At 37.4% G+C, this 144,179-nt stretch overlaps 1 long non-coding RNA gene across 1 annotated transcript; it reads right to left on the bottom strand.

Moving 5' to 3' along the window:
- Nucleotides 1-43,530: 43,530 nt before the first annotated feature.
- On the bottom strand, nucleotides 43,531-119,994 carry LOC131382996 (uncharacterized). The gene is made up of 3 exons (XR_009212644.1): nucleotides 119,930-119,994; nucleotides 55,523-55,557; nucleotides 43,531-43,588 (listed from the first exon to the last, which is right to left on the bottom strand). It is a non-coding gene; the product is annotated as an uncharacterized LOC131382996 (long non-coding RNA).
- Between the last annotated feature and the right edge of the window lie 24,185 nt (nucleotides 119,995-144,179).

Here is a 144,179-nt window from a genome sequence, read left to right on the forward strand (position 1 = left end):
TATTGAATTTGTTGATTTGTTTAGATGGAACTTTTTGGAGATGCAACAAAGTGCTGAGCCTGACCTTAGGAGGAATATTTTGAATTCATATGGGAGAAGACCAAGCCAGGCCCACGTGGCAAGCCAAATCCCTGGGCAGCAATTCAAAGAGGAGAAAGAACATTCAGGGTATAAGCACAACTAACTAAGCAAAATACTTACATTACTATCCAAGCCATGGTAGATCAAGCAGTAAGAGCTCACACAAAAGGTGACAGAAAGCAGACACCCAAACAGGAAAGGCAGTTGGCATTGGTGATGGCCAAAACAGATGTCAGGAACTAAGTCACTGCAAAACTTAAGTTCAAGGTAATAACCGACTTAAGCATAAGGTAAGAACTTCCACACCATAGAACTACAGTGTTAATCAGGAACCCATTCCCTGGAGAGTACAGAATACACAACAGGAGCCAAATAGTTTCAGGTGAGATTTTAAAAAGAAAACTAAATCATTTAGACACTGGAGTGCCAAAAACAGAAGACATTTACTCAAACCTAAGCCAATGAGTTATTTTTATAGTTATAATTAGGTTCCTCTGACTTATACAAGGATTGAACCTATAATGTAAATTAGAGCTAAGACTAAAACTGAAAGGGGGTAGGATAATGGCAGATTTAGAAAAATGTGAGTTTTGGAAGCCAAACAAACTATTACACTTCTCATTTATCATGAAATTTTAAAACCAAAAACTTTACTCAGAAGGTCAAACTCCATTTCAAAAATAAACTCTGAGTAAGAAAACAAATAAATTGCCAATTATTTCAAGATTCTGAAGTGCTCCTGCAATTTAATGCTAACCAGAACAGCATTTGCATCTATAAAAATAACAAGACTTTGCTTTGCCCCTCACCCCAAGGGATATTGACATCTGAAATATAGGGACTAGGGAAGTTAACTGAGCCTCATACAAAACTCCAGACATGGCTGCAGACATCACAAGAACTCTCCTACTGAAAAACAGAAAAAAGCAAGATTGGTTTAGATAACAGCAAGGTTGAAACAGCACCTCACCAATAATCTTATTCCTGTTTTATCTAAAATGTACTCCAAGAAAAGTATGGAAAAAAGAAAAACGTCATTGTGTCTTGTTGACATTAATTCAAAATGCAATTATGCCCTGCATTCTGCATCTTCCAACTTGAGCCCTGATTTCTTGGGAAATCTAGAACTGAGAAAATGCATCTCAACCTACTAGAATGGCTTTTCAATACTATGATGGCAGCCTGTGCACTAAAATAGAATAAAGAAGCTCATAGGCCTTACATTTTCCCATAATTGAATAACGGTATGAGTCTTTGCATGTAATAGTGTAACAACATATACAGCTATATATTCTGTAACAGGCTATTGGCTCTATAAGAAGATGCACTAACTGCAAGTATAAACTGTACAAGATTAATTAAACCCTCTGAAATTATACAGATTTTAATCTGATAACAAAAAACTGAGTGATAAAGAGAAACTAAGATAAAGTGGAGATCCAGCATAATGCTTATGAAATTGATTAACAATTGCAGGTTCAAAAAAGTCACCATGTTGCTGTGCAGGTGTATCTATGATGCAAGTCACAGAATGAAGCCATATATAAACTCTGTATTATCTAAAGAGGGAATTTTGTATCATGTGAGAGTAGGAACTAGGTCTTATGTATCACTGTACCCAGTCCTGACATCAAGCAAGTGCTCATAAATTTTGTACTGAGGAAATAAATTAATGCAAGAATGAACAGATCAGGCTCTGAGCAGAAATGAATTAAGATGTGAACAGGAGCAATCTGAATAGTCAGCCTACCTGCAACTCACTTTCAGGGTACTCTTTCAGACATCAAAACCCACTCTAACAGAAAAATGCATCCCCCTACCCCAGTGACACACTCCTTGAGTACTGCAGTCTTGCTTCAGATTCTGGAAGAACAGTGCCACGTATGTGGCCTAAGCTGGGCATCAGTAGGAAAATGGGTGAAACTAGAGTCAATCCAAGATGACAATGATAGTAGCCACCACTTAGAAAGTGCTTGTCATGCATAAGGTACTGTCACAACCACTTTACAGTCTTTACTCATTTATTCTTCACAAAATACTTTGAGGTATATATTATTATTCTTATGTTACAGATGAGGAGACTGAGACTCATAAAGTTGAAGCTACTTATCCAACATCATAAGTAGCTAATAAAAAATAAGACTGAAATTTGAACAAGGTCTTTCTAATCACAAAGACTTCTTTCTATTACAACACTCTCTGGAATGATACAGAGTAGCTCCTACCTTCCAGCAGTTCCAAGAGACTCATTTCATTCAATCCCTTCAGGTTGATCCCAACCCTTAAAACCAATGAACTATAGTAGGGTCATGGCGGCCACCCTGGAATAGGATCCCTAGTGACACATCCAGACTTTGTCATCAAACACGTTTCATGTGTGCGAGATGATTTTTATAGCTAATTGGCATTTTCTGCAATCTGGAGAGAAACTCACCAGGAGAAAAAAAAAGTGTGTGCTGCAGGGGTCGGGGGAGTAGGTAGGTAGGAGAAGAAACTAAGAAAAATAAGAGGGCAAGGGTACAAAGGGAACAGGAGAACCAGAGGCCAACACAGACACCAGATTATTTGAACGCTGTTACTCTGCTAAATGAAACCTGAGACCCTAGGGTCTTTGAAAAGTATATGTGAAGAAATGAGAAACTTTTGCCAATAGACCCAGTAAAAATAAGCAGCTACAACAGTGTAGCCCATTGTTTGGAACCTTCTTTAGTCTACTTACTAAATTTAAACATGACAGCCAGTTTTATAAATTTTTTGCACTGCTTTTTTATTTCTGTTTTTTAATGCAGGTTGAAATGGGAACTTTCTCTGTTCCTTTCCTCCATCTTCCAAATAAGTCCTAATAACAGATTTCCTCAGACCCTACATCACCCACGATGCTTACACATGCCCAGCTATGTTTCTAAAGGTCTTTGGCGCACTTTTTGTTTTCTGATTATCTCTTTATGACTTTATCTTTCCCTGTCATTACTTTCTTTACCTGAAGGAAGCCATATTTAAGCAGTTTGTCTAGAGGTACTTACATTTTCTGCAGTTAAATTAGACTGCTATGAACTCCAAAACTAAGGCTTCAGCATGACATTAGTTTGGTATAGTTTTAATTTTGACTTTCAAATCACTTTACTCAACTGTTTGTCTACCCATCTTGGACCAAGTGGTTGGTCCTGTCAGCCTTGCCCTGGCTGGCATACTGGATTTCCTTACCACCTCTCCCCTGCCATAACCACTCTGTGACGTCATGCAGCATTAATGTTACTATTCATTAAGTGCCAAGCACTGGGCAAGGTGCCATTCCACAATAATGGACAAACTCCATAATCTCTTTTCTTCCCTCATGTACCCAGACTAAAGAGCATTCTCTAAGAGTTAAGAAAGTGTGTGAATGGTTTCCACCACAGATGCACACTGTACAGTGTAAGTTGGGCTCTTAAGTTTGTTTGGAAGTTAATTCTTTCATTCATACCTATCAATATTTGCTCAGCATCTACCATGTGCCAAGCATAATTCTAGGCACTAGAAATGTGATGAATAAATGAATGAAGCAAATCCCTGCCATGATGAAGCTTACAATTTATGAAGAAGACAAAAATATATAACATGTCAAGTAATAAGCATTATGAAGGAAAGTAAAGCTGGGATTCATCTATACTTGCTCCGTGAAACATTCCTTTTGGGGGTTCTTCCCATCCTGTTCTCTTCCATCATCCCTGCAATCCTACATGCAGTTCCTTACATCTCTGTAGATTACGTTTCCTTCAGTTTTACAGATAGAGACAGAAGGGGCAAGTCATCATTTTTCTCTTGACTCCTCTACATCTCAAAACATCTCTGTATCTTCATTCATTGTAGCAAGAAGAGTGCTGTCAGTTGCAAGTAAAAGTAAACCCAACCCAAGCTGGCTGATATAATAATGGAAATTTATTGGCTTATATCATTGAAAATTCTAGAGGCAGTCAGGCTTTAGGCACATGGCAAAAGTTCCAGTTCTTTTTATTTTCTCCATTCTGCCCTTTTCTCTATATAAGTGCTGTCCTCAAGCTAGCTTCCCTTGATTGAAAGCTAGCTGCCAGCAACATGCTCACATCCTGGGAGTGAGAGTGTGTCCCTTTTATAGCATCAAAGAAAATCCTGAACAGCACTCTAGCTGAACCCCACTGAGACAATCACCAAGAAATGCCATGGGTTGACTGGATTGAGTCTGAACCTATCAATGGAGCAAGGTAGACGGGAACCAAACCCCAACCAAAGGTGGGGTCAATTCCACCAACCTGCATGGCTGCAACATGGTAGCATAAATAATAAGGAGATCACCATGATGTCCCCTTTACTTATATTTTTCTCCATATCATAATCCCGGAGACGCAGAAGCCCTCCTCCTTGCTAAGACAATTCTTCTCCCCCACATTTGTTCCTACCTGTATTCTGGGAACTTGCTTTTCTCTCTTTTGGATGTTCTTGCCTTCCAACTATTTTTCCCTCTGTCTACAAAGACACTTATGGTTTACCCTTATTCTGTGAAATCTTGCCACAAAACTGGTCTTTCTCAAGTCATTCTTTCTCTATTGTCGATTACCAAATATTGTGAAAAAGAAATCTGGACTCTAGTTTCACTTTCTAATAACCAGTATAGGTCCAGATTTTGTGGAGCTGCATGGGGTGGCATGGTTAAAAGAATACAAAACTATGAAAACAGAATTAAGTTTTAAATGAATATTTAATTTAGAAAGGAAATCACAGTAATTTATAAATTTAAAAAAACTGACAATATCAAACATTCCAAAAGAATACAGTATTTTTATAACTGCCTGACCCACCTCTGTAATATTATCTTACCAATTTTTTGACTGCATAACATTTGGCCATATCTTACGACGATGATTTTTATAATCTTATTTTCCATAAAGAGAATATTTATAAAGCTAAATCTATCATCCTATAGCATTTTTGGTCAATATTTGTTTACCATTGATAGGTGGGAAAATTTCTTTACATTTTATAATTCTTAATATGAAAGTCATGTAAATTTTAAGATCATCAAATTTGAGAAAGACTCTATCTAAAGTTTCTTTCATATATGAGCAATTAAATATCAGGGAAATTCAAATTTTCTTCTACAAGAAATAATTTCAAATCATCTTTAAACTGACTACACATTTTAATCTGTTCATTATTGATGCCTGTTGTGATACCATGAGTTCTACATCCTCTTCTTTGTTCTATATCCTCTTCTTTGGTGACAGTATATTGTGTCAAGTCAGCAATACTTTTAAATCTTACTGGAATATGTTTGTATGATGCATTATCTCTTCATTAATTAGATTATCAACTAACCCAAGGGAGTGCACTTATTACTCGCATTCAAAATTTATCTCTTCACATTGATAAACTATTGTATTTGTTATGATCTGAACACTTTTTTGTTAGAATACACTTCTCAATCTTAAAATAATTTCTCTTAGTTTCAATGCCCACCTTTATCACTTTTGTTTCATAGTCTATTAATTTTTGTCTTCACATTCTCTTCTTTAAGAAGTAAATTTAAACATGAAAAAAGAGAGTCCACTTTACAAATGTCCTAACCAAGAGCCTATAAATTTTCACCTATTTTATTGAAACATTCTTTTTCCAAAATACAGTTAAAATTTGAACTTTATGAACTTTTTCAATGACTTTTACATCTAATTTGCCCTTTGGTTTCTTTTGAAAGTCTCTGAACATGTTTTTAAATTCCATTATACCCAGCTTGAAAGGCTTGGAACAGCATCTTGTTATACCTAGAAATCTACACTTGATCTTAGCCAAAAGGCCGAGAAGCGATGTTATACCTAGAAATCTAAATCAGCTCAAGTTGAAGTTATGTAATCTATGGGACACACCAGAAAACATGGAGCTATTGTAAGATATCTGAATAGTAAATTTTAAAAAAACAATTCAGGAGGTATGGGCCAGCTTTTTCTTCAATAGGATTAAGAAAATGTGTTGCACACAACACACAGCCCATAAATGCGTGATGTTTTTAAAGTATGCTTCTGCACTTCTGCTTTCGTCCTTGCTGTTCATTACAGCTATATTGTCATTGGATGGGTGTCATGACTGGTTACGACTGTCCAGAACTTGCTCCATTTTGTCGGATAAAGTAACAGGTAGTTTTCAATTGGAGAAAAGAGTTATCCAGTTTGGTTTCTAGAAATTTGTGTTATAATTTGGTATAGAAACTATGTTAATAGTATGGTATTTGATGTCTGCTTTATCTATTTTGCTTCCTTTATTTTATATACATTTTCTCTCATTTATCAATTAATTCTTCAAAAATGTTTTGGATACATGTCACTTTTTTTCTTTTGAAATTTTTCCAAGTGGTCAAGGGAAAAAAGTCACACTGAATAATTAGTTTGATGATATCTACAACCTTTCCTTGATTTAAAGAACGCCACTTTTCATCATATCTGCTGAAGGAGAAACCTCTTTCCATTTAATTTTTAATAATCATAACTCATTTTAGTTCCTCAAAATAATGAGTGTTTGTTCTTGTCTACATCTTCAGACATTGTTCTAGTGCATTTTTATCTAGTTTTTGCAAAATTCAAGTAAATATAACCTTCTTGTATTCTTATGAGTAGAATTTCATGACTTTTCAGATTTCTCAATGTAGTTATCCAATTTGAAACCCAAGTGACCTAAGTGATATCTATCTTTTTGAAAATAGCTTACAAACAAAACACATGCATCCTTAGTTTTGGAATAAGTGAGCTAAGATCTATTCAAAATTTGACTTTATTTTTCTTTTCAAAATGTCCAGTTGAGCAACTTGTCTTTTGTCCCTTGTATGTTTTGCTTGATTCACTGAAAATTCTTTAGGGATCACAATTTTGAAAAAGCAAGCTGTCTTTTATTAAATAGTATTGCATGAAATTATTGCTTAATATACCAAGAAAAAGTGAAAAATTGCAAGACTTATTAAAATGAATTCATCAATATGATGTTGATGCTGATCTTTGGGTATGCTCTGTTGACCATACAAATTGCATTCTTCACTATTCTTTTCTTCTTCCCAATGCTGTGTTATTTCCTCTTTGAAAATATCCTGATTCTCAAAATCTTTAGTTTATCTTCTGATAAATTTTTATTATCTATATTTTTTGACTCATTACTTCCTTATTGTTATGATTCAACCATCACTGTATTTAGTTTTGATATTTTGAAGCTTCTGAGTTTCTTTCTTTCAGTGTGCTTTTTTGACTTCTACTAGGATATTTCTTTCTTATCATACTTGAATTTTGGAATAGCCATTTTTCTGAAACAATTCTACAAAATAACTCTGAAGTTAAGGGATATATAAAAGCAATTCAAATAAATGCTTACATTGCTGCTACATTGAATTGTGCTACATAATTGTGTAACCAAATTATTTTTCCACTATCTACTTTAATTAATGTGTATCATACACTTTTGTCAGGTACATGCTAAATCTTTTAATACATCTCTTCAGTGGCAATTGCCAAGGAACAGTTGTAGTAATCATAACTCAAGAAAAGCAAAGTAATCAAGGGTTTAGATGACTTTAGGATGAGGATTTAGATCACCCATCAAGAAAACAAGCCAGATCAGCTACAGTCTGGGACAAATATAAGGGAAATCTAAACCGAATAGTAGAGGAGAAAAATGACAACTATTAACTGTGTCCTTGAGACAAGCTTCACTAGCAAAAACTATAGTTTGTTTCTTTAATCATCTTTTTTTATTTTGTACTTTTTTGAGAAAGTCTTACTATATGTTGCCCAGACTGGTCTCAAACTGGTTCTTTAATCAACTTTTTTTATTTTTTATTTTTTTGAGAAAGTCTTACTATATGTTGCCCAGACTGGTCTCAAACTCCTGGAATCAAGCCATCCTTGCTTTGCTTTATCCCAGGAGTTAAAATTTTAAGTTTTCACTCAACCTTTTGAGTAGCTGGGATTACAGGTGTATGCCACCAAACCCAGCTCACTAATCATCTTGACTCAGGATTTTTAGAGGATGGCAGCTGGCTTTGCTTTGAAGAAGACTGAAATTTTACCTCTCCTTACAATAACGGTAAATTGAGGTATCTTTTGCTCTCAAAATGGAGGCCCTATATTATCATGTAGGAACTAAATATCATGGGAGAGCACATGTACACCTGTATCAGAAGGATTTATGTACAACCTCTGATAAATCCAGTTTCCAGGAACTTGCTACTTGCTCAGTTAGGTTTCTCGTATATTCAATAAGTTCCCTTACCAAAAATGAACAGAATTAATTTTGTAATTCTTTTTTAAATTTCTTTTTTTTTTTTTTTTTTGGAGACAGAGTCTCACTCTGTTGCCCAGCATGTGTATTCTGTTTAAGAGACATTTCTTTGGAAGGAATAAAGAAAAAAATAGCTTTACTGAGCCTTAAATTTCAACTTATATTTTAGATACAGCAAGTACATGAGCAGGTTTGTTACATGAGAATATTGTGTGATGCTGAGAGGTATGAATCCCACCACCCAGGCATGAGCCTCGTACCCAATAGGTGGTTTTTTTTTTTTTTTTGGAGAAAAAGTCTCACTCTGGTTGCCCAGGCTGGAGTGCAGTGGCACGATTTCAGCTCACTGCAACCTTTACTTCCCAGGTTCAAGCGATTCTCATGCCTCAGCCTCCCGAGTAGCTAGGATTATAGGCGCCTGCCACCACACTTGGCTAATTTTTGTATTTTTAGTAGAGACAGGGTTTCACCATGATGGCCAGGCTGGTCTCAAACTCCTGACCTCAGGTGATCCACCCACCTCAGCCTCCCAAAGTGCTGGGATTACAGGCATGAGCCAATGTGCCCAGCCCCAATAGGTAGTTTTCAACCCATACCTCTCTCTGTTTCTCGCCACTGTAGTAGTTCACAGTGACTATTATTCCCATATTTAAAGTTACTCTTTTTAATAGACACTTACCATGTATCTTTCACATGATATAACAATATTCAAGGAATTAGAACATAATAAAATGACTTTTCATACCCCTCTCATAACAATTCAATCATTGTTCATTATTATGAAGCCATTTGAAGATGTTGTATTGGCTGCAGTCATCACTGTGATCAACTATCAAGGTGATGGCAAAGTATAGGAGTGACAACTAATAGTGACTTATAGCAACTGAATGCTGGATGTCAGAAGTTTTTATGAGTAAGTTTTTCCCTTTTTATTTCAAGAGAACAGAGCAAGAAACCCTATGACATATATTCCTTCAAAATGAAGCTGATGCCTTCCCTAGGAACAAAGAATATTCTCAAACAATATGTCCCACTGGGGTCCAATGCAGTAGGGAAAAAGGCACCAGTACTAGCAAAACATAGCAGATTTGTTCCCATGCGGTTACTTGCTACTAGTCAAGTACAAAATCGGTATCACTTTTCCAATTCCCTATCATTACTAAAAGAACATTTATCTTTTGTATCTTTGTGAGGTTTTGCTATAACCTTCCTGTGTGGCTACTTTCCAGTTCTCTTAATACTTTTAATTCACATAATTGAATTATATATTCTCCTGTAAAATTTTACCTGGAATTCAGGAGGTATATAGTAATTACTTTCGATGATTCATTCCTCACCATTTTTTCATTATTTTACTTAACCTGTTCTTCAAAACTAAATGTTAAAATTACTTTTTAGTGGCCGGGTGCGGTGGCTCATGCCTGTAATCCCAGCACTTTGGGAGGCCGAGGCAGGCAGATCACGAGGTCAGGAGATCGAGACCATCCTGGCTAACATGGTGAAACTCCGTCTCTACTAAAAATACAAAAAATTAGCCGGGCAAGATGGCAGGTGCCTGTAGTCCCAGCTATGTGGGAGGCTGAGGCAGGAGAATGGTGTGAACCCTGGGGGTGGAGCCTGCAGTGAGCTCGACCTCAGCTCACTGCAGCCTCCCCCTCCTGGGTTCAAGCAATTCTCCTGCCTTGGTCTCCCTAGTAGCTGGGGTTACAGGTGCATGCCACCACGCTCAGCTAAGTTTTGTATTTTGAGTAGAGGCTGGGTTTCACCATTTTGGCCAGGCTGGTCTTGCACTCCTGACCTCATGACCCACCCGCCTTGGCCTCCCAAGGTGCTGGGATTACAGGCATGAGCCACTATGCCCAGCTGCTTCCATCTTAATACAAACATTCATAGGAGAGGATTTCTTGACTCTTACTTAAAACTTAGACTAAAAGTGTCACTGTTACCTTTCTTATATTTTTTTCTTCTAATAAAACACATCTCCATTTAAAAGTAAGAGCTTTCTTCCTACTAAAGGTATTAGGAATATCGAGAAGTAAGTGAGAGGAATAAAGTGATTATGTGTTGCTTATCTCGATCTTCAATGCAGGCATGGAGGGCCTGTCTAACACAATCACTTTGGCTCCCTCGATTTGGTGTCTTGGGCAGAGTGTCTGAAAGTCTGACAATGTTTGGTTTCCATCCAAACCATAGGAGAAGCACCCTAAAATGGATGTGCTTTTCTTCTTACCTTAGATCTACAGGCCTTCTCTGGTTACTACGCTTTTTAATGTCCTTCAGTTCTGGGTCCGCAGTTGGCCAATAAATTTCACTTTTTACTATTTGCCAGAGACTGTTCTTATTGCAACTAAAGAAACTAAACTTATAAAAGAAGGAAATTTGGATGCAGAATAGTCCTTACTAGTTGCCTAAAATCACTCTAATATAGGAGTTAAGAAAAAATTATTTAGGCAGATAGTGAGGGTAAGGAAGTCCTCAGTAAGGTTTTCCTTTTAATGAAAAGCAGCTCCAAAACCATTTTCTTTTTTAACAAAGAGCAGCCTGTAAAACTGAGCTGCAAACATAGACAAGCAAGCTAGAAGCCTGCACGGATCAATGCTGGCACCTGTGCCAATACGAAAAGTCATGTGCAAAATGGCGGCTCCATATTCCCTTCTCTTTGCCAAACCACATGTACTGCAAGGAAAAGACAACACGGCACTAGCCAGGCAAAGACCCCATTGCATAATAAGATTACGTGGGGGCAACCAGCTTCCTCCAGTGCTATGTAAACATCACAACTCATCCAACCAATCTGTGGGCCCTCTGTAAATCAGACACCGCCTCTTCAAGCCTGTCTATAAAATCCAATGCACTCCACCATGGGCCAGAAGTCCCATTCTGGCGCCTCCTCACTCACTCAAAAGAGAAAGCTGTTCTTTCTCTTTCTTTTGCCTATTAAACCTCTGTTCCTAAATCCACTTCTTGTGTCTGTGTCCTTGATTCCCTTGGTGTGAGATGATGAACCCTGGGTATTTACCCCAGACAACAATACCACTTCAACTCCATGTTGGCAAGTGCCTGTGCCATCTTTGCAGCAGGCTGCCTCAACTTCAGATTTGGGAGAAAGAACAAGCATGAATCATGTATTTCATTTCCAATTAAAAATTATCTCCCTTGCTCATAGCCTGAATTCTCCTTGGTGTTAATTTTTTCTAGCCTATGACCCTACCAAGATTGGACACTGAACTACATGAAGTTAATTAGAATTTTTTCATTTTAATTGGATTGAGAATTAGTTCATTAGAAAAATCACTGACTCTTCATGGTTATAACCCAAATGTCCAACAGTAATATTAATAAAATATTTTAAGAGGAACAGTGACCAGAAGTCAAACAGGAATCACAACTATCATGTGAAAAAGCTGAAGAAATTTGTTTGTTTATGTGTTTGATTGTTTTAAGCAAAAGAAAATTTAAGAATCCATAATGGGTTATCTTCAAATATGTAAAATGTTATCAGCTAAAAGGGTCAAACTTAGAGTAAAAGGTAAATATTATAAGATGCCATATTTAGTTCAGTGTGAGAAATGTTTTTCAACTACAATTTTCTTAAAAGAGAACTAGCCACAGAGCAACGCAGAAAGTTTTCTATCCCTGGAAACATTTAAGAAGAGGCATAAGAGACATTTGTAAGGAAAGCTAGGGAATTCAGCTATTTCTATGTGCTTCAAACTAAAATTTCAGTTGTTCTGTTTCACATTCACAAAATAATGCTATCTAATAGCTATTAAAACTAAAATATATTTCATGCAGGATAATCATGTATAAAAAGCAACAAAGAAACTCCTCCTGAAAATTACCCCCAAATGTTGTATACTTTAGCTTTTGATTTCCTTTCTAGAACTGTACTGCTTGGATTCATGCCTTGCATGTTAAATATAATTTATTTTTCATGTATGATTTACAAAATAAATTGCCATTTTTGAACAGGAAAAAAAAAGCCATCTAGGACAAACCATAGCAGATGCACTTACTTATACTTTGAGTTGGCAAATCCAAATGGCCTCATCTCAAAGAAACAGGAACAGTTTATTGGCTGAAGTTTTCTTATTAATCTGAAACAAATTTTTCTACCATCATGTCCATTATGGAAGATTTTGGTTCTTCATTTACAGTATTTAGGAAGGGTGGTAAGTGATGATTTATGCAGTGGTTGATAAAGTAATAACATGATTTTCTGCATTTCGTGGGCAGTAAAAGAACAGTTTAAAAAATTGTTTTATAACAGCAGTTTAATTTGTTATGGTGTTGTAGTATTTTTCTAACCATGCCTCCAAAAGCCCTGGATGTGATCTATGCATAGCATCGATGCTAACTCTATAAGCACATAACTACAGCAAAGGAGACGGATTGGCAGCAGCAAACAGCCAGAATTAATGGTATTTTTCAGTCCTAATTATTCTCTCTCCTTGCCTCTTTACACCAATTTTGACTTTTTTTAACACTTACCCATTTATTACAAAGGATTTGACAAAGGATACAGATGAAGAGATGCATACAGTGAGGTATGTGGGGAGGTACATGGAGTTTACATGCCCTCCCTGGGCACACCACCCTCCAGGAACCTCCATGTGCTCAGCTATCTGGAATCCCTCTAACCCAGTCCTCTTGGGTTCTTACGGAAGCATTCCTTCCTCCAGAGTGAGAGGTGGGACCCTCTCACCAGGTCTTAAGCCCCACTGATTAGAGTCTTGCCTTGGGGCAGGTGAAAGGAAAACAAGAGAGAGATGCTGTTTCCTCAGGCCTGGCCCTGAGGCCTAACACACCTGATACAATAACAGAAGACTGTAACAAAGACTATGGGAGTTATGAGTCAGGAACTGTGGATGAAAACCAATACATTATCAGAACACCATAGGACAGCCCCTTCTTTCCAACCATGGATCCCTTACAGCATAAGAATATGCATAATTATTAACAATTAGTCCAGTCCATCATATTGTATGAATGTCTCCCAAGGTGAGACTACTCAGGCTTGCAGGCTTTCTTTCAGTCTTACCAGGTTCCAAAAGCAGGCATGATCTCAGCAAATATACAGCTTCACCCTTTCAGGCATCAAGAATAATTGAGCTTTTGCTCCAAGACTCTTTTGAGTTGTTAATGTAATATTGAAGTTCCCTCAGTTCACAACCCACTTATTCATTTCTTTACTCTCAGCTACTGTTTCTTCTTCTTTCCATTAATACCCAAACTTTTTTACCTTTGGAAGGGACATTAGAATCACCACTGTGCGGGTCTATATTGCAGGCAGCAATACCAGTCCAGCAAGTGGCTCCTTCTCAGTCCATCCCATTCAGATAGGGAAAGGTTACATAGTGAGCTCTTTTTACCATCAGATGACATAGCTGTATTCACTGTTAGCCCCAATTCTGCTAGATGGGGTAAAGACACAACCCATCCCCATCAGGCCCTTAAGAATTCCAACATAAGGTTTAAAACAGTTACAGTTTATTGCTTAGAAATTTTTCCTGCTGCCAGCACTTAAAATTGCAGCCCTGGTCCTAGGACTACTGTATCAGGTAGAGGAGAAAGGGGGAAAAAATGGGGAGAAGAAAGAAAAAAATGTATAGTTTTTATACCAGTGCACTGCTCCCTTGGTAAGAATTCCATAGCCATACCAGCAACCTCCCCACTCCCTCCTCCCCAGATCAACCAGAAAATCAGAAACATCTAGTGGGACACTAGCCCCACTGATGTTGAAGGTGAGCACACACTTGTGAAGGTGTAAGCCAGACCTTCATGCTTTCATCGCCCCCTCGTTTAGGTGACCAGTGTTTCAATTTCCTGTTCTGTTTCTCTATCAAACTACTACTCTAAGGAGGACCTCTCTCTGCCCCTTGTTGGACATTATGGGCTGTACAGTGTGTTCCCTGCTCTGAGGAAAGGATGGTCATCCATCTAAGTTCATGCAATATCTTCTGTTCTCGTTTTGTTTGTTTGTTTGTTTTTTATGGCATTTGGCATTTTCATCTTCCACCAAGTAAGCAAAGCCCACTCCAGAATCAGTGCCTATTCCTGTCAAGACTCAAGTTGCTCTCCCCCAGGGCTACCAGCATCAGTCTCACTTGCCAGCTGTGTTCAGGGCCTTCCCAGCATGAAGCTGCCTCATAGCCATGGGTAGTCTCTGTCTCTCTTACTGACAAACAGAACAGTCTTTACTGGCATTTTGTGCCTGAGAGGGTACAAAAGGAACATGCCTGTTCTGCTGCAGTACCCCCACGCCCTCCCATTTCATGGACCCAGGTGGACACCTCAAGGAAGCATATCGGCATATCTGCTTGCAATTTTCACATTTTTATAACTAAAAATACTCTCAAAATTGACTCACCATTAAGAAAATACCCTTGATATAATACCTACACGTATCAAATACATCTCTTATTATGCACGGATTGTCAAACTTTACAAAGGAATAAATTGAACTAAACCCATTACAAATACGCCAGAAAAATTTGTGTCCATGTTGCCTCCATGAAGTGTCATATCCACAAATGATTTAGGGAATTTAACTCATTAAATTAAATAATTAGAAATTAATTGACATGGGTGATGAAGGTAACCAAAGAATGCCATCATCCTAACTTACATCAAGGCAATTCAGAATCAATTTTCAGTGTTCCAGCAGTATGATTCCAACCAGTAATTTAACTATTATTTATAAAATTAAACGTAGAAACCAACATACAGATGTCAATCATTTGCCTTTATGTGGACTGCTTACTTAAGTTACCTGCTCTCTTGAAAATATACAAAATATATGTCTAGTAAGAAATCCTTCGCTAACTTATCCTTAAGTTTTCAAAACTATATCTATTGTTATAACGTCTATATGCCTTTAAAACATTATTTTCACATAACTTGATGAAGAACCAGATGACAAAGTTAGTAATTTAGCCTACCGAGTTATTCACTATCTTTCAAGATTAACAAATTCTGAATACACAGAAGAAAACAGGAAGAAAAAAGGAATTCTCTATTGCATTGTAAATAAATGACATAGACTTATTCTCTTCCTCCAGATTTAAAACTCACAGCCCAAATTGTCTTGACAGAGAAAGAACGTAAGAAAGAAATTGAGCAGACCTTGCTAAGTCTATTAGAAATCCAAGCAGGCACCCTGCAACCTGTCCTAAACCAAAAATAAACAGGGCGCATTCTCTGCCAGACTGCCGCTGGCATGCCATGTTCAGCGTTCTTTTTCTTTTTCTTTTTTTTTTTTTTTTTGAGACAGAGTCTCACTCTGTCGCCCAGGCTGGAGTGCAGTGATGCGATCTCGGCTCACTGCAAACTCCGCCTCCCGGGTTCACACCAGTCTCCTGTCTCAGCCTCCCGAGTAGCTGGGATTACGGGTGCCTGCCACCACACCCGGCTAATTTTTTTTTTGTATTAGTAGAGACGGGATTTCACTGTTAGCCAAGATGGTCTCGATCTCCTGACCTTGTGATCTGCCTACATCAGCCTCCCAAAGTGCTGGGATTACAGGCATGAACCACTGCGCCTGGCCCCCAGTGTTCAATTCTTAAATGTTGTTCTGCATTTAAGGACATCAACAAATAGGAATATATTCACAGGTAAATGGTCAAGTGGAAAGTCATGTGAAGCTATGTCAAGAAGAACAGTTGAAGGAAGTAAGACTTTAGTTTGGAGTAAGAAGAATCAGCAGAACAGGGAGGAGTCATGATAAGTGTTTTCAATGCTGGAGGCTTTTTATGGGTAAGAAGGTTTAGAGTTTTTAGTATGTTAAGAAGCTACAGGAATAAAAAATTATCCCAATAAGAGAAAAACATTTTAAAATTCAAAGATGTTTTAAAATTACACTGTCTACCACTGAGACTATTAAACAACTTTCACTGGAACTATTTGTGTAAGCTAGATAATTACTTGCCAGAGATGTTACAGGAGGAATTCAAGCAACAGTTGATGGATACCTGAGCTGTATGAGTTTCACAGTACTTTTTAAATATTAAGATTCTGAATTCTAAAATAGAAATGCTATAATCTCAGTGGTTTCACCATCTTCCTATAAAGGGATCCTCATTATTCCTTTAGAGAATCTGTTATAAGTACAGTAGAAAATAGGACTTAGAGTCAGAAGTCACAGAAAATTGAAAGATAAAAGGGTGAAGGTGTTTTATAGAGATCAGCACACACAAAGAGAGAGAAACCAAAAAATCACTTCCAAGTCTAAACTGGAATTAACAAAAGCTTTGAATGAAAGCGTAAAGAATGAACATACCAAATCTCAAATGTAAATGTTGTGTTTAAACTGTGTGGTTGGCTAACTCAATGATGCGTTAAAGTAGACATAACTAGACAGATAACAAAAGACAGTGTTACGAAAGCAGACCAAGAGTTTTTCTGAATTTCCTATCAAATGAGCCCTGGAAATTTTCTTTATTGTTTGAATTCTTTTAATAATGAAAATAAATATTATAATAAATACAATAAGACCATTTTCATTAAAGAAACACACGGCAGTTTTAAAATATTCCTCCAAATTTCTTGATACTCCTCCCCTTCAAAGGTGTGTTTGATGTCCCCTCGCCTCAAATGTGGACTCTGTGGCTGACTGACCAGTAAAATACATCAGAAGTAATGGGGTGCCAGTTTCCACACCCAGGCTTTAACAAAATTGGCAGCTTCCACTTCCTGACTGTTCGGACACTTTCTCGGAACCCAGCCATCAATTCTATAAGGAATTTGAAGTGTTCTACAAAGAGGCCCATATGGAAAGGAACTAAGGTGCTCAGCCTTTGGCCCCAGCTGAGCTCCTTGCCAACAACCAAAGCCAGCATGGAGCCATGGAGTGAGTCATCTTGGAATTGCCCCTCCAGTCCCTTGTCAAGCCACCCAACCAACACGCTGGAGAAAACATGAGCCTTTCCCACTGCAGGATTAAGGGCTAAATAATAGTTGTTTTTTAAGCAATTAAGTTTTGGGATAGGTTATTATGCAACAACAGATAACCAGAATCAAAACTAAAACTGGCACTGGCCCACATGCATCTCACTTAGAAATTGTCTTTCCTTAATCATCTACTGCTCTCTGCTACTTAGACCACTGATTTTGCAAGTCTTGTATCTTTGTCTATTGGACCTCTTTTCCTGGATTTTACTGATACAGAGTATACTATAAGGCATATTTTCAAAAGATATAAATGAATTTGTTATAACTTTGATTTGAAAATTTTATAGCACTCTGAGATCATTATAGATATTGAAGAATTAATCACAAAATGAATACAGGAATCATCATATCTAGGAGCTAGGGGAGTTATGGGGCAGAGAATTTATCTACTCACGCAAAGTCATCCAGAGTTTTCCTTGCTCTATACCAGAGGAATATTTGAACTACAAAAGATTTTAGATAGAGATAGATAGATAGATATATAGATAGATAGATAGATAGATAGATAGATAGATAGATAGATAGATAGGATAGATAGATGATAGATAGATAGATAGATAGACAGACAGATAGATAGACAGACAGACAGATAGATCGATAGATCGATAGATCAATCGATCATCTGGTCCATTCCATGATATTTAAAAATATATATCAAACAATAAATGAGCCACAGAGATGGGTCTCAAATTTAGGTATTACGACTCTCCTCTAAGTGTGTTTTCACAACAAACAAATGCTTTTAAAAAAAGAACAAACAAAATAAAAATTAATATAAAGGTAAAATCTATAAAAGTTTATTTAGATCTACAATAACAGTCCCCAAGAATTTATATATTTCCTATGGTTAATTGCTCTTGGCTAGGCACTATGAATGATTATATAGTCTCTGCTCCACAGAAGTTCATATTGTAAAGTACACATACCTTAAACAATTACAGAACTATGATGGGGAAGAGTGAGCCAAAGAAAGAGAAGGGTCAGAAGAGTGTCAGATGTCTCAAGAAAGTCTTCAAGTGCATGTAGACTACATTAAGGAGATTGTGTCATTAAAGCTACAGGACTGGGTGCAGCCAAGATGGCCGAACAGGAACAGCTCTGGTCTACAGCTCCCAGCGTGAGCAACGCAGAAGATGGGTGATTTCTGCATTTCCATCTGAGGTACCGGATTCATCTCACTAGGGAGTGCCAAACAGTGGGTGCAGGACAGTCGGTGCAGCGCACCGCGCACCAGCCGAAGCAGGGCGAGGCATTGCCACACTCGGGAAGCGCAAGGGGTCAGGGAGTTCCCTTTCCTAGTCAAAGAAAGGGGTGACAGACGGCACCTGGAAAATCGGGTCACTCCCACCTTAAGACTGTGCTTTTCCAACGGGCTTGGAAAACGGCACACCAGGAGATTGTGTCCTGCACCTGGCTTGGAGGGTCCTATGCCCACGGAGTCTTGCTGATTGCTAGCACAGCAGTCTGAGATCAAACTGCAAGGCAGCAGCGAGGCTGGGGGAGGGGCGCCCGCCATTGCCCAGGCTTGCTTAGGTAAACAAAGCAGCCAGGAAGCTTGAATTGGGTGCAGCACACCACAGCTCAAGGAGGCCTGCCTGCCTCTGTAGGCCTCACCTCTGGGGGCAGGGCACAGACAAACAAAAAGTCAGCAGGAACCTCTGCAGACTTAAATGTCCCTGTCTGACAGCTTTGAAGAGACTAGTGGTTCTCCCAGCATGCAGCTGGAGATCTGAGAACGGGCAGACTGCCTCCTAAGGTGGGTCCCTGACCCCCGGCAGCCTAACTGGGAGGCACCCCCCAGTAGGGACAGACTGACACCTCACTCGGCCAGGTACTGCTCTGAGACAAAACTTCCAGAGGAACTATCAGACAGCTGAATTTGTGGTCTCACGAAAATCCACTGTTCTGCAGCCACCGCTGCTGACACCCAGCCAAACAGGGTCTGGAGTGGACCTCTAGCAAACTCCAACAGACCTACAGCTGAGGGTCCTGTCTGGTAGAAGGAAAACTAACAAACAGAAAGGACACCCACACCAAAAACCCATCTGTACATCACCATCATCAAAGACCAAAAGGAGAAAAAACTACAAAGATGGGGAGAAAACAGAGCAGAAAAACTGGAAACTCTAAAAAGCAGAGTGCCCCTCCTCCTCCAAAGGAACGCAGTTCCTCACCAGCAATGGAACAAAGCTGGACGGAGAATGACTTTGACAAGTTGAGAGAAGAAGGCTTCAGACAATCAAACTACTCTGAGCTACTGGAGGAAATTCAAACCAATGGCAAAGAAGTTAAAAACTTTGAAAAAAAAATTAGACGACTGTATAACTAAAATAACCAATGCAGAGAAGTGTTTAAAGGAGCTGATGGAGCTGAAAGCCAAGTTTTGAGAACTACGTGAAGAATGCAGAAGCCTCAGTAGCAGATGCAATCAACTGGAAGAAAAGATATCAGTGATGGAAGATGAAATGAATTAAATGAAGTGAGAAGGGAAGTTTAGAGAAAAAAGAATAAAAAGAAACAAAGCCTCCAAGAAATATAGGACTGTGTGAAAAGACCAAACCTACATCTGATTGGTGTACCTGAAAGTGATAGGGAGAATGGAACCAAGTTGGAAAACACTCTGCAAGATATTATCCAGGAGAACTTCCCCAATCTAGCAAGGCAGGCCAACATTCAGATTCAGGAAATACAGAGAACACCACAAAGATACTCCTCGAGAAGAGCAACTCCAAGACACATAATTGTCAGATTCACCAAAGTTGAAATGAAGGAAAAAATGTTAAGGGTGGCCATAAAGAAAGGTCTGGTTACTCACAAAGGGAAGCCCATCAGACTAAGAGCTGATCTCTCAACAGAAACTCTACAAGCCAGAAGAGAGTGGGGGCCGATATTCAACATTCTTAAGGAAAAGAATTTTCAACCCAGAATTTCATATCCAGCCCAACTAAGCTTCATAAGTGAAGGAGAAATAAAATACTTTACAAACAAGCCAATGCTGAGAGATTTTGTCACCACCAGGCCTGCCCTAAAAGAGCTCCTGAAGGAAGCACTAAACATGGACAGGAACAACCGGTACCAGCCACTGCAAAAACATGCCAAACTGTAAAGACCATCGAGGCTAGGAAGAAACTGCATCAACTAACGAGCAAAATAACCAGCTCACATCATAATGACAGGATGAAATTCACACATAACAATATTAACGTTAAAGGTAAATGGGCTAAATGCTCCAATTAAAAGACACAGACTGGCAAATTGGATAAGGAGTCTAGACCCATCAGTGCGCTGTATTCAGGAAACCCATCTCACGTGCAGAGACACACATAGACTCAAAATAAAAGGAAAGAGGAAGATCCATCAAGCAAATGGAAAACAAAAAAAGGCAGGGGTTGCAATCCTAGTCTCTGATAAAATAGACTTTAAACTAACACAGATCAAAAGAGACAAAGAAGGCCATTACATAATGGTAAAGGGATCAATTCAACAAGAAGAGCTAACTATCCTAAATATATATGCACCCAATACAGGAACACCCAGATTCATAAACCAAGTCCTGAGTGACCTACAAAGAGACTTCGACTCCCACACAATAATAATGGGAGATTTTAACACCCCACTGTCAACATTAGACAGATCAACGAGACAGAAAGTTAACAAGGATATCCAGGAATTGAACTCAGCTCTGCATCAAGCGACCTAATAGACATTTACAGAACTCTCCACCCCAAATCAATAGAATATACATTTTTTTCAACACCACACCACACCTATTCCAAAATTCACCACATAGTTGGAAGTAAAGCTCTCCTCAGCAAATGTAAAAGAACAGAAATTATAACAAACTGTCTCTCACACCAGAGTGCAATCAAACTAGAACTCAGGATTAAGAAACTCACTCAAAACCGCTCAACTACATGGAAACTGAACAACTTGCTCCTGAATGACTACTGGGTACATAAGAAAATGAACGCAGAAATAAAGATGTTCTTTGAAACCAACAAGAACAAAGACACAACATACCAGAATCTCTGGGACACATTCAAAGCAATATGTAGAGGGAAATTTATTGCACAAAACACCCACAAGAGAAAGCAGGAAAGATCCAAAACTGACACTCTAACATCACAATTAAAAGAACTAGAAAAGCAAGAGCAAACACATTCAAAAGCTAGCAGAAGGCTAGAAATAACAAAAATCAGAGCAGAACTGAAGGAAATAGAGACACAAAAAACCCTTCAAAAAATTAATGAATCCAGGAGTTGGTTTTTTGAAAAGATCAACAAAATTGATAGACCGCTAACAAGACTAACAAAGAAGAAAAGAGAGAAGAATCAAATAGACTCAATAAAAAAATGATAAAGGGGATATCACCACCGATCCCACAGAAATACAATCTACCATGAGAGAATACTACAAACACCTTTACGCAAATAAACTAGAAAATCTAGAAGAAACGAATAAATTCCTCGACTAATACACCCTCCCAAGACTAAACCAGGAAGAAGTTGAATCTCTGAATAGACCAATAACAGGCTCTGATATTGTGGCAATAATCAATAGCTTACCAACCAAAAAGAGTCCAGGACCAGATGGATTCACAGCTGAATTCTACCAGAGGTACAAGGAGGAAATGGTACCATTCCTTCTGAAACTATTCCAATCAATACAAAAAGAGAGAATCCTCCCTAACACATTTTATGAGGTCAGCATCATCCTGATACCAAAACCTGGCAGAGACACAACCAAAAAAGAGAATTTCAGACCCATATCATTGATGAACATTGATACAAAAATCCTCAAGGAAATATTGTCAAACCGAATCCAGCAGCACATCAAAAAGCTTATCCACCATGATCAAGTGGGCTTCATCCCTGAGATGCAAGGCTGGTTCAACATACACAAATCAATAAATGTAATCCAGCATATAAACAGAACCAAAGACAAAAACCACATGATTATCTCAATAGATGCAGAAAAGGCCTTTGACAAAATTCAACAACCTTCATGCTAAAAACTCTCAATAAATTAGGTATTGATGGGACGTATCTCAAAATAATAAGAGCTATCTATGACAAACCCACAGCCAATATCACACTGCATGGGCAAAAACTGGAAGCATTCCCTTTGAAAACTGGCACAAGACAGGGATGCCCTCTTTCACCACTCCTATTCAACATAGTGCTGGAAGTTCTGGCCAGGGCAATCAGGCAGGAGAAGGAAATAAAGGGTATTCAATTAGGAAAAGAGGAAGTCAAATTGTCCCTGTTTGCAGATGACATGATTGTATATCTAGAAAACCCCACTGTCTCAGCCCAAAAGCTCCTTAAGCTGATAAGCAACTTCAGCAAAGTCTCAGGATACAAAATCAATGTACAAAAATCACAAGCGTTCTTGTACACCAATAACAGACAAACAGAGAGCCAAATCATGAGTGAACTCCCATTCACAATTGCTTCAAAGAGAATAAAATACCTAGGAATCCAACTTACAAGGGATGTGAAGGACCTCTTCAAGGAGAACTACAAACCACAGCTTAATGAAATAAAGGAGGATACAAACAAATGGAAGAACATTCCATGCTCATGGGTTGGAAGAATCAATATCATGAAAATGGCCATACGGCCCAAGGTAATTTATAGATTCAATGCCATCCCCATCAAGCTACCAATGACTTTCTTCACAGAATTGGAAAAAACTACTTTCAAGTTCATATGGAACCAAAAAAGAGCCCGCATCACCAAGTCAATCCTAAGCCAAAAGAACAAAGCTGGAGGCATCATGCTACCTGACTTCAAACTATACTACAAGACTACAGTAACCAAAACAGCATGGTACTGGTACCAAAACAGAGATATAGATCAATGGAACAGAACAGAGCCCTCAGAAATAACGCTGCATATCTACAACTATCTGATCTTTGACAAACCTGACAAAAACAAGAAATGGGGAAAGGATTCCCTATTTAATAAATGGTGCTGGGAAAACTGGCTAGCCATATGTAGAAAGCTGAAACTGGATCCCTTCCTTACACCTTATACAAAAATTAATTCAAGATGGATTAAAGACTTAAATGTTAGACCTAAAACCATAAAAACCCTAGAAGAAAACCTAGGCAATACCATTCAGGACATAGGCATGGGCAAGGACTTCATGTCTAAAACACCAAAAGCAATGGCAACAGAAGCCAAAATTGACAAATGGGATCTAATTCAACTAAAGAGCTTCTGCACAGCAAAAGAAACTACCATCAGACTCAACAGGCAACCTACAAAATGGGAGAATATTTTCGCAACCTACTCATCTGACAAAGGGCTAATATCCAGAATCTACAATGAACTCAAACAAATTTACAAGCAAAAAACAAACAGCTCCATCAAAAAGTTGGCAATGGACATGAACAGACACTTCTCAAAAGAAGACATTTATACAGCCAAAAAACACATGACAAAAATGCTCATCATCACTGGCCATCAGAGAAATGCAAATCAAAACCACAATGAGATACCATCTCACACCAGTTAGAATGGCCATCATTAAAAAGTCAGGAAACAACAGGTGCTGGAGAGGATGTGGAGAAATAGGAACACTTTTACACTGTTGGTGGGACTGTAAACTAGTCCACCCATTGTGGAAGTCATTGTGGCGATTCCTCAGGGATCTAGAACTAGAAATACCATTGACCCAGCCACCCCATTACTGGGTATATACCCAAAGGACTATAAATCATGCTGCTATAAAGACACATGCACACGTATGTTTATTGCGGCACTATTCAATATAGCAAAGAGTTGGAACCAACCCAAATGTCCAACAATGATAGACTGGATTAAGAAAATGTGGCACATATACACCATGGAATACTATGCAGCCATAAAAGATGATGAGTTCATGTCCTTTGTAGGGACATGGGTGAAACTGGAAACCATCATTCTCAGTAAACTATCACAAGGACAAAAAACCAAACACCGCATGTTCTCACTCATAGGTGGGAATTGAACAATGAGAACACTCGGACACAGGAAGGGGAACATCACACTCTGGGGACTGTTGTGGGGTGGGGGGAGGGGGAAGGGACAGCATTAGGAGATATACCTAATGCTAAATGACCAGTTAATGGGTGCAGCACACCAACATGGCGCATGGATATACATGTAACAAACCTGCACATTGTGCACATGTACCCTAAAACTTAAAGTATAATAATAATTTTTAAAAAAAGCTATGGGACTGCAGTGGGAAGCAGGCAGAATCCATAATGGATATACATTTGCTGGAGCATTAAATAGAATATTCTAGAATGCCTTATTGAAGTATTCAAATCTGCTCCAACAAACAGGGAGTTTCTGTAGTGATTTAAAATTTTGCAGCCTCTTCTACCACAATTGATTTCATGAAAATATCACCCTTTAACAAATCTAAGCTTTATAAGCATGCTGTTCCCTCTGCATGGAATAATCTTTCTACATTTTTTGCCCTCTTAAACTCCTACTCATCCTTTAAGGTTCAGCTCAAAGGACTGAAAAGCTCCTCAATAAAGGCTTCCTTAACCCTAGGTTCTATATATTTTTCTAGAAACTCTTTTCCCCAATACTTTTATAGCATTCACCAGGTTATATGGTATAATTCATTTACTTACTGCTCCCTTCTTACTCTCTGAAGTATGAATTCTTTAAGGTAATGCTCCCTTTCTTCCTTTCTTACTCTTACCACAATGTCTGACACATGTCAGATGCATAGTAAATTCTTGTAGAATGAATCAATCAATAAATTAAAATAAAATGTATGATTAATACATGTGAGATTATATTATACATGTGAAATTTCTATTATACTCAGAATTGACAGCAAAATGTATGCAACATGTGAGAGGAAATTAATCCAATAAAACTACCCTCAAGCCACTCAAAACGCTAAATAATTACAATCAAAATGCTAAATAATTATATCCTTCTTCAATGAAACTTTATTACTCCTTATGATCTTGGCATTTGCCAAAAATGTCATAAAATATGCAATAAAATTATCATAGTATTATTTCTCCCATAGGCACAAAATCCCCTCAACCCAAACACTAGAAAAAGTATTGATATGCTTTGGCTGTGTCCCCACTTAAATCTCATCTTGAATTGTGTTTCCCATAATCCCCACATGTGGTAGGAGGGATCTGGCAGAAGGTAATTTAATCATGGGGGTTGTTACCCCCATCCTGCTGTTCTTGTGATAGTTAGTGAGTTCCCCTGAGATCTGATGATTTTATAAGGGGCTTTTCCCTCTTTGCTCAACACTTCTCCTTCCTGCCATCATCTGATGAAGGATGTGTTTGCTTCTCCTTCTGCCATGATTGTTAAGTTTCCTGAGGCCTCCCCAGCCATGAAGAACTATAAGTCAATTAAACCTCTTTCCTCTATAAATTACCCAGTCTTGGGCAGTTCTTTATAGCAGCATGAGAGCAGACTAATACAGGTATGCAAATTAGCATTTTAGAATAATATCTAGGTATATTTAGTGAAAGTTGAATACTTTTCATTATGTCTTGCTGTAAAGAGGTAAATTACAGTTATTAGTGTCAGCACCATGCCACATCTTTACAATCTACTTCATTCTAATGCCAAATGTAAGGAAGACAGCTCAAGAATCCATGGACCCACAAGCCACATTCAGCTTCAAACATGTCAGACCATAGGGGATTCATTCAGAAATCATAAGCAATGCTGAGTCAAGAAATGAAAGTAAAGAACTACTTTATATTGCATTTAACCAGAACAAAGGGAAAAGTCTTGAAGCTACCCACATAAAATATCTGAGACAGAATTTCAACCTATGATGGACTTCTGAAGACTTTGGTAAATTTGTACATAGATCTACAATGATTGTCTTTGGTGAGTGTGTGTCTTCTATTAAACTCTATAGATCTCATTACAATAAAAAAAGAAAGGAAAAAGTCCAAACCCCACATTGTTAAGGGACAGAAAATTCTCCCAGAACAGTGCTTTTTCTGTTAAAAATCTATCTATTATAAATAAGCATTCCCTTGAATTTGTATTTCAGTAAGTTTCCATAAAATACGTGAGATAAGAATAATAGTTCTTTCATAAGCTAGATAGCAGGAAAATCTGATAGTGTATTAGTTCATCCCCACATTGCTATAAGGAACTACCCAAGACTAGGTAATTTATGAAGAAAAGAGGTTTAATTGACTCACAGTTCTATGGGCTGCACAGGAAGCATGGCTGAGAGGCCTCAGGAAACTTACAATCATGGTGGAAGACAAAGTGGAAGCAGGCACATCTTCACATGGTGGAGCAGGCGAGAAAGAGTGAAGGGGGAAGTACCACACACTTTTAAACAGCCAAACTCACTATCAGAATAACAAAGGGGAAGTCAACCACATGATCCAATCACCTCCCATCAGGCCTTTCCTCCAGTATTGAGGATTACAATTCAACATGAGATTTGAGTGGGTACACAGAGCCAAGCCATATCAAATAGTCCATTCATCTATTTACTCAATAGTTAAATACATCAATATACATTAGGCAATAAATATTGATTCAAACCTAATTTGTGCTTTATCCCTTATGAACGATAAATTATCATTCAATAGAGTAACATGATCTTATGATCTTGGCATTTGCCAAAAATTTCAAAATTTGAGTAAGTACTCAGGGAAAATGCACCAAAAGAGCAACTAACCACCCAGAAATGGGAAAGCTCTAATGGAAATAATATTTCATCTTGAAGAATTTGAAGCCACTCAGATAGCAGGAATAATAGGTGCCAAAAAGTTGAAGTGCAAAAGAGAGGAATCTATTCAACAAATAATAGTAACTCAATATGGCTAAAGGCTAGGAATGAGGGAGAGGAGTGGCAGAAAAATCCTAGAAAGATAAGAAGCAGGGTTAAGGGTTGAGCTTAGGGGTTTGCACACCACAGAGAAATTTAAATTTTATCCTCTGGGCAACAAAAACCCATGAAAATTTGGGGAATTTGGAGGTAGGGATAACATTATAAGATTTATATTACAGAAAAATACTCTGAAATTAGCATGAACAGTGGGTTGGAAGGAGTAAGGTTAGAAACAGGAAGGTCAGATAGGCCACTGTAGACAAAAATGATAAAAATATAACTAAGGCATAAGAAAAACACTAGGAACCAGACATTAGAGAGAATCCCAAGGTAGAATCAACAGAATTTGGTGATGTGGGGGTGAGGCAGAGAAGACTCTACAATAACTCCGGGAATTTCAACTTAAGGACTATATTAATGATGGTGACATTAATGGGGAATTCGAGAAATGGAGCTGGTTCAAGGGAGAAGAGATAACAGTGGGTTCAGTTTTACTTATGTTGGCTTTGATGTCAACTCTGGGCATCCAAAAAATAAGGGTCTGGAGCTCAAAATAAATGTATTGACTGTAATTACAGTCCAGATTTGGGAGCCAGCACAGAAATCAGGAAGTGAATGAAATTGTGTGCAGGGTGAGAAAGCAGCCATGGAAAATTGAGAAAGGCAGGCTAGAAAACCATGAGAAAAAAATGAGCAGTGTACCCGGGGGCAAGGAACAATAAAGTTTCAAAAAGGAATTGTCTGCTGCAGGGTAATCTGGAAGTCTGAATGGAGAATTTATAGGGTAGGTTGATGAGAAATATACTTATGGGAGAAGTTGAGAGGCCTCCAGAGGGATAGGAATACCACATCATTAAAAGAGACCAGAGTCACAGAGTTTGATTTAAGAATAATGAATTGGTAATTTTTAACAGGGGTGCCAAGACAATTCAGTGAAGAAAGAGCAGTCTTTTCAACAAGTCTTACATGGGCAACTGGATATATACATGCAAAATAATTAAGTTGAATCCCTCCCTTCCACCATACACAAAAATTAACTCAAAACATGTCATAGACCTAAATGTAAGAGCTAAACTAATAGTCTTTATGACTCCATGTTAGTCAGAGCCTTCTGTTATAACATCAAAAGCACAAGCAACAAAAGACAAAGTAGATCGTTGGACTTCATTAAAATTTTTTGTGCTTAAAGGATTCTATCAAGAAAGTGGAAAGGCAACACACAGATGAGAGAAAATATTTGCAAATCTTATATCTGATAGGAGATTTATATCTAGATTATATAAAGAACTCTTACAAGTCAATAATAAAAAGATATATTCCATCTGAGAATTAAGCAGATTTTGAATACACATTTCTCCAAAGGAGGTATAGAAATGACCAATAAACACATGAAAAGATGCTGAACATCACTGGCCATCAGGGAAATGCACATCAAAACCACAATGAGATACCACTTCACACTCACTCAGATGGCTATGATAAAAATGACAGACAATAACAAGCGTTGATGAGGTGAGGATGCGTAGAAAGTGAAATCCTTCTACATTGCTAGTGGAAATGTAAAATCATGCAGCCACTTTGTAAAACAATCTGGCAGTTCTTCATAATGTTATACCTAGAGTTGACCCAGTAATTCTACTCCTAGGTAAATACCCAAAGAAATTAAAAAACTGTTATCACTTATAAGTGGCAGCTAAATGATGAGAACACATGGACACATCGGGGAAAACACACACTGGGTCCTGTGGGAGGGTAGAGGGTGAGAGCGAGAGGATCAGGAAGAATAGCTAATGGATGCTGGGCTTAATACTGGGTGATAAGATGATCTGGGCAGCGAACCACCATGGCACATGTTTACCTATGGACCACATCTACACATCTTGCACATGTATCCTTGAACTTAAAAGCTGAATTCTTTTTAAATGCATACACACAAAAACTTGTACACAAGTGTTCATAGCAACATTTTTCATAATAACCAAAAAGTAAAAACAACTAAAACATTCATCAAATTATGAATGGGTAAGTGAAACACGGCATATACACACAACGGAATGTTACTCAACAATAAAAAGGAATGACATACTGATACCTGCTGCAATACAGATGAAACTTGAAAACATTACTCTAAGTGAAAAAAACCCAATCACAAAGAACACATACTGTATGATTCCATTTATATGAAATGCCCAAAACAGGAAAATCCACAGAGACAAAAAAAAACAGATTAGTGGTTGCCTAAGGCTAGGAGTTGAGGAAAAATGGAACGTGATAGCTAATGAGTACAGGCTTTCATTTGGGGATGCTGAAATGTTCTCAACTTTATTGTGGTGATGAATGAATAACTCTGTGAATACACAAAAAGTCACTGAATGGTATGTTTTAAATAGGTGAAATGTATGGTATCTGAATTATATCTCAATAAACTGTTATTTTAAAAAACAAATAATGATTTAGGATCTTTCCCAGATTCAGCTCCAAGGATTCCTTCCCAGTTTCATAATTTTTATAAATATTTGAAAGCTTAAATAATTAAGAAACACTGATGTTAGTAACTTACATGGGGAACAAAAACAAGCTGCTAACAACAGTTACCAGCATCAACAGTTACCCCAGTGCCACTGATGTCCAACACTAGGGAACATTAGCAGACTGAAGGACAAGCCTCTTTGGTAAGCAGCAAGAGTGATTATATCTTCCTCCAGTACCTGTGACATAAATTCCTGTTTCTGGGATGTCGCAGGAAAGGAGGAAGATAGCAGAAACCACAGGTAGCCAAGAATTGGTCAATGGAGCACACTGGAAGCACTTCTCCCAGAATGATTGTGATGGAATTATAGATGTTGTTGGATTCCTTAAGAGTAGATGGAACTACTAATTTGAGACTGTCACTCTAACATTATTTTAACCGTCACATCACTCTTAAGCCAAACTGCACTGGATCCACACAGCATACAGAGAGGGCAAGTAGGATGAGAATGAGAAGAGACACTTTAGATTCAGAAATTTCACCACTGCCCCCTCCTGCACCTAGGAAGAAATGGGTGTTTAATGTATTTTGCTCATGACTGCAGTATGCATGTATTTTTTCCTTCTCTGTGTTTTCTAAATGTGCACTAAAAGGATTCATTAAATCATCTTGTTCAGATGGCTCAGGTATTTCTGTTGCTTACCTTGTGCTGTTGGGTTCTACAGTATTTCTATAATAATGCTACAAGAATAGTGTTGCACTGTAATCTATCATATAGAGCTATATGAGTGAAAAATTTTGATCCATTTTTTAAAAAAATGGATCTTGTTTGCAAAGACACAATAAAGTTGCATCTTATAGACTATAGGCAATAAAGCTAACAATAAACTTTATTTAACATATACACTCAAAAAAAAAGAATTAGTTAACTACAGCAAGAGCACTTTTAAAAGAGTGGTGAAGACACAGCCACCAATTCTGTAGGATGAATATCGGGTAAGTGAGTAGAGGTAACAATTACAGACTGCTTTTCTCAGCAAGTTTGGCAGTACCCTCCTCACTACTGTTCAGTCCTCCTATCTAATCTTCATTTTCTTACTGACTGTACAGTAAAGAGGTTGCCAAGCATTTGGAGTTTTGTCCCATTCTTTTTTTTACTACTATTAAAATCTTTATTTTTTAGAGTACTTTTAAGTTCACAGCAAAATTGAGAGGAAGGTACAGAGATATCCCATATACTCCCACCCTCACACATGCTTCTCCCATTATCAACATCCCCCACCAGAGTGGTACATTTGTTACAATCAATGGACCTACATTGACACATCATTCTTATACAAAGTTTGTAGTTTACATTGGGCCCACTCTTGGTGGTGTAGATTCTATGGGAAAAATGTATAATGGCATGTCATCCACCATTACATTATCATACAGAGTATTTTTGTTACTGTAAAAATCCTCTGTACTCCACTTATTTTTCTATTACTGAAACACCAGGGGATTGATCTAGGTCCTGCTGCTTACCAAACAGAAGGCCAATCACTGAGACAATCATTATTGCCAAGGAAGAAGGCATTAGTCAGTTGCTGCAGCAGAGGAAATGGGAGATGAGTATCAAATCTATCTCCCTGACCAACTAAACAAGGAGTTTATATGGCAGGGAAGAAATGTAACAATGTGTAAGAAAACAGGAACTAGGGAGGGCCAATGAAACAATCATGATGAATGAGGGGTTCAGCATATATCTCATTGTCTAGATGTGAGGATCTGGTGAGTCTGAGTACCGTAATCCTTTTTTAGAGGGTCCGGGAGGTTCTTTCCTGAAGAAGGAACTCAGATAAAACAGATGTAAGTTTCAAGCTTTAAGCCCACAAGGGTCCATTTCTATGTTAAAAAAAAAAAAATGCGCCAGGCGCAGTGGCTTATTCCTGTAATCCCAGAACTTTGAGAGGCCGAGGCGGGTGGGTCATCTGAGGTCAGGAGTTTGAGACCAGCCTGGCCAACATGGCAAAACCCTGTCTCTACTAAAAATACAAAACTTAGCTGGGCGTGGTGGCAGACACCTGTAATCCCAGCTACTCAGGAGGCTGAGGCCGGAGAATCACTTGAACCTGAGAGGCAGAGGTTTTAGTGAGCCAAGATTGCACCACTCAACTCTAGCCTGGGAGACAAGAGCAAAACTCTGTCTCAAAAAAAAAAAAAAAGCTATCTACGGGATTATTGGATTGGTTTCATATTCCTCACTTCCCCTAAATGCTGGCAACCACTGATCTTTCCTAATGTCACCATAGTTTTGCTTTTTCCAGGATGTCATATAATTAGAATTACATAATATGCAGCCTTTTCAGATTGGCTTCTTTCACTTAGTAATACGCATTTAAGTTTCCTCCATGTATTTTCAGAACTTTCTAGTTCTTTTTTTAACACTGAATAATACTCCATTGTCTAGATGTACAACATTTATTTATCCATTCACCTACTGGAGAACATCCTGGTTGCTTTCAAGTTTTGGCAATTATAAACAATGCTGCTACAAACATCTGTGTTGACGTTTTATGTAGACATAAGTTTTCAATTCATTTGGGTAAATACCAAGAAGCATGATAGCTGGATTATATCATAAGAGTATGTTTAGTTTTGTAAGACACTGCCAAACTGTCTTCCAAAGTGGCTGTACCATTTTGCAGTACCACCAGCAATGAATGAGTGTTCCTGTTGCTCCACATCCTTGCCAGCATTTTTTGTTATCAGTTTTCTGAATTTTGGCCATCCTAATAGGTTTCAGGTAGTATCTCATGGTTGTTCTAATTTGCATTTCCCTGATGACATATTATGTACAGCATCTTTTCATATGCTTGCTTATTTGCCATCTGTGTATCTTCTTTGGTGAGTTTTCAAAATCTTTGGCCCACTTTTTAATCGTGTTGTTTTTTGTTGAGTTTTTAGAGTTCTTTATATAATTTGGATAACAGTACTTTGTCAGATATGTCTTATGCAAATATTTTTCCCAGTCTGTAGTTTGTCTTTTCATTCTCTTTCACACAGCAGAAATATTTAATTTTGATGAAATCCAGTTTATGAGTTCTTTCTTTAATGGACTGTGCCTTTGTTGTCATATCTAAAAAGTCAATATCAAATCCAAGATCATCTGCATTTCCTCCTATGTTATCTTCCAGCAGTTTTATAGGTTTGTATTTTATATTTACATCTATGATCCATTTTGAGTTAATTTTTGTAAAGGATATAAGGTCTGTGTTGAGATTCTTTTTTTTTACGCAGATGTCCATTTGTTTGTTCTAACACCATTTATTAAAAAGACTATATTTTTCTCCAGATGCCAACTGTTTTCATTTAAAATACATTCACATTATGACTAGAATTTTCAACCGTCATTCTAATTCCATTCAAAAACTGATACACTGTTACAGTCCTCAAAATTAGTAGGCTAAATAACAAACAGGAATAAAGATAAATATTATTTTTAAGATAGACAAATCCTGTGTATTCAAACATTTTGCTTCTTTTACTCTCTTCAGTCCCATACTTATGTATATGTGTATAATACTCATGTATGTATCACTTCTCCACCTGTTTTGAAGAACTTTCTACTTTTCTTAGCTCATATTTTCATTCCTTTTCACCATTCCTCTCTTCTATTTTCTACCCCAATGACAAGCATGGAATATAGTTGCCTTGATTGGCCAAGTTTTACAGATAATCAGTACAGAACTTTGCCTTATTTGGCATTATTCAATCTCTCGTTCTAATGAAAAGGACCCCTTAGCTTGAGAACTCTGCCTATCTCTCTCCAGTCAGGATTAAGTAATATTCATTTTTATCATAACTTCACTATTAGATAATTATTCCTCCCATAGGCATATTGTATCTAATAGTAAAGTTATGATAAAAATAATGTGTACTATGTAGAATGCTGATTTTCAAAATTCCTTTGACAAAGTTCTACACCAAAAGATACATTTATATTAATTTTGAGTAAAGGATGGTGAGGACTGATTGTCATGGATAGGGAACTAAATTAGAGACAAGTAACAGGAAGACCAAGGGTTACTTTTTATGCTTGGGATAAATACAGAGTAGAAATTATAAACAGGGTCTGCAAGAATAAATCCCGGAATTAGTCTTATGTTATAAATGAACCCAAAAGAGTGTACACAAAGGAATCTCTATGATTTCAAATGATACTGAGATACTCTGAAACCTATAAGAATAAGAAGCCAAATCAAAACGATTTTAAAGGATGGCACACTCTAAGGTAAAAGTTTTAGTCCCAGAAAAGAACACAGGAGCAAACCCAATATTTCTCTTTATAAAAAAGGACATCACCAGCATTTTCCTCCAGGGATTGTTTGTGCTTCTCATTGCTTTAACTAACAACAATATTTATAACAAGCTGGAAAAAAATATATTTAAATTAGGGTTCAGATCATTAAAAACAAAGAAGGAATAAATGGGGGTCAGAGCCACAGATCAACATCTTACACGTGCATAACCAAAAAAATCCACTGAGCAAAACAAAACAAGCCATCCTCATAAACACTGACTCACTAACCTAAGAAAACACAAACACTGGTAAGAAGGAAGACTGAAAATATGAATTCTCATTTTGTCCTTCCTCTTGCCTCAAAATAATTTGCATGGAAAGAATCAACAAAAGGCCCTCAATCAAAATAAAGTAGACTAAAAAGATGAGGAGCTTTCAAATGGTTAGTTCTATACCAGAGAACTCAATGAGGAATAATAAAAAAAAATTAATAATGAATTTGGACATTTTCATGATTTGTTCATCTGAGCAAGGGAATGGGAGTCATTATAAAAGCATTTTTGCTAAGAGTTCAACTTTCTGCAGCAAGCTTGGTGGCCAAGTTTGGCGACATGGCATTAGTATCATAAAATTGTAGAGTACTTGGAAAGCAGTATATTATACTGGAGATCACTACACTGGTTTGGCAGGTCTGGATACTCTTATTAGGAAACATTTCCATTGCAACAGCAAATACGATATTAAAGAGACCAGATCCAATTTTCAGGATGTTTATGATCAATATATTGTATGACATTTCCTGTGACAGGAACTTGGGAGCCATGTCTCTGGGTGCAATGTGTATCCAGATATGTGAAATAAAGTACATAAACTATTTCTGCAGGCTGAGTGCCTATCTGTATGCACAGCACCAGCTCTGTAGAGGTGTAAAACAGCAGTGTGGAAGGACAAAGACAAAAGCTTACTTGGCCAAATGGTGGTGATAATCACATCAATTCCGCATATGTACTCACTAAATTTCTTAAGGATGGAAAAAAGAAAGGGAGAAGAGGCAATAAGATACTGGGCAAGTCATGTAATCAACCTATTTTTTCAGAATATCCTTACATACATATACATATACATACACATATTGTGTGTTTATGTGTGTGTGTGCATCTAGAGAGAGGAAGAGAAGGAGAGAGAAAATGCACGAAATAGACATACCCAACAATTGTACATGAAACATCCATTTTCACATACACATGTCTGTTATGGCCAAGGAGAGACAGTGAGACACACACTATATGTCTGAAGGCCATCACTAAGTATGCTAGATGGCACATTGTGGAATAAAGATGACTTTATAAATCTAATTAATAACAAGTGAAAGTCCTAACATTGCTTAATTGATTTATTTGGTAATAGTAATTATAAGAGAAACCTTTGATATTATAATGGTTTTTCATGGAGAAAACTAGTGGTCTAGGCAAATATTTTATGGCTAAGTCCTCAAAAGCACAGGCAACAAAAACAAAAATAAACAAATGGGACTAAATTAAACTAAAACCTTCTGCACAGCAAAGGAAACCATCGACAGAGTGAAGAGCCAACCCGTAGAATGGGAAAAAAAATACTTGAAAATTATTCATTCAACAAGGACCAATATCCGGAATATTCAAGGAACTCAACTCAATAGCAAATAAATAAATAAATAAAAATAATCCCAACAAAGGGGGGGAAAGGATCTGAATAGATATTTCATGAAAGTGACATGCAAATGACCAACATCACTAATCATCAAATAAATGCAAATCAAAACTACAATGAGATATGGTCTCACCCCAGCTAGAATGACTATTATCAAAATGACAAAAAATAAAAAACTAGCAAATGCTGGCAAAGACGCAGAGAAAAGAGAACACTTAAACACTGTTGGTGGGAATGTAAATTAATACAACCATTATGGAAAACGGTATGACAGTTTCTCAAAAAAAATAAAGAGAACTACTATATGACTCAGGAATTCCACTACCGGGAATATACCCAAAGAAAATTAAATCAGTATATGAAAGGGATAGCTGCACCTGCATATTTATTACAGCACTATTTACAAAGGCCAAGGTATGAAATCAAACTAAGCATCCAACAACAGACGAACAAAATAATTTGTTGTATATATACACAATAGAATGTTATTTGGCCATTAAAAAAGAATAAGGCCCGGCGCGGTGGCTCACACCTGTAATCCCAGCACTTTGGGAGACTAAGGCGGGTGGATCACGAGGTCAGGAGACCGACACCATCATGGCTAACACAGTGAAATCCTGTCTCTATTAAAAATACAAAAAAAATAGCTGGGCGTGGTGGCAGGCGCCTGTAGTCCCAGCTACTCAGGAGGCTGAGGCAAGAGAATGGTGTGAACCTGGGAGGCAGAGCTTGCAGTGAGCTAAGATCATGCCACTGCACTCCAGCCTGGGTGACAGAGCAAGACTCCGTCAAAAAAAAAAAAAAGAATAAAATTTTGTCATTTGAGGTTATTAGGTTAAGTGAACTAAGTCAGCCACACAAAGACACAAATGTCACGGTTCTCATATATGGTAACTAAAAGTGTTGATCTCATGGAGATACTGTATAGAATGATAGCTACTAGGGGCTGGGAGGGATATGATGGGGTGCAGGTGAGGGAGCTATGAAAAGTGGTTGGTTAATAGGTATAAACATACAGTTAAATAGAAGGAATATGTTCTAGTGTTCAACAGCACAGTAGGATACTGTAGTTAACAATAATTTATTTGTATATTTCAAAATAACTAGAAGAGTTGAAATGCTCCCAACACAAAGAACTGATGTCTTAGATGATATCCTAAATATCCTAACTTGATCATTATACATTGCATGCATGTATCAAAATATCACATGTACCCCATAAATATATATTATTACGTATCAATAAAAAAAACTTCTGACAAATAGAATAAAGGAAAGAAATAAAAAGTCTATTTGAGGCATCTACAATAATCCAATTAGCCTTCCTAATTTTAGAGATTACCATGTGGGCTCATGTCTAAACAGAGACTTAGAGTCTTAGCTTCCCAGCACATATACTTCTGCTTAGTAAAGAGATGGAGTCAGTATGTCAAATCTGTGACTTTGAATTCATTTCTATGCCAATAGAATATATTGCCTTAAATAGAGGGTTGAATTATGTTGAGGTAAAAGCAGAATGGCAAGGAAGAAAGTTCAACCTGGATACAATTCTTTCAGTAAGACAAATAAAGGAAAAAATAAGATTGAACCAGAAAATTGTTTCTCATAAGTGGAACAATACTTCTTTGTTTTCCTGAAACTGTCTTCCTGGTACCTTGACAGAATAAACTGGTTCCAATTTCCATGAACTAATGAAATAAATAAGTGTGGCTCCAGGAAACATAAACGAATGAAGCTACTCTATAAAGTGCAAAGTAAAAGGAAACATTTTTATGGGGAAACATGAATATGCTAAATTTTTCACAATTGCATATGTACAGTTGTATCTATTTAGAAAGACACAAGTTATTATATTTAACTTCTTGTTACTTTTCAGTGTAAAGGAAAGAGTTACAGATCAAAGGCTCTCCTCTTTAGCAAAAATACAGTAGACCCTGGATGGTATGGCAAGTGATTTGACAATCTGAATGTCTATGCAGCTTTACAGGCAGAGAATCTATCAGAGTCAGTCAAGATGCTTAGACTCATTACTTCAGATTTCAGCTTAATATGCTGAATCAATAAATACATTTTAAGATATCTGTGAGTTTTGGAAATGATATTTTATTGCTCAAAGAGGCAAGTGAATTTTTCACACTTGTTTACTTTGCCCGAATTAGATCAGACTGTATTAGCATCATAGTTACAAATGTTAGTAAGTGGTACTTATACTGCTTGTACATTTTTACCAGAATTTCCCCAAATAGTTGTGTTTATAGAATTTGTCAGGTTGGCATATGTTGCTTTCCATCCCTCTTCTACTCCTAGCATGCTGAAAAGATCAAAACCAAGTACTGTTTGCACACAGTTACATTAATTCAGTGTTTGTACTATATATAAAGCTGGCAAACACTTTTCTCATCATGCAATCAAATATCTGACCTTGTCAGTGACAGCCCCAGTGACTAGCATATGGTGGTGTTTTTCCTTCCTACTTCCTCAGTTCTGTGGTCACACCCTGATGGTCAAATTTCTGAACTACAAAATCCATGCCATGGTCAAAAGCAGCCTGAGATAAAGCAGACCCACCTTGTTTAATACAGAATACTTTGAAGATCCCATGGAAGGTGGAGGAGAAGGTAGAGGAGAGGGTAACATTTGCTTTTTACCACCATCTCTAAGACTTTCAATGATGTTTTATTTTTAGGTAAATATTATATACAATGAAATGCTCAAAGTCAGCCCAAGAAGTTCCCAAGGAACCATTCCAGTCAATCTCCATACTCCCACAGGTAACCATTGTTCTGATTTCTAATACCATGTTAGTTAGTTCTCCCTGTTCATAATCTTCATGTAACTGGGATCATACAGTACTAAATCTTTTGTGTTTGACTTCTTTGCTTCAAAACAATGCTTTTAAGCCTCATCCCTGTAGTTGTATCCATAGTTTGTTCTTTTTGTCTATCCTAGTTGACATTCCCCATGTACTTAGTATTCTGCAGTTGTTGAGTGTAAAGAAAACACCTCGGGAGAAACGAATTAAGAGAAAAGGGGAGAGAAAAGGGATGGAGAGAGAAGGAAGAGAAGAGACTGAAATTCTAACATTAAAGAGGTAGACAGGAGGAGGGAGTTTGCAAGGAGCAGTCAGAGACATAGGAATAATATAAGAATTTTAAAGAAAAATCAGTGTAGTAGTATGCTATTGATAGATCAATAAAGGTAAGGATTGAAAAGTATCTATGTTATTTGAAAATTCAGAAGATACTAGAAACCTTGATGTCAGCAATTTCAATGGTCAGATAAAGGTGAAAGCCAATCACTGATCCATGTAATAGTAAATGAGACAATAAGTTTAGATTACCTTCTCAATAAGCTAGAATATTAAAAAGAGGCAATAGCAAAATGGAAAACAGGTTTTAGAGAGAAGTTTATAATATAAAATAGTGAGTGTACAGTAAAGGGGTGGGACCCTAAGCTCTAAGGTTTATGGAACAAGAACACAAAAGAGCCAGGAGCCTCCACTGGAAAGAAGTAAGGAGAAAGGAATATAACTGGTATTTGTTGATTTTTGGCTGGGTTCTGAGCACTCTGCTTTGTACCTAAATGTATTATCTTATGTAATCATCCCCATCATATTGGTAGTATGCTCACTTTTCACATGAGGACACTTACACTATAATAATTCAATGACCATGATCTTCAACTAGTAAGTACCAGGGCCATGATTCAAATTCTGTCTGCATGATGTCAAAACACATGGTCTACACTGCATTACCCCTTCCTCTAAAACAGAAAAGTATCAAGACAGATGTATGTGAACATGTGATTTTTAGGAAGGAGGAGTGGTGACATTGGCACTGTGAACCTCTGATAATCACAATGTTCTCTGAGAAACCTCCTAAAAGGGGTTAGAGTAGTAGTGGAATGGGGACTCATGAAAGCTGGAATAGGGCCTCTAGTTTTCTGAGTTCAGACCAAAGGACAAAGCAGTTTAGAATGTGGCTAAGAGAAATGAGGAATTTGTATTGACTCTAAACCTCATCATTTCAAAATGTTTTCCCCTAATATTCAGAAACTCAGATGTGGGGGCTAAAAAGGTGAAATATCATGTACCAAAATACCTCAATAAAATTTGAAAATAAATCACCTGTTGGAGACAGAGAGATAATGCTTGAAGGGAGGTTGCTATAGACAAAGGAAGAGCTGGTGACCCAGGCATGAAATATTATTTGAGCAACATTCAATAAGTAAGTCAGAGGCATGGCTGGTAACGCACAGCTACCGGAGAGTGAAGAGCTAAATGAGGAAGAGAGGGTAATTAGTGTGAGATACTCCCAGTGGTTTCCCTCTTTTTACCAGCAGAAGAAGGAACTTGCATATTGCCAGGAGAGCTGAGTAACTGACCCATTAGAAATTGGCCTCCTGACAATTTTGCCAGGCTGAAGGAAGCAGCTAAGAGGGTGAGACTCCTTCGAGGTTGAGGGATCTTGGGATATACCTAGAGGAAAAATAAATGAGTAAAAGGAAGGGGTAGGGCTCACGCCTGTTATCCCAGCACTTTGGGAGGCCAAGGCAGGTGGATCACTTGAGTCCAGGAGTTTGAAACCAGCCTGGCCAACATGGCGAAACCCCATCTCTATTAAAAATACAAAAATTAGCCAGGTGGCGCACACCTGTAGTCCCAGCTACTTGGGAGGCTGAGGCATGAGAATCACTTGAACCTGAGAGGCAGAGGTTGCAGTGAGCCAATATCATACCACTGTACTCTGGTCTGGGTTAGAGAGTGAGACTCTGTCTCAAATACATACATATATATTGTATGTATATATATTCAGCAGAAATGAACATGATATTTGCTAGTATTTCAAGTAGCATATATGAGCTTTAAGGGAAGGCTCATAGTCTTCCATTCCAGGATTCTCCTACAGGAAACTTTCCCCAGTGTCTGGTTTGTTTCAATAGTGACTTTCTGTTTATAAATAAAATTCTAAATTGAATGTCAAAAAAAATAAAAATTCAAAAATAATTTTTAAAAAAAGGTAGGGGTAAAAGGAAGAAGAAATGCTGGAAAAAATCAGAGTTGGCAATTCAGGCAAATTGGGAAGGAGAGAATACAACCCATAAGGTCATGAAAAATTGAAGAAATTTATGAGTGTGGTTCTATATCAAAGTTTCTAAGCTTTCCTAAGAGCTTTGTTGATTTTCTTAATACCATATTCCTACTCTTTCAGAGTACCTGGCCTCTGGGGATCTTCAGATCCCTAATATTTAAAGGGTATCCCAGTTTTCCCTTCCATGCCCAGTTTCTTTTCTCAAAATTGCTCAAGACAGAAGTCCAAAGGATAAGACAGAACTCAACAGAAACAAAATAGACAATAGGAGCATTGCTGGGAGTAGGGAGTATGGTTAGTCTTTGACAAGACAGAATGAAAGATGTTGACAGGCCTATGAGAAGATATAACTGAATGTGTATCCATATTACACAACAAATTTAAATAGATAAACATGTGCCCCAGGGCCCAGGTCAAATAGAATAAAGAAGAGACCATAACAGCTATATGCAAAAGGGTTGCTAGTAATGGAGTACCTACACAGATCAAGGGAAGATCAATTATGTGGGGAAAATTAAAATATATACTCACCAATCTCTGCAGCTTGAAACTTTGTGCTTAAACACAGCTCTACTTTCACCAAATTACAAACTATATCAAATACTATCACAAGTGCATTAGACTCTATCAAGCTTGGTACTAAAATTGTGCACTCTTTCAAAGTAACAGAGTGGTTATAAAGCAGGAAATCTTGCTTTAAATTGGAAGATTAATAACCAATTTATGTTGCAAGCAAGATATAGGCAGAAAAGGTTCTGTAACCACAATCAATTTGACACTCTCCAATAATGACATATTAGGAAAAAGGGGCCAGATCCTATGCAGATAAATGCAGGTGCACCACACATGCCCAAACCCAACAGGCTGAAAAGTCTTAACTATAGTAATTTAGAGCTATGTTAATACAAAGAGGAAAGTGATTGGACTGGAACAGTGACAGCCCTAAGATTTTTATATACAATGGTCTTAAAATAATCCAGAATATTGAAGTGGAGTGTATATAACAAATACTCTGTACTTAGATATGTTTATATGAGTTGGCTTGTTGGGCAAGGGCTAATAGAATTCAGAAGAGTTAAAGCCCTTTTCCTAGCACCATTTGATACAACCACAAAACTAAAACTAGTATTAGCATAATACTGTTATCCAATATATGTAATAATTTTTAACTTTTAATCATCAACATTCACTTTCCCTTCTGAATAAAACAAGGTTTCAAGCCTCAAGCCCCAAATACTTGTTGGCTACATCACTATGCTGAGATGGGATGTGGGGGATGCTTACATTATTGAGTATTAAATGGTTCATTGCCTCAATGCTTGAAACTCACATTAAAGCTACAAACAATATGGACCAATCTACACAAGTGGCTAATTATCAAGCCTCCAAGGAAAGAAGTTCCCACTTGGAGCCCCATGATAATGTCTAAGCAACACTATTAGAAGTAATGCTTTATTTCGTAATCCCCATGTTTAACAGCAAACACTGTTTTTCTGTGATGTTGTCTGAAACCTATTAACTGCCAATGACACCACCAGGATTAATTTCTCAGTAGCACTGCATTAAGAAACAATTGTATCCAGTGTTTCCCTAACATCTTGTTATTCCATATGGCTCAAGGAAGAGCAACAGTAATATATGAAACTTTATAATATGTGAAATTCAAAGGCCCACATCATCAGTGGTATTTGCCAAGGCCCATGTGAGTTAAAGTTTTTGGGGCTAGCACTGAATCACAGATACTAAACAGCCCTGAAGATTGGTGTAAGCGCCAGCCCCCAAGATGCCTCCAGTGTACTGATCTCCTGGTAGTCACACCAGTGTGTAGTCCCTACCACATTTACTCATGGCTAGCCTAAGTAACCAATAGAATACCTACAGAAGTGCAGGTGTAATACTTCCAAATCCAGGTCATAAAAGATATTAGGGTTTCTGCTTTGGCCTCTTTTAGAACACTAACTCTGTGAGAAGCCAGTGTCCTTGTCATGGAAACACTCAAGCAGTCCTGTGACAAGACCTTGGTGGGAAGGAATTGAGGTCTCCCACCAACAAACAAAACATACTTAAAAGCTGTGTGAGTGAACCACCTCGATAGCAGATCTTGGGCTCCAGTCAAATCTTCAAATGGCAGCAGCCTGGGCTGGCATCTCAACTGCTGCCTCATGAGAGATATCTGAGCTATAAATACCCAGCTAAACATTCCCAAATTCCTGAATCGGAGAAATGGTAAGAAAAGGGGAAAAATGCTTATTATCGTCTTAAGCCATTTTGTTTTATAATAATTTGTGACATAGTAATAGATCGCTAGTACAAGTGGGTTCTATCCTTTTCATTTTGACATCCTAGAGTCTGAGTTAGGTAGTCCTCTTCTGTGTTTCACCAATATCCCAGGCTTATGTCTGTTTTGTCATTTATCATCCTTTATTGTAAATGTTTCCTTATCTGCCCCCTCTAGATTAAAGGCACTTTGAAGATAAGCACTGTGTTTCCTCAGAGCGTTTCAGGGGTACAATAAATGTTTGGTGAAAGTATTCATTATCTACAACATGCTAGTTTTGTAGGGCTGAGTATGTAAAGGTAGTGAACAAGACATGGTAGCACATTAGCTATTAAATTTCAAGGAAGACATAAATATTGACAAACCAGTGAGACCAAGTAAAACCAAACACTTCAAGCTGGTCACAAGTTTCAGGAGCAGTCTCACAACAGCAGTAGCCTTTCCAGAGATCAATTACAGATACTAATCCAAGGACAAATTCGGTTCCAATCCAAGGGAAAGTGCCTAGCACTTAAAAAATAGGCTCAAAATAAAGGTTACTTTAATGAACACTTACTGGACAAATGAAATAAGTTGATCTTAGATGGTTTTGGGGGAACCATGTCAGATTGCAGTCACCGTTGAAGCATAGCATTCTAAAATGAAGAACAATATATAAAATGGTTATTATTCACATGAAATAATAAGCTTATTAAAAACAACAATCACTCAGAAGGGCGGCTGCTTACTGTAGCAGGCATACCAATAATGTCTGTCTATTGAACCACCATATCCCCAAAACCAAGTATAGCACTGATGCAGAGTAGGTGCAGAGTTAGGTTTTGTAGGACTCAAAGAATCTGAAAATGTTTTCAGCTTCCTTCACTAAGCTTTTTCCATGTGATTGGAATGAAATTATATCCAGGCTTCCAGAACAATCACTAGGTTAATTCCATGAGTAGTGCAGTATCAGACCTGGACCACAGGATTGTCGTTGACACAATTCTGATCACAATCCTGTCTGAATATTCATTCTAATGACAACCTAATATACCACTTCTATAATCATACCTTGGTTTGGGAATCTAAGAGATCTCTGACTTCCAACAGGCAAAAGTAGATTTTACAACTCTCAAAAATGACCCTATTTCCAAAGGGCTACATGCAATCCTCAGACCAGTAAAGAAAGGGTTAGGAATAGCACTTCAGTGTCTGATTCTAGGCATCCAGGCCTGACATGTCTGACACTGTGAAGCCCAGTGCCACCTCAGGGCCTTCCCCGGTCCTTCTCCCAGAATCAGATACGTCTAAAGCAGGATGTCCATGCAGGGAGATATTTTAAATGATAATTGCATTTTATTTAAGTATCTTTTAATCCTTCATTGGGGATAAAAGCTGAAAAATCACCACATGCTCATCATTGTTTTAAGCCATTTTGAACAATCAAAGATTCTTTTTGGCTTTAATGCCAGGCCACTGAGGAGCCTCATTCATTTCTCTCAGCAGCACCTAGTCTCTACAAAAACGAATGTCTTGCCATCATTCAGAGCTGCTACAATGGTTAAGAATCATAAAAACTGAACATGCTCACTTAATCCCCAAATCCATTATAATTTTATTGTGCCAAATTCTAGTTCTATGTAATGCTCTCAAAATTTCCCCTGAGGATTGTATAAAATAAGAATCAAGTCTGATACTCTGTCTTAAACACAGGCATTTTCATCTAAGGATTTCAAAGCATTTTATAACTGAGGTTAAGTGAGTTACTGAAGACTACCCAACAAATCAGCAGATTAGGCCCAAATTACCTAACTCTAAATTCTACCATTTTTTTAAAGCATAATACTCTGAGACTTGGTATGTCAGTGCTAGAGGAACTGTATGCTGTACTCATAGGTCAGATATTTGTTCTTATCCATTCTTATTAAAATAATGACCACATACAATCTAACCTCTCCACCAGAAGTAAACAAATACAAATATTTTTTTCTTTTAGGAAAAAAAAGGCAACAGGATTAGTCTAAACCTACTGCATAGCAAATACCATCTCAAACAAAATTGACAGGAACATGTTAAAGTAGAAAAATAAATTCTTTACTTGAAACCAGATCTAAGTAGACTTGTTTCCTTTCATACTGAGAGAGTTGCTATATTTGAGTTCATTGATACTCATAAGCAGGGCTGTCTGGTGCTCTGTTTGATATACAGCTAGCTTGATAGCTGCCTTGACATAAAGCTAAACGATTTAATTTTAAATTGCTATCAATAAAACCTGGAGCAAAGTATTAGACATATGAAATTTCACTAATAACATATAATTTTCTCCAAAATAATAACTTTTAGCATGAATTACATTTCCTCTTTGAAAATGCAAAGTTGTCACTAATCCAGATGGGTTATTCTTCCAGATTTTAAAATGCAGTTTTTAAAACTTATTTTCTCCAATTCTATGAAGAAAGTCATTGGTAGCTTGATGGGGATGGCATTGAATCTGTAAATGACCTTGGGCAGTATGGCCATTTTCACGATATTGATTCTTCCAACCCATGAGCATGGAATGTTCTTCCATTTGTTTGTATCCTCTTTGATTTCATTGAGCAGTGGTTTGTAGTTCTCCTTGAAGAGGTCCTTCACATCCCTTGTAAGTTGGATTCCTAGGTATTTTATTCTCTTTGAAGCAATTGTGAATGGGAGTTCACTCATGATTTGGCTCTCTGTTTGTCTGTGATTGGTGTACAAGAATGCTTGTGATTTTTGTACATTGATTTTGTATCCTGAGACTTTGCTGAAGTTGCTTATCAGCTTAAGGAGATTTTGGGCTGAGACAATGGGGTTTTCTAGATATACAATCATATCATCTGCAAACAGGGACAATTTGACTTCCTCTTTTCCTAATTGAATACCCTTTATTTCCTTCTCCTGCCTGATTGCCCTGGCCAGAACTTCCAACACTAAGTTGAATAGGAGTGGTGAGAGAAGGCATCCCTGTCTTGTGCCAGTTTTCAAAGGGAATGCTTCCAGTTCTTGCCCATTCAGTATGATATTGGCTGTGGGTTTGTCATAGATAGCTCTTATTATTTTGAGATATGTCCCATTGATACCTAATTTATTGAGAGTTTTTAGCATGAAGGTTATTGAATTTTGTCAAAGGCCTTTTCTGCATCTATTGAGATAATCATGTGGTTTTTGTCTTTGGTTCTGTTTATATGCTGGATTACATTTATTGATTTGTGTATGTTGAACCAGCCTTGCATCTCAGGGATGAAGCCCACTTGATCATGGTAGATAAGCTTTTTGATGTGCTGCTGGATTCGGTTTGACAATATTTCCTTGAGGATTTTTGCATCAATGTTCATCAAGGATATTGGTCTGAAATTCTCTTTTTTGGTTGTGTCTCTGCCAGGCTTTGGTATCAGGATGATGCTGGCCTCATAAAATGTGTTAGGGAGGATTCCCTCTTTTTCTATTGATAGGAATAGTTTCAGAAGCAATGGTACCAGTTCCTCCTTGTACCTCTGGTAGAATTCGGCTGTGAATCCATCAGGTCCTGGACTCTTTTTGGTTGGTAAGCTATTGATTATTGCCACAATTTCAGAACCTGTTATTGGTCTATTCGGAGATTCAACTTCTTCCTGATTTAGTCTTGGGAGGGTGTATTTGTCGAGGAATTTATCCATTTCTTCTAGATTTTCTAATTTATTTGCGTAGAGGTGTTTGTAGTATTCTCTGATGGTAAATTGTATTTCTGTGGGATCGGTGGTGATATCCCCTTTATCATATTTTATTGCGTCTATTTGATTCTTCTCTCTTTTCTTCTTTATTAGTCTTGCTAGCGGTCTATCAATTTTGTTGATCTTTTCAAAAAACCAACTCCTGGATTCATTAATTTTTTGAAGAGTTTTTTGTGTCTCTATTTCCTTCAGTTCTGCTCTGATTTTAGTTATTTCTTGCCTTCTGCTAGCTTTTGAATGTGTTTGCTCTTGCTTTTCTAGTTCTTTTAATTGTGATGTTAGGGTGTCAATTTTGGATCTTTCCTGCTTTCTCTTGTGGGCATTTAGTGCTCTAAATTTCCCTCTACACACTGCTTTGAATGTGTCCCAGAGATTCTGGTATGTTGTGTCTTTGTTCTCGTTGAAGTTCATATGGAACCAAAAAAGAGCCCGCATTGCCAAGTCAATCCTAAGCCAAAAGAACAAAGATGGAGGCATCACGCTACCTGACTTCAAACTATACAAGGCTACAGTAACCAAAACAACATGGTACTGGTACCACAACAGAGACATAGATCAATGGAACAGAACAGAGCCCTCAGAAATAATGCCACATATGTACAACTATCTGATCTTTGACAAACCTGACAAAAACAAGCAATGGGAAAAGGATTCCCTATTTAATAAATGGTGCTGGTAAAACTGGCCAGCCATATGTAGAAAGCTGAAACTGGATCCCTTCCTTACACCTCATACAAAAATTAATTCAAGATGGATTAAAGACTTTCATGTTAGACCTAAAACCATAAAAACCCTAGAAGAAAACCTAAGCAATACCATTCAGGACATAGGCATGGGCAAGGACTTCATGTCTAAAACACCAAAAGCAACGGCAATAAAAGCCAAAATTGACAAATGGGATCTAATTAAACTAAAGAGCTTCTGCACAGCAAAAGAAACTACCATCAGAGTCAACAGGCAACCTACAACATGGGAGAAAATTTTCGCAACCTACTCATCTGACAAAGGGCTAATATCCAGAATCTACAATGAATTCAAACAAATTTACAAGAAAAAAAAACAGCCCCATCAAAAAGTGGGCAAAGGACATGAATAGACACTTCTCAAAAGAAGACATTTATGGAGCCAAAAAACACATGAAAAAATGCTCATCATCACTGGCCATCAGAGAAATGCAAATCAAAACCACAATGAGATACCATCTCACACCAGTTAGAATGGTGATCATTAAAAAGTCAGGAAACAACAGGTGCTGGAGAGGATGTGGAGAAATAGGAACACTTTGACACTGTTGGTGGGACTGTAAACTAGTTCAACCATTGTGGAAGTCAATGTGGTGATTTCTCAGGGATCTAGAACTAGAAATACCATTTGACCCAGCCATCCCATTACTGGGTATATACCCAAAGGACTATAAATCATGCTTCTATAAAGACACATGCACACGTATGTTTATTGCGGCACTATTCACAATAGCAAAGACTTGGAACCAACCCAAATGTCCAACAATGATAGACTAGATTAAGAAAATGTGGCACATATACACCATGGAATACTATGCAGCCATAAAAGATGATGAGTTCATGTCCTTTGTAGGGACATGGATGAAACTGGAAAACATCATTCTCAGTAAACTATCGCAAGGACAGAAAACCAAACACCGCACATTCTCACTCATAGGTGGGAATTGAAAAATGAGAACACATGGACACAGGAAGGGGAACATCACACTCTGGGGACTGTTGTGGAGTGGCGGGAGGGGGGAGGGATGCTGAATGACGAGTTAATGGGTGCAGTGCACCAACATGGCACATGGATACATATGTAACAAACCTGCACATTGTGCACATGTACCCTAAAACTTAAAGCATAATAATAATAATAATAATAATAATAAACTTATTTTCTAACAGAGTAATATAGAGCCAGCTGGTTCCAAAGAGCTGGATCATCTGGTAAAACATGTATTTAAAAGAATAGATTGCAACTCTGAACATCTTGGACAAAAAATAAAATGAAAAACTATTCTGTCCATCCCTGGGATTTGAGCTTTCAAATCAACCTATCCAAAAGGAATTCAGTACATGTATCAATCAAAATGTCAAGACAAAATTATAACAATAGGCAGGACAACCCTAGAATAAGATGAATGCTCACAATTTCTAAGCCCTGCAATTTCTTGAATTCACCAACAGTTTCACACTCAGTCAACAACCTATATCAATTTTTTAAAAATAGAGAGCAGGCCAGGCGCCGTGGCTCACGCCTGTAATCCCAGCACTTTGGGAGGCCGAGGAGGGCAGATCACAAGGTCAGGAAATCGAGACCATCCTGGCTAACACGGTGAAACCCCATCTCTAGAAAAATACAAAAAATTAGCTGGGCGTGGTGTCATGCGCCTGTAATCCCAGCTACTCGGGAGGCTGAGGCAGGAGAATCGCGTGAACCCAGGAAGCAGAGCTTGCAGTGAGCCAAGATTGCGCCACTGCACTCTAGCCTGGGTGACAGAGCAAGACTCTATCTCAAGAAAAAAAAAAAATAGAGAGCAGGCCGGGTGCAGTGGCTCACACCTGTAATCCCAGCACTTTGGAAGGCTGAGATGGGTGGATCATCTAAGGTCAGGAGTTCAAGACCAGCCTGGCCAACATGGTGAAACCCTGTCTCTACTAAAAATACAAAAAATAAGCTGGGCGTGGTGGCCGGTGCCTGTAACCCCAGCAACTTGAGAGGCTGAGGCAGGAGAATCACTTGAACCTGGGAGGCGGAGGTTGCAGTGAGCCGAGATCACACCATTGCACTCCAGCCTGGGCAACAAGAGCAAAACTCTGTCTAAAAAAATAAAAGAGAGATAGAGCATATATTCAAATATAAATGGATTTTTGTCAGCCAGATATTCCTCAATAGATAGAATGAAGATGTGTTCTATACATGCATCTGTGATATAATTCTTATTGACAGTAAATACAGCAAAGTCTTTCTCAGATAGTTTTGAGAATTTGGTGCCAATTCCAATAAGAATGAAAAAAAATGTGTTACTGCTAATGTTACTTACATCTATGATGTGTCACATTAAATTAGCAATAGCTAATGTGTTTGGTTCCCAAATGTTCACATAAAAAGTAATGGTTTAAAAACATATAGGCAAAATTGAAATGAAAAGCCTAATAATTTAAAAAGCGACGGTATCTTGACAGATTATTGCAACCGGATCTTACAAAGTTTATGGAGGCACCCAGGAATTCCAGAGAAATGTATAGTTTTCAACTAGAATGACTCAAGTCATTGAATCTTTACATACCAGGCTACCCATGCTACACTGAATTCATGAAACTAAAACCAACTTTTCCACTGAAGTACCTTTTCAATAATAGAAATAAAAGCAATTAAAATAGAAATTTGGTGAGACAGTATTTTTCATCCAAAACAAATGTTCCAGTTTTATATTTGTTTCAATTAGCTTTTACTTGTATACCAAATAGTCCCAAAACTTAATGACTTAAAATAACAATTGTGTTTATCTCCTGTAAGTCTGTGAATTGACTGAGCAGATCTTCTGGTCCTCACCAACCTGGCTGGGACTGAATAATCTAGTATGGTCCCACTCACATGTCTGAGGGTTGGCAGGCATGTTGGTTTAGAGAGACCTGAGCTAGGACAGGTCATATGTGTTCCATATGTTCTCTCGTCCTCTAGTACAGCAGTGTCCAATCTTTGGGCTTCCCAGAGCCACACTGGAAGAAGAATTGCATTGGGCCACACACATAAAATACACTAACGATAGCTGGTGAGTTTTTTAAAACCGCAAAAGAATCTCATAATGTATTCAGAAAGTTTACAAATTTGTGTTAGGCCGCATTCAAAGCTGTCCTGGGCTGCATGTGGCCTACAGGCCGTGGGTTGGACAAGCTTGCTCTAGTGGGACTTTCAGAGTTTCTTTACACAGAAGTCTCAGGGTTCCAAAGAATAGCAAGATAGGGTAAGCTCCAACATGTAAGTGTTCATCACACTGGCCTGTGCCAGTGTCCAATTAACCAAAGTAAGTCACATTGTCAAATTCAGTTGCAAGGGTAAAGAAAATTGACTCTATCATTGGGGGATGGTTAATGGGTACAAAAAAGTAGAATAAGACCTACTATTTGATAGTGCAACAGGGTGACTATAGTCAATAACAACTTACTTGTATATTTTAAAATAACTTAAAGAGTACAATTGGATTGTTCGTAAGACAAATGATAAATTCTTGAGGCAATGAATACCCCATTCTCCATGATGTGATTATTTCACATTGCATGCCCATATCAAAACATCTAATGTACCTCATAAATATATATACCTACTATGTACCCCCAAAAATGGAAATAAAATAATGTTTAAGAAACAGACTCCATCCTTGATATTTTTTCCAACTAACCATACTATCATCAACTTTCAGTCAAAGATCAATAGCCTTGTTTAGGGTTTGAGATACAGGGAAATCTTTCTTATGCCAGTGATAATATTGCTTCTCTACTTCTGAACTGATGCTATAAGCTCTCTTCCTGTTTTATAGTCTTTGTTTATTTTCTTTCTTTTCCAGCCTTTCCTAGAAGGTGGACAAGTAAAGAAAGCAGTTAATCAGGTAACAGAAAATATCAAGATTAATGTGAGAGAAGAGAGGACTATTATGTATTCCTTAATATCTCAAGCCAAGAAAAAAAATCCAGAAATTTTTAATTTGCTTTATGTCCCATGGATGTGACTTAAGCATAGCTCTAGACTTCAGGAAAAAAAAATGATAGTGGTAGTTAAAATTAATAAGACAGAGGCAATTTGAGATCTAGAGTGGGTGATTTATTTTTATCTCAAGTAATGGAAAAATGAGGTTTTTCTCAATATTGCAAAAAAAAAAGGTAAGTTATCCTTAGTATGGAAAACTAAGGTAGTTTAATTTTTATAATACTATTTAGAGGCAATAATTCAAGAGCTAATGCCAAACATAATTCAGCTTGCTTTGCTAACATTATTAAAGCAATGAAAATCTAGTTTTTAGAAAGAGGAATAATATAATGGCAGCCATGTTTTCACACAACCTGATCAAGAACACTTCATCAGGTGTAAGTGACAAGAAAGAGTTTCATTACCATCTTAATAGCAATTAAATAACCACTGACATCATTGGTAGGAAATGTCTTTCATCACCATTTCAGATTTCTTGAAATAGCAGGAAACGTGATTTTGTTATTGTAGTGTTATGCAGTTAGGGGGTATAATGGTCCCATAAAAGTAAAAACAGAGCATGAGTTTTAATGACAATCACCATCACTTTCTTGTTTAAGACAAAGTGAACTCTATGCATTTGATCGAAACCCCAACTAGACGTATAAGGCATCTTTTTCTTGTCAGTGAAATCATTTTTACTGCATTATAGAATTGGTTATTCCAACCTAATAATATAGGCAGTGAGCTGTGGGATTTAAAGTAGAGCTATGCATGTGGAAGTCAGAATAATCCAAACATTTTTCCACTGGTATCTTAAGATATCACATTTCTTACTTTTGCCTTTAAACCCACTCCTAACCATTTTTCTTTTATTTGGTCAATACATAATAGAATCTTCAGAAATGTTTTTACCTTAAAAACTCAAAATGCAAAATAACATATAATTTTGTGATATTTCATTCAACTCAATAATTGTTTCCATATTTTTTGGCTCTCTCTGGCCAGTGTCAAACTGTTTTGATTATTAGCTGATGAAAATGAGAATTTTCCCCCTGTACACTGCTATTCAGCTTTCATTTAATAGCAGTTATTTCCTCTGATATCACAGCTTGCAAGCACTGCTTAACCATTTAATTCATGTGCTTCAGATTTCTGACTTCACTGCAAAGTAATCCTGTATGGAAGTCTATCTGTACTCCCAGAAGAAATTTTATCCATTGGCAGCGATGGTATCCTTCAGAATTTAAAGAAAAAGAGACCACCATGATTGCAAAAATATTATGTGCTCTCGTTCTCTTGAAAATATAAAAATTCACAGACAAAAGAGTGGACAGCATGCTGCAGTTACTCTTCTTAAATTATGGTAGAGTAAAATATTTTTGCCAGGCTTAAAAAATCTCCTTACCCAAAGAATCAAGTAAGTTAAATATGACCAGAAATATTTTATACTTGTTTGTATATTTATTTATATTTGGTTTAGTTCCAAAAGTCTACAGTAATAAGCACATAAAATTTTATGGTATCTCAAGTAGACTTCAACTCCTTAGCGAGGTTTAGCAGAGTTAGGAATTTTTCAAACGTCTACAAAAATTAGATTCAGACTACAACTGACAAAGGTTCCTGGTACAAGAAGGATTATGGCTCAGAAGATACCTCAGATCTCATCTGGATCTAAATTTGACTCTCAAGTGGCCTATGGCAGAACCACCACTGGATATGTTTACTCTTAGCAATTAACCTTCTACTCCCTTTCCTTCTCCCCTCACCTCAAGAGCTAATAGCATTTAAAGTCAATTTTAAATGAGGACTCAAAGGAAATTACTACAACAATCCCACCTTCTTAATTAAGTCTCCTCACTAATACATATACATACACTTGACCGAGAGCTGAGGCCACTGTAGCTTACTCTTAGAAAGCTTCATCCCTGTCATCCAAAACCAACTGCACGCAGGCATGGTTGGCCAGTTTTTGCCTGTGCTGGCCTTAATCTGTAAGAGACTCTTGAGCATCTTGGCCGCTTCCAAAGTGACCTCAGAGTTTTTGCCAGATCAGTATTCCTGGATTTTTCCTCAAAGTAGACCTAGATTTCTGGAGTCAGTCCTGCCACCCACCTGAATTTCAGGGCATCCTTTGACCTAGGAATATCCCCAGGCCAAAGCAGTCATCCAAGGCCCATGGCCATCAAAACTCTGCTGCTCACACATATTAATAGCTTGCAAGAAATCACAAATATTAGGAAAAATTCAATGGAGCATCCACCTCAGAGGCGCATTCCATGAACAGAGAAAAAGGAAGAGGTTGGTAGAAGAAAATTAAAGGTTCTTATTTTTACTCTAATATTAAAACCACCTACTTGTACAGTTTCTAGATGTTTGTTGTACATTGCATGTTTTAATTCTATTTTTAACTCTGTGCTGAATGAATTCCACTGTATCTTCTTACCATGGAGAAATATGGTAAAATGGAATCATAAAAGGTTTATCCCTTTCCATCTATCTTATTTCCAGGAAAAGGAGAGATATAAATATCATTATGGAGAAAAAAAATGAGAGACAAAAAGGAAAACAATTTTTTATATGTAAGAGTAAAGACGACACTAAAACACTGAATGACCCCTAAAAAAGACTTGTCTGTAAGTAAAATCTACCAAGTCTGAAGACCAAGCTTAAATTGTCATTTCAAATCCAAAAATTTTTAATGATTTTTAAATGAGGGTATCTTCATTCTTTCCTGATGTTTATGTGTACTCTGAAAGAGAAGTTAAATATTGTGATCTTTCAATGTTGTTTTGCTAGTATTTTGGTCAAAAGAGTTCAATTTACTGAACTTGCCCTGAAAAGTATGTGTTATCCCCACTTTCCTGAGCATAATTTGGTGTGTGTGAGGAACTGGAAGGGATTATACGAAAACCACAAGACACAGTTCTCTTCTGGCTATTATTATTATTTGGCAACAGAACTTGCGCCTGAAAGGTTTATTTCCGAAAAGTTCAAAATACATCTTGTGTGCACTATGTAATTATCATATTATGTATTATACTTTTTACCTCTTTGAGGGAAATTTGCTCTCCTAGTTTGGTTCCCAGATGACATAATTCCCTATATCTATTTTACGTGTGTGTGTGTGTGTGTGTGTGTGTGTGTGTGTGTGTGTGTGTGTGTTTATAAATACATCTTAAAGCATATACATAATACATGTGACTGTCCTCCAGAAAGTCTTCAGCTGGCTCTCACTTAGAACAAGTCAAAAATCATATTGCTTGGCGCTCAGCAGGTTTGCTGTTCATGTCCAAACTTCTGTCTTTAATATTCACATAATCTTTAGCCAGTTTCTTGCAGCTTATCTTCTTGGGCCACGTGGCAACACTACCACCTAGTGGACATTGCCTATCCTTTGGTGAGCATATCACGAAACAGCAAGAGAGTCCCCACTTGTGATTGGGCTAAGTGGCCTTCTCCAAGAACTTCATTCCCAAAAGTATTCCTTCCTATGGCAAATGCCAACCAACAAGCTTCCATCTGTTAAGAAACTCCAACATTAGATTCATTTTTTGGAAAGTTAGCTGTCAAAGATGGTAGCATTGTTTCCCATAGATTGCTATTTTAAATACACCTAATATCCAAGAAGGACAGGAGAATACTTCGTACAATTTTCTCAAATTTATAGTTTTTTTTTTACTTAATTACTAACTGAAAAGGCATTTAAATGTAAAAGTGTAGTTATGCTCAGAATAACTGGGCAGAACCAAAATATTACAGTGATTACCTCTGAAGAATATAGATGAAAGTGAAGGGAGGGGCATGGCATGGTGTTTTTCTTGGTTTTTCAGATTTTCTGTATTGAGCAAGTACTTTTGAAATTAGATAAATAAATGCTAATCTTTTTTATATGCTAGCTAAGCAGAATGAATCATAGGAAGCAATTTTCAAGATGGTAAGGTGCAATACCCTTTTATTACAGATGAGGAAGCCAAGGCTCAGAGAATTTAACTGACTTGTCTAAGGTAACTGTGATAGTAAATTTTATGTGTTAACTTGATTGGGCCACAGGATGCCCAGATAGCTGGTTAAACATTATATTTCTGGATGTGTCTGTAAGCGTGTTTCTGAAAGAGATTAGCATTTAAATCAGTAGACTGAGTAAAGCAGATCAGCTCTTACCAGTATTGGCAGGTATCATCCAATACATTGAGGGCCTGAAATAGAACAAAAAGGCAGAGGAACATTAGACTACTTGAGCTGGAACATCCATCTTCTCCTGCCCCCTATGCTCCTGGTCCTCAGGCCTTTGAACCCATACTGGAATCTACCCCATTGGCTCTCAGGCTCTCAGACCTTCAAGCTACATCACCAGCTTTCTGAGATCTTCAGCTTTCAGATAGCAAATTATGGGATTTATCAAGCTTGATAACTGTATGAGCCAAAACCTTATAATAAATACAGTCAGCCTGCACCTGTACCTGCAGGTTCTGCATCCATGGATTCAACCAATCACAGACCAAAAGTACTTTTTAAAATAATTTTTAAAATACAACAATAAAATATACAAACTTACAAATAATACAGTATAACAACTATTCACATAGCATTTGCATTGTATTAGGTATTATAAGTAATCTAGGGATAATTTAAAGTATATGGGAGGATGTGCATAGGTGGTAAACGGCAAATACTTTGCTGTTTTATATCAGGGACTTGAGCATTCATGAATTTTGGTATCTGTGGGGGGTCCTGGAATCAATCTCCCCAGGATATCAAGGGACAACTGTATCTTTAACTGGATGGATGGATGGATAGAGATAGATAGACTGATTGATCATATTGGTTGTGCCTCTTTAGAGAACTCTCATACAGTACCACAACTATCTGCTGGCATAATTGCAGCTTTCTGGCTTCAGTTCCAGTACCTATTCCACTATATCATGATGCCTCTTCTCCATCGCCTCTCTTGTTGGATTTCTTATATATCTTCTTTCCAGTGTTTAAAGCACTCTTATCGTGATTTTCCTGTGAACAATTTAAGCTCCGGTATTTTTGTATGAAAGTGGAATAATAGTACTAGGAGCAATGAATGTCTTCTGTGATGACGTGCTACATAAGTGACAAGAACAGAGTATAAAATAGTGTGCCGCTTTTAATTATCTCAGTTGATGAAAATACCCCAAATAAGCTAGCAATACTGGAATACTAAACTTTTCAGTTTCTTATTAAAATATTCCCAAATCATGTAAAATAAGTATGATATATAAAATAAAATACCCAAAGCTCTAACAATAGCCTGAAAAATCTTCCTGAGATGTTGAAAAATTAGTCATTCTACCCTAACACTAACTTGGTAAAGCCCCTAAGAGGTTCTCTTTTGTTTCTTAGACTCCCTCTTGGCCTATTTGCAAATAAGCAGTAAATAACCTTTTAAAACTGTTGACCAAGTAAACATAGTGATCATTTCTATTCATTTTCAGTTCACACACACAAACACACAGAGACACATTCCAATCTAGCTTTCCTCAGTATTCCTTGCTAACATTTGTTGAGCACCTGCTACATTCTAGGTGCTCTGTAAACATCTCTAATTCTCACAATAAACGTACAAGATAGCTGTTGTTACCCCTTACTTTAGAGGTTAAGAGAATGGAGCTCTAAGACCCACTAGTCCAAGTAACTCACACAGCCACTTACATTTCTGTCCTTAGGAAGGTTAAATATTTATGCCTATAATTGCACTTAAGTGCTTTCTATGCTAAGAGCCAAGTTATATCTAGGATCTTGTTTACGATTATTTAGGTCACCAAACCATTTCTGTGGGCCATGTCACCCACATTACAGACATCTTCCTCTGCAGACAAAAGTACATAGACATGAAATTAATTAACGACTCCCTCTTTAAGAAGTTGAGTCTACTCAAGGATGTAGCAGCAGGACTATATGAAAGATGCCTTGGAAAGAGAAAACACTTAACCTAGTTCTCTCCTGGAATTTCCGAAGGGGGAGGTAAACCACCCAGTCTCCTAGAACATCAAAACTCCAGTTAAAAATGAGCCAATCTTTCAATCAGCTCCACTGGGCTCTCTGGCAGGAGGCAGAGAAAGCTTGGACAGTCACAGTCTGTTTTGAGACAACAGGATTTTCTTCCACAGTGCTATTATTTTGGCACCTTTCACAAGCAATAAATCCTTTAAAACTTAACAAGTAATTGTTGAGAGATTTAAACTAAAGCAGCTATAGTTGCAAAGCTTTTAATGTGTCGCTGGAGTAAACCATCATGTTCACTGTTTTGAACAGGAATGTAGAGGGTTATTTTTTTTACCACCTGCTATATATCTGGCACTGTGCTAAAAGCTACAAGGAATACACACACACACACATACATACATATCCAAATTTCTGTCCTCAGGAAATTTAATGTGAGAATTAAGAGGCACAATATTTACAAATAATAAATACAATTTTTAAATGAAGCTTTTCTGGATTATTAACAAGAACAGATTTAGAGTTGGGGCATTCCAAAATTGCCAAATCTTGATGTAAAGTTATAGAAGCTTGTATGGGTTGCAGTTCCATGAAAAAAAAAAAAAAAATTCTCCCCCAGATAATTCAAGTGAAGAAAGGCCTATAAAGAGACCTAGGACACGGTATAGGAGGGATTGAGCTAAAAATGAGAGATGCTAAGACACCCACAGACCACCCATGGGAAGCATTACCACTCCTAGGGCTGAAAGGGGACAGGGAGGAAAGAATATTTAAGAAGCCCAGTGAGAGTTGAAGCTGCAGAAAGGGCTGCCCACCAGGAGCTCAATCACAGAGGACCAAATCTATTGCAAGAGAGACAGCTACACAGAAGCAGGGAAGAAGCAAGGAAAAAAGAACCACACCTATTTTGCCTTCTATCCACCATGACTTTCCAGTCCTCCTAGGGCTGAATCCATCTGCAGGTCACCTGAAAAGGGGGCTGAGGTAATGCTGTTCGTAGTCAGCAGCCATCTTCCCGGACACAAGGTGACAGAGGGAGGGAGAACAAATGCAGAGTACTGGCATCCATGCCAATGAATTTTTATAGTTATTACAAATAACAAATAGCACACGTAAAGATTTACTATGCCAGACACTGGTCTAAGTGTTTTACATACATTAAATCATTTAATCCGCACAATGAGGAGGATAATTATGAGTTAGGACTATTATGCTCAATGCAGAAGAGGAAACTGAGACACAGAGAGGTTAAGTAATTTGCCCTAAGTCTCATAGGTAGTAAGTAGTACAACACAGTCGTAACCTTGGTGATCTGACTCCAAACTTCATGGCCTTAAACATTATGTCCCACAGCCTATCCTAAACCTAAAAACCCTCACTCCACAAAACGGCTATTCTGCAGCAGCATCTCTGAATAAGAAATCAACAAAGCAAAATCAAATTCGCTGCTTCAAGATCTCCCTAAATAACTTTTTTAATGAACACGGCAATGGTATGGACACTCCTCTACACACAAATAAAGAAAATTAGGTATTTATTTAAAATTTGATTGTGCCTGTAATTCTCATAGATTCCAGAATTCTTGGAAGAGTAGTGGGAAAATAATCAGAAAACACTCCATTGCAAAGGAGGAAACCAGTGGTGGAGAGGAAAAAGACATGATTTAAAGCCCAAAGAGAGAAGTATTTTCACAAAGAGCAACTACGGCCATTGCTTCACCTCTGGTTCATGCTGAATGTGGAGAAATGTTGATGTTCTTGAACTAGTAAAATTGTAAAGCTCCTCAGAGACTTACTTCTTGGAGGCAGGAGAAAACTGATTAGCCATTTAACCTGAGGTAGGTACAGAATGCAAGTTTAAAAGGAGCAAGGCATAAAGAAGGACTTATTTAAACAAGCCTGCAATAGTCACCAGATTGTTGTTGCAACCCATCACATCCTTCCTGGAAAATATGGAAGAAAGACTAAGCTTTCCCTGGCCCATAATAAATCACTCAGGAGCTACCACTCCCAGGCTAAATCTTCCGGTCCTCTCTCCTTTTTTTCCTTCATATTTTTCCTCTCTTATATTTCAGATCTCAGTTAAGGAGCATGAAAAGAGAATGAGGGTAAAAGTAAACCATTTTTGCTCCAATTTTGCTCTAAATGTCTGAGAAAATGTTGCATTATGGATCCCCTGCTCCTGCTTTTGCTCAAAATTTCTGCATCATAAATTTGCATTTGACAAGTGTCCACCAGAAGGGTATATAATTTTGGCTTTGTACTGAAAGAGAGCAGGTGGTCACTCAAAAAGATACAAGTTTTAAGACTGATCAAAAGACTCTGTCATCCAGAGCATTTCTCCCATTATCCTATACCAAGACCTCAAATTTCTTGAAGAGTTACCTCTTTGAAATATTATCAATTATCAATTAAAAATACTAGCATAAATGCATATATTTAACACATCTCAAAGCACATTTGGAAGCATTGCCTATTTGAGCTGCATAACACATCTATGATTCACGGAACTTGGTTATTTCTATTTATGACACCACCATTGCTTATGAGGACTTTGTAAATTTGAAAATTAAATGAAGGAAAAAGTACACTATAGATGGGGGCAAAATGAATAACTTTACAGTGGAGAAATCTGACAAACCCTACTTCAGCCAGATGATCACGGCCTTCAGTAAGAGGATAAGGCATGTTTATAGTCTGTACTCTTGATATGATATGGTGAAAATGGCACTTTGCCTCTGTGGTCCTCCTCCCAAAAATTCACAACCCCAATCTAATCATGAGAAAATCAGGCAAATCACAAATAAGAGACGTTCTACAAAACAGCTGACCACCACTTTTCAAAATGTCAAAGTCATCAAAACAAGGAAAGTCTGAGAAACTGTCACAGCCAAGAGAAGTCTAAGAAAGCATGGCAACTAAATATAATGCAGTATCCTAGGTGGAATCCTGGAACTGAAAAAAGACAGCAGGTGAGAAATATGCAAATGTGAATAAAGTATGGAATAAAAATATCCATAAAGTATGGACATTAGTTAACAATAGTGCATGAATAGTGCATCTTATAGTGCAACTATAAGATGTCAATAAGGGGGAAATTGAGTATATAATACGTAGAAACTCTCTGTACTATCTTCACAATTTTTCTGTAATTATATGCCTGTTCTAAAAAATAATTTCATTAAAAATAAAATAAGGTAATATACAAAAGGCATTTTGTAAACTATGGCATATTGTTATGGTGATGATGGTGGTCATAATTAGAGCTGCATTTTGGTGACAATCTGGTGGTAGCTGAAATGAATTGGTGCCATATTCACAAAGAAGTTTTCTTGGCTCTAATGTCTACTGCAGTATTCATGGTTTCAATTTTTGAAAATTATAAATTTTCAGATACATAACCTCTGAAAGTGGTTCCACTTGTAATCTGATGAATTTCAGAAATTATTCAGTAGTTCCTTAATCACTCTGTAAGTCATTTTTTACTACTCATCATGTGCCAGGTACTATCTCAAGTAAAGAAACAAAAAGAAACTAGCATTTATTAACGGATCATAGTATAGCAAGAACTTTACCTACATTACTTTATGCCATCAGTTGCAGGAACTCAGGGACCCCAAACAGAGGGACCGGCTGAAGCCAAGGCAAAAGAACATAAACTGTGAAGATTTCGTGGACATTTATCACTTCCCCAATCAATACTCTTATAATTTCCTATACCTGTCTTTAATCTCTTAATCTCATTATCTTCATAAGCTGAGGATATATGTCACCTCAAGACCCTGTGATGATTGCATTAACTGCACAAATTGTTGTAAGGCATGTGTGTTTGAACAATATGAAATCTGGGCACCTTGAAAAAAGAACAGGATAACAGCGATGTTCAGGGAACAAGGGAGATAACCATTAGGTCTGACTGCCTGGGAGCCAGGCAGGACAGAGTCATATTTCTCAGAAATATCGCTGAATTATTTCCCTAGTAAATAATATTAATAATTAACAGCCCTGGAAAAGAATGCACTCCCAGGGGGTGACCTCTAAAATGGCCGCTCTTGGAGTGTCTGCCTTATGCAGTTGTAGATAGGGATGAAACACGCCCTCGCCTCCTGCAGCACCCCCAGGCTTGCTAGGATTAGGAAATTCCAGCCTGGCAAATTCTAGTCAGACCAGTTCTTTGCTCTTGAACCCTGTTTCCTGTTAAGATGTTTATCAATGACAATGTGTGCACAGTGGGACATGAAACTTCATCAGCAATTCTAGTTTTGCCCTGGCCTCATGACCTTGCCCTGCCCATTTGCCTGGTGATATTTTATTGCCTTTGAAGCATGTGATCTCTGTGACCCACACCCTATTCGTACACCTCCTCTCCTTTGAAAATCGCTAATAAAAACTTGCTGGTTTTGCAGCTCAGGGGGCATCACGGAACCTGCCGACATGTGATGTCTCCCGGACACCCAGCTTTAAAATTTCTCTCTTGTGTACTCTTTCCCTTTATTTCTCAGACCAGCCGACACTTAGGGAAAATAGAAAAGAACTTATGTTTGAAATATTGGGGGCTGGTTCCCCTGATATCCATCCTCACAGAAAACTAGAAAATCTTCCACTGTGGCCTGAGTGTAGGGCATTCACTCCCATAGCATCCACTTCTTACTCCCATCCTGGAACTTATCACACAGGAGAGCAATTGCCTACATGCCATCCATATCCCCGCCAAACTGTGAAGTCTTTGAATACAAGGACTTGTTCAGTGTTGTCATTCCAACATAATAAAGCACAATACCTGTCCATAATTGGTAGAGCGAATGAATGAAATTTAGTCAAGACTCTCATTTGCAAGTGATAGAAAATTAAAGTACAAAAGAAAATTTATCAGCTCAGGTACCCAAAAAGAATAAGGAAAACTTCTGGTGCTCTGAATTCATGTGTTATTTCTTCTGCCTAAGTAAAACTTCCTCCTCACTCATCCTGTGGAAGGAAGATGGACTTAAACAACTGATGTATTCAGAAGTGGGTACCGCTGAGCTCAGTCTCTTCTGCTCCCTGACTTAGGGATCTGCCTCCCTACCTCACTACAGAGAGTGTTCTGCTTTGCTTTCTACCATGTGCTAAGCTTCCCATGCAGGATTTGGCTCTATAAACCCAATTCAGGGGAAAGTACTAGGAAATCCACTGTGCCTGCACATCTAAACTATGATTACTAATTCAGCTTTTATTAGCATTACAGCTAATACTTTGATCTCCATCTGTCTCTTATTGGTATCATTCAGTTGGTTCCAAACATGAAGGGGGGAAAAAAGAAAGCCGTTCATCACCCTCTAAAAAATACAGGAATACTGGGCCACAGGCATGACAGAATTCAGGAGCTCAGATCCTGCCAGAAGAAATCAGATTGTCCATCTCTCCGTTCCACTTTTCTGTGCATGACTTCACTCTTAGGTTGTCTTTCTTCAATGTGACAGTGCCTGCTGGTTCCAGGCTTATCACTCCTCAAGCTTAGCAAGTAGGGAAAGTGAGCTGCTGCTTCTCAATTCTTCAAATAAAAATCCTGGGATTTACTCTGCTTCTTTTGATTTAGGCCCTGTGTCTATCCTGAACCAATCACTGTGACCAGGGTGTCAAGAGCCCTGATTAGCCAGGCCTGGACCACAGGGAATGAAGGGTGGGGCTGCCACCTGTTGAATCACATGTATTTAGAGTGGGGGAGGTGTGGGGCCATTATGGGAATAAGGGGGAAAGGTCAAACAAAAAGAAGACTGCAACAGCTATGACTAGCTCTTTTACACAGAAAAGAAAACTGAGGGCACACAGCTTGTATGGGGCAGATATGGAATTTTAAATCACATGTGTTTTAACCCCATGTCTGCATGCTTTCTTCTACATCAGAATGCCTCCCGAAGCTTCTACCAACAAATCTCACCACCTTAAGCAAATTATCTAGCTGAAGAAGTGATAGAAACCCTTAAGAAGGTTTTAGACCATACTGGTAGAAGACGACTGCTGGATTTCTTGTCATTGAACATGCCACTCTGTGCCCCACACTCCTAGCAAGAGGTAGGAATCACTCCTGCTAAATAATGGGGCAACACCTCAATGTTTTTCTGGAACACCTTAGCTCCAATTTAACACAAGTCATCTAAAACAAACTGGATCATATTTGGAAGGCTTCTTAATATGCTCCATTTCTTTGCTAGCTTTCATGTTGTTGTTTATAGTGCTAGAAAATCTACGTAATGGGTTCAATATAAGAGGCATGCCTTTTTTTTAAACTCAACTTACTCCTTACTCCACTTGATAGCAGGAAACTTAAACTCATTAATTTAGGTTAAACTCAGTTAACTTAATACTATCTCTGTCAAATCAGAGTAAACTCAATATGAGGTTCTCTCCTCCCTTCCCACATCTAAGTTCCAGTTGGCCTAGTCATGGCATCAGGAAGATGCATCTGCAACTCAGTCCACACTGACTTCTACTGAAATGTACCTTATTCCACCTGACTCATGAAAGGCATCACATCTCCATTGTGGTATCTGCCGAAAAGGACACTACCTATCTGGGCTGCTTTCCAGTGTTGGCCCCAGCTTCTCCACAGCTGCCTGCCTTTGATGCCACATCTATACCACTCTTGGCTATACTGGAAAAGATTTGGCTCCTCCTCACCCCACATGTAAGCACATGGAGATTCTCTAGGAGGCCCTTCTCCTGGTAACCCTGTGCTGTCTCCAACTACTCCACTGCTCCATGAATAAGGACTGTAGCACCTGGACAGCCAGGCAGGGATTGGGGCACATGGGCCCTCTCCTCTGAGATCACTTGGCCCCAGGGCTGAGACTGTCACTGAGACAGATGCTGGGAAAAGCACAGGGAGTCTTGCCAGCATCTGACACCATTCTTTTCAACTCTGTTTCCACATCATGAGGAATCTGTATCAAGTCAAGGAAAGGAAAATAATCTCTTACATTATCATCCATTCTTGCTGATCTTCTAAACCTTTCTTTCAACTGCTATCTTTACCAGGAGTTTTAAACTCAGAAGCTGGCATCAACTGTTTTGTTTTTCATTGTTCTGCCCGATCCTTTTTCTCTAAAATAGTGAGCTCAGGCTGCCTGAAATGAGGGTAAAGGCCATTTGAAAAAAAAAAAAGGAATTAGTAAAAAGGAAAACAATGATTAATGGAAAAACTCCCCATGATGTAACTTGAACTAGTTGAATTTCTGTATTTGGGGTATTGAGACCAGGGCCACAGAGTGCAGAAAGCAGATGGGAAAGAATAGCTTCTCAAGTTAAATAGACTATGAATACTTGCTTTCAGAGTGACGTGGCCAACTTCATGGCCGTTTTCGCACTATCCTAAGAAACGACCTGAGCAACCAACTGTCTGACATAGCCTTTAAGTGCTTGTTAACTGTGATGGTTAATTTTATGCATAAACTTCACTGGGCTAAGGGATATCCAGATATCTAGTAAAACATTATTTCTGGGTGTGTGTATGGGGTGTTTCCAGAAGAGATTAACATTTCAATCAGTAGACTGAGAAAAGAAGATCCATCCTTCCCAAAGTGAGTGGGCCTCATTCAATCCATGGAGGGCCAGAATAGAACAAATAGGTAGAGGAAGGGCAAATTTCCTCTCTCTGTTTGAGCTGGGAGTTCCATCTTCTCATCTTCTGCCCTCAGAAATCAGTATATCTGGTTATTGGGTCTTCAGACTCAGATTGGGACTTACACCATCAGCTCCCTGGTTCCCAGGTCTTCTGACTTGTACTGAATTACACCACCAGCATTCCTGGTTCTCCTGCATGCACATGACAGATTGTACGGCCTCTCAGCCTCTGTAATTGTGTGAGCTAATTCCTATAATTGACACAGACAGACAGACAGACAGAGAGACAGACAGACAGATCTCCTGTTAGTGCTGTTTCTCTAGAGAATCCTGACTAATACATTAAGGCAAGAGGAGAGAAAATAATCACATGTTTAACAATCAGAGAATTTATAACAAACATCAGCAGAATGTCCAGGAAAAGGACCAGTCCAGCGTACAAACCAGACGCACCACTCTAGACCACAGCAAAGATCCAGAGGATGCTACGTGGACAACAGTTCCCAGCTTCACACATCACCATGAAATCACCCTCAGATTCCATCTTGAAGAAAAGCACAGAAAGGAAATAGAAATCTGAAGGGCCATGAATTTAATCTAAAAGACACTGAGCCATCAAAACCAACTAAGCCAAAAACAAATGTAAAAGATTATAAACTGCAAAACATGAAGTTTATTTTTTCTTAGCTACCCAGTAAGACTGTCAGCAATAAGGAAAGAAAAAGGCCAAAATGCTGTATTTTTCTTGCATATGTGACTGTGGTAAGAGTGACTACTGCTCTGCTATCCAATCCTCCAAAATCCATCTTTCCAACAGCATATACCAAAGTGGAATGAGGCAAGGCAGTAGCAAGTGCTCCCAGGTACCAAATCACAATAGTCCAACTGTCAAAAAGGCTTGTACTCTAGTTAATACTTTGGCTGAGTTGTGGATACTGAAGTGATTAAAAGAGAGGAAAAGAAGGAAGGAAGGAAGGAGGCAGGGAGGGAGGGAGGGAAGAAGGGAGGGAGAGGGAAATAAAGGGTCGGGGGAGAGCAACAAAAATGATCTGTGTTGTATATAATAACTCTATGGTAAAGTCATTTCCTCAACAGGTTATGAGTGAAATGAAAGCTAATGATAGTGACAGATTGTTCAAATAAGTAATGCTTTAAAAATCTCTCTTCAGTATATCACCAGTGAATTAGGAGCAAATACAAAATGTTTCTTACTTTTACCTATCCTCATAGCTTGAATCTCTTCTCCAGAAAAACTTGAAGATTCTCTACTAAGTAAGAATAAAATCATCTATTTATGAAATCTTATTAAATGCTGCTTTTACAATGAATGAATGAAATAAAAAAGAGAGAGAGAGAGACCAAGGGAAAGAGGAAGAGAGGGAGGTGAGGAAGGAGGGAGGAGGGAGAAAGAAAGAAAGACAAGCATAGAGGGAGAAGAGGAAGAAAAAAAGCATAAAGCAACCTAAAGCCCTTGAACATGAATGTATTAATGATTTTTATCAATGTCTCCATATCTTCATGAGAAGATTCAGCTAAGTTATAAAACCCAGATCCATTTACCAACTGATGTTCTGTGGTACTGCTTATAAGTGCAAAAGATACACTCCTCTCAGCAGAGTTGTAACCCATTTACCAGACTACACTGTAAATGAGCCTTCTTTCCTCCTAGGCTTCCCAGAAAGGGTGTAATGGCAAGTCCAGCCACTATAATTGTTCCACAAATCCCTTCAAGGAGATTTGAGAAGACCCAAAATCCCACAAAGCTTATTCAGTTATATAAAGAATGCACAAAGGAGTTTTATTTTCAATTCCAGTTTCTTAATTTTTTATTATATTCCCCAGCACAGAGCAGTCTTTGTACCTTTGGATCTCCCTAAATGTTTATATCCCAAAGTACGCAGAGGTGTGAAAAATATGACTCATGTTCTTGATAAATTCATATTATAAGACACGGCCTTGAAAATGAAAAGCTAATGAAATCCTTCTTTCCTCTAAATTTTCTTTCATGTCAAAGGTTAGTCTTGCTTATTCAACAACTTAGACCTCAGCGCTTGAAAAATAATGAGTCTATCCAAGCGGTATCAACAGCTAAGGTTTTAGAAACATGAAAAGAAAGTCTTTAGAAAACTAACTCAGGGTTAGCAGTTAGAGAAGAGTTCACAGTTTTACTAGTCCAGAGATAAATCACTGCAAACTAAGTAACTGATATAACATACTCATTTGCTAACTCCCCCATAGCCTACCAGAAAAGGTTTAAAATGAGGACTTTTGCCATAAACTGCCTTGCTCACTCTTAGAACACACTAAAATCTCAAGTATTTACCCTATAAAACTGTCAAGAATGTAACAAGTTTTTTAAAAATTCATCTCTTTTCTAAGAACAGTATAAGAATTATACCTATATTTTAAGCCAACAACAAAACCAAGCTACAGATTATCCATTGAATAGAACATAAATTTTCATAATCAACGTATTATTTGTTCTTTCTTTCCCACCATTTTCAGGTTAGTGAGAGCAAACCTCTGACAGGCCACCAAAGAATTTAGCTAGCAAATAACTTTGCATATCAGTCATACCCCATTCCATTCTGGAAAAGACTGGGAATTCTCTTTGTGTTTAGTTTGCACGTGGAATGTTACAACGTGAGTAAAACTAGGAAGGCCACAAAATTTGCCTGCCCCAGTCTGCCCTTACTTAGGCTCTGTGTCATCACAGACTATCTCTTCTACTCTATGACATCTTAGTCTGTATTAAGGCAAAAATAATAAGTAGCAGGTAGTGAGGGCTTACTCTGTGCCAGGCACTGTTTAAAGCACTGACAGAAATTAACTCAAATAATATTCATAATAATTTTTCCTTCCCTTGGAAGAAAAAAAGCAAAACCAACTGAGAATATGGGAAAATGAAAACAGTCTGATTTATTTGGATAGCTAAATTATGAATTAATGTTTTCTTTCATTTTGATTGTCATTAATGTTATTACTATATTCACATAGTAAATACCTATGTGAAGTTTCTTTGAAACCTCTTCCAAATGCTATTTTTCACCTGGAAAATGAGGATAATAACAATACTTTCCTCACAGGGCTGCTGCATTAGTTTTACATACTGCAAAAATCTTTCCAAAATGCCGCTTGTGTTCATATAATATTCAACTGCTTATTGGATCTCATCAGACTTCTTAGCTGGTCAGGCAAGTCCTCTTTTTTTTTTTTTTTTTTTTTTGAGACAGAGTCTCACTCTGTCACCCAGGCTGGAGTGCAGTGGCGCAATCTCGGCTCACTGCAAGCTCCGCCTCCCGGGTTCACGCCATTCTCCTGCCTCAGCCTCTCCGAGTAGCTGGGACTACAGGCGCCCGCCACCAGGCCCGGCTAATTTTTTGTATTTTTTTTTAGTAGAGATGGGGTTTCACCGTGGTCTCGATCTCCTGACCTCGTGATCCGCCTGCCTCGGCCTCCCAAAGTGCTGGGATTACAAGCGTGAGCCACCGCGCCCGGCCAAGTCCTCTTTTTTATCTTATTGCTTTACCATATCACCCTCCACCCCAGCTGGGCCCACGGCCACACCTAAGTCATTCCTAGCACCCTATCTTAACTCACTTTCTCCCTCCAATCTCCTTGCAAATGTCCTCATCACTCCTCTCTGCTAATCATGTCTTCCCCATCCTTCATCATCTCATTCACATTTTCCTCCCTCTTTTTATGTCTTCCCCATGCTACATTGCATTAACTGACAGGGACTGAATGCCTATGATGCACTTGGCACCTTTTGGGTGTTATTCAATCCTTTCAGCAATCCTAGAGACAGTTAATAGTATCCCTATTAGACACATGAGGATTAGACAGACTACGATTTATGCAGGGTGGCAGAGCCAGGGTTCACTCTCGGTTATCCTAATCTATCCTGCACTTAAGAGCTTGTTCCACATAAATGAACTCTTAAATTTATATTTTCTGGTAATGTTCTCTAATTGTTTAAGATGTATGAAGTCTGTGTGATCTCCTATGTTCTTTGAGGTCCAAATCTCATGCAGGGCACACCATAAGCTTAGTTAATACTGATAACTTGAATTGGAAAAACTGATGTGAAGTTCCAACAAAAAGTTACTCTTTAAATATTATTAAATCGTCCCCAAAATTTTAAAAGAACTGTGAACGACCAGATGTCTCAGACAGCCTGGTAGAGGCATCAGGAAAGCAATATCATAGAGAAACACTCACTGGATGTTTGAAGATGATGAAAAAAACTCTTTAGGGAATTGGATCTTTGACAGAATGAAGTAGAATTATCAGAGGAAGATCCAAGCCCTGCAAAACATAATTCATACAGACATCTAACTTCCAAAGAGTTTATGTCTTAGGAAGAAGTGGGAAAGATAAATAAGGTGTTTCCTTCTATCACTTTCATGTTCCAAAGCATTTCCTTTTTTTTTTTTTTTTACCCTAGAGGTCCATGTCAGCTGAAGCAAAGTTTTAGAAGACAACTAAATTGGGCTGTTTCACTACCACTAAGTAAATTCTGACATAATTCTTTGTCCTCTATCCAGAGGCCATGATTCAAATACAAGGAGATGGAACAATGCCTGGACATATCTCAGCAATTATTCACCCAACTCTACTCTGGAACCACAGAGGAATATCTAGTCAGGTACCCTAGACTGTCATCCTTGTCCGTCACACACCAGGCACTGCAACTGTACTACAGAACTTTCAGCCCTGCTCCAAGAGATGGAGCTACAGTCCAAGAAGCCCATAGCCACAGAGCTATCAGGAGAAAGCAAATCCTTGATATCCATGAGTTTCAATACTAGTCTGTCACTGACTATACAGATGGGCCCCAACTTACAATGTTTCTACTTTACTATGGTGTAAAAGCCATATGCCTTCAGTAGAAAGTGGTGCCATACTCCCTCGCACTGCTGGGCAGTGGCAGCAAGTCACAGCTCCCAGTCAGCCATGCCATCACAAGCGTAAACAACCTCTATGGGGTTCTGTGCTGCCAGATGACTTTGCCCAACTGTAGGCTGTTAGTGTTCTGAGCACATTTAAGGTAGGCTAGGCCACATTATGAAGTTCACTGGGTTAGGTATATGAAATGAATTTTTGTCTGGCTATATTTTCAGCCTACAAAGGGTTTATTCAGACATAACCCCATTATAAGTGGAGGAGCATCTTCACCTCCAAAAGAAAATTCCTACCAACACCTTTTCAAGCAGTCTCATTGGCAACATTTACACAGTAATATTTTCCATCACCACGGCCCTTGCTGCTTCTTAACAACTAGTCCTTTGGAAACAGAACAAATTAGCAGCTAAAAGCTTCTAGCTCCTCAGTGCAGTCTTGCATATGCTGCATCTGAGTTTCTCTGTGACTTTTATTCAGAGCATGAGGTAGCTGGAGCGCAGCCGAACTCATCCTTCAACAGCCTCGCTCATCTGGTTTCAGGGGCCAGAGACAACACCCCAGCTGCCAGTTCCATGCCCAGTGACAGGGTGAACGATCTTTTCCACAGAAAGGCAAGGTTAATAAACAATCTGGATCACAGGCTTCTTATTCTCTCTTCTCTCCTCCCCTCTGCAGTGCCAAGGGACTTCCCTCAGTTTTTTAATGCCTTCTGTCATCAAACAATTAAGCCCATTGCCAGGCACCCACCCCTAGTGCCCTGTTTGTAGAAAATACGTATGTAACTAGACTGGGCCCAGCAGAGCAAGGGGGCATGATCTCTTACTGAGATGAAATTTGTTCACTAGCACACTCACATTCTCAAAAATTGGTTTAAATACTTCTAAAAAAATTAATAAAGCATTATTACCTACTCAAGTTTCCAGGCACATTTATACAAAGCACCCTATCAGCCAAGAATGTATTTGTTTTGGGTTTTTCTTTTAAAGAAATTACTAGGCTATCATATAAAAGCCTCCAAAATATAAGTGTATATAACATACACATATAAAATATTTCTATATTATATATTTATATATTGTTATATACATTATATTATATATTGTTATATAAATATATAACCTCAAATATTTTAAATGTATATTTATGTATATAGCTACATATTATTTATATTTTGAATTTTATATATTTATATTTATAAATTTATGTATAAGTATAAAAAATTACATAATATATACATGTTTTGGGAAAGTGAATATTTTATATAAAATATATTAACATTAATATATGTAACACAAATACTTCAAATAACATATTTATATAAAATGTATATTATATATAAATATGAATGTTTTCTAAAATACAAATACAAATATATATATGTGTATATATATATATGCCCTTACCCCAAAAAAGACCTGTGAGAGTCTTTCAAGTCCTATACTGAAATTTCTTCCACTCCTTATTTTCTTTTTTTGTTTATGTTATGAACAGGGAATGTCATGACAATTACAGAATCACATCTAATGAAGTCTGGCTCTGCTATTGGTTCAAATGAAAACTTCAACAGTTCCACAACCCTGAGGTGTCCACACAGTTTACAAACAACTCTCTCATTTTCAAGAGGAAGATAAAGGGATTATAAGTAAAAGTTTCATTCCAATATATTGACTAAAATGCCAACCTATTATTATAGATTTCACAGGTCAATATAACTAATCTGAATTAGAGACTAAACCTGAAGAGAGAAAGTGTTTCAATGGAGGTAAAACAATGACAGCATTTATTCCCAAATACAGAAATAATTATCATGACATAATGTAGTCTCAAGGCTTGGAAAACAGGAGTTCATCAGTTGCAAAACGTACCTAACTCACAAGGAATGTATGAGTATGAGAAAGCTCTCAATGCAGAGTTCCTCTTGGTTTATCTTGTATTAATTTACTTCCCAGTCAACTAATTTCATGAAAGCATTTGAGGTAGAATTCCTTTCTAAACTATAAAAGACTGCTAGTGAGAGGTGGTGAAATAGGATTAATTGGGCTACTGCTTTTCCTGCCTTCCCCAGATCAGGCTCCTACACGACCAGGGCAGGGCTGTCCTCCCACATTCCCCAGATTCAGAAAAATAAATAAACAAACATTTCACTATCTGGCACTATGTCTGACTTTTAAAGACATTCCATCAAACGTTAACGATAAATAATTGTATGGTTTATGTAGACAACTTGCATTGTTTATAGCAATTATGAAGGAAGAAAGGCAGAGCAAGAGGAAATATTTTCTTCTGGCATTTCAAAGCAGCTTCTGACATAACAAGTTATTGCATTTTAAGACTATAAACTGCCTCAGTAAATTCTATTCCCCTCAGGAACTGCCAAAATTGCATTCTGCAAACACTAAAAAAGAAGAACAATGACACTGCTGCCAAATACAAAGATATCTATCAGCCAAAGAGTTAAGAGAATGATAGAGTGCTATAATAAATTTCCTTTTCATTCCAAGTACATTGTAAATGACCTTAGCAGCTCAGATAGATGAATTTAGCACCTTATACCTTAAAAACAATTTATGAATTTACTAAAATGTTTACTATCAATGCTACAGCACTTTTCTCAAACATTTTGTACCATGGAATTTTTGTTTCATCACATACCTACTGAAAGTTTGCCAAATACTAATATTCCCAGAGCACTGTTTGGGAATCGCTTACACAGCATTTAATAATGTATTATACAACAATATAGATAATAGAAATATACATACATGCTAACTTTAGAGAGGATAAAAATATGTATAGATACATTCGAACATGTTTCTTAAACACTATACTCAATAGTCTTGGCTCCTACTTTCACAATACCTCTCATCCATTCTTATTCATTTTCTCGACTTTCTATTTTCCTAATTTTAGTTCTCAAAAAAAAAATTGACTATTTGAACCAATCTTTACTCAATTTGTATTTATAGGTAAAAGAAAACCCAAATATAACTAAGAACTATATTGTGTCAATCTAAATAATAAAGCAAACAAATATACTATTAAAATGACAATAAACATATGACTTAAATCAAGATGTTTCTCTTTTCAGAAACATTACAGTTTTAGATAAATATGATAGAGAAAAGCTACACTATGTGTAGAATAACTAAAAGGAAACAAAGAAACTGATGCTAGTAGTTGACTAAGGAAAAGTCTAGAGGACGTTTGTTACCACATATTCTTTGTTAGCGTTTGAATTTTTCATATGTATGTATTGCTTTTTCAGAAAATAAAAATATATACTAAATTAAAAATTTTAAACAATAATGATAACTAGAATCCACATAGCCAACACAAGAATAAGGTGAGCTTATCTTGGGTCATCTACCTCACACACATGGATTTCATACTTAATTGTCAGACTAGACATGACAATCATTTGTTTAAGTTTTATGGTTGACAAAAAAAATCAGGATCCCTGGAGAAAAAAAAATAGTGAAATAGTTATCCAAAACAAACAAACAAACAAAAAAGCTGATGCTGCTGTGTTGGGGTTGGTTTAAACATCTGACTTTTTACTCAACATCAGTAAATCCTCAGTGGTATGTGGCCTGAAATAAATACCTAAGAAATTAAAATTATTGGACCCACAGTCAGTGGCTAAAAAACAAGCATTTCAAACTATAAAAGACTTGGAAGACAAAACATTAAGCTTTCTGGGCATTTATACAGTGAAACAAACAGAAAATCCTCAGAGAAATAGACTTAAAACTTGATTCAGACATAAAACAAAGCTTTAGAGGAAAATGATCCTATGAATATTGAAAATATAATCCATGAGAAGAAAAACCTTATATATTAAGGCATTCATTACAGTTTTATTTTAAGACGGGGAAAAGTGGAAATAGCCTAAATGTGTATTAGTAGAAGAAGTGTTCAAAGTTATAAAACACCCCTTCAATGATTATCATGAATTTTCATCACAAAAACTGTAACAACATGGAGATTATGTTTATCTAATGCTACATGGTGAAGCCAGAATATACAATTACATATATGCCATCATCAGAAATATGTTTGTGCCATATTTGTGGTAATCAACTGCTTCAGCATCAAGAGCTTGGAAAGAAACAAGCTAAAGGTCAGGACTCCTAATGTTTAAACATACAGACACACACACACACACCTCTACCACCCCATCAGAGAGCTTGTCCTTTCTTGGGGTCTCAGCATAGGAGTGGACACATTTCTGTCGCATGAAAAACACCTCCCAAAATACTGTCCCCTTCCTCAACCTTGAAGAAACTCCCCAAAATAGTCCATATTTTTCCAGGATTAGAATATTTCTGTCTATCTCATGTCCTCCTTGCCAGTGTGTAAGGGGAGATATTGGGAATCAGTAAGTTGGGAAGGAGAATAAATTTAGTTGAGGAAATTCTTTTCATATGTTCATTCATCCAACAAAAATGCCCTTAATGCCCAATATATTCCAATTACGGAGAATATAGCAGTAAACAAAAGAAACACAGTTGTTTTCATCTGGGGCAATTAATGATGAGTTCTCTTTTGGACACACTGAATTTGAGTTACTTCCAGGATTACCTAGTAGAGATGCTTGGAGATAGAAATATGGCTTTCAAAAAAAGTTCAGGCAACACTCTCCACAGGCTTAGCTCTGAACACTAAGCACAGACAAACTGAAGAACGAGGCTTTGGAGGGGTTGAGTGTTTCACTGAAAATACAGTGCAAGCTTGGTGGAACAGGCAATAAACAAGACATCAATTCCACAAATTTTGGAGATTTCAGAGGTGGAAGTTTCCTGGCGATGAATGAGGAGGTCTAGAGTATAATTGAAGTGGATCAGGGCTAAGATGGGGTGGAGATAGGAGTCAGAGATCTCAAAGAGAGCCAGGACCATTAAGTTGGAGGATTGGAAAAAGATCATTTTCATTAAAGTTTTTTCAGCATATGAGCAATTTAAACCAACACAATAGAGCTTGGGATACACTTTAATGATATTTGCACAGATAGTTATTCTGAAGGAAAAGGAAAGTTTAAAGGAGGTTGACATGCCTCAAGAGACCTAAGGTGGGATAGAATTCTCATGAATATAAACAACAAAATGGATTGGAGATGAGCTCAAAAAGAAGAAAAATTTTAAATTGTAAAAGCTAAGTATATGACTCATAAAAAATATATTCGTAGTGGGGAAGTGGGGAAAATGTTTAAAAAATTACAACTTCAAAGAGCACTGGAAAACTTGGGAAACACAAAAGAACAAACAACCATATTCAATGTGGCTCAAGAAATCATGTCAAGAACTTTTATTAAAATGATCAATACCATCAAGATATAAATACTTTGTAGCCACTAGTGACCTAATCCTCCCTTCTCCCACTCATGTTGCAAATGTAAACAATAAACTACAGATCTGGACCCTATGAAATAATAAAATTAAAAGTACCCTTTTGGGAGGTAACATTGGATAATACTGCTTCATCCACAAAAAAATGCAGCAATAAATGAGCCACTCAAAAGAATAAAGATCTCCAAATTCTCTACATTGATAGAGAAAATGTTTGGTTAATGTTGCTATGGCATTTAGAGTAGCATAATTGGGCAGGGGGTGCTTTTCAGATGTTTTTAATAGTATTTCAACATTTCTTCTCTGACATCAGTTTTTAAAATTATGAAACTCCAAAGCCTGTCAGAGCATTTAGTAATTATGTAGTTTATTAACTTGGGAGGGCTGAGGAAGGGTAGTTTAGTGTTTCATTTCAAAAATAATTTTCAAGAGCTACAATTGGTTGAATCTGGTGAAGTTTTCCATATTTTCATGAAGACAAAATGCTACTAAGGTCTACAAACAAAATGTATTTTTATTAAAATTACTAATGTTTAGTGAAAAATTCAAAGGCTGGGAAAGAAGCACTAAAAAGAATTCTTAAAGCAACAGTTCAATTCACTTGGTTACTGGAAAAGTCATTTTCGGAGTTAACCTTCAGGGCTATCCAACAGCTGGGAAAACAGCTTATTTTATTATGTAGTTAATAAATGTCATCCACTCTTCTTAAAAGAGTCAAATTATGTTACCCTTAAAGACTGAAAATGAATCTATAAAAGCAGAAAAGATATACAATAGATTTAACATAAAATATGCATATTAAAAGATACTTCTCAACTAAATGCAATGTATCATCCTCAACTGGCCCATGGGTCCAGAAAAATAATAAATAAAAGGCTATAAAAAACAGTTTTGTTATAATCAATGAAATCTGAATACAGAATCTATATTAAATTAATATTATTGATTTAAAGTTAAGTTTCTTGGGTGTAATAATGTTTTCAGATTTAGGTGGAATGTTCTTGTCCCTTAAACATTCATGCTGAAGTATTTAAGGGTGAAATGTCATGATGTTTGCAATTAATTTTCCAATGTTTTTATTAAGTGTGAATGTCCATGTATGTGTGTATGGGTACACACATAGAGATAAAGCAAATGTTTCAAAGCATTAAAAAATAGGAAATCTAGATACAGTGTATATAAGCATTCACTGCACTATTATTTCAACTTTTCAGTACATTTTAAATTTTTATAAACAAAAAGCTAGGAGGGTGGTCAAGATATCTCAATTGGACATTATTAGAAATTAGAATCTCTACAGAGAGCCAAAGCAGAACTAGGTAGCAAAACATCACCACAAAAACAAATTTACTTAACATGTAAATACACATGATGCACTGTATCAGATGTTATAACAACATCAAAAAAACTAACATAGTCACAGGCTTCCAGGAACATACAATCGAAGGCCAACACTGCCAACAAACATAAAGAGCACTTAAATAGAAAAAAGAACACCTATATAAACTAGAACAATAAAGTAAGCATAAGTTCTAATGATCACCACTTTTCCGACCACAGAAGGAAAAGCTGTACAGATTTGGCAAAGCTCATTCCATACTTTAAGTTTCTATGTACATTGGACCATGTCACTCAGGCTCACAGGGATATAGAAAGTTTAACCAGTGTCACCCTTTCTTCTAAGAAATTAGAGTGGCCATTTAAGAGGGACTTGATTTTATGAGGAAAAGAAGCTTATGTCTGTTCATAAGACTAGCTTAGAAATTATATCAGAGTATTTTGTGTTAAATTACAAATTTGCCCTAACCCCTGCTTTCCTCCCTGAATCAGTTTAAGAATTCTTTCTTAAAAGCATTTTCTGATTGCCCTGCTAAGTTAGATGTCCTTCCATGTCCTGTCCTTGTATGTATTTCATGGCATTATTATCACTGATTTTTTGTTGTTGTTCACACTGACCTAGCACTTGCTAGGTGCTTGAGATACAAGAATGAATAAGACAATAGGCCATTGACAAGTTTATAGCCTGGTGGTAGAGACACCCACGCAAAGAAATAATGATGTGTATCATCTACTCTTATGCCATCCACCGAGTTGTTCAACTCACAAACCTTGAATTCCTCTTTTGATTTCCCTCTTCACTGACATCTAGGCCATTGGCAAGTTGATTCTACTACCAAATGTAACCTAAACACACCTATTTCTCTTCATTTCCACTATTACTCAGATTCAGATACTACCTACTCTCACCTGAATAGCTCCCATGAAACACAATTGGCCTCGCATATGTGGCCTTTCCCTGTTGACTTCCTACAGTTTGTTTTCTACACAGGAGCCAGAGTGATCTTTTAAAGCAGAAAACAGATCATGTCAATCTCCTGTTTAAAGCCTTCCAGTGGTTTCTATTTGGAATAAAATCCAAATTATTTACCATGGCTACCTACTAGGTTCTATATAATCGGACCTGTCTGTTTCTCTGGCCTCATCTTCTAATTTGCTTCTTACATAGTATGCTTCAGTCACATGGCCTTCTTTCTATTCCTCAAATATACCAATGTGTTTCCCCTTACACTTTTGCACTAGTGGTTTCCCTCTGGCTGGAATGCTTGGATATTTGCATCACTGGCTCATTATTATTAATATCACACAGGTCTTGATTAAAATGTTATTTCTCAGCAAGGTCGTTTCCTACCACCCAATCTAAAATTGCCACCTGACCACTTTCCTCATATCACCCTACTTTAGCTTTATTATAACACTGATAACTACTTGATGTTTTCTTATTTTTTTACTGGCTGCCTCCCTCTTCTAAACCAAACTTTCTCAGGAGGATTTACTACTGACCTTGCAGAAGTAAAAAGAGAATTATAAGAGAATACTGTGAGCAACTGTATGCCAACAAATTAATAATTTACATGAAATGAACAAATCCCTAAAAAGACAAAAACTACTAAAACTGAATGAAGAAAAAAATAAAAATGGATAAACTGATAACCAGTAAGGAGATTGAATTAATAGTTTTAAACCTTCCCATAAAGAAAAGTCCAGGGCCAGTTGGCTTCACTGATGAAAGTTATAAAGTTTCCAGCAAACTTTATTTTAAAAATGAATACAAATTTTTTAAACACTCTTTCAAAAAATAACAAGGAGAAAGCAGTTCCCAATTCTTTCTATGAGGCCAGCATTACTATGACAGCAAAACCAATACAATAAAAAAAATACAAGAAAAAAGCTAGAGGCTGATATCTCTTATGAATATAGATGCAAAACTTCTCAATAAAATACAATACTAGCAAACTGGACCATTAACATACAAAAGGCATTATATACGATGACCAATTTATGAAATAACTGTGTCAATAGGATAACGGACAAAAAACACATGATTATCTCAATAAATGCAGAAAAAAGTATTTGACAAAATTCAATACCCATTCATAATAAAAACACTGAACAAAATAGGAACTGGTAATGTGCTAAGCCTGATAAAGGGCACCTGGGGAAAAACCCTGTATTAGTCCGTTTTCATGCTGCTGATAAAGACATACCCAAGACTGGGTAATTTATAAAGAAAAAGGGGTTTAATGGACTTACAATTCGACATGGCTGGAGAGGCCTCACCATCATGGCAGAAGGTGAAAGGCACATCTTACATGCCAGCAGATAAGAGAGAATGAGAGCCAAGCAAAAGTGGAAACCCCTTATAAAATCATCAGATCTTGTGACACTTATTCACTACCATGAGAACAGTATGGGGGAAACCATCCCCATGATTCAATTATCTCCCACTGGGTCCCTCCCACAACCCACGGGAATTATGGGGGCTAAAATTCAAGATGAGATTTGGGTGGAGACACAGCCAAACCATATCACCCACATACTTAATAATGAAAGATTGAATGCTTTTCCCCTAAAATGAGGAACAAGACAAGAATGGCTACTCACAGCACTTCTATTTAAAACTGTATTGGAGGCAGGGATTAAGGGACCATGGCAGACGGGAGGCAGGACTAGATCGCAGCTCCGGATAGAGCAGCACGCCGAGGCTGGTACTGTGAATTTTAGCTCCAGATCGACTGCAAGGACAAACCAGCAATCCTGAGAGGACCCACAGACTCTCTGAAGGATGCGGGCTGCTCCTGCAGGACCCAGGAGACACCCCAAATACTGCGAGTGCCCCAACTGCAGAAGTGGGAAAGGGAGACCCTTCTCTCCCGAACACACACCCCTAACTGGAGAAGCTGAAGGCCTGTTTGCAAGAGAAGTTCTCGACTTCACCTGGAGGTGAGTCACGTTAGAGAGCTCAGCTGAGCGAAATACAGGGGTAGATGAAGCAGCAGAAAGGCCCTGGGAGCTCGCTGGATCCCCAAGCAGCCCATTCCTGCCTGGCACCACAGGGATCCACCAGGAGGGAGGCCAGAGGAGCAGGGGGTAAAACTCCACAGGGAGAAGGACTTCACTAGCTGAATTTTGTAATAATTTGAACAGGGAGAGAAACCTCCTAGCCAGAACTCAGGGGAGGGCGCAAATTCGGCATGCAGACTTCACAGGTGGGGGAAGAACTAAAGCCCTTTCCTTTCACAGCTGGGAGGCAGAAAGCCTCAGGCAAATTTTCAAGCCTGACTCGCCCTCCACCTGGAAACAGACTCAGGGCCGCTGGGTGGGGGCACAGTGGGAGTGAAACCAGCCCTTCAGTTTGCGTAGGAGCTGGGTGAGGCCTGTAACTGCTGGCTTTCCCCCACTTCCCTGATAACCAGCATGACTCAGCAGAGGCAGCCATAATTCTCCTAGGTACACAACTCCAGTGACCTGGGAATCTCACCCCATCCCCCACAGCAGTCACAGCAAGATCCCTGCCAAGGAGAGTCTGAGCTCAGACACACCTAGCCCTGCCCCCACCTGATAGTCCTTCCCTACCCATCCTGGTAGCAGAAGACAAAGGGCATATAATCTTGGGAGTTCTAGGGCCACACCCACCGCTGGTCACTCTCCACACTACTACAGCTGATGCTTTCTGGAAAGTGCCACCTCCTGGCAGGAGGCCAACCAGCACAAAAAATACAGCATTAAACCACCAAAGCTAAGGGCCCCCACAGAGTCTACTGCACTGTCTGCCACCTCCACCAGAACAGTTGTTGGTATCCATGGCTGAGAGACCCATAGATGGTTCACATCACATAACTCTGTGCAGACAACCCCCAGTACCAGCCTGGAGGCAAATAGACTCACTGGGTGTCTAGACTAAGAAGAGAGACAACAATCACTGCAGCTCAGCTCAGAGGAAGTCACATCCACAGGAAAACGGGGAGAATACTACATCAAGGGAACACCCCATGGGACAAAAAATCTAAACAACAGCCTTCAGCCCTAGACATTCCCTCTGACAGAGCCTACCCAAATGAGAAGGAACCAGAAAACCAACCCTGATAATATGACAAAACAAGGCTTGTCAACACCCCCAAAAAATCACACTAGTTCACCAGCAATGGATCCAAACCAAGAAAAGAAATCCCTGATTTACATGAAAAAGAATTCGGGAGGTTAGTTATTAAGCTAATCAGGGAGGGACCAGAGAAAGGTGAAGCCCCATGCAAGGAAATCCAGAAAATGATACAAGAAGTGAAGGGAGAAATATTCAAGAAAATAAATAGCTTTAAAAAAAAAAATCAAGAAACTTTGGACACACTTTTAGAAATGCAAAATGCTCCAGAAAGTGTCAGCAATAGAATTGAACAAATAGAAGAAAAATTCAGAGCTCAAAGACAAGGTCTTCAAATTAACCCAATCCAACAGAGACAAAGAAAAATGAATAAGAAAACTTGAACAAAGCCTCCAAGAAGTCTGGGATTATGTTAAATGACCGAACCTAAGAATAATCAGTATTCCCAAGGAAGAAGACAATTCTAAAAGCTTGGAAAATATATTTGGGGGAATAATTGAGGAAAACTTCCCCAGTCTTGCTAGAGACCTAGACATGCAAATACAAGAAGCACAAAGAACACCTGGGAAATTTATCGCAAGAAAATCTTCGCCTAGGCACATTGTCATTAGGTCATCCAAAGTTAAGACAAAGGAAAGAATTTTAAGAGCTGTGAGACAGAAGTACCAGGTAAGCTATAAGGAAAACCTATCAGATTAACAGCAGATTTCTCAGCAGAAACCCTACAGGAAAGAAGGGATTGGGGTCCTATCTTCAGCCTCCTCAAACAAAACAATTATCAGCCAAGAATTTTGTATCCAGCAAAATGAAGTATCATATATGAAGGAAAGATACAGTCATTTTCAGACAAACAAATGCTGAGAGAATTCACCATTACCAAGCCACCACTACAAGAACTGCTAAAAGGAGCTCTTAATCTTGAAACAAATCCTAGAAACACATCAAAACAGAACCTGTTTAAGGCATAAATCACACAGGACCTATAAAACAAAAATACAAGTGAAAAAGCAAAGCAAAAAATAAAACAAGTAGACAGGCAACAAAGAGCATGATGAATGCAACAGTACCTCACATTTCAATACTAACATTGAATGTAAATGGCCTAAATGCTCCATTTAAAAGATACAGAACCACAGAATAGATAAGAACTCACCAACCAAATATCTGCTGCCTTTAGGAAATCCACCTAACACATAAGGACTCACATAAACTTAAAGTAAAGGAGTGGAAAAAGGCATTTCATGCAAATGGACACCAAAAGTGAGCAGGGGTAGCTATTCTTATATCAGACAAAACAAACTTTGAAGCAACAGTAGTTAAAAGGGACAGGGACATTATATAATGGTAAAAGGCCTTGTCCAACAGGAAAATATCACAATTCTAAACACATATGCACCTAACACTGGAGCTCCCAAATGTATAAAATGATCACTCAATTACTAATAGACCAAAGAAATGAGATAGACAGCAACACAATAACAGTGGGGTACTTCAATACTCCACTGACAGCACTAGACAGCTCATCAAGACAGAAAGTCAACAAAGACACAATGGATTTAAACTATACCTTGGAACAAATGGACTTAACAGATATATACAGAACATTTCATCCAACAACCACAAAATACACATTCCGTTCAACAGCACACGGAACTTTCTCCAAGATAAACCATATGATAGGCCATAAAATGGGCCTCATAAGTCTAAGAAAATTGAAATTATATCAAGCACTCTGTCAGACCGCAGTGGAGTAAAACTGTAAATCAACTCCAAAAGGAACCTTCAAAACCATGCAAATACATGGAAATTAAATAATTTGCTCCTGAATGAGCATTGGGTCAAAAATGAAATGAAGATGGAAATTTAAAAATTATTCAAGTTGAATGATGATAATAATACAACCTATCAAAACCTGTGGGATACAGCTAAGGTGGTGCTAAGAGGAAAGTTCATAGCCCCAAATGCCTACATCAAAAAGTTTGAAAGTGCACAAACATACAATCTAAGGTCACACCTCAAGGAACTAAGGAAACAAGAACAAACCAAACCCAAACCCAGCAGAAGAAAGGAAATAACCAAGATCAGAACAGAACTAAATGAAACTGAAACAAACAAAAAAATTCAAAAGGTAAATGAAACAAAAAGGTGGTTCTTTGAAAAAATAAATAAAATTGATACACCATTAGCAAGATTAACCAAGAAAAGCGGAAAGAAAATCCAAATAACCTCACTGAGAAACAAAACAGGGGATATTACAACTGACACCACTGAAATACAAAAGATTATTCAAGGCTACTACGAACACCTTTACACACATAAGCTAGAAAACCTAGAAGAGATGGATAAATTCCTGGAAAAATACTACCCTCCTAGCTTAAATCAGGAAGAATTAGATCCCTGAACAGACCAATTACAGGCAGTGAGATTGAAACAATAATTTAAAAATTACCAACAAAAAAAAGAGTCCAGGACCGAACGGATCCACAGCAGAATTCTACCGGACATTCAAAGAATTGGTACCAATCCTTTTGACACTATTCCACAAGATAGAGAAAGAAGGAACCCTCCCTAATTCATTCTATGAAGCCAGCATCACCCTAATACCAAAACCAGAAAAGGACACAACCAAAAAAGAAAACTACACACAGATATCCTTGATGAACACAGATGCTAAAATTGTTAACAAAATACTAGCTAACTGAATCCAACAACATATCAAAAAGATAATCCACCATGATCAAGTGGGTTTCATACCAGGGATGCAGGGATGGTTTAACATACATAAGTCAATAAATGTGATACACAACATAAACAGAATTAAAAACAAAAGATGATCACATGATCATCTCAATAGATGCAGAAAAAGCATTAGACAAAATCCAGCATCCCATTATGATTAAAACTCTCAGCAAAATCAGCATACAAGGGACAAACCTTATTGTAATAAAAGCCATCTATGGCAAACCCACAGCCAACATAATACTGAAGGGGAAAAGTTGAAACCATTCCCTCTGAGAACAGGAACAAGACAAGGATGCCCACTCTCACCATTCCTCTTCAACATGGTACTGGAAGTCCTAGCCAGAGCAATCAGACAAAAGAAAGAAATAAAGGGCATCCAAATCAGTAAAGAGGAAGTCAAACTGTCCCTGTATGCTGGCAATATGATCATTTACCTTGAAAATCCTAAGGACTCCTCCAGAAAGCTCCTAGAACTGATAAAAGAATTCAGCAAAGTTTCCGGATACAAGATTAATGTGCACAAATCAGTAGCTCTTCTATACTCCAACAGCGACTAAGCAGAAAATCAAATCAAAGACTCAACCCCTTTTATAATAGCTGCAAAAAAATAAAATACTTAGGAACTGACCTAACAAATGAGTCGAAAAACCTCTACGAGGAAAACTACAAAACACTGCTGAAAGAAATCATAGATGACACAAACAAATGGAAACACATCCCATGCTCATGGATGGGTAGAATCAATATTGTGAAAATGACCACACTGCCAAAAGTAATCTACAAATTCAATGCAATCCCCAACAAAATACCACCATCGTTCTTCACAGAGTTAGAAAAAACAATCCTAAAGTACATATAGAACAAAAAAAAGAGCCCACATAGCCAAAGCAACACTAAGCAAAAAGAACAAATTTGGAGGCATCACACTACCTGATTTCAAACTATACAGCAAGGCCATAGTCACTAAAACAGTGTGGTACTGGTATTAAAATAGGCACATAAACCAATGGAACAGAATAGAGAATCCAGAAATAAACCCAAATACTTACAGCCAACTGATCTTCAACAAAACAAACAAAAACATATAGTGGAGAAAGCACACCCTTTTCAACAATGGTGCTGGGATAACTGGCTAGCCACATGTAGGAGAATGAAACTGGATCCTCATTCTCAGGTTCTACAAAAATCAACTCAAGATGGATTAAGGACTTAAACATAAGACCTGAAACTATAAAAATTTTAGGAGTTAACATTGGAAAAACCCTTCTAGACACTGGCTTAGGCAAGGATTTCATGACCAAAAACCCAAAAGCAAATGCAATAAAAACAAAAATAAATAGCTGGGACCTAATTAAAGAGCTTTTGCACAGCAAAAGGAATAGTCAGCAGAGTAAACAGACAGCCCACAGAGTGGGAAAAACTCTTCATGATCTATACATCTGACAAAGGACTAGTATTGGGAATCTACAACGAACTCCAACAAATCAGTAAGAAAAAAAAACAAACAATTCCATCAAAAAGTGGGCTAAGTACATGAATAGACAATTCTCAAAAGAATATATACAAATGGCCAGCAAACATATGAAAAAAAGGCTCAACATCACTAATGATCAGGGAAATGCAAAGCAAAACCACAATGTGATACCACCTTACTACTGCAAGAATGGCCATAATCAAAAAATCAAAAACCAGTAGATGTTGGCATGCATGTGGCAATCAGGGACTTATACTGCTGATGGGAATGTAAACTAATACAGCCGCTATGGAAAACAGTGTGGAGATTCCTTAAAGAACTAAAAGTAGAACTACTATTTAAACCAGCAATCCCACTACTGAGTATCTACCCAGAGGAAAAGAAGTCATTATTCGAAAAAGATACTTGCACATGCATGTTTATAGCAGCACAATTCACATTTGCAAATTGTGGAACCAACCCAAATGCCCATCAATCAATGAGTGGATAAAGAAACTGTGATATATATATAGATATATAGATATAGATATAGATATATCACATATATCTATATATATCCACACACATATATATGATGGAATACTATATATATAGATGGAATACTATATATATAGTATTATATGTACACTATAGCATATATGCTATAGTATATATAGTATATGTATTATATATACTATATATATATATAATTAGTATTATATATACTATATATTATATGTAATTAGTATTATATATACTATGTATTATATATACTATATATTATATTATATAATTATAAAATTAATATATTATATAATTAATATATTAATGTATTATATAATTAATAATTATATGGTGTTAATTATTAATAATATTATATAATTATTAATTAATTAATATATAATATTAATATATTATATAATTATACAATTAATATATTATATATACTATGTATAGTATCAATATATATTATATATAGTATATATAATATATACCATATATTATAGATATAGTATTATATAACTATATATAGTATTATATATACTATAGCATATATACTATATAGTATATACTATACTATATATAGTATATGCTGTACTATATATAGTATATACTGTACTATATATAGTATATACTGTACTATATATAGTATATATACTGTACTACATATATACTGTACTACATATACTATACTATATGTAGTACAGTATATATAGTATATATAATATATATGCTATAGTATATACTATACTATATACTACTCAGTATATAGTGGAATACTACTCAGCCATAAAAAGGAATGAATTAACAGCATTTGCAATGACCTGGATGAGATTGGAGACTATTATTCTAAGTGAAATAACTCAGGAATGGAAAACCAAACATCGTATGTTCTTACTGACCTGTGGGAGGTAAGCTATGAGGATGCAAAGGCATAAGAAGGATACAATGGACTTTGGGGACTTGGGAAGAGTGGGAGGGGGATGAGGGATAAAAGACAACAAATGGGGTGCAGTGTATACTGCTCGGGTAATGGGTGCACCAGGATCTCACAAATCACCACTAAAGAACTTATTCACGTAACCAAATACCACCTGTATCCCAATAACTATGGAAAAATAAAATAAAATAATAAAAAAATTTAAAATAAAAATAAATAAAACTGTATTGGAGGTTCCATACATGGCAATTAGGCAAGAAGATGAAATAAAAGACATCCAGAAAGGAAAAAAAGAGTAAAACTATTTGCATATGACATGTCCTTCTATATAGAATATACCAAGGAATCCACTAATAAGCCTATTGGAATTAAGAAGCAAGTGAAGTGATGTTGCAGGGTATAAGACCAATGTACAAAAATCAATTGTATTTCTATATACCAGCAATGACCAATCCAAAACTGAAATTAAGAATATCCTATTTACATAACATTAAAATGAATAAAATACATAGGAATAAATTTAACAAAACAAGTGCAAAACAAACTCTGAAAACTACAAAATACTATTTGAAAGAATTTAAGAAAATCTAAAGTGGAAAGACCTAAGTAAATGTTCATGGATCAGAAGACCTAATATTGTTAAGATGGTTATACTCCCCATGTTGATCTACAGATTCAACACAATCCCTATCAAAATCCCAAATGGCTTTTTGGGAGAAACTGACAAGCTGATTCTAAAGTTTATATGCAATTTCAAAGGACTCAAAACAGCCAAAGCAATCTTGGAAAGAAGAACCAGTAAGAGGACTCACATTTTCCAATTTCATCAATCAAGACAGTGTGGTGCTAGCATGAGGATAAACATATAGATAAATGAAATAGAACTGAAAGTCCAGAAATAAGCCCTTATATAAATGTGTGTGTGCACGTGTGTGTGTGTGTTTGATTAACTTTTTAAAAGCGTACCAAGTATTCCATGGTGTATATGTGCCACATTTTCTTAATCCAGTCTATCACTGTTGGGCATTTGGGTTGGTTCCAAGTCTTTGCTATTGTGAATAGTGCTGCAATAAACATACATGTGCACATGTCTTTGTAGCAGCATGATTTATAATCCTTTGGGTATATACCCAGTAATGGAATGGCTGGGTCAAATGGTATTTCTAGTTCTAGATCCCTGAGGAATCGCCACACTGACTTCCACAATGGTTGAACTAGTTTACAGTCCCACCAACAGTGTCAAAGTGTTCCTATTTCTCCACATCCTCTCCAGCACCTGTTGTTTCCTGACTTTTTAATGATCACCATTCTAACTGGTGTGAGATGGTATCTCATTGTGGTTTTGATTTGCATTTCTCTGATGGCCAGTGATGATGAGCATTTTTTCATGTGTCTTTTGAAGACATAAATGTCTTCTTTTGAGAAGTGTCTGTTCATATCCTTCGCCCACTACTTGGTGGGGTTGTTTGTTTTTTTCTTGTAAATTTGTTTGAGTTCATAGTAGATTCTGGATATTAGCCCTTTATCACACACAGGGGCCTGTTGTGGGGTGGGGGGAGGGGGGAGGGATAGCATTTGGAGATATACCTAATGTTAAATGACGAGTTACTGGGTGCAGCACACCAACATGGCACGTGTATACATATGTAACTAACCTGCACGTTGTGCACATGGACCCTAAAACTTAAAAGTATAATAATAAACATAAATAAATAAATAAAATTAAATTAAAATTTAAAAAAAAGTGTACCAAGATAATTCAATGGGAAAAGAATGGTCTTTTCCACAAATGTGGAGGGGACAACTGGGTATTTACATAAAAAAATAAATAAACGAATAAATTTAGATCCTTTCTTCATTTCACAGACACCAAAAAATAACTCAAAATGGATCACAGACATAAAAGTAGGAGCTAAAAGTTTCTGGACCTTGGATTTAATAATGGTTTCTTAGATATGATAACCAAGAGCATAAACATCAAAAGAAAAAATAAATTGGACTTCATCAAAATGTAAACCTTTTACACTAGAAAGAATACCATCCAAAAAGCGAAAAGACAATTCACAGAATGGGAGAAAATATTTGAAAATCATGTCTGATAAGAGACTTCTGTGTAGAATATACACAGTACTCTTATAACACAAAAAGAATAAAATAACACAATTTAAGAATGGGCAGAAGCTTGAGAACTAAAATGCCCACTTTCACCACTTCTATTCAACATAGTACTGGAAGCCCTAGCCAGAGGAATCAGGCAAGAGAAAGAAATAAAAGGCATCCAAATAGGAAAAGAAGAAGTCAAACTATCTCTATTCACTGACAATATGAGTCTATACCTCAAAAACCCTAATGACTCAGCCAAAAGTGTCCTGGAACTGATAAATGACTTCAGGAAAGTTTCACAATACAAAATCAATGTACAAAAATCAGGAGCATTTCTATACACCAATAACATTCAAGCTGAGAGACAAATCAAGAATGCAATCCCATTTACAATAGCCACAAAAAAAATAAAATAAAATAAAATACCTGGGAAAACAGCTAACCCAGGATGTGAAAGATCTCTACAGGAGAAGTACAAAAGGAAAAGTACAAAACACTGCTGAAAGAAATCAAAGATGACATAAATAAATGGAATAACATTCCATGCTTATGGACTGGAAGAATCAACATCATTAAAATGGTCTTAGAGACCAATGCAATCTACAGGTTCAATGCTATCCCTATCAAACTACCAACATCATTGTTCGTGGAATTAGAAAAAAAATTCCAAAATTCATATGGAAACAAAAAAGAACCTGAATGGCTAAATCAATCCTAAGCCAAATGAAGAAAGACAGAGGCATCACATTACCCAGCTTCAAACTATACTATAAGGCTACAGTAATCAAAACAGCATGGTGCTGGTACAAAAACAGACATAGTCCAATGGAACAGAATAGTGAATTCAAAAATAAAGCCGTACACTTACAATCATCTTATCTTTGACAAAATTGGAAAAAATAAGCAATAGGGAAAGAACTCTTTATTCGATAAATGGTACTAGAAACTGGCTAGCCATATGTAGAAGAATAAAACTGGACCCCAATCTTTCACCACATATAAAAATTAACTCAAGATGGATTAAAGATTTAAATGTAATACCTCAAACTATAAGAATTCTAGAAGAAAACTTAGGAAACACCGTTCCAGACATGGGCCTTGGGAAGCAATTTATGACTAAGGCCTCAAAAGCAGTTGCAACAAAAATAAAAATTGACAAATGGGAACTAAAGAGCTTCTGCACAGCTAAAAAAAAAAATCTATCAACAGAATAAACAGACAACTTACAGAATGGGAAAAAATAGTTACAAACTATGCATCTGACAAAGGTCTAATATCCAAAGAAAAGGGAAATACCCAGAGAAAAGGGAAGGCTTATACACTGTTGGTGGGAATGTAAATTAGTTCAGCCCCTATGGAAAGCAGTTTGAGGATTTATCAAAGAATTTAAAACAGAACTACCATTCAACCAAGCAATCCCATTACTGGGTATATACCCAAAGAAAAATAGACCATTATACCAAAAAAACACATTAACTTATAAGCTCATCATAGTAATATTCACAATAACAAAGACATGGAATCCACCTATGTGCCCATCAACAGTGGGCTAGATAAGAAAATATGGTACATATACACCATGGAATACTATGCAGCCATAAAAAGAGAATGAAATCATGTCCTTTGCAGTAACATGAATGTAGCTGGAGGCCATTATCCTAAGCAAATTAACTCAAGAGTGGAAAGCCAAATACTGCATGTTTTCACTTATAAATGGGAGCTAAACATTGGATACTCATGGACATAAAGATGGCAACAGTGGACACTCAAGACTACTAAAGGGGGGAGAAAAGGTAAAAAGAAAAAAAAAAACTAACTATTGTCTACTATGCTCACTTCCTGGGTGATGGGTTCAATCATATTCCAAACCTCAACATCATGCAATATACCCTTGTAACAAACCTGCATATGTACCCTTGAATCTAAAAAGTTGAAATTATTAAAATTAAATGAATAAAACACACAAAAATAGGCAAAGGGTCTGAATAGATATTTCTCCAAAAAAGATGTAGAAATGCTCATCACTAGTCATTATCAGCCATCAGGGAAAAAATGCAAATAAGAACAGTTCGTTTAGTGGTTTTGAGATACCACTTCACAGCTAATAGGATGACTCAAATCAAAAAAAAAACCAGACAATAACAAGCATTGGAGAAGATGTGGAGAAATCAGAACCCTCATACAAGGCCAGTGGCAATGTGAAATGGTACAGCCACTTTGGAAAAGGTCTGGAAGTTCCTCTAGAGGTTAATCATAGAGTTACTACACAGTCCAGCAATTCCACCCTGAGGTATATACCCAAGACAAATGACAACATATATCTACACAAAAGTTTTCACACAAATGTTTGTAGCAGCATTATACCTAATAGCCAAAAAGTTGAAACTGGCTTAACTGGCCATCTATTGATAAATGGATAAGTAAAATGTGATATAGCCATGTAATGGAATTAAAAGAAACAAAGTAGTGACACATGCTATAACATGGATTACCTTGGAAACATTGTGCTAAGTGAAAGAAGGCAATCATAAAGATGATATATTGTATTATTCTATTCACATGAAATGTTCCAAATAAGACAATCTATAGAAACAAAGAGTAGATTAGTGGTTCCCAAGGGCTGGGGAAGCAGAAGTTGGGAGGAAATGGGGAGTGACTACTAATGGGTGTGGAGGTTCTTTCTGGGGTGATGAAAATGTTCTAAAATGGATTGTAGTGGTGATCATACAATTCTGTGAATATACTAAAAATCATTGAATTGTACAAGTTAAGTGAGTGGATTGTATGATATGTGAATTATGTCTTGATAAAACTGTTATATATATTTTTAAAGATCATTTGTTGTGTGCAGATGACATGCTTTCATTATAGTGAATTACAAATACTCTTAATAGACAACTGGATCTTTTAGCTAAATACTTCCCACAAGGAAGGCAACAAATCAACATATGTAAAACCAATAAATATTTTTGATAGCATCCCCTAAATGTGAACTGGTTTATTTCTATATATTTATAGTTAACATATCCATGTAAGGATTCACATCATTCACTTTTGTGGCATATTTTTGAAACCCATTTTTCTTGGAGAGTAATACTAGAAGTCACATTGCTCAAAGACATTCTAATGGAGTTTTATCGATAATTTTGTTATGGCTCAAGGAGGGTGTTTGGTTATAGCTGCTCTAAAACTATTCCAGGTTACTGTGGTTATAATCAATGGCCAAGAATTTTGAAGCTTCTTTCACCCATTCAAATGTGGGTGAAAAGTTGCCCAGAACTCTTGAAGGGAATCTTGATACTGTTCACAACTTTCTTAGCATGTGTTCTTGTCAGGCTGCTTGATTTTATACTATACTGCCAATCCCACCTACAAGTCAGCTGACTGTTAAGGCTCTGCACTTGATTAAAAATATAAAATATATATGAATCGAGCCTTTGTCAGGAAATACATTCTCTTCCTGACAAGTGTATATTGTGTCACATTCACAGCAAACTCAGTGGAGAGAAATAATATTTATGAAGGATTATCTGAAGAAAATGTCATGCATCTATAATTCTTAGCCTATGCCTAGATCCCACCCAAGATAAAAGGATCAGAATTTGTGGGGATGGGCCCAGGCATACATGTCTTTCAAAAGTACCAAAAGTGATTCTAATATGTAGGCAGGGTTTAGAAAGACTTTATTCTAAAAGTTATACTTAGATTAGGCCAGCGCATCATAAAATTGAGTATCCAGAATTCATTACATTATACGCTCTACCACACACACATCACAAAATTCATTTTCTTGAATAGTGATTTGAATCAATGTCAGGCTATACTGGATGATTTTATTTAAATCTCTGTGAAACTCACCACTATATTTATCATAAATATGATTATGAAGACATTTGTTTTTACCATATTTCATAATGTCTTCATAGTGAAGTCTCATGGGATATGTTTTTCTCTGATCTCACTATCGAAAAGAATAACAAAAACTCTGGAATTATTTTTACATCATGAATACTGTGAACTTTGTAACTGATCCTGTTTTTTATTTTGGGTTGGGTTTATTTTTGGGTTTTTATCATACAACTTAAAGTAAAAATTTAGTTCCATCTCTAGTAGAACAGTACCTCCCAGCACAAGCTTCATGTACTAACCTTACCCTTGACCTCACCTTATTTTTTCATCAAGCACCATGGTGATGACCCTGGATCTATTCCAGTAACCCCATGGTGACATACAAATATTATAGTTTTTATGTTCACGTGATATTAAAAAATGTTGAGAAGAACTGCTTTAGGGTGTCAATGATACATAAAGGTCTGTGGTAAAGTGGGAGAAAATATTTCTCCTCTCTCCATTTATAAGAAAAATGGGATCTAAGTCCTGCTGATATCCATAATAGTTTACAGAGATTTCTATGAAACTGCTCTTCCTCTTTTTACATCCTTGTTAAGCCTCCTCTCTCACAGTCTTATATAATATGCAAACATGAAATGCTGGGCCAGAAGAAAAATCCAAGTACAAGATATCATTCAAATATTAGGATATACACATTACTCAAATGATCAAAAAGTTGTTTCCAGGGAAGCTCCTTGGTATCTCTGTAAATAAAATTTCTGTTCATTCTTTTGAATCAGCTCCCCATGCATGTCTAGAGCCCAGTTAGGCCCAGAGGAGACCCACGCTACCCTGGTGTCCACGTATTCTATACTCAGGCACTTAAAGTAAATTATCTCATTCAATTCTTAAAACAACCCTATTCATAAGGCATTATTGTTCTGTTTTACAAATGAGTAAACAATTTCAGAGAAGGAGCAAAGACTTATCTGACAGCTAAATTTGGAAATAATTAAATGGGTGTATCAGTCTGTTTTCACATTGCTATAAAGAATTGCCTGAGACTGGGTAATTTATAAAGGAAATAAGTTTAATTGACTCACAGTTCAGCATGGCTGGGAAGGCCTCAGGAAACTTACAAACATGGTGGAAGGTGAAGGGGAAGCAAGGTACCTTCTTTACAAGGCGGCAGGAAGGAGAAGTGCTGGGCAAAGTGGGAAGAACCCCTTATAAAACCATCAGCTCTAGTGAGAAGTCACTCACTATCACAAGAACAGCATGGGGGAAACTGCCCCCATGATTCAATTACCTCTACCTCATCTCTCCCTTGACACATGGGGATTACGGGGCTTAGGGAGATTACAATTCGAAATCAGATTTGAGTGGGGACACAAAGCCTAATCATATCAATGGGCATGTTCTGTCTAGCTTCAAGTCACATATTTTTGGAATCTGGGATGCTTTGAGTTCTGTAAATCATTATTACTTTAGCCTCCACTGTACCGTTATTGCCACTCTAGCACAACCTCCAAATAATTTTCTAATTATATGCACTAACAGTAAGGACAAACTGCCACTTTGGTTCATTTTTAAGAGCTTCAGTGCATTAAAAATATAGAACTTATGGGTTCTTTAAGTCTATTAAGACTATGAATTCCCCAATGTACAAATATCACTACACCAACAACAGTCACACCAAGAGCCAAATCAGAAAGACAATCCCATTCATAATTGCCACAAAAAGAATAAAATACCTAAGAATACAGACAACAAGGAAGGTGAGAAATATCTACAATGAGAATTACAAAACCTTGCACAAAAAAATCAGAGAAGACACAAACAAATGGAAATACATCCCATGCTTATGAATAGGAAGAATCACTATCATTAAAATGGCCATACTGCCCAAAGCAATTTACAGATTCAGTACTATTCCTATCAAACCACCAATGACATTATTCACAGAACTAGAAAAAAACTGTTTTAAATTTCACATGAAACTGAAAAAAGAGCCTGATTAGCCAAGGCAATTCTAAGCAAAAAGAACAACACTGATGGCATCACTTTACCCAACTTCAAACTATAATACAGGGCTACAGTAACCAAAACAGCATGGTACTGGTACAAAGACAGGCACATAGACCAATAGAACAGAACACAGAGCGCAGCAATAAGGCTGCACACCTATGACCATCTGAACTTTGACAAAGCTGACAAAAACAACCAAAGGGGAAAAGACTCCCTAGTCAATAAATGGTGCTGGGATAACTGGCTAGCCATATGCACATGATTGAAGCTGCACCCCGTCCTAACATCATATAATGAAATCAACTCAAGGTGAACTAAAAACTACTGAAAACTTAAATGTAAAATCCAAAACTATAAAAACCCTGGAAGACAACCTATGCAATACCATCCTGGGCATGGGAACGAGTAAAGGTTCCATGACAAAGACACCAGAAGCAATCGCAACAGAAACAAAAATTGACAAATGGGATCTAATTAAACTTAAGGGCTTCTGCACAGCAAAAGTTACTATCAACAGAGTACACAGACAACCTACAGAATGGAAGAAAGTATCTGTCAAAGATCTAACAGCCAACTTCTAGAAGCAACTTAAACAAATTTACAAGAGAAAAACAATCCCATTAAAAAATGGGCAAAGAATATGAAAAGGCAATTTTCAAAAGAAAACATACATGTGACCAATAAGCATTGGAGGAAAAGCTCAACATCACTGTGAAGGGGTGGCCTGCCCCTCCACACCTGTGGGTATTTCTAGTCGGGTGGGATGAGAGACTGAGAAAAGAAATAAGACACAGAGACAAAGCATAGAAAAACAACAGTGGGCCCAGTGGACCAGTGCTCAGCACACCAAGGACCTGCACCAGCACCGGTCTCTTGAGTTCCCTCAATTTTTATTGATTATTATTTTCATTATTTCAGCAAAAAGGAATGTAGTAGGAGGGCAGGGTGATAATAAGGAGAAGGTCAGCAACAAACATGATCAATAGAATCTATGTCATAATTAAGTTCAACGGAAGGTACTATGACTGGACGTGCACGTAAGCCAGATTTATGTTTCTCTCCACCCAAATATCTCAGTGGAGTAAAGAATAACAAGGCAGCATTGCTGCAAACATGTGTCACCTCCCACCATAGGGCGGTTTTTCTCCTATCTCAGAATTGAACAAATGTACAATCGGGTTTTTTACTGAGACATTCAGTTCCCAGGGGCAGGCAGGAGACAGTGGCCTTCCTCTATCTCAACTGCAAGAGGCTTTCCTCTTTTACTAATCCACCTCAGCACAGACCCTTTACAGGTGTCGGGCTGGAGGATGGTCAGGTCTTTCTCATCCCACGAGGCCATATTTCAGACTATCACATGGGGAGAAACCTTACACAATACCCCGCTTTCAAGGGCAGAGGTCCCTGCGGCTTTCTGCAGTGCATTGTGCCCCTGGTTTATTGAGACTAGAGAATGGCAATGACTTTTACCAAGTATACTGCTTGTAAACATTTTGTTAACAAGGCACGTCCTGCACAGCCCTAGATCCCTTAAACCTTGATTTCATACAACACATGTTTTTGTGAGATCCAAGTTGGGTGAAAGTGGCTGGGGCAAAGCTACAAATTAACAACATTTCAGCAAAGCAACTGTTTAAAGTACAGGTCTTTTTCAAAATGGAGTCTCTTATGTCTTCCCTTTCTACATAGACACAGTAACAGTCTGATCTCTCTTTCTTTTCCCTACATCACTGATCATTAGAGAAACGCAAATCAAAACCACCATGAGATACCGTCTCACACCAGTCAGAATGGCTATTACTAGAAAGTCAAAAACTAACAGATACTAGTGAAGTTGCAGAGAAAGGGAAACACTTATACACTGTTGATGGGAGTGTAAATAAGTTCAACCATTGTGGAAAGCAGTATGGTGATTCCTCAAACAGCTAAAAGCAGAACTACCATTTTACCCAGCAATCTTTTTCCTGGGTATATACCCAGAGGAATATAAAGCATTCTACCATAAGGCACATGCACATGAATGTTCATTGCAGCACTATTCACAATAGAAAAGACATGGAATCAACCTAAGTGCCCATCAATGACACACTGGATACAGAAAATGTGGTACATATACACTATGGAATACTATGCAGCCATAAAAAAGAATAAGATCATGTCTTTTGCAGGAACATGGATGGAGCTAGAGGCTATTATCCTTAGCAAAGTAATGCAGGAACAGAAAACCAAATACTGCATGTTCTTACTTATAAGTGGGAGCTAAATGATGAGAACACATGGACGCAGAGAAGGAAACAAGAGACACTAGGGTCTACTTGAGGGTGGAGAGTGGGAAAAGGAAGAGGAGTAGAAAAGATAACTATTGGATACTGGGCTTAATAAATGGGTGATGAAATAATCTGTACAACAAACCCCCAAGACATGAGTTTACCTACGTAACAAACCTTCACATGTATCCCTAAGCCTAAAATAAAAAAAAAAAAAGACACTACAGATTTCCAAAACCAAAACACAAATACAAAATCAAAGAGCCAAATTCTGGGCCATCAACTAAACTCTTTCGAAAAGGCCCCTACTCCTTTTGTATGTTGCACTGCAAGAGCTACTTTTCCTTATTTATCCATTTGTTGATTTATCCAAGATTTACCCTGTATGTGCTCTGCAGCAGATATTCTGTGTGGCACAATAATGGAAAGATGATTAAGATGAGCCCACTCTTAGGCAACTTACAACTCAGTGAATATATTAGATAGTATTCGTGTCTCTGGAAAGAGAAAAAGATCTCACTAGTCTCTCTCTCCCTCCCTCTCTCTCTCTCTCTCTCTCTCACACACACACACACACACACACACACACACACAGTAGTTTGCTCCTTTCAGTCTCTGTGATGGTTAAGCTTATGTGTCAATTTGATAATTTAATTGGGTCACAGAGTGCCCAGATATTTGGTCAAATATTATTCTGGGTATGTCTGTGAGGGTGTTTCTGAATAAAATTAACATTTGAATCAGCAGACTGAGCAAAACAGATTGCTCTCTCTAACATGATGGGGCCTCATCCAATTAGGTTAATAGAAAAGAAAATGCTAAGTAAGAAAGAATTCCTCCTGCCTGACTGCCTTGAGCTGGGACATCACTTTTTTTTCTTTCCTTTGGACTCAAAGTGAATTACCAGCTCTTCTTGGGTTGTTAGTTTCTCTAACAGTAAATTGATTCATTCTGAAATTTTGTTTAAAATGTAAAATTAGTTCTATACCACAAAACTAGGATATCTTCTTTGTTAAGAGTAGTATGCTTGAGAAACAACCAGGAGGTGAAATTTGCAGAGCAAAATAACAGTTGGAGAAGTTAATCTGAAAAAGGCTACATAGTGTGTGATTCCAACTATGTGACATTCTGGAAAAGGCAAAACTATGGAGACAGTAAAAGGATCAGTGGTTGCCAGGGGATTGGCAGGAGGAAGGGATGAACAGGCAGAGCACAGATGATTTTTTAGGACAGTGAAACTATTCTCTATGATGCTTTAATGATGAATACATGTCATTATACATTTGTCATAACCCATAGAATGTACAACACAGAGTCAACCTTAGTGTAAACTACGGAATTTAGTTCATCACAATGTATCAATATTGGGTTCAACTGTAACAATGTATCACACTAATGCAAGATGTTAAGAATAGGGGGAACTGGGCAGGTACGGAGGAGAAAGGTGAGAGGCTCTCTGGGAACTGTACATTTTGCTCAAGTTTTCTATATATCTTAACCTGTTCTAAATAAATAAAGTCTATTAATTTAAAACATTGAAATCAATAATGGTTGATAGACTTTAGGTGAGACCAGGGCTTTTTAGTAAGTGGCAGAGCATTTTGAGCTTGGTACATGCTATGGTCTAAATATGTCCCCACAAAATTCACAGGTTGAAACTGAATCACCAGTGTGATGGTATAAAAGATCAGTGGTCTAAGAGGTGTGAGGAGTTGTCTGCTTTTCTTCCCTCTGCCATGTAAGGAGGCAACAAGAAGGCTCCATCTTTGAAGCAGAACACAGCTCTCACCAGAGGCTGAGTCGGCCAGTGCCATAATTTTGGACTTGCCAGCCTCCAGAACTCTGAGAAATAAATTTCTGCTCTTTATAAATCACCCAGTCTAAGGTACAAGACAGCAGGAATGAACTCAGACAGTAGCATATAATAGCATACAATTGGCTACTGGCCAATATGAGGCTCAAAGGGATACATTTTGATAGGGATAGGTTTCGATAGTGCATTGACAGATTTTCACTGAGGTGCGGTAAAAAACACCTCACGGGGAAAAACACCTCAGGTAAGACTTGGTGAGTAGGGCTGCCAACACTGAAATTTTTAAACTCAGCTGGGAGACAAAAACAGCCACTTTCTGAGGACTGAAGAAGCATACATAAATGTTTTCCTTCTCCAGATTATAGTAAATCAATGGTGACAAAAATAACTTCCTGATAAGGGATTTCTCCCAATTAAGGTTAAACTCACTGGTCATGGATTCTAGGTGTCTGGCTTCACTTGCATCCTAGTAAGATCGAATCGAGATTTTTTCTTTCTTCGTTTTATCCTTTTGTCTCCTCAGTTACTATGTCAGATAGCTTTCTTCACTTTGTACCTCATTAATGGGCTCCTGTGCTTCCAGCTGGTTCAGAAAAGTCCAAGGAGGGACAGAGTGAGTTGAACTATTTCCTCCCTAGGCTCCTGCCTGCCCTTATCAGGAGGCCTCTCATAGTCATCTCCTTGTCAGGATTCCACTTGTTCTCTCCCTTCCTTCTTCAGGCCCAACCATAGTAACAGCCTCCCCATTACCAACCGCAGGAGTTTACACTACTCCCTGTGGCTTCTTTATATTCTGCCTACACCCTTACTATGTTTTCCTCAAATTATCCCAAGTAGAAATGTAATATGCCACCTACTTCAAGGCCCTTAGCTCAATAAATATACCACCAATCTTCCGGCATGCATCTTTAGAAATACTAAGGACAAGGTGTGGCGGAAATAATTTTGCCTGGGATAACTGTTGTGGGGACTAAGATTTACCTGAGTGAAAAACCAGTGCTGTGGTCATTTTAGATGGCTTATTGACCTTTTAGAATCTTTTTTAAAAATAAGGTTTATCAAAGATTTGGTTCAGAATCAATACAACTTCTGGAACCTTGAAGAAATTTTACTAATTCCAGTGAGAAATAGCACAGGACAGAACTGCAAAAGAAAAGCAATTCTGGTCAGACATCAAGAAACTCTATCTGAGACTAAGCATAAGAATTTGGAGTTAGAACAAAACTTCAATTCTGGGGAATTTTTAACTCACAAATCCAAAAGAATTTGGACTTTAATTCTTTGGACTTTAGATTAACTTGAATTCTTCCAGACTCTTAACTTGAAAAGGGGTAGATCTTTGAATATTTTTCCCCAAGAAATTTATAATGGGAGAGTGCTTGTGATGGTTAACATTATGTATCAGTTTGACTGTGCTAAGGGAAGCCCAGATAGCTGGTAAACATTATTTCTGGGTATGCCTGTGAGGGTGTTTCCAAAAGACATTAGCATTTGAATCAGCAGACTGAGTAAAGAAGATCTACTCTCCCCAGTGTGGGCAGGCCAGGCATCATCCAATCCACTGAGGGCCTGAATAGAACAAAAAGGCGATGGAAGGATGAATTCATTCTCCCTTCTATAGCTGGGATATCCATCTAGTCCTTCCCTGAGACATCAGTGCTCCTGGGTCTCAGACCTTTAGACTCTGGGAATCACACCAGTGGCCTCCCAGGTTCTCAGGTCTTAGGACTCAGACTGAATTACACCACTGGCTTTCCTGGTTCTTCTCCAGTTTACAAACAGAATTATCATGGGACTTTTCAACCTCCATAATCATATACGCCAATTCCCATAATGAATCTCCTCTTATGTATCTATAGATATAGATACAGATACAAATATAGATACAGATATACATATAGATATATCCTATGGTTCTATTTTTCTGGAGAACCCTAATACAGTTTCTATATTCAAATTTAGGGCATCTCTTTTAGTTTTGGCACATCTTAATGTAGTTATTTGATGTCATTTTATAACTGCTAAGTTACACTGGACAATTTGGCAGGTCATGGTTTTTTATGGGAACTGGACTATGGGATGAAATTTCTGTCCTGGAAATTACTTTGGAATTTATTTAATTAATGGCTATTCTGACCCATTTCAGAGCCTACTGGAACAAAATCTATGTTGTCATCAATAGATCAGAAGATCCACAAAGAATGAATGGTTTGCATTGAGACAGTGAACTCAGGAAGGCAAAGCAGGATGTTCTTAGCTGAATGTTGATCTCTTCCCCAGCCCACGAAGCAGACAAAACCCAATGGGCTAGGCTCAGGGTGTCTCTAGGGGGTTAACTGGGACAATTCTTCCTTTATAAGGGAGACAATGTTATTGGGACAATTCTTTCTTAGATTTCTGTTAATCCAAAAACATTAACAGAGGAACATTCTTTACTGAACCTCCTGGAATCCAAACAACTACCATGATCCTGCCTATCTACTAACTTAAATCTCCTGCTAATCTAGATTTCTTTCCCTGTCACACACATCCTTCTTTAATAAAACTTTCTGTGCATTGTAAGAGCTTTAGCATCCTTAGCCCCAACCCACTAAACATCATCAGTATGCTGCAATCACTGCTACAACCAAAAACTTTCCTAGAGGAAGATAACAATCCTGGTTTATAACCACTGGGTTAAAACAATAAAATTTCAAAAAACACTTCTTTCCACCTCTTGATGTTTACTTCCATGTAAAGGGGACCCCATTAAAGTAGCATTCATGGGCTCCTGCCAAAACTTTACTCCTTCCTCCCCAAGAGAGACATACAGACTTACTGATTGAAAATTTTAAGAAAAATAAAATGGCACATTTGGCTGGTTTCCCCATTTTCTGTCTCTTGGAAGCAAGCTGCCTGCAGAAAGCAAACATTCAGTGCTGCAAAAAGTAGTACGGGCAGTTCTAACCCTGCAGAGGAGTGCCTGCCTTGTCCTCTGCTATCTGAGACATGGTAGGGAAGGCTGCTTAGCTCTGGAGTCTGTTTAGAGGAAGCTCATTATTTTTACCTACAGTTACACCGCAATCTCCAACATCAGCTTTACGAACATCTCCCATCTGTCCTACTTCATTTCTCAGTTAATCCAAAAACATTAAGAGAGGGACATTATTTACTGAACCTCCTCGAATCCAAACAACTACCATGATTCCGTCTATCTACTAACTTAAACCTCCTGCTAGATCTCCTCCTAGATTTCTTTCCCCCTCACACACATCCTTCTTTAACAAAACTTTTCAGCATCTAAAGCAAGCCCACATTTTTCAGAGGCCTGTTCTCCTCACCTGCTCCCATTTACATACAGTCGGTAATGGCTAAGAAAATGCAGACACCTAAAAATAGTTTGATATCAAAAGCATTGGGAAACACAGTGATAATAAATGCCATCTAGCAAAACCTTAATTCCCAAACATTTTTCCTCAAATATCTGCCTATTTTTCCCTCTGTTCCAAAAATTTCTGAACAGATCAATCTATTTCGAAAGAAACTTCAATAAAATAATTTCATCACTAAGGCTAATGTTTAGAAACCATAAAATTCATTGTTAAAGAGAAGTTTATTATCTCTCATTATTGTATTAGCAGTACTTTTATTGCCAGAAATATTTTCCACAAAGATGTCCCAACTCGAGTCTTTTGAGCTACTCAATTGTTCAACTATTTGGGGTTTGGAAGGAAAAAAATAGACAGCATTTTTTTCTGCCACTTTTTCCTCCTAATAGCTAAGCATGTACATTTTAAGAGAAACCTAATCCAGCTACTTCTGGTTTGTTTCCATTTAAATCATTAAAATTTATTTTTTTAAGTCATTTGTTGTCCAAGAGACTTTAAAAATTAGCTTCTTTGCTTAAAAATCCAAATTGGCCATAAGAGCATGAGTTCAGATGCCAAAAGTTTCAGGTTTGGAACAAAAGTGTGAGCCCCAAGTTGGAAATCAGTTTTACATGCCGGTTATGACATAAAGGGACCATGTGGACTACTTCCCCGACTCACTGAGCCTTCTGTGGAAGCAAACATTATAACCGAGGTTACCAGAAGGTCTTCAAAATAAATCCTGCATTCAGTAGTCAGTCAGAGCTTCTGAAAATTCGAATTTATGGCTTTGTCTTAATGTTTGTGCTAATCTTGTGTGATTTCTCCTCTACACTGTTGAAGGTGGGAAATGCTTTCAAATCAATTTTAATTCATAAAATAATACAATGCGTTAACTCCTTTTTTAATGTTTATGGTTTTTCATCTTCTTTTAAAACTAAGAAAATCCATTCAATTAGAGGCAAATTGAGTAACACCATTAGTTGAGCTCATTTTACTTCCTGCTATCCATTAGGAAAAACTCTCTATCCTCCACAAAAGTACCATTGCTATTGATGGTAGATTTCTGTGCACTTCTGATGCTGCATCATAAGTTAGGAAAAGTACTTCCATGTACAAAATGAAGTACCAAACTGTCATATAACACAGAGGGAGAAAAAAAAAACTTCTGGAAAGTTTTCTGCATTGCTTATTGGTTAAAATAAAAATTAGAGCTTAATTTTCTGTACAGGTTTCTGGGTCTTCCTAGCAGGAGGCATGAACTTTACTAATTTATTTATCACTGACTTTATTGTGTTAGAAATATATGTAACTTACATTTTCCTAGCTTCTCCAAAACAATCAATCAGAAAATATATTTCTACATATTCTGAAGATTTGAGAAATGAAAGCAACGGTTCTCAAAGATAACAAAAATATTTTCTTGTTTGTATCTTAACATGCAGACAATTGAAAGAGACAGTTAAAACAGTAACAGACAGAGAAGGAAGTCCACAGGTACAGACTGAAGATACAGCTTGACTTAGGGGCATATCATTAGGGGCATATCACCAGTTTACAGGATACTGGGTTTTGGTGAAATAAGTAGGAGGCATTCAAGAATACATCTAGCTTTTCACATTATTTAACAAACAATAATTGATATGTCAGTTATTCACTCAACAGTTTGCAGTTATTTACAATGATGTCTTAATTATAGTCAGTGGTAGAACCAAATATAAAAGATGTATAAACTTGTCAAACTGAAAATTCTACAGTAGCTTAACTTTAAAAGTTTTATAATTTACTATTCTTAAATTTTTAAACAGTCAAAAGTTACCCTTATTTACTGCTGCAATATGTGCTTTTAAATTGATCCAGTGCTGCTACACTTCTTTTCCTTATCTATGATTCTACAATATAAATAACACAAAATAAACTTATAAATGACAAATACAGGAAGATGATTACTGATTAATAGTAGTAAAAAGTATAACTTTTCTGGGTTCCTCAAGTACTTATCAAGCTCTTTGCATAGCTCAATGCTGACATTTGTAGAAAAATAATACTTTGTTCAGTAAAGAAACTATAAGCTTTTTCATCTTTTACATGAGTCACTTCTAAAGGTAGACTGACTACATAAATAAGTTTACTTTGTGAATCTGCAACAAGATGAATGGTTCGGCAATTCCAAACAAGGGTCATTGTATATTGTTAAAAAAAAAAAAAAGCCACATTAAAAAATGGTTTAAACTACTTTAGACATTACTCATGCAATGAATAATAAATGTTTAATGTTTACATTTTAATATCATGGCCCATATTTTGAAAGGCATGCCTTTTAATCTGAAAAGTTCTAGAATATTTTAAACATTGGAAATTCAGAGGAGGTGAATATAATTTTACATTCATACCACCTCCTTGAAAACTGAGTAAAGGAAAACAAAATCACTGGTAAAGAACCAGACAGATCATAGGAAGTGTCATGTCTCAGCTTTTCTACTTACAGAGCAGGAGCAGTATTACCAATGTTTAAAGATATGAATATGATAATTACCCCAATTTGATCACTATACTATGTATATATGCATTGAAACATCATATTGTATTCCATAATTATGAATAATTATCATTTTATTTATAATTGTTAATTACAAGTAAAAATGAAATTATAAAAAAGTAAATCATACTCCTTAATGGCATAAATAAAAAGTGTCTCACTTAAATTAATAAAATTTTCCTGACAATAACTTCTATGATTTTTTAAGGGTTTTCAGTTTCTTTTAGGTTTCACCTTTTTGCCTCTTGAAAGAACTGAGAAAATAATGACTATTTTCCCTTTCGCATTTTTTTTTCTTATCAACACTTTTATTTTCTCACAGTTGAAATGCCTAGACTTTTTTTTATTGTGTTTGTATGGTATTCAACAAATCCCACGCAACATTTGGCATAGCTAACCCTAACCTATCTACAATAAGGCAGTAATCCCTTTCCTCAGAGGTGCTGCATCATTCTGACAATCATGGCACTGGGGTAATTTCCTTTGCCAACATGACAAAACAGGGAACACTCTGCATTGCCTCATAAGCACCAGTCCAGAGACCATGAGCTCAGCCCTCTCAAAGCAGAATATCATCGTGAGAAAATAAAGAGGTCCATGTAGTCATTCTTGGGTTTTGAAGGTTCCCTATGAATTTTAGTGTTTAAACTTTCTTCTCATTTTTTTCTTCTCATTTAGAATAAAAATTAATGCAAAAAAAAATCCTTTTATATTATGCTCTTCATTCCAAAACAGGCTACATGGACTCTAGAACACCTGCTTGGCTTATTCTCCAAATCAGGATAAAAGTGACATCTACTAACAGGTCCAGACAAACTTTCTATTTCCAAGAAATGAAGGAGAACAAATATATAAGAGAATTCACTTTTTTGCTGGATGTAACTACAACAACAAGAAAGGCTGGTTCCAGCAACACTAAACTTGGCTCAGTCATGCGATGGTCTCAGTGTTGGACAGAATTGAGTTTATAATGTATGACAGAAGCAAAGTTGTAATGTACAATCATATAATTTACTTGAACAGTTGCTTTCCATATGGGAAGTAACAGATTGCCCAGTTGCATTTTGGCTAAGACTAAACCTACCATTATTCAGGGTAAAACAATTTTGTTGAAATCTGGAAATCCTGCAGAAAGCACCTCTAAGTCTCTCTGACGACTCTTGATATTATTCCTTTTTTTTCTGGGAATAGTATACAGCTTTATCCTGCTTTCTGAGTGTTCTCGACCCATGTCTAGCATACAGTATTTTCTGGAGAATATAATTATGCCCTAGAGATTTTACAAATGAGATAACCATTCAGGCCACTTGACCAGATTTTTATGATGAAACCAAAACATAAAATTCAGAGATGAAGAAGGAATCGAAAAAGCAATAAATCTTTCTCTGCATATTCCTTTCTAAGCATTTAAAATTACAAGGAAAACATACTATGAAGCAAATGGGTCTTTTTCTCTCTAATTTTATAGTACCACAAAGTATATCTCTGTTGAATACCAAAGTAGAACTCCTACATATTTAATAATATTCCCTCACGGTTAGGTTGTACTCCAGGAGAAGTATTTTATGGGGTGTGGAACATTCTTATTCATGACCTTAACATTTTAGAACAGTTTGATGGATAAGCAATGCATTTTCTACATTGATACATAAATAATCTACATCCCAAAATGTATCTTTAAAGTTTGAAAACTTACATTGTCCAGTAAAAATATGTCATTATCACCCTTTGAAAAAGTCTTGAAATTGCAACTATCTGTGGCCAAACATCATTTTCAGAAATCTGTCCCCCTGTGCATAGATTTATGAGTCCCATGGTTAGACAAAGGGAAATTATCCAAGGCAAAGTTGTTCAAATAGGCAATTATCCAACAGACTGGAGCCAAGACAATACTCTGGAGGTAATTATACAGGTTCAACCGCAGCTGCGTGGGAAGTATGGCCACCAATCACCACTCTGAAGAGTTTGCGTGTCTCCAGGAAGACCAAACTAGGACGATAATGTTTGTCTCCTAGGCTTTTGGTTTATACTTAAAAGTAAAAAAGTGAGAAGAAGGCTTAAAGCATTTACGTATCTGTAATATTTCTACCTCCAAATAATTATATTATATAATAATATCATAAACTTTTTTGCAGCCCTGTAATATTCAAACAGCAAACCAAATAATGGAAACAAGACTGGAAACACAGCACAACAATATTAGACATTTCCATGTAGTGCCTGCAGAGAATAATAATAGTAGACTTACATGTGCAAACTAGCTGCATGTATGCAATCTCACTTGTTCCTCTAGACAACCCAAGAGGGAAGTTATTATGATCTTCCTTTTACAGATGAGGAAATTAAAGCTCAGAAAGTTAGGTACATACTCAAAGATACCCAGCTAGTAAGTGAAGAGTAAGGACTCAAACCAGGTGTTTGTCAAGAACCAGTGCTCTCTCCATACATGCCTTTTAGGACAAGTTCTTTATGGGTAAATGGTGGGTAGTGTACTTAACAAACACAGAAACAGATCTTTCTCCCATCTCCCTCAAAATTCCTACCATTTCCACTCTCACCACTGCCATCCTAAAAAATAAGTCCTTACTGAGAAGTAGGCATTAAATTCTACTGAGTCTTACTTTATGATGAAAGCATCCCTGGGAGTTTTTAACATTTTAAGTTAATACTCCTTGATATGAATTATCTAGTTTTATCAGATCTCCTTTATATTCCTCAGAATGAGAAAGTCAGAATTGACTATGTCTTCAAGATTAACAGAGCAAAGGGAGAGGGTAGTGAAAAACACAGAAAGGTGAGGGATCTCAAAGTTGAAAATGTTTATTATGGTTGGCCTATTTTTAAATTAACCAGTGAGAAGTACCTAACTATATTCCACTTTTCCCAATGTCTTTGAATCCAAGCATGATTTAGAAGACATTTCTTATAGAATGAAATTAGCTATGCTGCCATACATTTTGAGTCCATCACTTAATCAGAGCAAATGTATTAATGTTCACCTGTTTATTAAACCCCACTATGTGTCAGATGTTGAGCTAAGTCTGAGATTAAAAGTACAAACAAGACAGTATCCCTGCATGCAAGAAACTTGTAGTGAAGCAAGGTACACAAATGACATCTGACACTATATCCTCTGTCAAAACTCAATTTGTTGAATGGCAAAAAAAAAAGAACTAATCCAACAATATCAATCATCCCTCCTTAAAAGTCTCTTCCATTTGCTTGTATGACACCAAAACAAGGTGCTTTCCCGTTACCTGTCTGTTGGCTTTTATCGAAATGCTTTTGTGGTTCCTTGTTTTTCTACCTAGCCCTACAAATGTCAGTGTTGCTCAGTAATCCGTTTAGTTGCCTCTTCTCCTCTCATGCTGCAGCCTCTGCCTGAGCTCTCTCAGACCACTTCAGTTGACAACTCCCAATCAAAGCTTTCAGCATATCTCCCTCTCCTGAGACCAGTCCTATATTCTCAACTACATACAAGACATCACCACATGGACATTTTAGATACCTCATTCCCAAAATGGCTTCACTTCCTGATCACTTTCCCAGTGAATGGAAACATCAGCCAATCAGGAGCTCAGACCCATACACTCGGAAAGGTTTATGTCCCAAATTTTCACTTACTCTATACATTTAATTGATTAGAAATCATTTCATTCATTCACGTATTCATTCGGTCCGGGGTTCAGTGTCTATTTAGTACCATGTAGTGTGCTAGACATTAAGGTACCATGCTGACCTAGTCACTGCCCTTAGAGTTTTTAATCTAATGAATAATACACATGAACAGGAAGGTGAAATATAGATAATGAGTAAGAGTTACAGAAGTAAGAGTGGGAAGAAAAGAACATGTGCAAAACTGTGAAAGCAGGAGAAGAGAATATCGAAGATGCACTGAAAGAACTTTAGGATGTCTAGTGCTTAGAATAAAAAAGGTTAAGTGGTGAGTGATGCATGTAAAGAAGTAGACAGGGCCTTATAAGCCATGCTTAAGAGTGTACATTATAAGACTCACTAGAAGTCAGGGATTTTAAACAGGCAAATAATATAATAACATATGTATTTGAGTAGATTAAAGGAGGGAATGATTAAGACATGGACATGAAATAGAAGACTTTCACATTAATCCAGATGACAAGTAGATGTCAATTCAAACCAGGAAAATAGTAATAGGAATAGAGAGAAGTTTGCAGATCAGAGAAATATTTAGAAAGTGGAACAAATAGAATGTAGTTATCTTTAGATATGGAACACAAGGGAGAGAGAGAAGTCAAAGATGATTTCCAAGTTTCTCCCTGAAATAATTGGATGATATTATTTAATGAGATTAGAAACAATGGAGGACAAGAAAACTAGAGGGAAGAGATGATATGTTATTTCAAAATACCAATAAGATAGCCAAGTGAAAACATCTAATGGGCAGTTGAATATATTGATCTTGAGTTCGAACGTGATTGTTGTGAAGGAATCATTCACTTGGGAATCATGAGCATATGGCTGATACTTCAAATCACAGAAATAGATGACCTATTACAAGAACTGAAGAATGAAAAGAGAAGGCTATAAGAAAGGCTCCAAAGGGAGAGAAGCCTGCAAAGATGAGTAAGAAAGAAGACCCAAAAATGTAAAAGGAAACCTCATATGTCATGGATGTCACCGGAAAAAAAAGTGTGTCAAGATCAATAGTGTCAAATACTAGAAGCAGATCAAATAACATAATGACTAAGGCATGTCTCTTGGCTTTAGCAAGATAACTAGTGACTTCAAAGAGAGGAGTTTCAGCCAAGCCAAGGAACTAACGCAGAGTGGTAGATGTCACATCTCAGTGAGTTTAAAAAGGAAGAGGAGGCAGTAAGTGTAAACAACTCTTTCAGAATGGTTGATTACAAGGGAGTGGAGAGAAATCAAGAGTACTCAGAAAGGGATGAGAGATTTAAATATGGCTTGTTTATAAAATATGAGACATTTTGCCCTATTTAAATTCTAATCAAATGTGTCAGAAGGAGAGTGGGAATAATTCATTGAGCCAGATTGCTGAGAAGATGATAAGAGATGAGATCCAGAGTTCAGGTAGAGAGATTATACTTAAGCAAAAATTATTATTATAATAGGATGGAATGAATAAAAGATGGACATAGTGTAGATTTTCTTTGTAAAGTAAAGTACATGTGATTCTGTTAAGAGAAGAGTCGTTGGCAAAGGAGGATGTACAAGGCAGGAGTCCAAGAGAATAGAAACACTGAGCTTCTATGTAGAACTAAAGAAATAAGCTAAAAAGATGACCAGGCCATGTAAAATGTAAGGAAGTTTAGGAAATTGCTTAAAGACTAGTTGAAATGATGAACCACAGAAATTAAACTGGGGTAATATAAAAAATAAAGACAGAACTGGGCACGGTGGCTCATGCATATAATCCCACTTTGGGAGGCAGAGGCGGGTGGATCATCTGAGGTCAGTAGTTTGAGACTAGCCTGGACAACATGGCGAAACCCTGTCTCTACTAAAAATACAAAAATTAGTCGGGCATAGTAGTGCACACCTGTAGTCCCAGCTACTCCAGAGGTTGAGGCAAGAGAATTACTTGAACTTGGGAGGCAAAGGTTGCAGTGAGCCAAGATTGCACCACTGCACTCCAGCCTAGGTGACAGGGCAAGACTCCATCTCAAATAAATAAATAAATAAATACATACATAAAATAAAGACAGGAAGTGACCAATAGGCAGAATACAGATGGGTTTAAAAAAAAAAAAAGAAAGAAAACTGGAGGTCCATCTGAGGGGAAAAAAACAAACAAACAAACAAACCTGTGTGGTTGAAGTAACAGAATGAGAGACTCTGAAGGGTAGAAAGTTGTAGACTGGTTTATTATTTCTTAGGAAGAACTGTTAGGTTATGACAAAGTCCAGGTTGTGGTCATGGAAAGGGGTGAATAAGTAGAAAGGAAGTAAAGTTGTCTGGAAACAACAAAGAAGATGAGAGACGTTAAAGAGCTATAAACATGAACACTGTAGACACCTAAGATGATGTCACAACTGAAAGAAGAAAGGACATAATGAGTAAGGATTGTTGAGTCTTAAGAGCCTCAAATGCCATGCTCAAGCAAGAATTATATTCAATGTCTCTCTCTGTTCTAGATGAACACAGACTGCATTAGATACCAACCCTGACTATTTAAGTTTGTAATTCAAGTGAAATAAATCAATTCTTCCTCTCAAAATCTATTTAAAACTTCTTGAATTTGGCTTAAAAAACACCTAGATACTGGGGGAAACAGATTATTATGGCTATTTCTCCAGTGGATTTAGGTATTTGTGGGGTTTTTCCTAAATATATGTGAAAATATTATTTTCAGTTGTCATTTTTTTTAATTTCTAAATAGCATTCTTATTTTCACAGAATAATATTTTTTCACCAAGCACAATGAAGCACATTGTAAAAGGGGGTTTGACTAAGGTTGTTTAATTCTTGTCTCATATTGACATTGATCCAAGAATCCATTGAACCCATTCATCATATTCTGAGTTAGGAGTGATTTTAGCTGCAAGTAATAGAAGATCTAACTAACAATCAATAGGACAAAAGGGGTTTATTTTTCTCACATAAGAAGAGATAAAGAGGCTAGTGTTGGAGCAAATATTTTAAGATCTAGGATCCTTCTATCTACTTACTCCACCATTCTTGGACTAGTTTTTTGCCTCATGATTACAAAATGGCTTCTACATCTTTGCTCTAGTTCTTCATTCAGGGCAGGAAGAAGAAAGCAAAGAGCAATAACAGCTACATCTATCCTTTCAATTAAGAATGCTTTTTCTGAAGCCCTTATAGCTGACTTGCCTTAGGTCTCAGAGCCCCTGAGTGGATCACAGGGCTACAATTAGCTATGTGAAGTCTGGGAAGCAGAATGCAGGAATGTCATGATTAGCTTACACCAGTGATTCTCAACCACTAGAAACATCACTCTCCCCTTCCCCAGGGAATGTCATAATATTCATGAGAATATTTTGATCATCATAATGATGGTGTGGATACCAGTAGTGCTACTGGCATTTAGTGCGTAGAAGCCAGTGATGCCAAAAGCACTGAAATGTTAAGGACAATATTTTACAATGAAGACTTGCACTGCCCAAAATGTCACAGTGACTCCATTGAGGCACACTGGCTTAGACCATTTATGGCCCATCACTGGAGGGGGCACACTGCTATTCCAAACAAAATGTGTGCTCTGTTAGCAAAAATGTGGATATTCAGTAGAACTGACAGTGTCTACAGCATCTCATCTGAGCCTTCAGGTGTTTGTAATAATTTTCATTTTTATTTTTCATTTGCTTTGTCAGTTGATTAGGCTATTGAGTGAAAGAATGAAAAACCAAAAAAATCCAACAGAGCTATGATTGACTCTTCTAAAAAAAAAAAAAAGAAGGGAAGAGAAAAATCTAAGAGGCAAAAGAAGCCAAGACCCTGTATGGCTGGAGAAACTATTTGAGAAGAAGTTGGAGGAAAATGTGATATGGATTATACCAGGAAAACAATTGTAAGAAATTTAAAAGGGGATTTTTAGTAAGTTTTATATGTAGTATGTAATATAAATTATTCCTCTCTCCCTTTGAAATCTTCAGTAAGATTTCCCTTTTTCATTAACACAGGTAGAGAACTGAATATGTTTTGGGGAAGCCTTGTAACGCTGAGTCCTGCTTTAAAATAGTCTTCCCAGAAAAATTTCATTACATTAAAATTATATTTACATGTATTCAAGGATTTTTCTTTTTTTAATATATCTCATTTTCCCTCTATTATTTATATCATGCAAACATATATGAGTAAAGCTTAAAGGAAATAAAGTCTCCTAAAATACTATCTCCAATAATGAAACATACAAGCATTTCATTGATTTTTTTCCTATGCAAATACAGTTTATCCTTGAACAACATAAGTTTGAACTGCATGGGTCCTCATGTGAATTTTATTTTGCCTCTGCTACCCTGAGGCAGCAAAAACAACCTCTCCTCTTCTTCCTCTTCCTCAGCCTACTCAACATGAAGATGATGAAGATGACGAAGATGATGACTTTTATGATGATCCACTTCTACTTAATGAAGTAAATATATTTTTCTCTTTCTGATGATTTTCTTAATGATATTTTCTTTTCTCTAGCTTACTTTATTGTACGAATACAATATATAATACATATAATATACACAATATGTGCTGATTGTTTATGCTATTGGTAAGGCTTCCAATCAATGGTAGGCTATTAGTAGTTAAGTTTTGGGAGGGTCAGTTACATGTGGATTTTTGACCGTGCAAAGGGATCAGTGCCTCTAACCTCTGCATTGTTCAAGGGTCAACTGTATACACACTTTAAAATACCAAAAAATTGGAGTATTATAAACATGCAATTTATAATATGTGAAAAAGTGTATCTTCAAAGACAGTATTGTTCCATTAATAGAACAAGAAAAACTGTAATCCATGTTTTAAAAATTTAAAATTTCTCTACTGCATTGCAGAAAGGAGTACCTTAATGGTATTAAATAATAGCTTCTTAAAGAAAAGCTATTGATTTATAATGAATGTGCATTCCTAAAATAATAATCAACTGTAGAAATTGGCCTCTTAAATAACCATCATCAGTCCTGAGAAAATACTCAGAGACACACCAAAACAAATCAAACTCTGTCTTTTGGTATGGTTGTTTTAGTGTTGTTTTATTTTGCTTTTTCAGCAGTTGATATGTAGGTTGCTACTAAAACAAAATACTGTTTACCAATAGTTTCACCCACACATTTGCACTATTTTGTTTTTAAATGAAAGAAACAAACTTTGGGAAATCATGAATTAAATAATACATACAAATGGAATTATGAAGAAATATGGTTAAAGTAACTGAGAACCAAGTAAAAAATGAAGGTTAAGCCAAACACGGTAACTCACACCTGTAGCTTCAGCTACTCAGGAGGCTGAGGCAAGAGAATCACTTGAACCCAGGAGTTCAAGAGTTCAGCCTGGGAAACACAGGATGACCACATCTCTTAAAAAAATAAATTTTAAAAACCTCATATTTTCTGAAATTTTAGTGGGGGAAGTGAGCTAATACCATTAACCAGTCAAATAATATTAATTCTAGGCCAATCATGAACTTCTTGCACATTCTTAATCTTGAAATAATAAAATCATAAGAATAATCCAAAATTATAAAATAATCTGTGACTCTGAGCAACCTCTTGCAAATTCTGTAGTTTGAGCTATACAGACAGGGTCAATTAGCCATCATTCACAGTACTTAATGTACTGTTCTAGATACAACAATTAAATAAAGATGGTCTCTGGCCTCAAGGAATACAGACTCTAGGGGAGAAGACCAACATGTAAACAATTAAGTAAAGAAACTTTTATAGTTGAAATAATAGAAGTATAAAAATAGTCAAGTATATTCAGAAACCAAAAAAGAGCTTCCTAAAGGAAATAAGACTTTTTTTAAATTATACTTCAAGTTCTGGGGTACACGTGCAGAACGTGCAGGTTTGATACATAGGTATACATGCGCCATGGTGGTTTGCTGCACCCATCAACCCGTCATCTACATCAGGTATTTCTCTTAATGCTATCCCTCCCCCAGCCCCCCACCACCCGACAGGTCCCAGTGTGTGATGCCCCCCACCATGTCCATGTGTTCTCCTTGTCCACCTCCAACTTATGAGTGAGAACATGCAGTGTTTGATTTCCTGTCCTTGTGATAGTTTGCTGAGAATGATGGTTTCCAGCTTCATCCATGTCCCTGCAAAGGACATGAACTCATCCTTTTTATGGCTGCATAGTATTCCATGGTGTATATGTGCCACATTTTCTTTATACAGTCTATCATTGATGAGCATTTGGATTGGTTCCAAGTCTTTGCTATTGTGAACAGTGCCACAATAAACATACTTGTGCATGTGTCTTTAGAGTAGAATGATTTATAATCCTTTGGGTATATATATCCAGTAATGGGACTGCTGGATCAAATGGTATCTCTAGTTTTAGAACCTTGAGGAATCACCACACTGTCTTCCACAATGGTTGAACTAATTTATGCTCCCACCAACAGTGTAAAAGCATTCCTATTTCTGCACATCCTCTCCTGCATCTGTTGTTTCCTGACTTTTTAATGATCACCATTCTAACTGGCATGAGATGGTATCTTATTGTGGTTTTGATTTGCATTTCTCTAATGACCTGTGATGATGAGTGTTTTTTCATGTTTGTTGGTTGCATAAATGTCTTTTGAGAAGTGTCTCTTCATATCCTTTGTGCACTTTTGGATGGGGTTGTTTGTTTTCTTCCTGTAAATTTGTTTGAGTTCTTTATAGATTCTGGATATTAGCCCTTTGTCAGATGGACAGATTGAAAAACTTTTCTGCCATTCCTTAGGTTGTCTGTTCACTCTGATGATAGTTTCTTTTGCTGCACAGAAGTGCTTTCGTATAATTAGATCCCATTTCTCAATTTTGGCTCTTGTTGCCATTGCTTTTGGTGTTTTAGTCATGAAGTCTTTGCCCATGCCTATGTCCTGAACGGTACTGCCTAGGTTTTCTTCTAGGGCTTTTATGGTTTTAGGTCTTATGTTTAAGTCTTTAATCCATCCTTAGTTAATTTTTACGTAAGGGGTAAGGAAGGGATCCAGTTTCAGCTTTCTGCATATGGCTAGCAAGTTTTCCCAACATCATTTATTAAATAGGAAATTCTTTCCCCATTGCTTCTTTTGTCAGGTTTGTCAAAGATCAGATGGTTGTAGATGTGTGGTATTATTTTTGAGGCCTCTGTTCTGTTCCATTGGTCTACATCTCTGTTTTGGTACTAGTACCATGCTCTTTTGATTACTGTAGCCTTGTAGTATAGTTTGAACTCAGGTAGTGTGATGCCTTCAGTTTTTTTCTTTTTGCTTAGGATTGACTTGGCTATGTGGGCTCTTTTTTGCTTCCATATGAAATTTAAAGGAGTTTTTTCCAATTCTGTGAAGAAAGTCAATGGTAGCTTGATGGGGATAGCATTTAATCTATAAATTACTTTGGGCAGTATGGCCATTTTCACGATATTGATTCTTCCTGTCCATGAGCTTGACATGTTTTTCCATTTGTTTGTGTCCTCTCTTATTTCCTTGAGCAGTGGTTTGTAGTTCTCCTTGAAGAGGTCCTTCACATTCTTTGTAAGTTGGATTCCTAGGTATTGTATTCTCTGTGTAGCAATTGTGAATGGGAGTTCACTCATGATTTGGCTCTCTAGTTGTCTGTTATTGGTATATAGGAATGCTCACGATTTTTGCACATTGATTTTGTATCCTGAGATTTTGCTGAAGTTGCTTATCAGCTGAAGGAGGTTTTGGGCTGAGATGATGGGGTTTTCTAAATATACAATCATGTCATCGGCAAACAGAGACAATTTGACTTCCTCTTTTCCTAATTGAATATCCCTTATTTCTTCTTCTTGCCTGATTGCCCTGGCCAGAACTTCCACTACTATGCTGAATACGAGTGGTGAGAAAGGACACCCTTGTCTTTTGCTGGTTTTCAAAGGGAATACTTCCAGTTTTTGCCCATTTGGTATGATATTGGCTGTGGGTTTGTCATAAATAGCTCTTATTATTTTGAGATACGTTCCACCAATACCTAGTTTATTGAGAGTGTTTAGCATCAAGGGCTATTGAATTTTGTCGAAAGTCTTTTCTGCATCTATTGAGATAATCATGTGGTTTTTGTCATTGGTTCTGTTTATGTGATGGATTACATTTATTGATTTGTGTATGTTGAACCAGCCTTGCATCCCAGGGATGAAGCCCACTTGATCGTGGTGGATAAGCTTTTTGATGTGCTGCTGGATTCGGTTTGCCAATATTTTATTGAGGATTTTTGCATTGATGTTCATCAGGGATAATCGCCTGAAATTTTCTTTTTTTGTTGTGTTTTGCCCAATTTTGGTATCAGGATGATGCTGGCCTCATAAAATGAGTTAGAGAGGATCCCCTCTTCTTCTATTGATCGGAATAGTTTCAGAAGGCATGGTACCAGCTCCTCTTTGTACCTCAGGTAGAATTTGGCTGTGAATCCGTCTGGTCCTGGACTTTTTTTGGTTGGTAGGCTATTAATTACTGTCTCAATTTCAAAACTTGTTATTGGTCTATTCAGGGATTCAACTTCTTCCTGATTTAGGCTTGAGTGTGTATATGTCCAGGAATTTATCCATTTCTTCTAGATATTCTAGTTTATTTGCTTAGAGGTGTTTATAGTATTCTCTGACGGTAGTTTCTATTTCTCTGGGATCGGTGGTGATATCCCCTTTATCATTTTTTATTGCATCCATTTGATTCTTCTCTCTTTTCTTCTTTATTAGTCTGGCTAGCAGTCTATTTTGTTGATCTTTTCAAAAAACCAGCTCCTGAATTCATTGATTTTTTTGACAAGTTTTTTGTGTCTCTGTCTCCTTCAGTTTTGCTCTGATCTTAGTTATTTCTTGTCTTCTGCTAACTTTTGAATTTGTTTGCTCCTGCTTCTATAGTTCTTTTAATTGTGATGTTAGGGTGTCGATTTTAGATCTTTCTTGCTTTCTCTTGTGGGCATTCAGTGCTATAAATTTCCCTCTACACGCTGCTTTAAATGTGTCCCAGAGATTCTGGTACACTGCGTCTTTGTTCTCATTGGTTTCAAAGAACATCTTTCTTTCTGCCTTTATTTCGTTATTTACCCAGTAGTCATTCAGGAGAAGGTTGTTCAGTTTCCATGTAGTTGTGCAGTTTTGAGAGAGTTTCTTAATCCTGAGTTCTAATTTGATTACATGGTGGTCTGAGAGACTGTTTGTTGTGATTTCTGTTCTTTTGCATTTGCTGAGGAGTGTTTTACTACCAATTATGTGGTCAATTTTAGATTAAGTGTGATGTGTTGCTAATAAGAATGTATATTCTGCAGATTTGGGGTAGAGAGTTCTGTAGATGTCTATTAGGTCCGCTTGGTCCAGAGCTGAGTTAAAGTCCTGGATATCCTTTTTAATTTTCTGTCGCATTGATCTGTCTAGTATTGACAGTGGGGTGCTAAAGTCTGCCACTATTATTGTGTGGGAGTCTAGGTCTCTTTGTAAGTCTCTAAGAACTTGCTTTATGAATCTGGGTGCTCCTGTATTGAGTGCATATATATTTAGGATAGTTAGCTCTTCTTTTTGCATTGATCCCTTCACCATTATGTAATGCTCTTCTTTGTCTCTTATGATTTTGTTTGTTTAAAGTCTGTTTTATCAGAGACTAGGATCGTGACCCTTGCTTTTTTTTGCTTTCCGTTTGCTTGATAAATATTCTTCCATCCCTTTATTTTGAGACTATGTATGTCTTTGCATGTGAAATGGGTCTTCTGAATATAGCACACCGATGGGTCTTGACTCTTTATCCAATTTGCCAGTCTGTGTCTTTTAAGTGGGCATTTAGCCCATCTACATTTAAGGTTAATATTGTTATGTGTGAATTCGATCCTGTCATTATGATGCTAGCTGGTTATTTTGCCCATTAGTTGATTCAGTTTCTTCACAGCATCAATGGTCTTTACTATTTGGTAGGTTTTTGCAGTGGCTGGTACCAGTTGTTCCTTTCCATGTTTAGTGCTTTCTTCAGGAGCTCTTGTAAGGCAGGCCTGGTGATGACAAAATCTCTCAGCATTTGCTTGTCTGTAAAAATCCTTTACAGGCAAGCAAAATGCTTTGTCCTTCGCTTATGAAGCTTAATTTGGCAGGATATGAAATTCTGGGTTGAAAATTCTTTTCTTTAAGAATGTTGAATATTGGCCCCCACTCTCTTCTGGCTTGTAAGGTTTCTGCCAAGAGATCCACTATTAGTCTGATGGGCTTCCCTTTGTGAGTAACCCGACCTATCTCTCTGGTTGCCCTTAACATTTTTTCCTTCATTTCAACTTTGGTGAATCTGACGATTGTGTGTCTTGGTGTTGCTCTTCTCGAGGAGTATCTTTGTGGTGTTCTCTGTATTTCCTGAATTTGAATGTTGGCCTGCCTTGCTAGGTTGGGGAAGTTCTCCTGGATAATATTCTGAAGAGTACTTTCCAACGTGGTTCCAATCTCCCTGTCACTTTCAGGTACACCAATCAAATGTCGATTTGGTCTTTTCACATAGTCCTATATTTCTTGGAGGCTTTGCTCATTTCTTTTCACTTTTTTCTTTAATCTTGTCTTCTCGCTTTATTTCATTGATCTTCAATCTCTGATAGCCTTTCTTCCGCTTGATCAGTTCAGCTATTGATACTTGTGTATGCTTCATGAAGTTCTCGTGCTATGTTTTTCAGCTCCATCAGGTCATTTATGTTCTTCTCTAAATTGGTTATTCTAGTTAGCAATTTGTCTAACTTTTTTTCAAGGTTCTTAGCTTCCTTGCATTGGGTTAGAATATGCTCCTTTAGCTCAGAAGAGTTTGTTATTACCCACCTTCTGAAACCTACTCTGTCAATTCATCAAACTCATTCTCCATCCAGTTTTGTTCCCTTGCTGGTAAGGAGTTGTGATCCTTTGGAGGAGAAGACATTCTGGTTTTTGGAATTTTCAGCTTTTTTGTGCTAGTTTTTCCCCATGTTCATGGATTTATCTACCTTTGGTCTTTGATGTTGGTGACCTTCAGATGGGGTCTCTGACTGGATGTCCTTTTTGTTAATGTTGATACTATTCCTTTCTGTTTGTTAGTTTTCCTTCTAACAGTCAGGCCACTTTGCTGTAGGTCTGCTGGAGGTCCACTCCAGACCCTGTTTGCCAGGGTATCACCAGTGGAGGCTGCAGAACAGCAAAGATTACTGCCTGATCCTTCCTCTGGAAGCTTAATCCCAGAGGGGCACCTGGCAGATGCCAGCCAGAGCTCTCCTGTAGGAGGTGTCTGTCAACCCCTACTGGGAGGTGTCTCCCAGTCAGGATACATGGGGGCCAGTGACCCACTTGAGGGGGCAATCTGTCCCTTATCAGACCTCAAATGCTGTGCTGGGAGATCTGCTGCTCTCTTCAGAGCTGTCAGGCAGGAATGTTTAAGTCTGCTGAAGCTGCACCCACAGCCGCCCCTTCCCCCAGGTGCTCTGTCCCAGGGAAATGGGGGTTTTATTTATAAGTCCCGGACTGGGGCTGCTGCCTATTTTTCAGAGATGCCCTGCCCAGAGAGGAGGAATCTAAAGAGGTAGTCTGGCCACAGTGGCCTTGCTGAGCTGCAGTTCGAACTTCCCAGTGACTTTATTTACACTGTAAGGGTAAAAACCACCTACTCAAGCCTCAGCAATGGCAGGCGCCCCTCCCCCTACCAAGCTTGAGTGTCCCAGGTCGACCTCAGACTGCTGTGCTAACAGCAAGAATTTCAAGCCAGTGGATCTTAGCTTGCTGGGCTCCATGGGGGGTGGGACCCACTAAGCCAGACCACTTGACTCCCTGGCTTCAGCCCCCTTTCCACAGGAGTGAATGGTTCTGTCTCTCTCGCATTCCAGGTGCTACTGGGGTATGAAAAAAAATCTCCTGCTGCTAGCTCAGCATCTGCCCAAACAGCTGCCCAGTTTTGTGCTTGAAATCCAGGGCACGGGTGGCATAGGCACCAGAGGGAATCTCCTGGTCTGCCAGTTGCAAAGACCATGGGAAAAAGCGCAGTAACTGAGCCAGAATGCACCATTCCTCCCAGTACAGTCTCTCATGGCTTCCCTTGGCTGGGGGAGGGAAATCCCCCAACCCCTTGCACTTCCCAGGTAAAACAACATCCTTACCCTGCTGTGGCTAGCCCTCCAGGGGCTGCACTCACTGTCCAACCAGTCCCAATGAAATGAACCAGGTACCTCAGTTGGAAATGCAGAAATCACCTGCCTTCTGCATCGATCTCACTGGGAGCTGCAGACTGGAGCTGTTCCTATTCAGCCATCTTGCCAGCAAAAAAAAAAAAAAAAAAAAAAAAGGACATAAGTCCTAAATGGAAAATAGGTGTTCAACATATGTACCAAGGGAAAATGACATTCCAAGCAAAGAGACTGAATAAAAGCAAAGAGGTATGACATAACATGCTACTTTCAAGATCCTCAAGTAGTTCCACGTGACTACACCATAGAATACAAAGAAGGTAAAGCATGAGATGATACAAGAGAGGCAAGATGCAGCTCATGGAGAACCACAATGAGAAGTTTTTACCATATCACATAATTAGAAGCCATTGAAGGGTGACAATAAACATGATCACATCTTAGAAAGATTTATCTGGTAGTGGCACTGAGGAGTCACTAAAGCAATTCAAAACAAGATAAAATGGTTAAAAAAATCCAGGCCAAGTGTTGATGGGCTGAACTATATACCCAGCACAGAGGGGATGGAGAAGAGGGGGACATATCAGTGATCTTCACAAAGGAGAATCACTTGGTCCTGTTACTATGTATGACCTTGGTTCAGACCTGGCTTTCCCACCTACCAACTGCATGACCTTAAATAATATACATAACTCTCAACTGGAATGTTTCCCTGACTGTAAAATAAAAATAGTAATAGTTTCTAACTCAGAGTTGTTGTAAGGATTTGATATTACAGACTCTAAAGCAACTCCATCTTAGATGTTAATCTGTCATATTGACTTCTGATTAACCCCAGTATGGGGATTGCTTCTAAGGTTTCTACTTTCATGTATTTACCATAAATTTTGCCCTTAGTTCAAAACAATCATGATATTATTGTTGTTAAAAGAAAAACTTTAGACTAATTAAACTTAACAGTTTAATTAAGCAAAGCACGATTTGCATATCAGGCAGCCCCTGAACCAGAATAGGTTCAGAGAAGCTCTGGTGTAGCTGCCTGGTCAAAGATATATGGACAGAAAATGGAAAGTGACATACAGAAAACAGAAGTGAGGTACAGAGACAACTGGATTGGTTACAGTTCAGTATTTGCCTTATTTGAACAGCTGGTCGCCTTTGATGGACCAAAACTCAGTGATTGGCACAAGAATAGGTTATAGCCTGTTAACACATCCAGTTAGGCTACAGTTCACCGTGTAGGAAGAAAATTTGAGGTTAGACTTAAAATACATAAGAAGGCTGTTTTATGTTAAACTTAATTTGGCATTGTAAATCACATACTTGCCATAAAGCCTGCACTTAGGCAAATTCCCTATGCTATAAAAGCCCTGGGTTTGGGAGATAAATGGGGAAGGGATCCACCATCTCCTCTCCTAACTGCCCAAGACACGGCTTCTGTTTATAAGTCCCTATTAATGATTTCTTTCTGAGAACCTGGATTTGTCAGCCTCTTTCTTTGGCCTCAGCTTCTTTGGCCTTTTGCTGGTAGGTTTTCATCAAATAGATCTGTTCACCATGGGACAGATGAGTTAATGAAATATACTAATATGTTAAATGTCTATCACAGTGTAAGACCGATATTTTTATCATTAACATCAAGGAAATGAGGAGAAAACTGGTCCCAGGTTTCTGTTTTTGTTATCTGGAGATAAGTGTTTATGAAGATAAAATAGAAAATGAGTAGAATGGCAAGTTCTGGACATGTTAAGTACCTCGTACATATTAGGTCCACAGTAAAAATCCATTGAGTGAATGAATAAATTAATGCATGCCATGTCTATGGGAAAACTGAAAGGAGATCTCCGCTCACATGTATCAGAAATTCAGGAGGTGGCTCTGGACTACAACTATAAATGTTGGAGTCACTAGTGTTCAGATATTCTTTGAAACTATACGACTGACTTGAATCAAGTAGAGCATGAGGACAGATGAAGAACAAAGGAAGAAAAAGAAACAGCAACATTTTTAAGACCAGACAGAGGGGAGTCAAAAAAGCATTCTCATAGTTATTTCCCATTTGCCATATTTATCGTTTAGCAAAGGAAACTTATTTGTAACTTGTGATATTTATACAAATAGCACAAGGCTTTTTCTGAACATTCTCATAACCTTCATGTAATAGTATGTGAGATTATAAAGGGGAAAAAAGACAATAAAATCTGTAAGATACAAGGAAGCCTCTCTTTTCCCTTCCCTTTATTGGAATTTTTATGAAAACACTTCTTTTTTAAGTTCTGAGAGTGTATATCCCAGACACTTGGTTAAATATAGCAGACACATATGATAGGTAAGGGGGAAAGGAGGGTAGTATTTCTCCTATTAAAAATTGGAAAGGGAGATACTGGCTAATGCAAATGCTGAATATCAAATATAAGTTTCAAGGGCTTCAGGACATTTCCTATTTTCATGGGTAATTTATTAATCTCTAATAGCCATATGCTCTTCAAACACAATATTCCATAAATATGACTTCTTTCAAATATGATTTTTTCAGTCATACCAATGAATAATAAAAGAGAAATGGCTGTATATTGAGTACCCCTTGGTCTGTAAAACAAAGACTTTCAGTCCACACACGGGGTAAATGTCCACCACAGAGAGAGAGAAATGGAAAAAACGAGGCTCAAAATAATTTAATAATAATAATAATAATTTGCATTATTTTTCCTCTGGCAAAATTTATACAATACTTAATAAGCCTCATTATTATTTCCTTTTCTTCTCAGTTTGCATTAAACTTGCAAGGATAATGTGGAAAAATTATACTAGTTAAAGCCTAGCTCCAGGCCACAAAGTTTTTTTTGTTTTTTTTGTTTTTTTGTTTTTGAGACGGAGTTTCACTCTTATTGCCCAGGCTGGAGTGCAATGGTGCAATCTCGGCTCACCGCAACCTCCCGCTCCCAGGTTCAAGCAACTCTCCTCCCTCAGCCTCCCGGGTAGCTGGGATTACAGGCATGCACCACTCCACACCCAGCAAATTTTGTATTTTTAGTAGAGACGGAGTTTCTCCATGTTGGTCAGGCTGGTCTCAAACTCCCAACTTCAGGTGATCTGCCAGCCTCAGCCTCCCAAATGATGGGATTACAGGCATGAGCCACCACGCTCACAGGCCACAGAGTTTTTAAGAACAATTCTCTTCACTTAGGAGCTGACAGGAAATCTCCAAAGATGCTGTACACTGTTCTTCTGGAGGAAAAACAGTGAATTATGTAACCTAGATCCAAATACCTCTTTTTTTTTTTTTTTTTTTTTTTTTTAGAGACAGAGTCTCACTCTGTCACCCAGGCTGGAGGACAGTGGCACGGTCTTGGCTCACTGCAACCTCTGCCTCCGAGTTCAAGTGATTCTCCTGTCTCAGCCTCCTGAGTAGCTGGGATTACAGGCACACACCACCATGCTGGGCTAATTTTTTGTATTTTAGTAGATACGGGGTTTCACCATGTTACCCAGGCTGGTCTCGAACTCCTGAGCTCAGGCAATCCACCCACCTCAGCCGCCCAAAGTGCTAGGATTACAGGCGTGACCCATGGCACCTGGCCTCTAAACACCTTTTTTTAAATGCATGTACAGATATCAAATGATATAGAAGAAAAATGTGTTTTTCTAAAGATGAAAGTTACCATTAATCTTAACTTTCCTTCTCACATTATTATAATTCTTAAGGAGTTTTTTAACACATGGTTCTTTACATTTACAATATATTGCATAATTATTTTTTCCACTTCATCCTGTGATATTATATACATATAAAGCAGCCTCTCCTTTTTTTCCAATTTCTTCTCATAACCCAGCTACCATTATAAAGGTACTATCTTTGTATGGGAGAGCCCACAGACCAAGCTGATTTTTATTTCATTTCATAGATATGGCAGTGTATCTACTCTTTAAGCAATCATGTGTAGTACTGAATTCAGGCAAAATACATGTGCTTTTCCTCTAATATATAAAACTTAAATTGAGCATAGCCAGATGTTATTTATACTAAGAGTCTTCCCAGCCTAAGCTAAATTAATTCTCTTCCAAGTTCTTTTCATTCAGTGCTCTCAGCCTCAGTACCATGGCTCTAAATTCCTAATTGCTATAAAATAATTGTATTTCCCTTAGCTACGCCTGGAATATGGCTCTCAAAGATGACCTCCAGAATGTAATTTGCTATGTAAGGGCCCAGTCTGAGAATAATTTTACATACTATAACTGAACCTAATAGAATTCACAACAGCGTCTCTCCTTTGTCAGGAAAGTAAAAAGGCAAAGATAGGCAGAGCTTAAAATAATATTTCTAAAATAAACCTTTCCTCCTAGTTATTTATCCAGCCATCTTCACATATTCCCAGCAAATATCATTGTCTAAGATTTCAAACCCAAAATCATTTCCCTTCAATATCAGGCAAATTGACAAATTTGAATTTTACTGGATTTGTTATAGGAAGGGTATACTTTGAGATGGGGGAAGGGAAAGAATATGTTTCCCTTTTTAGTGCCTGCTTCATTCTGTAGAAGTAATTTCAAAATATTCTTATAGATTCTTATTTAAATAATCAAATCAAACCTAAAATATAGAGATTAGCTGGAACTCTTCTTAAATAATTACCACTAAAACTAGCCATTTATTCATTCTAGACTCATTTCCTCATCTAGATTAAAGTCAAGGTCAAAAATACAACTCTGTTAGTAAAACTCACCTCAAGATTTAAAAATACTGACTACAGACAGAGACACCAGTCATAGAGAGTAAAGTGCATCTTACATTGAAGACATAGTATAAAAATAAACAGAAATGTTTCAAAAACATAGTAAGAATAAACTTTTCACTAGTAAAAGGAGCTGCCTTCTCTATATAGGTGGGGAAAGACAGATTCTTAGCAGAGCACGTTCTTACAGCTGTGGACATTTCTAATGGTCATGATATGTTAACCCCAACAAAACCACCCTCCCTCTTCTTTCTACCAAGAACATTTATTTATGACTTGGCTGCAAGATTACAGAACACGGTTTGTCGTGGTTCTGGAAATTTTTTCCAGTAAGACTGTTCATATTAATTAGTTCTCAAAAATATTCTCAATATATAGAATTACAAGCCACTCTGCCTATTGATTCCTAATCCCAATTCAATTTATGAATGAGGCACTGATTCACAGATGGAGCAGAATATATACAAGGCAACAGAGTCTCTGAGTACTTAATGGTGGCCGCATTACTAAAAAAGCTTCTCAAAATGCAAGCATGACTGAAGAAGAGGAAGCCTGATGTACCCAGGAGACGTATAAAGGAGACAGTTGCGGCAGTAAAGAGGCCAGAAGAAACATTTGAGAAAAGAAAGGAGGAAGGTGAAGAGTGCAGTCAAGTTTTAGCCACCGAATATGTGAAGCATTGGGAAATTTTTCAAAACAAAGCATAAAGTATAATTGGGACCAAAAATTGCACATACCTTATGACCCCAATTTTGCAATACAATTGTGTACTTTGTGGAAGAAAATACACCAAATATTAATAGGACTTGCGGTTCCCTGCCCCAGATTAAGCTTAACTTTTTCATTCTACTCTTCTATGTTTTTAAAAACACACTGTGCTTTGTGAGACTGAAAAGTACATAATACACTGAAGTGTTTCATGAAAATGTGGCTCCTTTCATAGCTAAAACTGATACAGCAAGATAGCCGAATAGGAACAGCTCCGGTCTACAGCTCCCAGCCTGAGCGACACAGAAGACGGGTGATTTCTGCATTTCTGTTTGAGGTACCGGTTTCATCTCACTAGGGAGTGCCAAACAGTGGGTGCAGGACAGTCGGTGAAGCGCACTGTGCGCGAGCCAAAGCAGGGCGAGGCATTGCCTCACTTGGGAAGCACAAGGGGTCAGGGAGTTCCCTTTCCTAGTCAAAGAAAGGGGTAACAGACGGCACCTGGAAAATCGGGTCAGTCCCACCCTAATACTGCGCTTTTCCAACGGGCCTGGAAAACGGCACACTAGGAGATTGTGTCCCGCACCTGGCTCAGAGGGTCCTATGCCCACGGAGTCTTGCTGATTGCTAGCACAGCAGTCTGAGATCAAACTGCAAGGCAGCAGCGAGGCTGGGGGAAGGGTGCCCGCCATTGCCCAGGCTTGCTTAGGTAAACAAAGCAGCCAGGAAGCTCGAACTGGGTGGAGCCCACCACAGCTCAAGGAGGCCTGCCTGCCTCTGTAGGCTCCACCTCTGGGGACAGGGCACAGACAAACAAAAAGTCAGCAGGAATCTCTGCAGACTTAAATGTCCCTGTCTGACTGACAGCTTTGAAGAGAGTAGTGGTTCTCCCAGCACGCAGCTGGAGATCTGAGAACGGACAGACTGCCTCCTAAAGTGGGTCCCTCACTCCCGAGCAGCCTAACTGGGAGGCACCCCCCAAGTAGGGACAGACTGACACCTCACTCGGATGGGTACTCCTCTGAGACAAAACTTCCAGAGGACCTATCAGACAGCTGAATTTGTGGTCTCACGAAAATCCGCTGTTCTGCAGCCACCGCTGCTGACACCCAGCCAAACAGGGTCTGGAGTGGACCTCTAGTAAAATCCAACAGACCTGCAGCTGAGGGTCCTGTCTGGTAGAAGGAAAACTAACAAACAGAAAGGACATCCACATCAAAAACCCATCTGTACAACACCATCATCAAAGACCAAAAGTAGATAAAACCACAAAGATGGGGAAAAAACAGAGCAGAAAAACTGGAAACTCTAAAAAGCAGAGCACCTCTCCTCCTCCAAAGGAACGCAGTTCCTCACCAGCAACGGAACAAAGCTGGATGGAGGATGACTTTGACGAGTTGAGAGAAGAAGGCTTCAGACGATCAAACTACTCCAAGCTACGGGAGGAAATTCAAAACAATAGCAAAGAAGTTAAAAACTTTGAAAAAAAATTAGATGAATGGGTAACTAGAATAACCAATGGAGACAAGGGCTTAAAGGAGCTGATGGAGCTGAAAGCCAAGTATCGAGAACTATGCGAAGATTGCAGAAGCCTCGGTAGTAGATGCGATCAACTGGAAGAAAGGGTATCGCAGATGGAAGATGAAATGAAGAGAGAAGGGAAGTTTAGAGAAAAAAGAATAAAAAGAAATGAACAAAGCCTCCAAGAAATTTGGGACTATGTGAAAAGACCAAACCTACGTCTGATTGGTGTACCTGAAAATGACGGGGAGAATGGCACCAAGTTGGAAAACACTCTGCAAGATATTATCCAGGAGAACTTCCCCAATCTAGCAAGGCAGGCCAACATTCAGATTCCGGAAATACAGAGAACGCCGCAAAGATACTCCTCGAGAAGAGCAACTCCAAGACACACGATTATCATATTCACCAAAGTTGAAATGAAGGACAAAATGTTAAGGGCAGCCAGACAGAAAGGTCGGGTTATCCACAAAGGGAAGCCCATCAGACTAACAGCTGATCTCTCCGCAGAAACTCTACAAGCCAGAAGACAGTGGGGGCTGATATTAAACATTCTTAAAGAAAAGAATTTTCAACCCAGAATTTCATATCCAGCCAAACTAAGCTTCATAAGTGAAGGAGAAATAAAATACTTTACAGACAAGCAAACGCCGAGTGATTTTGTCACCACCAGGCCTGCCCTAAAAGAGCTCCTGAAGGAAGCACTAAACATGGACAGGAACAACTGGTACCAGCCACTGCAAAAACATGCCAAATTGTAAAGACCATTGAAGCTAGGAAGAAACTGCATCAACTAACGAGCAAAATAACCAACTAACATCATAATGACAGGATCAGATTCACACATAGCAGTATTAACTTTAAATGTAAATGGGCTAAATGCTCCAATTAAAAGACACAGACTGGCAAACTGGATAAGGAGTCAGGACCCAGCAGTGTGCTGTATTCAGGAAACCCATCTCACGTGCAGAGACACAAAAAGACTCAAAATAAAGGGATGGAGGAAGATCTATCAAGCAAATGGAAAACAAAAAAAGGAAAGGGTTGCAATCCTAGTCTCTGATAAAATAGACTTTAAACCAACAAAGATCAAAAGAGACAAAGAAGGCCATTACATAATGGTAAAGGGATCAATTCAACCAGAAGAGCTAACTATCCTAAATGTATATGCACCCAACACAGGAGCACCCAGATTCATAAAGCAAGTCCTGAGTGACCTACAAAGGGACTTAAACTCCCACACGATAATAACGGGAGATTTTAACACCCCACTGTCAACATTAGACAGATCAACGAGACAGAACGTTAACAAGGATATCCAGGAATTGAACTCAGCTCTAAACAAAGTGGACCTAATAGACATCTACAGAACTCTCCACCCCAAATCAACAGAATATACATTTTTTTCAGCACCACACCACACTTATTCCAAAATTGACCACATAGTTGGAAGTAAAGCTCTCCTCAGCAAATGTAAAAGAACAGAAATTATAACAAACTGTCTCTCAGACCACAGTGCAATCAAACTAGAACTCAGGATTAAGAAACTCACTCAAAACTGCTCAACTACATGGAAACTGAACAACCTGCTCCTGAATGACTATTGGGTACATAATGAAATGAAGGCAGAAATAAAGATGTTCTTTGAAACCAACGAGAACAAAGACACAACATACCAGAATCTCTGGGACATGTTCAAAGCAGTGTGTAGAGGGAAATTTATAGCACTAAATGCCCACAAGAGAAAGCAGGAAAGATCCAAAATTGACACCCTAACATCACAATTAAAAGAACTAGAAGACCAAGAACAAACACATTCAAAAGCTAGCAGAAGGCTAGAAATAACTAAAATCAGAGCAGAACTGAAGGAAATAGAGACACAAAAAACCCTTCAAAAAATTAATGAATCCAGGAGCTGGTTTTTTGAAAAGATCAACAAAATTGATGGACCGCTAGCAAGACTAATAAAGAAGAAAAGAGAGAAGAATCAAATAGATGCAATAAAAAACGAAAAAGGGGATATCACCACCGATCCCACAGAAATACAATCTACCATCAGAGAATACTACAAACACCTCTATGCAAATAAACTAGAAAATCTAGAAGAAATGGATAAATTCCTCGACAAATACACCCTCCCAAGACTAAACCAGGAAGAAGTTAAATCTCTGAATAGACCAATAACAGGTTCTGAAATTGTGACAATAATCAATAGCTTACCAACCAAAAAGAGTCCAGGACCTGATGGATTCATGGCCAAATTCTACCAGAGGTACAAGGAGGAACTGGTACCATTCCTTCTGAAACTATTCCAATCAATAGAAAAAGAGGGAATCCTCCCTAACTCATTTTATGAAGCCAGCATCGTCCTGATACCAAAGCCTGGCAGAGACATAACCAAAAAAGAGAATTTCAGATCAATATCATTGATGAACATTGATGCAAAAATCCTCAATAAAATACTGGCAAACCGAATCCAGCAGCACATCAAAAAGCTTATACACCATGATCAAGTGGGCTTCATCTCTGGGATGCAAGGCTGGTTCAACATACGCAAATCAATAAATGTAATCCAGCATATAAACAGAACCAAAGACAAAAACCACATGATTATCTCAATAGATGCAGAAAAGGCCTTTGACAAAATTCAACAGCACTTCATGCTAAAACTCTCAATAAATTAGGTATTGATGGGATGTATCTCAAAATAATAAGAGCTATTTATGACTAACCCACCGCCAATATCATAGTGAATGGGCAAAAACTGGAAGCATTCCCTTTGAAAACTGGCACAAGACAGGGATGCCCTCTCTCACCACTCCTATTCAACATAGTGTTGGAAGTTCTGGCCAGAGCAATCAGGCAGGAGAAGGAAATAAAAGGTATTCAATTAGGAAAAGAGGAAGACAAATTGTCCCTGTTTGCAGATGACATGATTGTATATCTAGCAAACCCCATTGTCTCAGCCCAAAATCTCCTCAAGCTGATAAGCAACTTCAGCAAAGTCTCAGGATACAAAATCAATGTGCAAAAATCACAAGCATTCTTGTACACCAATCACAGACAAACAGAGAGCCAAATCATGAGTGAATTCCCATTCACAATTGCTTCAAAGAGAATAAAATACCTAGGAATCCAACTTACAAGGGATGTGAAGGACCTCTTCTAGGAGAACTACAAACCACTGCTCAATGAAATAAAAGAGGATAAAAACAAATGGAAGAACATTCCATGCTCATGGGTTGGAAGAATCAATATCGTGAAAATGGCCATACTGCCCAAGGTAATTTATAGATTCAATGCCATCCCCATCAAGCTACCAATGACTTTCTTCACAGAATTGGAAAAAACTACTTTAAAGTTCGTATGGAACCAAAAAAAGCCCACATTGCCAAGTCAATCCAAAGCTAAAAGAACAAAGCTGGAGGTATCACACTACCTGACTTCAAACTATACTACAAGACTACAGTAACCAAAACAGCATGGTACCGGTACCACAACAGAGATATAGACCAATGGAACAGAACAGAGCCCTCAGAAATGATGCCGCATATCTACAACTATCTGATCTTTGACAAACCTGACAAGAAGAAGAAATGGAGAAAAGATTCCCTATTTAATAAATGGTGCTGGGAAAACTGGCTAGCCATATGTAGAAAGCTGAAACTGGATCCCTTCCTTACACCTTATACAAAAATTAATTCCAGATGGATTAAAGACTTAAATGTTAGACCTAAAACCATAAAAACCCTAGAAAAAAACCTAGGCAATACCATTCAGGACATAGGCATGGGCAAGGACTTCATGACTAAAACACCAAAAGCAATGGCAACAAAAGCCAACATTGACAAATGGGATCTCATTAAACTAAAGAGCTTCTGCACAGCAAAAGAAACTACCATCAGAGTGAACATGCAACCTACAGAATGGGACAAAATTGTTGCAACCTACTCATCTGACAAAGGGCTAATATCCAGAATCTACAATGAACTCAAACAAATTTACAAGAAAAAAACCAACAACCCCACCAAAAAGTGGGCAAAGGACATGAACAGACACTTCTCAAAAGAAGACATTTACGCAGCCAAAAGACACATGAAAAAATGCTCATCATCACTGGCCATCAGAGAAATGCAAATCAAAACCACAATGAGATACCATCTCACACCAGTTAGAATGGCGATCATTAAAAAGTCAGGAAACAACAGGTGCTGGAGAGGATGTGGAGAAATAGGAACACTTTGACACTGTTGGTGGGACTGTAAACTAGTTCAACCATTGTGGAAGTCAGTGTGGCAATTCCTCAGGGATCTAGAACTAGAAATACCATTTGACCCAGGCATCCCATTACTGGGTATATACCCAAAGGATTATAAATCATGCTGCTATAAAGACACATGCACACATATGTTTATTGCAGCACTATTCACAATAGCAAAGACTTGGAACCAGCCCAAATGTCCAACATTGATGGACTGGATTAAGAAAATATGACACATATACCCCATGGAATACTATGCAGCCATAAAAAATGATGAGTTCATGTCCTTTGCAGGGACATGGATGAAACTGGAAACCATCATTCTCAGCAAACTATCGCAAGTACAAAAAACCAAACACCGCATGTTCTCACTCATAGGTGGGAATTGAACAATGAGAACACATGGCCCAGGAAGGGGAACATCACACTCCAGGGCCTATTGTGGGGTGGGGGAAGGGGCGAGGGATAGTATTAGGAGATAACCTAATGTTAAATGACGAGTTAATGGGTGCAGCACACCAACATGGCACATGTATATATATATGTAGCAAACCTGCACGTTGTGCACATGTACCCTAATACTTAAAGTATAATAAAAAAATTTAAAAATAAAATATAATCACTATAATGTGAATGCATATTTCATAAATATTAATGTCATGTGTTGACTTAAGTCATGCTTAGAGATACAACTGTAAAATAAAATATTCCAAAGTGGAAAAGCAATGAGAATTTACTAGCTCAGAATACCGTCTGGAACTGAAAAGGTAGATCAAAACATACCATTTTCACATTTTAACAACTCCTATGACTTGGATTTTCCTGTAACCAAAGAGTGTAACCTCCTGATCAGCTCATACACAATCAGGTTCTATGCACCCCCTCAAACTCTTCAGATTTGACTATACTTTTCTGGATGCCAGAGAAATCTCACTGAAATAAAAAACACCTTTTGGAGAATTTTTCAAACAGTGCAACCGGAGAACTTGAAGAGTCACAGTGCCCTCTAGTGAGCCATTGATAAGACCCATTTTTATTTCACTTTCAGAGAACAATAAAGTTTAGGTGAATATTATGCATTTTCAGGGAGTTTTTTCCTATAAATATTTATAAATGCCAATTTCTGTTTCTGAAAGTGCAAATGTGTAAGTTACAATCAACCACGTAGCACACTGGAGAATAATGACTCCTTTATTGGTCCATTGCTCTCACAGTTATGATATTGCCAGAGGGCAAAAAAAAGTCTTTGCAATCAGCCCTACAAAACAAGGTGCATTAAAATGTACAAATATAAAATTCTTAATATGTAACTGTGACAAGGGTAAGTTTGTGGATTGGTGTATCTGTATTCTAGTCCCAAATCTCTTGGTGCCTGGAGGCCTGTGCCAAAGAACTTGATTTTGTTGTACTTCATTTTCTTCATCTAGAAATGAAAAAAAGTTGGCAGTGTTGGTAAGGATGTAAGAAAATGGACTCTAAACTTTCTGGTGGGAACATTAATGCTACAGCCTTTCTGGAGGGAAAATTCACAGTAACTCTCAAAAAGCCTCAAATGTACACTGCTTTAGTGCCAGAATAATAATAGCCAACATTTAACTCCTACTCTGCCCATACATTGTTCTAAGTGCTTTTTGTATATTAGCTTATTTAATCTTCACAACAATCCTATGACATAGGTACAATATTTAACCCAATTTTACACGTGAGGAAACCAAGACACTAAACCTTGCCTAAGTTCACACAACTAATAATTGGTAAAACCTACATACAAATTCAAGCTGTATGGCTCAGAGTCCATGCTCACAGCCATCATGCTATATTTCCAGAAATTAAACTTCTGAGAAGGGAAGGAAATAACCAAGGATGTACACAAATAATTTTCAATCAGGCTATTAATTCAGCATCACTTATAGGAGGAACTAAAAGGAAAATAACCTAAGTTACCAACAGTAAGATAATCATTACGATAATTGTGTTAAAGCTGAATCATTGACTCAGTAACCTTACAGAATTTCTAATGATATGGAAAATGTTCTCAATATATTAAGTGAATATAGGTTATAAACATACATATATATTTACATATATGTATGGTGTGCTGCCATTTTTTAAGATATATATTTTTAAGAGTAAGGAAGGAAAATTACCAAAGCATAAGTATAGTTATGTGTAGGTGGTGAAAATAGAAAGTAAAGACTTTTTTCTCTTTTTTCTTTTTTATATCCATTTTTCATTTTTAACACTTTCTATAATTCTAAAAATGTTTTATTTTTAATGAGGGGTTTAGTTTAAATGTGATCTAAGAGACTTTCTAGCTCTAAATTTCTAGAAATGTGATCAAGAATAGTCATGAAATTTTAGAACTACAGAGGGGGAACAAAATCTTATGGTCTCTTTAGTAGCTCCCAAATTGGCCTGCTCCTCAGAAATCAACAGAGTAAATCAAAGTATAAATTCACAGCTTTACCCCTTCCCCAATCTGGATCTCTAGAGAATGAGGCCTAGGTAACTCTTATGATTTGACAGTTTGGGGAACCACTAATGTATCCCCGATGTACCATTTTAATCCTCACTAGCACATAAACCAGCACTCCTGGAAACCAAATGCAGACCAGGGCCATGATCTACTGTTGACTGTTATAAGAAATCCAATTGATACGGACAAATTTGTATTTTGTATTTCAAATTCAACTTTTTAATTTTTTCAGAAAAAAATGCTTCTTAAAATGAGTAAGAAATATACTAATAAAAATTTTTTAGCTGTAGAAATAATGAAAGTCAGACCCACCAACACTAAGCAGAATGTATTCTCACTTACATTCATTGCAAATGGCTTGTTCACATTTCTTAACTACATGCTATTTAAAGAAACCAAAAAGTGTTCCTTTGTGCTCACAGGTTTGCAAAATACAAAATCAGACCCAAAAGGAAAGAATATATTTGATACTGTATAGGGTGGGAGGGTGTATCAGTTAATGCAACAAGAAAGTTGTGTTTTAAACCAAAAGTTGTCTAAATAGTCCTGGTTGCACAGAGTAAGAGTAGGAAAAAGCCACTCTGGACACGTAGCGAAAGCATTTATAAGGAGTTGGAGAAGGAAAGTCTTCCTTGGAGTTTCAGAATTTAAATTTTGTTACCTTTTCTGAAGCCACTTGACATATTTTTATAGCAGCAATTTTTGTGGTATAGTAACCTCATGAGTCTCAAATTGACTGTAAAGGAAGAGATGAAGTTACCTAACTCACAGGGAGCTGCACAACACTCAGAGTCTATCTTTTCTAGGGCACAGACCCAGATGAATGATATACCCATGTCACTTTGTGCATGAAGAGATCTTCCACAAGGTTTATCCCAGTAGAAAACAGGGCTAGCCACTGATCTAAAACAAGATAGGTAAATAAAAATGAAAGGCAATTTCTATCATTCAGAAAGAAATACACCCTGATGTAGCAATCTCAACAAAAAGCATATATACACACACCCACAAATATTTAAAAACAAAAACTAGGACCAAGTTTGAATTGAAAAGCTCCATGAAAAATAGTTTGGCGATAATTGCCATTGAAGCCACATGAACTGTGGGTAGCCCATGCTGTTGGTTTGATTGCTTGGGTAAGTCACCAGATGACCCCTTCCCCCAAGCTTTAACTGCAAATTCTGCTTCAATTCCCTTACCTGAGCTTTCACTCTGCTTTCTTACAGTCCTGGAAAATGTTCTACTCAAGGCAGCAAGTACACACATAGCCCAGATGAACTATAATTAAGGTGGCAAGAAACCAAGGAAAAGAGCAGGCAGTGTTAGTTCGATTATTTCCTTTGCATGGGTAGCAGATGGACTCAAAAGTCTAACAACCCTTTTGTACCTCAGCTAAGGCTGACAATACATCATTATACTCAGATGGGAGCAAGGAGAAGGTGCCTAGCAACTAGGACTTGGAATGCTTGGGCTTTTGTCAATTTACGTCATAATCTTAATATTAAACAGGCTTGCTCTCATTTGCCAGTCATCACCTCATTTTATGTTTTTCAAACACAAGAAGATTAAAAAGTCTTTCCTGAAAGTACTTTAGCCTCTTAGATATAGAACAGTAGTAGTATTTAAGAGTCTCCCCTTATAAATGCATACGTAAAACTGCCATAAGCCTGATGGAAATTATATCAGTAAGTTGTGGGACCTAACATGGGTAACATTTTCATTAGTTATAGTTTGCAACATAACCCAGGCTGTTTTTGAAATTGAGTGAGACAAAAGACTATTCCTTGCACTGCATTACTCTTGTGCTTTGAGTTGTTTATATATAAAAGAAGTTACTGAAACTTCTATTTCTATTTAGTTTTATCTTTGCCTTTTTAACCTCTATTTGTCTATAATGCAAACAAAATATATATGTTTCTGGTTGTATGCTCAAAACGTCTTAGATTGCTATGCCACAGTATGTGCTCAATTAATAATTAAGGAACACAAGAAAGAAAGAATGTAGAAAGGACAGAGATCTGAGAATGAATCAAAATCAAGAGACAGTTGGTGGACCCCGTATTCTCACAGTACAGAACAGCACAGGAAGAGAATTTTTAGTAATAGATAATTAGAAGAATGGAAATCTCCATTTTTCTCCAGCATACTAGTGTGATGTATGATTACATCAAACTAGGGGGAAGGGAACTTGTTAATCTTTAATTTTACTGTATAGTGAAGAAGATGCATATTGAAAAAATGTTCATATCTATCAGGAAATCCAGAAATATGAATTGGGGATGTAAATCACATAGCCAGACCTCAGGTCCCAGATAAACAACTTAACATATAATTCACATTCTCCTGCCTTTCTCATTGCAGAAGTCAGTGAACAGGAAGAATATTACATAGACCATAAGTCAGAGTCATCATTGAATTCTTACAAATCTGTTTGACAACAACAACAGAGAATAGAACTAGGAGAAAGCAGAAATATCATTAATTATGATGATAAATATATAATCATTTGCATTATTCATAATAGGACCCATTCGCCCCAGTAGATATTTTAGAGTCTGAAGTACTTCAAAGAGGCAGAGAATTAGAAGGTTTTATGGACCATGTAGTTCCCACCCCACCAGGGAGGAGAGTAAATATCCCAGTCCAAGCCTGACTTAGAAGAGGAAATTTTCCTAACATTATATTGACAAATATTGGCCTAATATCATAATATCTTCTCCACTCTTCTTCCAATGCTACACTCTCCTGCCATCCAACAACATCCAATCAAAAAAGTTTGGAGTGTATCTCATCTTGACCCACCTCCTATCATCCTATGGTAAACAATGATATATTTGGAAGCTAGCAAGTGAAGTAAATATTACAGTGGGCCATAAAATAGTATAGAGAAGAAAAATATGAAAAAAAAAAGCTGAATTTTAAAACAATCAGTAGAGGCAAAAAAGAAAAAAAGAAAGAAAGTCACTGAAGCCAGGCCATTCAAGGCCTCTCCCTTGAGTAAATAATGTCATATTCCTGATTCAAACACAAAGAGGGAGTTAAATATTTTCTGCCTTATCTCTCACAGCCATTCCAAATCTGTTGAACTGTCACTAGACCTTTTCAAAACTGTGTTAAACCTCTTCAAACTCTAATATTTTACAATTCCTTACATAAAAAAGTTAAAGTAACCAGAGTTCCTTCTCCAAGATCCTACTTTTAGCTGGCAGAGGCTAACCTCATATGGAGCCTTGAGAATTTTTTTTTTTTTAACCTTTCCAGGTCAAGGATATGGCTTCCTCATTGGTAAAATTAAGCAAAATTATCTTCCTATACTTTCTTCATAAATTATTTTGAGATCCAACAAAAACACTAAGAAGTTTTAAAACATTGTGTTACTTTTTTCCTTCAAAGATAAAAAGGGACCATCCTTCCAATGAGGGAAAGACATGAAATCTACAGGATTAAGTCATCTTAGATGCTTACATGTGCAGCATTCTTAAAAAAGAGCCTCAAACCTTCAGCTCTGGATAACCTCTCACAATGGAGCTGCTGTTTTCATACATTCTTATAATGCCAACGTTTTATAAAAGGAGGGTAAAAATACCTTCTTTGGGCAATGTGTGCGCAAATGGAATGGCTTATTAAAGATTCCCTCAATGAGAATGTGTAAACACCAGTCTTGGCCACAAAGAAACAATTTCCTGGGGCAAACTTCATGGTCTGACTTCCCAGAAATACCCTGGAAACTGAACAAAAGGAAACGCCTTATACTGTTTTGTCTGCAGCCACAAAATATACACATAGGGTCCCACCCAGCCTGAATTTAACCCTGGGCCCCCATAAAAAAAACAGAAATAATAAAAAGTCCCATTATGAGGCCATTATACCTAAAAATAGTCTCCACGCTACCTACATAAGAAAGCCAATATGATTATGGTCCAAGAATCTGACCACGCTTAAGGGTGGCAACATGAACAGGTGCCCTGTGCTAGGCAAGAAACCGCTCTAGTTGCCTCCATTCCCCTCAGCTCTACTGAGTTTAAATCCATCATAGGGAGGAGTAATAGGATAGTATTTGCTAACTTACCCAATTTAGACTATTTGATAGATCTAAGTGAATATTTACAAGAAAACATCCATCAATTATGAATTTTAAAAAATGTTTTTACCATAACTGTAGTTCTATCAAGAAAAGGCTTAGAACAAATCACTCAGACAGGAAAAACTCTATTCTTACATTACTAACTCTATCTCTACTACTATCTTAGGTCCAAAATCAGGTCTATTCATGTCTTTCTGTTCCTGCTCCCGTTCAATCAAACCAGCTTACTGACAAGATTAACCACTTCTGTTGGCAGATTGGAAAGATAAGAGTTAACATCAACTTCTCCCTCTGCTTTTTTCCTTAAACTGAACGACCATTCCTTTTTAAATATTTATTAAAAATGCCTCTCCATTTCCTCTGCCACTACCATGGTCCAGGCCCTTGGCATCCTGCCCTGGTTGCTTCCAACCTTGCCTTTCCTACCACTGGTTCTTATCACTAGCTGCACTGTAGAATTACCTCAGAAGATTTGAAAAATACCCCCAAACCTTCTATACAAAAAATCTCTAGCCAGTAAGTTCTTGATGCTTCCCTGTTTCACTCAAAATAATAACATTTAGTGTAGAGGTACATGCATTTTATTTCTTTATTTTTGCTAAATTGGAATACTTTATGGTAATAATATTTATGCATATTATCAAAGTAATAGTATGCATATTGTCAAAGGACATGCAAGCATTTCTGATCCCACAGTGTAAAATGCCTGTGCTATTCATTTTGTAGAAGAGATTTTTCTCCCCCTAAAATTACCAACAGGTTACAAGCTACTATAACTGAGTTGAAAACTGTGATTACTATTGTATAATGTAATTGAAAGGGCACAGGACTAGGGATTTCAATTTTAGTTCTGATTTCTTGATTGAGTTATTTTGTTCTGCTGAGCTTCACTTTTCTTTTAAAAAAAAAAAAATGGGACTAATAGTATTGTCCCCACCTACCTCATACAATTATTGTCAAGATTAAATGAGATTGTATATGTGTTTGTGTGTATATATGTATACAACTACAAATCTCAAAATCCTCCTCTCGAGTATATGCATTTTATTTCTAAACACACTATAAACCCTTAGATTTACTCTAGTAAATATTACAATATAGGTAAATATTGCAAATTAAGCAATATTCTACAAAGTAGAGAAAGCATTTTTTAACAGAGTTATTGTCTCTGTAATCAATTATGCTCATTACATACCAGAGACAGCCTTCTCTATTTATAGAAACTACAAGTGAGAGTATGTGGAACCCCTCTCTCAGGCTGCCAGCACTTTCTCCCTCATCTGTAATCATGCTCTGTTGTCCTTGGAAATCCTCCCTAAATCTGCAAATAATTCCCACCCCTAATTTCAAAGACAAGAAAAAGCAAACCAATCAGCAGGTAAACTACCAGCCATGTCTTGCTTCATCAGGTCTGGTTATCCCCTAAACTCCACTAAGAAGTGAGGCGGGGAGAAGTATAGGAAAAGTTGCTGCAGAGGGTGAGGGTGCTTGGTGACGGCACTTGAATCTAGTGAGGATGCCTCCTCAAGTGTTCGTCTATGAGAAACAAATAGTGTGTTGAAATGCAAATTAACAGGATATGATTCAATGAATGCAAGGCGAAGGTAGAGGGCCAAGACTAGTTTCAGGCCAAACCATATCACAGACACTGGAACATATTTGAATCTGCTTCAGAGCTCAGGTCCCCACTTGAAGTGTAACACAGGCTATCTCTTAATTCAGGCACCATAAGAATAATTCAAGAGACCTGAAGAGGTTTCTAATTATATCCCAATATACCAGATAAATCCCAATTAAAGTTCCAATCCCACAGTATCTTAGCCAAATAAAAAGTTCTCATAAAATATATCAAACCTTCTTATCCTATATATTTAGAAACATTAAAAAGTTTTAACAACAATCCAATGCATGATTCTGAACATGAACTTAGACAATTCTCCAATTAAACTGTTTTTAAATGTGATATTCAAATTTTTTATTCGGTTGATTATTTATTGAGGAATTATTTATTACCTGTGTTAAAGGCATTATACTAAAATTTCCATTGACAAAATACTTTTTTTCAGAGTTTATAATATAGGATATAGTATTATTATCAGCCATTTGTGGTTATCAAATATTTTGAAAATTTGATAAAAGATACAGCTACTCTTACCAGAAATGCACAAATACATGTAAAATTTGCATCAATTTCAGTGGTTGAAGATTACCTAAAGCTTATTAGAACCCTTAATGTTGAAGGAAATATAGAAACGAAGAAAATACAGAGTTGTGTAATAGCCTTCTCCCCATTAAAGTAATAAGATTGGTGATAAAAGTTCAGATGAAGGAGCATTCATGTGGATGTAAAATAATTAGATAAGAATTCATGACAGAGGATACTTTTGGCCTGACCTTGAAGGATGAGTAGAACTTTGCCAGACAGAAGTGGAAATGAAGAGACAACACTCAAGTTTGCAGGAATGACAAAATAGAGGAATCAGATAAAATGTATGAATATCTGGCATGTCAAAACAAGAAAAATTTAAGTACCACTGGAAAAACTGGGCTTCATTCTATAAACGATGCCAAGTCATTAATGCTTTTTAAGCAAGGGAGGGACATAATCAGAATGGTATGTTGAAAAGCTTCTTCTAGTGACAGTAAAGGACACATTGGTGCCAATAAGGATTGAAAATAGGGAGAAAGCTATTGCAAAGGTAAGCAAGAAGTAATGAGTCAGTGGCAGTAGTTTGATGAACAACATTTCAGAGGTAGAAACAAGTAAAACTGGCCATCTATTAGAATGTGGAGGATGCAAGAAAAAGAAAAAGTATAGGTGACTACAAATATATGCCTTTTTAAATGGTAGGGAACATGGAAAATTAGACACATTTTGAGTGGAAGATCAGTTTATTTACAGCAGATTAAGTTTGCACTATTAGTTATTCCTGAATATAAATGTAACATATTATGAATCTATCCCTCAGAATACTAATAGTATTAATAACTATAATATTAAAAGAAAATAGACTAAAACAAATATCTTGAGATTCTATCAGGAAATTGCTTAATCGTTCAAGAGAATTTTCAACCCTTATACAAACAGGCAGGAATTCAGTGATTAGTTTGCAACACACATCCCATTTCCAAATCATAATCTCTTAGTTTTAGGCTTTGCAACATAAAAAGGACTAATCTATAGTGTGTAAAAAAAGAAGATGTGTGAATACTTAGTATAAGCAATGTTGCCAACCTCATCAAAAACAATGATTTCTTCCAAAGAGAAATAACCTCATCAAAGGGGTCTAGTTGTGAGGCTGAGGCAGGGGAATTGCTTCAACCTGGAAGGCAGAGGTTGCAGTGAGCCAAGATCATGCCACTGCACTCCAGCCTGGCGACAGAGCAAGACTCTTTCTCAAAAAAAAGGAGGGGTGGGGGTTGGTCAATAGATACTTGACAATAGCAGGCAATAGAACTAAATCAGAAACCACCTCCTTGCCTCAGCCTCGGCCCTCTCAGACTAATAGATTGAAAACTAAATGGGATCCAAGAAATTATCTAGTGCAGCCTTCCCTGAGTAAACAAAAAACCCTAATGTCCAGAGACATTAAGGAAGTCACTTTGCTAATAAATGACAGAACCACAGCTACAGCTTTTGTCTCCTGATGCTTATTCCAGGTGTGCTTTCCTCAGCCCCATATTTTCAAATGTTTCATTGGTCATGAATTAACCCATGAATTAATCCACTGACTTCAAGTTAACCTAAGTCCCACAGAGCAGGCCTGGGGAGAATACTGAGCTGCCACACTGACTGATGGTTGGAGTTGCCTCCAGCTGTTTGGGCAGAACCTCTCAAGCAGCTGGCTGCGGTGAGGGATGAGTGAATACACACATACGTCTGTGCTTAATAAGGAAAGAGTTAGAAAGGCCTAACAGCTTCCTCTTAGATGCCGTTTGCCCTCTTTCTGAATTTCTTTTCCAATTATCTTAACTGCCCAGTGGCTGCTAAGAGATCTGATATCCAAAGACTCCAATGGCCTCCACTCTCCAGCCTGCACTTCTCTCTCATTGAGCTTCACACTCCCAAAGTATCTATACCTGTTCCTTGCTTGAAAGAATGTCAGTGCTTAAAAATCACTACTCTTTGGAACAGAGAAGCAATGTAATGAAAATGATATTCGAATTTCAGAATTTGGGAAAATACAGTGAAAAGTCCCTTTCTCCACACTATTACAGAAGCAGAAACCAAATGCTTTATCCAAAATGGCTGGAAAAATCAGGCTTTCTGGGAGCAGAACCTAGGAATCTATTCAACAAACGCCCCCAGGAGATTCTAATGGCCAGCCAGGTTTAAAAATCCCCAGTATAATGTGTATACAAATTGTTTTCCCTGAAATTAGGTCTGGGGTGTTCCAGTTCCATAACTAAGACTCTTTTTTTAATTATCAGTAATTAAAACAAACAAACGTGCAGGTTTGTTACATATGTATACATGTGCCATGTTGGTGTGCCTAATGTAATGATGAGTTAACGGGTGCAACTAAGACTCTTAAATAATAAAAAGCAACACAGAACTGCTAGAGGTTGAATAAGACACAGCAAGTACTGGAGCTAGAAGGTTTTGGAGACTTCATCCAGCATCCTGTCTCTCATGCAGAAGAATGCCTCACGGGTTGCACAAATTTCCCATTGTTACACATGAAAAGGAAGATTGACTGTTGTTTATTTTTTACAGATTACAGATAGTGAGTAAAATTACAGATTACAGATAGAAAGTAAAATTCTAAAAAGAATATCAATTTCAATATATTTCCTGAAGGAGAAAAAAAGAAACTATGTGTAGACAAAATTTGATAACCAATATACCTTTCATATGCTAAATCATTAATGAATATTCTGCTTAAATGCCAAACAAAGATTAACATGCCCAAAAATATTCAACTTACTTGACACTTTACATAAGAAAAAACAGCAGGCCTCTCCCTTAGTGAGACTCTGCTTCATGGGTATTTATAGATGGAGTAGAATAACAAATCATTAGGACATTTTTGAGAGGGGAAAAAAGCATGAATAACTACACTTATTATATTTCATGTGTCAGTCTACTATCTCAGCATTTATAGAGCCCACAGGAGGAATTTCTTGATATTTCTTCTCAGTTAAAACCAGATGGTAAAATTTATAGTTTTTCTGGTTCACAGAAAACTATGACCTTTGTACAGGAAGGGTGTTGGGCTTTAGTAAGTGGAGAATAAATGATATTACCAAGAAATATTACTTTTCAACTTATTTTATACTAGCTCTATGCCACAGTCTAACTTCGATGCTCCCCAGTACCTTCTAAAATCTTAAAAAAGAAATCATATTCATCTTACAGAATGAATATCTCAAGGGAGGAACAATTTTCTAAGTTAGATAAAGTTTCTTTTAGATAAAGCCAGGTTGTGCCTGCACACAAATATCTCTTAACAAAACATTATACTTGCTAGCTAAGGTAAAGCTTACTTAGTGAGTTCTAGTATATGTTGCTCCACATCAACATTTAATATTTTTCCATAAATATGGACAGCAGAAAATATAGAGAAAGTGGATTCATTTGGATTGTTTATTAAGCGATGCATGCAGGAGACCAAAGAATAAGGTTCAGAATATTTGAAGTGCATTGAAATTACACTTATTGGGATGAGATGAAGATTCTTACAGCAAGAGTGTTTTCAAGCATGAGGGAGGATTCTGGTGGATTGGCAATGTTCTGTTTCTTAATGTGGGTGGTTATTTTGTGAAAATCAGTGATTTTTTTTTTTTTTTTGCGCTTTTCAATGTATTTGTTATATTTCACAGAAAAAAAATTAAACAAAAAAAGAACATCACTCATTTCTTCTCCCTGCTGCAAACACCTTAAAATTACATTAAAGGATTTTTTAAAGTTAGAAACCAAAGAACAAAGAGAATAGGTGAGGATAAAACAGAAAAAAAGAGAGATATCAATTAAATTTTGGAAGGTGGAAATCACATAAACTTATAGTGACTGACTTAGAAGACAAGAGAAAACTATATGCCTGCAGGAAAAAGACAAGATGCAAGCCTTAAAGAACCAGGAAGAGGCTCCAAAGTTGGGTCTATCAGATACGCCTAAAGTTGGGGTGCTAGTGGGACTAAAAATGGAAGAATTGGTTATCAGTCTGTATAAAAAACAGCTAAATTCTTAGATGCCCTCTATCACCACAGCAAAAGACTATAGAGATTGAACCATAGGAACTTTGGACCAGGAGTTGTCCAGCACAGTCGAGGTCAGTGAAGCCATACTTCGTAAAATTCCAGACTACTTGAGCCCTCCCTGACTTGACTCCTTGTGTGCTGGCAGTGAGACTTATATCTCTAGACAGGAAGGTAAACAATTTCCATCTGAGAAAACTGACCATGTATAAATAAAAGAACCACACAAAGTTAAGTATGAA

This window comes from Hylobates moloch, unplaced genomic scaffold (genome assembly GCF_009828535.3).
Source record: "Hylobates moloch isolate HMO894 unplaced genomic scaffold, HMol_V3 SCAFFOLD_3, whole genome shotgun sequence".
Classification (NCBI taxonomy): domain Eukaryota; kingdom Metazoa; phylum Chordata; class Mammalia; order Primates; family Hylobatidae; genus Hylobates; species Hylobates moloch.